Source organism: Hemibagrus wyckioides, linkage group LG17 (genome assembly GCF_019097595.1).
Source record: "Hemibagrus wyckioides isolate EC202008001 linkage group LG17, SWU_Hwy_1.0, whole genome shotgun sequence".
In the NCBI taxonomy this organism is placed as follows: Eukaryota; Metazoa; Chordata; class Actinopteri; order Siluriformes; family Bagridae; genus Hemibagrus; species Hemibagrus wyckioides.
In genome coordinates this window covers 20767196-20911374 of record NC_080726.1, presented here as the reverse complement: position 1 = coordinate 20911374, position 144179 = coordinate 20767196, and the positions used below count along the sequence as shown (strand labels likewise).

Genomic DNA, 144179 nt, shown 5'->3' with positions numbered 1-144179 from the left:
CCCACGGTCCAAAAACACGTACATTAGGTTGATTGGTAATTCTAAATTGCCCATGTGAGTGTGTGTGGTTGTCTGTCTATATGTGCAGCCCTGTGATGGACTGGTGACCTGTCCAGGGTGTACCCATGTCTTTCGCCCAATGTTTGCTGGGATAGGCTCCAGCAGATCCCTGTGACCCTAATTAGGAATCAAGTGGGTATAGACAATGGATGTATGCAGAAGGAGGTGGACAGTGCTTTCCTCTTACCTGTGAGCAGGAGTTTGGCTAAATAGCAGGATTCATGTGTCTGAAACTGATGTAGAATAATAAAGGCGTCAAAATATGAACCTGTGCTATAAACTCCGGTGACGAGCCAAACTGACCTTCTGACCAATCAGAACTGTGAATCTAACAGCGCTGTGATATAACACTAATAACCTTCTCTCTGAGCTATAGTAGCACAAAAAACTCTACAGGGCCTGAACAAACTGGCATTACCAGAGCAATCTGTAGGCATCTTTAATCCTTGCGATCTGTCCACGGATTAGCATCCGAATATCCCGCACTGATCCCGCGGATTATACACATTACTTTTACAGCAGCTGCTACACATGTTTTAGTCATTACACAATATATCTCGTCTGTATCTGTGTGTATGAAATATTTGGTTCCTTCTATACAATAAACACAATTTAGCCTTTGAGTTGAGACTGTAGTCAACATGACCTGAACTTTATGCTTCCAGGAATCTGATTATCCCTGATTATGTAGAATAATTGTTCAGTAAAAATCAAAAAACGTGACCCGAGTAGCGCTTTCCCTATGTTCCTGTCACCGCTTGTGTGGAGAACCGTGAAGCCTCTCAGGAGTAAGGCTGTAGGAAGGTGAAGAAGTAGAGGGTGTGGGTGAACAAACAAATGATTAATTAGCACAATGTGTTAATTACAGACCTTGCACAGGGAGCCGCGATAGAATCAGGAAGTGTTCCTGAAGGAGGTAAAAGCAGCTCTCCTGATGGAGTGTGTCTGTGTGTGTGTGTGTGTGTGTGTCCTAACTCCTACTGCACAGACAGTAGGTGAAGATTTGTTCTTGGGAGCTGCAGCAGTGTTTCACAGCTATTCCTGTCTGTTCTTGTTTGCTTTACCACATAAGAAACAAGATCTAGGCTTTGACCTTTTTGTCATTTAATAAAACAGTGTTGGTGATATATATTATCTCCTAAGCCACCTACAATATCTGGAGCGTCAGAGCCCTGGATGAGATTGTGATAGAAGTCTGGCTGATGTTAACCACACATTCCTTCATCACCCTCACACAGACACACAGCTGACACCGGCGCAGGAGTTTATTTTGACACACGACGGCAGCACTTATCCCAGAGAAAAGATTTTCTGGCATGTGACAGGAGAGAGACTCAGGTTTGCGCCTCAGGCACGTGCAGAGGGAGAAATACATGCTGGTGTGCTTACTGTGACGAGAGAGAGGGTGTGAATTAGCTTATTTTTTGCCAGAATTTGCCTAAAATTCTGCCACTATCATTGTCAGATACAGTGCACGGTGTTGGAGCGCCGTCGAGAGCCGAACACTCGTCACCCACAAACACGAGGATCACAGCACATGTTCTTCTTTTATTCTTCCTTTCCTCCTTTTCACCACCCGTTCCAGCTGGCTCCTGTGGCCGCGCTGCCGCTGCGCAGTGTTGATTGTGCCTTTGTGTAAACTAAAACCCGAGTTTAACGCAAAGGGCTGTAAACAAAGCGGTTTCTTTTTCCCGCCCGTAGCAGATTGCTGCTCGTAGCAGATTGTCGCTCGCTGTACTGAACTTCAGTCAACAGACATATGCAAGATCCCTCGGCGCTGCGCAACAATACAATTATTGTGCCAGCAGAAAAGTGCGCGCTGGCACGATACACCGCCTTCAGTTCATTTCTCTGTGCTTTAACCTAGCTGTTTACTAGCCGAGAGTGATCGCTGACAGCTATGACGGCGCTCGAGGATGCATACACGAAAGTAGGCATAATTACCGCTCAAGCTATCTCCAGCTCGACACTTGTATCACTCAATTATACAAATATGAGAAGCGTTTAATTATTCCACCCCGTATCCCTGCTCCTTACACAGATATATATCGTTTTTATGCTCGAGGCTCTGGAACTTTTTCCAAACGGCTGCTAATTACATCGCGGGTTGTTTCATGTTTACGCTTTGTGTGCTATTTCCGTCGCCAAGGTATCTATATAAATTAGACCGGTTTCCTAGACAGTAGCTGCCCCGCTGATGAGACACCGTGAAGTCATTGTCGCCTCTGATTGTATGTTCACCTGAAGGACAATACAACTAATTGGTTCTGACTATAGTGCAGAAACTCTTCCTTTTCTGTTTTAAATCATTTAATTGGCCTTCACACAAAATGAGGGTTTTTTTAAGCCAAGGAAGAGAAAATAATAATAGTAATAACAGCTTCGTAGTTTGCTTGGTAACACTTCCTGAAGCTTGGTGTCTTAGGTCCATGTCCTAAAAGGATAATAGATGAAGGAGATGAAGTTAATTTGCATTTAATGTGAAAAAGAAGCGACTAAACTGTGGTACATACATAAATAAATAAATAAATAAATAAATAAATAAATAAATAAATAAATAAATAAATAAATAAACAGCCAAACACACACTAGAATCAAGAATACACAAACATTAGAAGAAGGCACTGGAACAGTAAACATGTTAACAAACGCTAGACAAAGATAGAGTGAAATTACAGGAGTTTAAATATGGTGACTAAGTAGCAAACAGCACAATGAACAGGGGAAATGGGAGTTCAAAACACATGCTCAGGGTCGCCGTCTAGTGGTCTGCTGGGGAAATGTCCAAAGTAGCTGTGACGGGAACACATGCTGTCACAATAATCAGTCCTTCCAGGATTCTGTCGTTTTTCCGTTCACAATTTTCAACAATTTCTTTCAAAATTACCGAAATCGCAGATTTGAGCTGTATTACGTCATCACAGGAATTCACATGTTTCGAACATGAGTATAGCTATCGTAATAAATAATTACGTTCACCCTCATGTGCTTCGGCCTGGGGATGTGGGTCCTGTGGTACGCGGGGAACCTCGGCGGGGACCTCGACGGGGATCTTCGTGTCCACCGCGGACAGTTCCTTCCAGCCAACCAGAGGGCACTCATATTCAGTGTTTTAAACTACTTCTTCTGTTATCTGCTCCATGTCCTTTCTTGACTGTGCGTTCACCTTTTTTTGTATTTTCTGATTAGTCACACAATTAAACTTTCATGTTATGTTTCGTTCCTTTTTAGTTATTGGAGCATTCAACATAGTGTGCTTGTGTTAGTTGTGAATACAGTGTGTGCTGTGAAGAGCTTTCCTTGTCTAGCGTAGCCTAGCCCTTGTCTTCTAATTACTGTGCTCTTTTTTTTTTTGTTATTTCATAAAATCTTCTTCACTTGCTTCTACCTTCACCTCCATTTTGTGAAGAAGAAGAATCCTCTGCTTTTTCAGGCTGCACCAATCAGATAAAATCCTCAGAAATCAGAGGAACTGAATAACAGAAAAATGCCATTTTACTTTTAATGCTTGATATATGATGGCTGCCGTAACATTTCACACGATGCCAGCTTATGTCTCTTTTTTTTTTTTTTTTTCTCTCTGTGTATCTGTACCTTTAAATCTGCCCTGTGGGGAGACTTCCTGTTTCCAGCCTTGTTAAAGTGCAGTCCTTGATGATGTGTGTCCTTGACTCATTTTTTTTCATGTACTCTACTTAGCATATGTATATAATTTGGTTATACTAGGTGTAATACCTCGTTTTGGTGTCCTGCCCAGATGCACAACTTTAATGGGAGCCAAAAAAAGAGAGAAAAGACGTTTCTTGGACAGCGCACAGACAGACGGCTGCTTCATATGATGATATGGAGAATCCCAAAGGGCCTGAATCTCCAAACCAACTGCCAATCACTGAAACTCTAATGAACATGACTGACACCTCAAACTTAAACACATCAGCAGCAGTCAGACTCAGTCAAGCGCTCAGAGCTTCTGCACCACAATCCAACAGTTTTATAGCTTGCTGTTTAATCTTTGTAAATGTTTTCTAAGTGTTTGAGTATAAAGTTGTTCCACACCCTTCATCAGTGAAATATAGCTGCCAAGTTAGCAGCTTAGCCACATGTTAGTGCTGCAGTGGTACACAGATATGTGACATGCTGTCAGTCTGATTGGTGATGCTCTTAATTATGACGAGAGACTGAGAATTCAACCAGAGACTCGTCTAATAGATAGATAAAATACAGTAGATGGATGGATATGGATGGGTGGATGGATGGATGGATGGATGGATGGATGGATGGATGGATAGATAGATAGATAGATAGATAGATAGATAGATAGATAGATAGATAGATAGATAGATAGATAGTTATGTGTTATAACCAGATGTATTTTTAGCAAAAATAATAATCATAATGTCCATGTTTGAGCAGAAAAACACTATTCAACAGTGAGCACACTCTGAGAAAACCGCACAGAACTGCATTCTAATCCTTCTGTCTATTTTAGGGAAGAAGACCGGGGTATTTTTCCTTCCTGGATCCCTTCTCTCCAGGGGTCTGGCTCTTCATGCTGCTGGCATATCTAGCAGTTAGCTGTGTGCTCTTTCTGGTAGCCAGGTAAATACCCAGCTTCACACTGAGCCATGCAGAGGATCTGATATTTCTCTTTGAAAAATAAAGGAAAGCTTGCCGTGTAAGGCATGTACAGTTTTATATGTTTTGATTTGCATTTGATCTGTTGACCTTTATGAGGTTTTCTTAAGGTTCCATGTGAGATGAAATTGTGTGATGTGTGGAAATTCTTTCTTGGCTTCGTGTTCTATCAGCTAACTGCAGAATAGTTGGAGGATTTTATTGGATTCTAGCCAGACAGAGTTGGGTTATGACTTAATTTGTGGCTCAGACACTCACATACATAAATATATTAAATACACACACACACACACATGAAAGTGTGTGTGTCACATAATGCAAGTCAAATATTTTATGTTTTCACTGTAATGCAAATAGCAGTAGTGTAGCAGTCACGTCACTACTCCTCTCAGCAGCACACATTCTCAGAAGGTCATTATTTCACCATCGATCTTAAGCAAGCATGTGTACTTCACACTCCTCCACTGGGGATTAAAAAACAGGTTGCCAAACCACCAGGGACCATAAGTGACTTCATGCTTTTTCAACTGTTAAAGTTCCTGTTCCTGACTTTTTTTTTTCCCTTCCCCTCTATGTCTCTTTCTCCTGGAGTTCAGGTTGACCCCGTACGAATGGTACAATCCACACCCCTGCCTGAAGGGACGCTGTAGTCTCCTCATTAATCAGTACTCTCTGGGGAACAGTTTCTGGTTCCCAGTAGGGGGGTTCATGCAGCAAGGTTCCACCATTGCTCCACGAGCTCTCTCTACACGTTGTGTTAGCGGAGTATGGTAAGAACACACTCACACACTCACTCCCTCCCTCTCACACACATACTTTATATCGATCTCTCCTAACCCCACATGAAAGCAATACATCCATTCCTTTACTGTGGCTGGTTTGTTTTTCTATCATTTATTTTGTGCAGTAATTTACCCCGACCTTTCCAACCTCTGCACATTAGGGTCATTGGAGAATAAAAGGAAGCTCGGGGTATTTATTAGTGTATAGGGTATATTTAGGCTTATCATACTGATGTATTTTGGGGCAGTTCTTTTGATGTGAGATAAGTAGCATTGCTCTTATATCCACTTTTCCGTGATTTGATGTACAGGTGGGCCTTCACCCTTATCATCATCTCTTCCTACACGGCCAACCTGGCTGCCTTCCTCACTGTCCAGAGGATGGACGTTCCCATCGAGTCCGTGGACGACCTGGCAGATCAGACAGCTATCGAGTACGGCACCATGCACGGTGGCTCCACCATGACCTTCTTCCAGGTAATTTGTCCTCTAAGGACAGGAGACACTAAGGCGAAACCCATGCCAGAATCAATGGCGTGTCAGCAGCCTTGTCAGACATGTCAGCGCTGCTCATACCTGCTCGCGCTGTCTGCTTACTGGCTTAGTGTCAACGCCATTCAACAGCTTTCTCCCTAGAGAAGACATGCTCATCCTCTTAATGTGATGTTTTCTGAGGCTGTGTTGCTTTTTCCTGCTTTTTTCCAGCTTTATCACACACACTCCAGACTGTCTGTCTGCTTTCAGGTCCTTGATTAGTTTCATCTATCATACCGAGATACCTGCTTACGTCTACAAGCTGCACTGAATACACAAGCTTGTAGCGTATTTCTCTAAATGGGATGAATGCAAGCGCATCAGAAATGGATCTTTCTCGTTTCCTGTTCAGAACTCGCGTTACCAGACGTACCAACGCATGTGGAACTTCATGCACTCCAAGCAGCCCAGTGTGTTTGTGAAGAGCACAGAGGAGGGCATCGCCCGGGTACTGAACTCCAATTATGCGTACCTACTAGAGAGCACCATGAACGAGTACTATCGCCAACGCAACTGCAACCTCACGCAGATCGGAGGCCTGCTGGACACCAAGGGCTATGGCATTGGAATGCCTCTGGGTGAGGATCACAGTGATAATGACCTTCTGCTTTAAAGTATAGTCAGCTCCAGAATAATTGGCACCCTTGACGAAAATAAGCCACAAATAAAATGATCCCTAATCACAACAAATGTCAAATGAAGATCGAGCTAAAAAATAAAGATAATGTTTCATTAATTTTGGCAAATTATTTTTTAAAATCTGAAGTTGGTTTTCAAAATACTCACAGTTGATATTTGGTGGAGATTATGGATAATAACAACATTAAACCACTTCATTGAAGAGCACATGTAGAGGGAAACTGGGAAATTTCTCCATGCTATCCAGGTTTTCAGTAGAGCTGCATACTAGATACTAGTCTGGACACTGAGATGGTCCCTGCAGAACACCGCTTTTGTGTTGAGGGAACAGCAGCTTAGCATGTTTGCCTCCGGTGTTGGGGGTTTAATTCTCACCTGCATTCTGTATTTTGGGTCCTGGAGGGATGCCAATACCTCTGGAGTCGATTGTACTTAATTTTGTTTGGAAGCTGTATTGTAGTTGAAGAAGAACTGGTTGGAGTCGGTCTGAGCAGTTTGAGGTGTGTTTGATGATGAATCCACTTGTGTGTTTGTAAAGGCTCTGTGTACCGGGACGAGTTTGACTTGGCCATCCTCAGACTGCAGGAAGAGAACCGGTTGGAGATCCTGAAAAGAAAATGGTGGGACGGTGGGAAATGCCCAAAAGAGGAGGACCATCGAGCCAAAGGTGGTGTAGTGGTGCTGTAAAGTCCTGACTGTGAATATTGTAAGACTTTGCATGAAGAATTCTTTGTGTGTGTGTGTGTTTCTGGTGTAGGACTTGGCATGGAGAATATCGGCGGGATCTTTGTAGTCCTGGTGTGTGGCCTCTTAATTGCTATCTTCATGGCAGTCTTGGAGTTTGTATGGATGCTGCGTCACACTCCAGGAACAGAGGTGAGAGAGGGCTATTTTACCTGCCTCTGCTTTGTGTCCTTCTCCCCGGCCACGCGCCTCCCTTCCTGAGCCCCTTCCCCCTGTCCTGAACCCTGTCCAGCACACACACCACAGAGCCTACCTCACACAGGTGCTTTCTCTCCACTGGCCTGTACCGACTCCACAGGTTCTCCCGAGAGGTGATTATAATCTCTCTCTAGTTTCTATTTCTGGCATGAATAGCTCTAAGTGTAATAGTGCTACTCTATTTTTCATACGTATTCATGTATTTTGATGGACGCACTGTGATTGTTTTACAAACACACATTTGACGATAAATAAAATCTCCCATTTGTGTTTGTAGAACCCCACGGTGTGATGTGTTTGTGGAGAGTCTATACTCTTAAGAGTTCGAATACATGTTTTTAGGTAATCCTTTTTATTTTTTTAAAGCAAAAAAAAAGATTGAGAATATTATGCAAATGTAGTGTTGTTTGAGCATGAGCAAATGTGTCGAAGCAGCGTAAATCTCCGAGCTCCCAGCAGTCCCATATCATGGAGCCATCTGTCTGCTGCGAGTGAGTTGGTGTGGGAGTTGATTAACTTTTGTTCCGCTTTGTTTTTTGGGGGTTTTTTTGTCTTTTTTACTCTGCTTCTGTCATTCAGACTTGAAAGCCTCACAAGCGGGTTTTCTCCAGCGTGGCAGTAACTAAGCGACAGATGTTATAGGCTTTCAGTTCATTTATACTGTTACAATTAGCTGTGACACATAACCAGCAGTGTCATTTAGGTGGAAAAGAATCACGACATGTGTGATTCCTCATCTGAGATGAGGAATCTCATCTGAAAAATAAATGGTTAAAGCAAATTAAATCGCTTTTAAAGCCTGAAAGGTAGACGGAAATAAAGTAAATAACATTTATTCTTTGCTATCTAATATAATGATATAGATATTTAAATATCTAATAGAATATCTAATATCTTATTTTGATTTTATTAACATTATTTTATTTAGTTATCTGAAATATGCTTGTAGATTATGTTAAATTATCATCATATATGTTGAACTTACTTTCCTTTCACTTTCCTGAAAGAATTGTGAATATCATATCACCAAGACCCAAACTTTATTCAGCATAAAAACATACAAAGCATCCTAATCATTAATATCTGGCTCCATTTTGATTTCAGTGCCTTTAGTGGTTTTGTTATTTGATAAAGTGTATACAGTAGATCAGCTCACACACAACTTACAAATCTGAACAAGAAGGTACAAGTATATACAAAGGTATGTTTTAAAAAAAAAACAAATTTATTACAACGATATATGTGTCATGTAGGGAGGCAGAGAGATGAAGCAATGAGACCATTTAATATAAACAACCTGTGACAAGACGTGGATGGAGACAGAACATGAACTAAAGCCAAACATTTTGGTGATGTGAACAAAACAGACCCATGAGATCATTCCTGATGAAGATTCAATAAAGATTCGGGACAATATGGAAAGGTTATGTTCAAATACATTAAGTTCTAGATATAAATGTTTTCGTTTAAAAATTTCATATGTCATTATAAAAGAAATTGCTATTGTCGTGCAAAAACTAGCAGTCATGGCAATTCATGGTGGAGCTTCCTAAAGCTATAAGGGACATTATTAAGTAGGAATAAAGCTATAGAGCCATAGTAAAGACCTTAAACCTCCCTCCTCGATACAACTGCAGCTAGAAAGTCCATGGAACCACAACTAATTGTCCTCAGACAGGTTTCACAAGACGCTTTCAGATTGAGGCTCAAAGAAGGTGAAAGAGAAGTCACGCAAAATGAGTTGCAGGACGAACCGAAAGCAGCCGAAAGCTGAAAACAGTTATACAGTGAAGCAATGAAGCGCAACATAATCATCTCACCCCTGCGACTCCTTTGCTAAACACAACGACCCAGTAGTACGCTGTCACTGTGACAGATACAAATATAATTCATTTCAGTTGTAAACTAGTAAGGTGCTCAAATTACAATTAAACATTTCTAGCTATTTGGTAAACGATGTATCACACACTTACTCTATGCACTGTGTACTCTAGTGTATGAATTTTAGAGCGGTAGAATCGTCTCAAATACGACGACAAATGACGTCAGCGCATAGCTTTGATATAGAATACTGTCACAATCTGGGCTAATTCCAAAATAGGCTTATCTGACTTTTTTTATTCAGTATAAACAGATGAATTTTACAGCCGCAAGTCAGATATAAAATGAGTCAGGACTCGAAAATGAGTCAGCTTTCAGTGTCAGATGTTTGTCTGTTTGTCTACAATGTCTGATTGTACACAGAATTTTAGCGGTTGGAGATGACGCCTTCAGATTTTAGACATGAACAAGTTTTCTCTTTCTGGTAGAAAGATTCAACACATTGGTAATGAACTGTGATTAGAAATGTACTTTCGCATTACAGTATGTAGCTGTAAAAAATATAGTGGCATATAAATAGACACTATTAAACTAAATAAAATTGCAACTAATTTGTAACACACAGACCGAATCAATGTAGAAAATCCAATTATGAAACACAGAGATATTACTAAAGAATTCTTATTGTACGAAAACTTTATAATGGGGGGTGGGGGAAACAGAGTATTTCATTATTATTAGCTTAAATAATGGTCATTAGTTAATTGTGTGGTGACTGTGAGGTCTACATCGGATCGAATTCTGCCAACAACCCAGAGGAAACAGTTTTTTGCGATGGACGCTGTAACGGCTCTGCAGCGTATCAGCAAGGACGTGTGTATGTGTTTGCTCATTTACTATTTAAAGTATGCCCAGGAGCTAAATCTGACTTTTCATTAGTGTTACACTGAATACATGAACAATTTACTTCCAAGAACATGTAATTGTTACAGACTTCATGCTGGAGAGTCTCAATTACCTCACATTATCATGATGTACCATTAACCCTGGAGTGTTCTACTAAATCTTATGGAATCAGTTACACTCTTCTCTGGTATAAAAACTCTGACACTTCCTTAAAAAGTACTTTAAATATGAAATATCAGTCAGATACTTTTCCGAGTCCTTTCCTGATTGGACTTCATATTTGACGACTGAAATCTGAAGGTTAAGTGAAACTTATTCAGAAATACGGGCTGTTTTTTTTTTACACATGTTTAAATCGATTTGCTCAATGTGTAGGCTAAGAGTTTCCTAGATTTTTTTTTTTTTCCAAGCGCCTTGAAATTTTATTAACCACTACCTTCAAACACAAGCGCTCGCTTTTAACAGCATAAAAGGAATAAAAAACCATAGAGTACAGAAGAAAACAGCTGTATTCCCCTTGGCTCTAAAATGTAACGCGAAGTTGTCTAAAAGCAAGAAATTATTTCAAATTACAAAACTCTAAAGCCTAAAGATTTATAAATGGGATGCATTGAAATCAATCTAATGGGAGTCTAGACCTGTCTATTTCCCATATATTACTACAGGAACAGTCCTAATTATAATGATCATATTAATTACTGCACATTTGGTTTCATTTAACAAATCATACAAATCATCCTAATGGATTCCGCCGTTCTCTGTGCAGGAAAAAAAAACCTTTTTTGTTGACGTTATTGTAATTATGTGTTGTATTTATGCACTTAAATCACTTCCTCTGGGATATTTCAGACATTTTTTTTTTTTTTTGGATCCAAAAGTGCTTGATTGTGCATTTGAGCGTATTTTTCCAAAAGTTTTTTTGCTTTTTATTTGCAGAAAACTATTTCAATTTGTGAAATTCTTCTTCGAAATTATGACCAATGTCATTATTCACACGTTATTCTGTTAAAGCTGAGTCGTAAAGGTTCGGCTGCACTTGGAACATCTGCAGGGATAAAAAAAAATCTGTGTTCATTTGGAAAAATTGCAAGCTCATCAGATTATCAGGGAGTTTATGAGCTATATTTTGTGAGAATTTCTGCACTCAGATAATCGCAAAATCCTTGAGGGACTGGTAAATGGTTTCAAATATCATATATATATATATATATATATATATATATATATATATATATACACAGCTCTGGAACAAAATAAGAGACCACTGCCCAATCTCCAGATTTGAACCCTATTGAAAACCTCTGGAATGTCATCAAGAGGAAGATGGATGGTCACAAAGCATCAAGCAAAGCTGAGCTGTTTGCTTTTTATAGATAGATAGATAGATAGATAGAGTGGTTTAAAAGTCCGAGTCATTATAAAGATTAAACTGTCAGACAGTCGGTGCTGGATTTCTCCACATTTAAGCTGATTTTAAACACTAAAAAATGCCGAAGATCAGACTGGGATGTGAGTGAGTGAGACACATCTCTGTTTTGTGCAAACTCCAGAAGGTGCTCAAGGTTCTTCTTGAGTGGCTTCTGAACGGGCTTTAAGTCTGTAATTATGTCTGAAGTCTTAGTGCATTTTAGTTTCTCACTATGAGTGTCTCTGAACAATAAATATATAGAATTATCAGAACAAAAACGCATAAAAAGGGATTTGCATTCAGTTTGTTACTAGTCCTGACATCTTACCTGAGGGATTTTCTTTTTGTTTTTCATCGTAATAAAATGCCGCCGTCTCGGTGAGGTTTGAAGGATTTCTCCTCAGGTCCTGCCACATCATCTCAGTAGGATTTAGAGATTTAGCTCAGTCATCGCCAGGACTTATAACCCTTTCTTGCTAGGCCACTCTTTAACCTCTCAGAGCCTGTCTGCAGATCCAGACTTAAATTGATCTCTCATAACCGCATACAGGACAAAAGGTGACAAAGTTAAAGCAAAGCTGGTGTCTGTGTTATGCTCTGGGGTGAGTTGCTATCATGGTTTGCTTTTTAGGACAAAGGAAATCAGTTCGTAGTTCTGGTATGATTTGATAGTGAGGTAGTCTCTTAGGTGGTTTTTACAGTCTGAGTGTGATTGTTCCTGGTGGTCTCCTCAGCACTGGTCTGGTTTTCTATCAAACCCCATTATCTTACATCATCACAAATCCATAAACTTCGTGCAAATATACATCTGCGTTCTTCTTGAATTTTTTTGTAATTGCTTCTGTATGTTTTCTTCTTCCCGTATCCCAGCAAGTCATCTCAAGCTCCACAACGTTCCTCTGCCACTCATGTTTTGGAAAAGCATGGGTTAAAACACAGTTACAGTTACTTTACTTTCTAAACAAGTGTCAACATATTCACACAAACCTGAAAACAGTTCCAGTGCAGCCAAACTCTCACCTCCTACAGTCTGGTGGTCACTACCACACTGCGCTCCCAGTCCACATGACACTTTTCACCTTACCGGTTATTCATGTGCACTGTCCCATCCACAGGGAACAAGGGTTCACTGAATGGCTTGATGAGTAGAAAAATAATGTAAACATCACTGTCACAGTTACTAAATCTCAGTGAAATTACAAACCTGTGGGAGAGTTTGGAGCAATGTCTTAGACAGGGTTCTCCATCATCATCATCATCATCATTGACCAATCGAGGTGAAATTGACCAATTGAGGAAAATCACCAGCTGAGGCTTTTTTTTGTTTTTGTTGTTGTTTGGTTTTTTTTTTAATGGTATTTGTCATTTTCAGAGGCTAGTAGAATTTAGGCCAAGGCACTTTAAAATCATCCTAGTGACCTTTACCTGCTAGACTTTTCCTTTCATTTGTGAGCCATCTGTACGTTATGCTTTAAGATTTAAGATTACTTTAGGGCTTTAAGGCCCTGCCATTTACACCAAGAATCCCTTGATAAATGTTTACATATCATGATTCTATCAAACTGCTCAATGTCAGAATGAAATCACAGCTCCTACTGATAGGAAGCTCTCAGCATTGCAAGTATAAAGGGTCAAGTTTATGTTGGTGGTCCTCTGAACACACATCCAGTCTTCCTGTATACAGTGTTTTTTTAACTGAACAAGCTTCCTCATGAAGATTCTTCCATATATGAGTTTTTTTTTTTTTTAATCCTAGTGTTTGTCCTGTGCAATGGCAGGGTTCACTGTTATTAGCAGATCATTTGATCCACATGATTTGGCACAGGTTTTATGCCGGATGCCCTTCCTGTCGCAATCCTCTCATTTTTGTCCAGGCTTGGGACCGGCACTGAGAGTTAACTCCTCAGTGGCTGGGTTGGCACCCAGCCCGGGAATCCAACCCCGGCCACGGCAATGAGACCGCAGGATCCTGCCACTGGACCACCAGGGGGCCCTTCCATGAAAGAGTTAATTCTTTATTTTTATTCTTTATATTCTTGGTCTCTGTGCCACTTCTCCAGACTCGGCAAACGATGCATCTCTTTTGAGTTCAGTGTTGCCATTCTTGAAAAATCCCCCCTCATTTGTGTGCCAGCTGCCTAACAGAGAATCAGGGAGCACAGGTACAGTATATTTAACTGACTTGAGCATCCAGTGTGTTACAGAATGTAAATGAATTGGTGTAGCTAACTAGTTGGTACAATTGGTTGTTAAAGTTAACTATTTATCACTGTATTGTTTAGGCATGTGGTAGCTTAGTGGTTAAGCTGATAGACTACTGATTGGAAGGTTGTGAGTTTGAATCCCAGGTCCACTATGCTGCCCCTGCTGGACCCCTGAGCAAGGCCCTTAATCCTCAGTTGTTAAAAGAAGAAAGAGATGAAATTCCAGTTCACTCTGTATAATGGGGTCTGTCAAACAACAGAAATGTTTAAATAATCCTGCTTCAATTATTGAGGGTTCACTTTCACCTTTACTATATAGTATGTTTTCTGTGTGTATTAGATTTCTTAGTTTGCATTATATCTCAAACACTGAGATTTTTAAATACATATACACCGATCAGGCATAACATGACCATCTGCCTAATATTGTGTTGGTTCCCCTTTTGCTGCTAAAACAGCCCTGACCCATCATACACTGTGTATTCTGACACCTTTCTATCAGAACCAGCATTAACTTCTTCAGTACTTTGAGCAATAGTAGCTCGTCTGTTGGATCAGATCACACGGGCCAGCCTTCACTCCCCACGTGCATCAATGAGCCTTGGCCGTCCATGACCCTTTGTATATATATATATATATATATATGGTGGTCATAATGTTATAGCTGATCATAATGTTATAGCTGATCCATGTATTAGTCATTGTCAATACATTAGTCAATGTATTAGATCCCTGAAGGTGTGTTGTGGTATCTGGAACCATGATATTAGCAGCAGATTATTATTATTCTTAAATTATAAAGAGACAGTCTTTGATTATTTTTGTAAATTACTTTTTTATTACTTTTAATTACTGTATATTATGATTTAAATAAGCCATTAACAAAAAAAACTCTTTACAGTGTCAGCTATAAAGGGGTGTGATATATTAGGCAGCTAGTTAACAGGCAGTTCTTGAGTTTGATGTATTGGAGGCAGGAAACATGGGCAAGTGTAAGGATCTGAGTGACTAAGACAAATGACTGCTGGTTGATTAAAGTACTAGAGTGGCAGGGTTTGGGAATTGTCGGGTTAAACCTTTATAAGGTCTGCTACAACAATTGTATTCATTTACATCCTTTAATTAATGAATTAATTTAATATGTATTTCGGTGTAATGGGACAGATAATGCTGTATGACATGCTCGAATAAGGCAAAGCTTAATTAAGGAAGATAGAGAGATAAACATTTAAAGCATGCAATGGATATTTTAAGTCTAATTAATAATCATTGCTTACAATCTAACAAACATGAAAAGGACTAATGAGCAGAAATGCTATTTCTAGTCACTTTTATAAGTTTGCCTTGAATATTTTTTATCCTTTTGAGTAATTAAAAAAAAATCCTCAAATATACAAGTTAGGAATAGTGGATGCACGTAGAGGATTAACTCCGGCCTTTATTTCATCCACAATCATTTAACTAGCAGGAGAATTAACGTTTAATTTTGTTATAAAAAGCAATGAACTGAAGGAGTTGATGGTCCGATCGTTCACACCTCCGTTCTGCTCTGACACGAACCAAGGCTGTGATTAACTGTGTAACTCATACAGACCATACAAGTAATTCCTTTCTGTAATCTGTTATGACCTATCTAATCTGTTAAAGCATTCAGCACACTCTCGGGCTATATAAATATGATTAAATATGCAATTATGTCCATTGAATGGGTGTGAGGACGCACATTCTGACCAGCTCTCTGAGGTAATTCGTTTATCGGAAGTACAATTCAGCAGAAAGGAAATATCTTCGCACAGAACCTCGATAAAAATGTGTTTCGGATTTTAGTGTAAAAACGTGTGTCATGTAGTCTCAGGGAACTCTTCAGATATTTTCGCTGGTGACACCAACTCGAAACCTGATTGGTTAATGTAACAATTTCATTGCCACTTATTTTAAGCTCCGGGCGCCTGCACTATTGATTCTGAAGGCCTTAAGGCAGATTTCTTTCCCCCTGGCAACACATGATGTCAGCCACTGGCTGAAATATGATTGGATAAATACTCTTATCATAAATATACACTACTGGAAGCAGCGGAACCAAGAGAAAAGCTATGAAATGTAGAGAATAGACTATTGGGGATAATTTAATACACATTCATGGAAAAATATATTAAATTTCTTAAAATGCAAGTCAGTGATTCAGATCACTGCTGTTTAGGCCAGCAGAGAAGGCCTTGCTGGCCCTGACAGCCCACCACTGATATATATATATATATATATATATATATATATATATATATATATATATATATATATACGGCAGGGTCTGATGTTTGTAGCGGATCATTCGATTCGCATGATTTGGCACAGGTTTTACACCAGATGCCCTTCCTGTCGCAACCCTCCCATTTTGATCTGGGCCTGGGGCCGGCATTGACATGGGATCCTGCTGGACATGGGATCCTGCTGCTGGACCACTAGGAGGCCACATATATATATATATATATATATATATATATATAATTTGAAATGTGTGTGCTCTTTGTCTTCATGCCCATCGGCACCAAGTCTCTCTGTATTTGCATAAAGGTGAACTTTTCTCAACTTGAGAACGCATCACTGGACACGCCCACATCTAGTCAGCAGCGGTCACTGTAGCTTACGTCATAAGAAGTCACCGGCTCTCACTGAAAATGTAAGATCTCCAGAAGCTTTGTAGCTGCGAGTTACTGTATTCCTGAGCACAGCATTGTTCTCTTATATGTTTGTTTTTGATCACCGTTACCATGGCGACATGAAAAGTTTGATTGACATGAAACAAAAAAAAAATGTCATATTTGGCTTGTTAGCTTTAAAGAGTTTGTCCAGTCTTGTTTCCTCAATCATTTCTACAGATTTGAAAAAATGCACAGTAGGGGGCAGGTGTGTGTGTGTGTGTGTGTGTGTATTTCGTTTTAAAAGATTACAGCAGTCTTTTAAGATTATTACTTGTCACACTGTATAAGATGAGCCTAATAAAATCTTGGCAGAATTTTAATAACAGACTGTGTGATAACATGAGCTCCGTGTCAGCGTCTGAGATGAAGGTCCTCTAATGACAGACCTGCCATTAAAAGGAAATGAGCACATTTTGTTACATCATCAAATGCGTTATCCGGCCTTGTGCAGGAAACACAGCCGCGTACATATGAAAGTGAGTTTGGGAAAATAAGCATATTTTTCTCCAGAGTTTCTTGATAACATGATACTTGGTAACTGTATTAGAGAATAATAGAGAGGCTGGTGTGGGAATGACCGTTGTAGCTGCTGTAACAAAAGTGATAACAGGAGGTAATCTGTAACATGGAGTGACAGTGTGTTTAATGTAACCATAAATGGTCTGACCTTTATTAACCCTTTTTACCAGTACACCTCCATTACACTCTGCTGGCAGAATGGAAATCGACTGACCACATCATTTCAATCAGTTTGAATAAATGAATTATTTTATCACCACATGTCTGATATTAAAGTAGTCAGGGCTCCCCTCCGCAGAATTTCTCTCTCACTCTCTCTCTCTCTCTCTCAGTCTCTCTCTCTCTCTCTCTCTCTCTCTCTCTCTCTCTCCATGTCTCTCTCTCTCCATGTCTCTCTCTCTCTCTCTCTCTCTCAGTCTGTCACTCTCTCTCTCTCTCCATGTCTCTCTCTCTCTCCATGTCTCTCTCTCTCTCCATGTCTCTCTCTCTCTCTCTCAGTCTGTCACTCTCTCGATCTCTCTCTCTCTCTCTCTCTCTCTCTCTCTCTCTCGGTCTGTCACTCTCTCTCGATCTGTCTCTCGATCTGTCTCTCTCTCTCTCTTGGTCTGTCACTCTCTCTCGGTCTGTCACTCTCTCTCTCTCTCTCTGTCTCTCTCTCAGGTTGTTGTAGAATCTAGTCATTAAGGACAGCAGCATCTGTTGAGCTTTCATACTGTATGTAGGCAGGAGGTAAAGATATTTAACTGTCAGCAAGATATCATGGAATGGAAAAGAATAACTTCACTATATGTTTATAAAATCACTGTTGCGCCTGTATGGAGGACATTGAGTATATAAATCATTCATAATTCATTGGCACACTACAGCAGCAGCAATATAAACTCTAATGATTGGGAAAACATGGTGCAAGTAGGGCCAGGAGAGTGCAATCACCAGAGGGCAGTAAGACTGTTCTGCATAATACATGTTTTGTAATTACTCTTTAATGGATGTGTGTGCCTACTATATACACAATCCCCAAACTCTGTAAGAACAATTAGCTGCTTCAGTATGTCAGGATAAACAATTCAGTCTTAAACATTGAATAATTATATATTACTAACAATACACAAAAAAATCAACAATACTTTTTTTGGAAGAAAAAAAAGATCGACCTGCATTTAAAAAATAGATTTATTCATTTGTTTGTTTGTTTTTTTACATATTTATTTATTCATTCTTTTATTCGTTCATTCATTCATTTATTTAATTATTACTTATTTATTTATTCATTTATTTGTTTGTTTGTTTGTTTGTTTGTTTATTTAATTACTTACTTATTAATTTATTCATTCATGCATTCATTCATTTATTTATTTGTTTGCTTATTTATTTGTTTGTTTGTTTATTCATTCATTCATTCATTCACTCATTTATTTATTCATTCATTTTTGTTTGTTTGTTTGTTTGTTTACTTATTCATTTATTCATTCATTTATTTATTTATTTATTCATTCATTCGTTTATTTATTTATTTACTTATTCATTTATTCCTTCATGCATCATTCATTCATTCATTTTTTTTTTTTTTTTTTTTTATTTATTTATTTATTTATTTATTTATTTATTTATTTATTTATTTTAGTGGAGGTGATGTCTACCTTCTCACGGTCAGTGTGCCTTTCTGTTTGTTTGGGTTTGTAGTTTATCATCACTAATTTATTTACATCATGCAAGAGTGAAAGAAAGAGACTGGCGGTGTGACCTGAAGGTTTGTAGCTGCTATAACAAAACTGATAACGTTTAAAGTATCTGTAAACAATCCTGTCCTGTCCTGGTGTTCCTTTCAACTGGTGGAGTGACAAAACAACTTATATAAACAAGGTCTAAATAAATAAATACTGCCAATATTTATTTGTTTATTTGCTTGGTCATTTATTTATTTATTTACTTACTTACTTACTTATTTAAAAATTAACTCTGCATTTGAAATGTTGTGGATTTATAGTTTCATTACTTCCTTCTAATGTATTTAGAGTTGATGCCATGATCATGCCATCTTACAGTCATTGTTCCAGTAAGGTAGTTTCCGAAGGAATTCTTCTGTTTAACCATGAAACCATGAAACAGATCGACGTTCCGATGGCAGGACACGGACATCTTTACATGTTTACACTTCAAATCATTTGTGTGTCTTTTTTCTGTTTCTCCTAATCAACAACCCAGTCTCACAGAAAAAATATATATATGCAACTTATTTACACTAAACATCAAGGTTCTGGTACGGGTGTACGTCAGGTAGGACCGACAGTCGAATGTTCTGTCTGTGACATGCTGCAGCCACGTAACTGAAGACCCCTGGAACAGTGTGAAAGAGATTTTGGAGCATGGTATAAACACCACATGCAAATCATTTACATTTTATGTATCGGAATCACCAAGTGAAATATAGAATAATGTGTCAAGCCTACCTATTTATTACTACAGTAATAAGCAAAAATCTACCCGAACAAACTGCGTGCAAATTGTTGCCTCATTTTAATAGAGTAGATTCTTTACCTCACATATAAACATGGTGTTTACAAAACTCAGAAATGATCTGGATTCTCAGAAGCCATGCAAATTTACAGCCTAAAAAATGATCTGTATTTTGAAAACACCTGCTTAAATAGGAGACTTTGCATCTAATAATAATAATAATAATAATAATAATAATAGTATTAATAGTAATAGCTGAATGTTAGAGGTTAGCTGGGATGAACTACATATGAAGGTGGAGAACATGTCATACTGAGTGTTTGAGTATAAGTCTGATATGTCGAGGTGTGTGTGAGACACGACGCTTAACTCCCGGTTATTGTCGGGCGGAGTTAGTATCACTTTTTCCTTTTACAGAGTTGAGAGCCGGCTCTTTTGCAACCTCATACTGCAGTGGCGAACATGTAGAGTGTGAAGTGATGCAGTGTCACAGTGTTATAGCTAGGTACTTAGCAACAGAAATTCCACAGTGCCTCAGATCACATAAAAAACCAGGATGGAGCAACACTAAACAAAAAATAGCTGAGTAGGCGAAACAGTTGCGGAATTGAGCGCCGTAGTGAGGGGAAGAGGAAGTTGGATATCAACAAACGGCTGGCCATTATGTGTCAAATTTCAAAGGGCTAAAATGAACCCAGGATTCTGTTTATCAGGGTGTCAGGGTTAAAGTGTGAAAAGTAGTGCAAATGAGTTGAACGTGAATATTACACGTTTTTCTTTGCGACTGGGTTGCCAGATAATTCTGTCTCCTAATAACTCTGGCTACAGTGTATCAGTGAGCCCCCCCGGCCTCTCTCTCTCTCTCTCTCTCTCTCTCTCTGTGTATACACCCTTCTCAGTTGTCAGTGTGTGAGGAGATGCTGCGGGAGCTGCAAGGCATCGTACTGTGTCAGGACAGCCTCCAACTGCGACGGAGACGTAGCGGTGGCCCCAGCTCTCTGCGCCCGCATCCTCTACCGGCGGAGGACAGACGTGCCCGGCCCACAGGGACCGGCCTCAGCAACGGCAGGTTGTGCGCAGGGACCGGACTGTCAGAGCCGCTCTCCCACAAACTGGCGCAGGAGGCGGCCATCGTCGCACGCAGTTGCAGCCACATCCGCATCTGCCCCGAGTGCAGACGCTTCCAGGGGCTGCGCGTGCATCCACCAGGGACCCCACGGGCATCGCCCACTCACAGTGATGATAGCTTCGAGTGGGACAAGACCACCAACAGCAGTGAACCTGAATAACACACTCTGCTGGCTTTACACAAAACTGAACAAGGATCGAGGAACAGATAAACTCGTAAATATCAGACCTACGATCTGCAGAAGTGTTTATATTTCCGAAAGCTGGAATCTCTGTATACACTGCCCTCTCCATCATCTGCCCTGAATAGCATTTTGCAGCAAACAAAAGGGGGCTTTGTACTATGCAGTATTTTTTTTTTTTTTGTCTTACCGTGCTGTTGATTTTACTTTAAATTATTATTCTTTTTTCTCTGGGTTGTGAGATTACAGTTGTACTATCACTAGATTGCGATTGCTATTTTCTCCTTCACACAATGACCCTGACTACAGCTTTTATTTTCTTCAACCAGCAGAGAGGCATTCCTTACTGACGCTGACCACAGGGAACGAAGACTCACCAAGACTTTTTCACATCGTCACATTCTCAAAGCATTTTTTTTAAAGTGCCAAATAAACCTAGTATTGATTTTTTTTTTTTTTCTTTTCTTTTGTCCCAGATCATGGCCTTGAGGATACGACTGCGACGAGAACTGAACACAACACCATGATGATATCTTTTTAACTATAGTGATATTCTATTAAAAACAAAAAACACACACAAAAAAAAAGAAGATTTTAAAGATAGATAGCTTTGATATGCACGCGTGAAGGCTTCGTTTGAGAGGAGAGAAATGTTTCCTTTTTGTTTTCTGTTATCTCGTGCGTCAGATTTGGAAACCCTTCTCAGCAACGTTTGTAAAGGCTTTAGCGTGTTATCGGAAGAGGTTTCGGTTGTGTCGATCGTTTCTGGTTGTTCAAGCATGAGACTGTAGAATTATATGATTCTGTTTGACATAAGACTGGTTCTGGGAATATTTGCCTTACAAGTGTAGTTCTAAGGGTTTAGAAGAAGTAAAAAAAAAAATCATTCCCATGTTCATATTTCTCTGGTCTAAAATGGAGAGAGTGAGTTAGCGTTATATCAGCAGCTGAAAATCTAAATTCACACAAGCTGAAGTTCAACTACGAGTCTCGACAGAGTTGCAGCAGGTAACACACCTGACATGAAAGGTGTCTCTGAGCTAGAGAGTGTACAGCGTACACGGTGTGAATGGAAGTATTTTTTAGTAGCACAAAACAGGAACGAGGTGTCATGAGAAGAGAGCGAGAGAGAGCGAGAGAGAGAGAGAGAGAGAGAGAGCACTCTGAGAATGCGGAAAGGTCTTGTGAGAGGTTTGTCATGCTCCTCATTCCTCCGAGTAAATATCTAAAATAAAACACCAAGGCTTTTAAATAAAACCAACATCTCTTCACATATTTCTTCCACATCCATGATCATGATCATCATCATCATCATCATTATCAATACACCCTATGGTCAAAAGTATGTGGACACCCGATTCCTCCCCAACATCCTTCTTCCCCAGACTGTTTCCCCAGAGTGTGTTGTAGCACTACAATTTCCCTTCACAGGAACTAAGAGACTCAGACCTGTTCCAGCATGGCAGTGTGCAAAGCACAGAGCTCCGTGAAGACAGGCCTCGCTGAGGTTGGAGTGTCCTGCACTGATCCCTGACTCAACCCCACTAAACACCTTTGGGATGAACTGGAACGCCGACTGAACCCCAGACCTCCTCACCTGACATCCGTGCCTGATCTCACTAATGTGTTTGCTTCTGAATGATCACAAGTCACCACAGTCACACGAACATCTCGTTATTACAGAGGAGGATATTAAAATAGAATAGGATGTTTAATAAGCAGGTGTGTATATGTGTCCACAAACTTTTGGCTTTATAGTATATGTTTAAAGCAATGCCAAAAGAAACACTTAACAATTAGTTAACAAAAGCCAGTCAAATCTGGGTCACACTGAACCTAATGCTAGTGTTTATAAATCTCTGACGTCTCTCGTGTCAGTGCAAATCTATTTATTTACACAGACAGATATTAGCTGTCCTGAACTGATTTTTCATAACATTTGAGTCATGTGATGTTTTTTGTGCTGTGTGTTATAAAATATTTTTTCAAGGTTGACTCACACTGGGATGCTATAACTGGTACCTCTGTGCACTTCTGGTATGTGAGAGTCATCCATCCATCCATCTGTCCATCTATCCATCTGTCCATCCAGCTATCCATTCATTCGTCTATTAATCCATCCATCTATCCATCCAGCTATCCATCCATCCATCAATCGATCCATCCATTCATCCCTCCATTCCTCCATTCAAAATCAGTCCATCCATACATACATTCATCCATCTATTCATCCATCCCTCTATCCATCCATCCATCCATCCATCAATTTAGCCATCCATCCTTCCATCAATTCAGTCATCCATTCATCAATTATTCCATCCATTCATCCATCCATCCATCCATCTATTTTCTGAACTGGTTATCCTACAGAGAGTCACAGAGAGCCTGGAGTGTATCCGAGGGGACGCAGGGCACAAGGTGGTGGACACCCTGGATGGGGTGCCAACTCCTCACAGGGCACAATCACACACCCATACACACACTATAGATAGTTTTAGAGATGCCACTCAGTTTAAAGTCCAGGTCTTTAGACTGAAGAGTATCTGGAGGAAACCCCCAAAGCACGGGGAGAACACACAAACTCCACAGACAATGTGGATCACAAATCAAACCCAAGAACCTGTGGCCAGGTGTGCAAACCAATAAGACATCATCCGTCATTTCAGAGTCATATACTGGAAATAATGTGATCCAAACCAGCTCCAGTTGAGGGCCAGAGAAAGTATACATAACATAGCATTAACATCACATGTTGCCATAAGTGATGAAAAAATCCTAAAAAGCTACATTTAAGAAACTGTTCCTGGTTTATCCTAAATATCCATACACACAGAAATGAGAAGCAGACTTAGCAAACTTTACCCACATAGCCACTGGATTATCTATAATAATCTGCTAACAGTGATCAGGTGGGACATTATCCCTCTAACTAAAGACTCTGATGCAGCAGCACTTTAATTCAATTCAATTCAATTCAATTTTATTTGTATAGCGCTTTTAACAAAGAGCATTGTCTCAAAGCAGCTTTACATGAGAAACGACATAAGAAAACAACAAACATATAAACAGACAGACAGTCCTAGATGTTATCCCAAGTGAGCAAGCCTGAGGTGACTGAGGCGACTGTGGCAAGGAAAAACTCACTTAGAAGGTATGAGGAAGAAACCTTGAGAGGAACCAGATTCAAAAGGGAACCCATCCTCATTTGGGTGACAACTGTGTGATGCAGATACAGCATGTGTATAGTGTTATGTAAATCAATAAGGAGGTTGTTGTCTACAGCGCTGCTTTGAATACCCCAATCCTCACAAAGCAGAACCCGGCTGGAGCTGGTCCATCTCCGGATGCCACTGGAGCCGGCACAGTCTCTGTATGCCTCGGGATGGGTAGAAGAAGGGAAAACAATGGAACAGCATTAGCGTAGCTGCTGTTCATAATATTAGCAGTACTACATGATAATGTGCATTTAATCAGATATACTGGAGCACAAGGTTATGGGATGTGTTAAATGTATACCAGGCTAAAGAGATAAGTCTTTAGTCTACATTTAAACTGGGAGAATGTGTCTGAGCCCCGAACACTGTCAGGAAGACTATTCCAAATTTTAGGAGCTAAATATGAAAATGCTCTACCCCCTTTTGTGGACTTTAATATTCTGGGAACTACTAGAAGTCCGGAATTTTGTGATCTTAAAGAGCGTGGGGGATTGTAACGTGTTAGAAGACTGGCTAGATACATGGGAGCTAAACCATTTAGAGCCTTGAACGTAAGTAGTGCTATTTTATAGTCTTAACAGGTAACCAGTGCAGGGATGATAATATTGGGGTTATATGATCATATTTTCTTGACCTGGTAAGAACTCTGGCAGCTGCATTCTGGACTACCTGTAGCTTGTTTAGTGAAGATGCAGGACAGATTTTAGTCCTTGAGTCTGTCCAACTCTCACCTCCTTCAAACAGATCAGACTCTTCATCCTTCATGCTAACACCATCATCAACCACTTAGTGTCTCTATTAATTCTCCATTTCGGTTCTCATTAACATCAGTGAACCTTGCTGGAACAGAAACTCTTCTGGTTTTTGGAGGGAACAGAGTAACACCAGTGTTAGCCGTTATGTTTGATGTTTTTTTCTCCCTCCAGTTAGTCATCACTGTAACGATGCTAGCCGTATCTCCGGGTGACATCGCTGTGCCCCCGAGACTGCTAATGTGTCATGGAATTAATGACAGGAGAGCGTCAACTAGCACATTAGCACCAGAATCATTAAGCACAACACAAATATCTCAATCCAAACCGAATTATTGTGTTTCAGGGTGGAATTTTCCTCTAAGGGTTATAAAGAGATTTGTGCTGGTCTGAGATGTTGCTGTGGCTGAATCGTTCAGGCCAAAAATATGACAAAAATAAAAATGTGTTTTGAGCAAATTTGAGTTAATCTACTTTGATGACTACTTTAATATGACAAAAAAAAAAAAAAACGTTCACATGCAACTGATGCGCTGCAGATTCCACACAGTGAAAATCTTCATCTCGTCACAAACATATGCTGGGTAAAGCAGCAACATGGAACTTCTCATAAAACGTCTGTGAACTCAATCAGACCTGCTAGTCACACGGTAACACAATACAGTAACGCTGATATTTCATATCGCACTGCAAAAAAAAAACATCTCAGCAAGTGACAATAATAATGAAGTCTAATTATTAGACATTTTTAAGCTTTAGATTTTCACCGATCAGGCATAACATTATGACCACTGAGAGGTGAAGGGAATAAGACTGATGATCTCCTCATCATGGCACCTGTTAGTGGGTGGGATATATTAGGCAGCAAGTGAACATTTTGTCCTCAAAGTTGATGTTTTAGAAGCAGGAAAAATGGACAAACGTAAGGATTTGAGCGAGTTTGAGAAGGGCCAAATTGTGATGGCTTGACCACTGGATCAGAGCATCTCCAAAACTGCAGCTCTTGTGGGGTGTTAAAGTGGTCAGTATCTATCAGAGGTGGTCCAAGGAAGGAACAGTGGTGAACCGGAGACAGGGTCATGGGAGGCCAAGGCTCATTGATGCACGTGGGGAGCGAAGACTGGTCTGATCCAACAGACGAGCTACTGTTGCTCAAATTGCTGAAGAAGTTAATGCTGGTTCTGATAGAAAGGTGTCAGAATACACAGTGGATGAAGGGTCCGGGCTGTTTTGGCAGCAAAAGGGGGACCGACACAATATTAAGCAGGTGGTCATAATGTTATGCCTGGTCAGTGTAAATCTGTATTTCTTTCTAGAAATTCAGAATAAATGTAAGGCTTCAGCATTATATATTATGTCTACAAATAGCTTCAATAATCTTATCGGGATTCTAAGAGGAAATACAGGACCTTTCTGACTACGTTTAGGATGTTTTAACTCGCTAAGATGTTTTTGGATTTCACAAAAGTTCTCAGAGGCCTGAAGGATTTACAGTCTAAAAACTCAAATTTGCACATGACCACGAGACTGTAAAGCCTGAGTGTGTTTGAAGAGAAGAGGAAAAATGTCACGAGCCAGGTAAGTCTAACCATACAGTAAAAGCAGAACATTTACAACATGAAGATGGCTGCACTCTGTATGTTTTAAAAGCAGATTAAAAACGGTGCAGGACGTCTCATACAGAGCGTCTGAGATGTAGTTATGCAGCGTATTGCATCAGAACACTTTTTCTGTAGACCGCCTTCCAAAACTTCTGTATCATTCACCAAAATAATAATCTTTTTATTTTTCTTCCCAACCTCGCCTCGTCCAAGATCGCGCTGGCTAAATAATGAGCCGGTTTAACACACGAGCTGTAAAAAAAAAAAAAAAAACCTCAGTCTGTGTGACCTCAACCTGTCTAAAGTTTTAATTGCTAGCTTGTTAGCTAAGTGTGTTTTTGTCACGCACTGTATATCAGTCTGGACATAAAACGAATAGATTCGGATGTAAAAGATAAATGCCAGCTGTCATGTTATGAAGGACAACGCTTTCATGGATCAGGAGATGTACAAGTGCAAAATATATATATAAATGTCAACTTTAGTTGAGTTGAGCTTAGGGCATGACTGACCATCAAGTGAAGAGACTGACGGTTAGACTGAGTGCTGGGCAGGACGTCAGATATACATTCATGGTTTTCATATTTCTTTCTTTTTGCTTGTTTTATAAAACAAACAGCTTAATACAAATGAAATAGAAATAGAAGCTGCTTTTAGACAATCAGTGCGTTGGCATAATTCAATATACTTACACACAGCTTTTCTCTGTGTGATCTGTGTCCTGTATGTACACTGACCAGGCATAACATTATGTCTAATATTGTGTTGGTCCCCCTTTTGCTGCCTGACCCGTCATGCACTGTGTATTCTGACACCTTTCTATCAGAACCAGCATTAACTTCTTCAGCAGTTTGATCAACAGTAGCTCGTCTGTTGGATCGGATCACACGGGCCAGTCTTCACACCCCACGTGCATCAATGAACCTTGCGTCCATGACCCTGTCTCCAGTTCACCACTGTTGCTTCCTTGGACCACTTTTGATAGATACTGACCACTGCAGACCGGGAACACCCCACAAGAGCTGCAGTTTTGGAGATGCTCTGATCCAGTGGTTTAGACATGACATTTCTTTCACTCTTTTTCATTCTCTCTGTCTGTGACTCTTTTTCTTTCTCTGTTCTCTCTCTCTCTCTCTCTTTATCTCTCTCTCTCTCTCTCTCTCTCTCTCTTTCTCTCTCTCTCTCTCTCTCTCTCTCTGTCTCTCTCTCTCTCTCTCTCTTTGTCTCTCTCTCTCTCTCTCAGACTGAGGTTCAATCAGAGAAAGTAAACAGAGATAAAGAGAATGTAATAAGTTGGACAGTTCTGTGTTTTTTCCCCGGATCATGTGAAGACTGCAGGGTTTGTGCACTCTCTCCTCTTCTGTAAACATTGTACGTCTAACTCTGTAAATAGAGTCGCTTCTTCTTCTGAGGTTTCTCAGTGCTGCTGTGGAAAATAACATGTAGCTGCAGCTGTGAACAGTGAAACAGGGTGTTTGTTTCTGTGTGTGTGTGTGTGTGCAGCTGTGCCCTCATTGCATGCACGCTTGTGCACGAAAGATTGTATACGCCGAGATAACCTACAAGCTTGACATAATTATCATCTGATGGAGTGGAGTATAATCAAATTTGCTTTTAGAAGGCTGCAGAACACGTGGCAGCATATTAACAACAGCCACACGTGATGATGCTTGATGCCACTTATCTGACTGACTAGCTTATTCAGTTTTACAGTGAATGAACACAGAAATATTCAATCAACTGTGCTCAAATTGTGAAAGAAATTAATTGGGAGCAATGAAAGGGCAATTGAGATAAACACACACACACAGGAACCCTGAAAACACCCCTGAGAAAGCTTGCGTTAAATGTCAGGATTTGGCTGCTACATTTTCATTTCATTTACATTTTCTATACTTTATTTCTTGTGTGTGTGTGTGTGTGTGTGTGTGTGTGCGTGTGTGTGTGTGTGTGCGCGTGTGTGTGTGTGTGTATCCAACATGTTATTTTACACAGCAGCACTGGGAAACCTCAAGAAAGAGCCAACTCTATTTACAGGACTGCAGTGCTAATAGAAGAAAAAAAAGCATTAAAGTATAGAAATAAAGTATAGAAAATGTAGCAGCCAAATCCTGACACTTAATGCAAGCTTTCTCAGGGGTGTTTTCAGGGTTCCTGTGTGTGTGTGTGTGTGTGTGTGTGTGCATGTGTGTGTACTGTCATTCATTCATTCATTCATTCATTCATTCATTCATTCATTCATTCATTCATTCATTTATTCATTCGCTTATTTGTTCATTAATTTATTCATTTATTCATTCATTTATTCTTTCATTCATTCATTCATTCATTTATTCATTCATTTATTCATTTATTTATTTATTCCTTAATTTATTCATTCATTAATTTATTTATTAATTCATTAATTTATTCATTCATTTATTCATTCAATTATTCATTCATTCATTTATTTATTTATTCATTCATTTATTCATTCATCCATTCATTCAGTAACTGCTCTGTACTTTATCAGGGTTGGGGTGAATATGGAGTCAGTCACAGGAACACTGGAAGTGAGGCAGGAATCCACCCAAACATCATACACACACTCACACACACACACACACACACACATTCACACACACTCACACACACTCACACACATTCACACACACTCACACTCACTCATTCACACACACTCAGACACACACTCACACACATTCACACACACTCACACACACATTCACACCTAGGAACATGTGAGAGTAGTCAGTCCACCTACAAGCTGTTTTGCAGCACTCAGAGTAAACTCCGCACACACACACACATACACACACACATACACACACACATACACACAGAACTTGTGAAACTCCATTACCCAAACATTTATAAATGTTTATAGCATACCTGTCAGCGAGTAGATGCCTGGGGGGGGGTTACAGACTTTACAGACATTACAAACTGGGGATTTATTAAAATAACAGAACTACAAAGACATAGAAAGACTGGGGAAAAGCTAGATACGTGAAATACAGTATAACAAACAAAAACAGGGGACGAAAAACAGGAGGCGGAGACAAGGACTCAGCAAAACTCCAACATAAGATAGCAGGTATAGTTAGGGAAGGTAAGCAGAGGCGGGAAGGAATGAAAGGGTAGGGCGGGGCAGATGCACACGTGAGCACAGAATGTAAACAAAAGCACATGGCACAATACACACACACACACTACGCCCCCTATTGTTTCAGCAGGGAATTGTCCAAGACATGTCTCAGAGGCTGCTTTGGTCAATACTGTTAGTTTGATTAAGTCCTTATATGAAGTCGACATAACCGTTGAACCGAATAATGAAGATATTTCTGTTCACCTAAGGTTATATTATGACATTTTCTGATTAGTTTACAGTGGAAGTGCCTGGTCATGATCATGGTCACTGATATGTCACATATGTTTCATAAAGGTGGTGATGACAGACATCAAACCCATCCATTTATCCATGTTCTGTACTGCTTATCCCACACAGGGTCACAGGGAGCCCGGAGTCAGTCCCGGGGGAAAAGCAACCCAGTGTAGGATACACTCACAGACACTCACTCACCTGTTCACACACTACAGACAGTTTAGAGATGCCAGTCAGCCTACACACACTGACTTCCACATATTTTATTTAGGTTAGTAATCAGTCACTTTCATTCATTCATTCATTCATTCATTCATTCATTCATTCATTCATTCATTCATTTAATTATTCATTCATTCAATCATTCATTTATTTATTCATTCATTCATTTATTTAATTATACATTCAATCATTCATTCATTATTTATTTATTCATTCATTTATTTATTCATTCATTCATATAATCATTCATTCATTCATTCATTCATTCATTCATTCATTCATTCATTCATTCATTTATTTAATTATTCATTCATTCAATCATTCATTTATTTATTCATTCATTCATTTATTTAATTATACATTCAATCATTCATTCATTATTTATTTATTCATTCATTTATTTATTCATTCATTCATATAATCATTCATTCATTCATTCATTCATTCATTCATTCATTCATTCATTCATTCATTCATTTATTTATTTATTCATTCATTCATTCATTCATTCATTTATTTATTTATTTAATTATTTAATCATTCATTCATTCATTCATTCATTCATTCATTTATTTAATTATTCATTCATTCAATCATTCATTTATTTATTCATTCATTCATTTATTTATTCATTCATTCATTTATTTAATTATACATTCAATCATTTGTTCATTATTTATTTATTCATTCATTCATTTATTTATTCATTCATTCATATAATCATTCATTCATTCATTCATTCATTTATTTATTTATTTATTTATTTATTTATTCATTCATTCATTCATTCATTCATTCATTCATTTATTTAATTATTCATTCATTCAATCATTCATTTATTTATTCATTCATTCATTTATTTAATTATACATTCAATCATTTATTCATTATTTATTTATTTATTTATTTATTTATTTATTTATTTATTTATTTATTTATTTATTTATTTATTCATCTATTCATTTATTTATTCTTTCCTTTATTCATATAATCATTCGTTCATTCTCATTAACTCTCACTCTCAATTCATTTTCATTCGTATTCATTCATTCATTATGTATTTGTTTATTCAGCTATTCATTCATTCTTTCTTTCATTCATTCATATAATCATTCATTCATTCATCTATTCGTCCATTCATTGATTTATTCATTCTTTCTTTCTTTCATTCATATAATCATTTGTTTATTCATTTATTCATTATTTATTTATTCCTTCATTCATTTGTTCATTCATTCATTCATATATTCATCCATCCATCCATCCATCCATCCATTCATTCATTCATTCATTCATTCATTCATTCATTCATTCATTCATTCATTCTTTTGTTCATATATTCATTCGTTCACTCAGTCATTCATTCATTATTTATTCATTCATTCATCTATTCATTCATCCATCCATCCATCCATCCATTCACTCATTCATTATTTATTTATTCTTTCCTTCCTACACTCATTCATTCATTATTCCTTCGTTCATTCATTCATTATTTCATATATTCATTCATTCATTCATTCATTCATTCATTCATTCATATATTCATTCTTTCATTATTTATTTATTTATTCAGTCAGTCAGTCAGTCAGGGTGGAGGCAGGCACCTTACTCTTACTGGGATCTGCATTAAAAAAAAACTGCATTTCTGCTTTATTCGTACACAAAAAATTCATGAGTAAAAAAATGCTTGTCCTTATAAAGACACTGAATTATCCTGATCTCTACATTCATTGTTCAGCCACGTTTATTAGAAATTAATAATCTTCATGATTACTAAAAGTAAATCTTTCTTTCACCCCTCGACCACTGCTCTCACCGTCTCTCAGGCCACAATAAACCTTTCCTACATCGAGTCTCTTCTCTGTTCCGCTGCCTGGTGATGGAGTGAACTTCTCCTGGACGTCCGATCAGCTGAGTCACTGTCTGACTTCAGCCTACCTCAAGCTTCCTCAAGTACTTAAATTAGGCCTTAAAAATTGTGCTTTTCCTGTTATATTCCTTCGCAAAAGAGGTTTTTTTTCTTTCTTATTTCGGGATCTAGTGATAAGCAGGTAAATGCAGTAAATGCAGTAAATGCAGTTGTCAAATTATATTTTTTCCAGTTGAGACTACTGGCCAAAGTTTTTTTTAACCCCTGCTGAGTTCGAGAGAGTAATTCATGCGTTTATATCTTCTCATCTGGACTACTGCAATTCAGTTTAGATAGGTATTGTTCATTCCTATATGAACCGCTTGCAATTAGTCCAAAATGCAGCTGCTAGACTCCTTACTGGCACTCGTAAGTTTGAGCACATCACCCCCGTCTTACTCTCTCTGTGTTGGTTGCTGGTTTATTTTAGAATAGATTTTAAGGTCTTAAATGGTCTGTCGCCTTCTTATTTATCTAAACTTGTGACTGTTAACATATCTGCTAGGTCATTAAAATCAGAAACTGTTAATGGCTCCTAGATCAAGGTTAAATAGAAAGGGTGTATTATTATTTTGATCTTAGAATTTTTGGACACCACACTGGTCACACTGTTGTTTTATTGTGCTACCTAACTAAACTAAACCAGTGATATTACTGAAATCAGGATGTATTGACTTATAAAGGCGTCAAAGGACTTCTGTGAGTTGTTCATTTTAACAGAAACACTGAAACATAAACACTGTTATTAGTCTTGACACCGCAATGTAATTGACCCTGGAAAAGGAAGTGTCATAACAGCCTTATGCACTTGACTCAACTCACCTGTTCATGTCAACTTCAACAAAGCAATGACAAAAGCAGTCTTTATGTCAGCTGACGCCTTTCGAAGTGTTTGTGTAAATTATATTAGGACTTGTCACCTGAATCCGTTGCCATGAAGGATACATGGTATATTAGTATTATTAATCCTGATGTGTAAGATTATTCAATAATTAACATTAAACATTGAAAATTTATTTTCCCGTTTTCATTGAGGCCAGGAAATATGAACTCCTCACATCCTGCTGATGGATTTCTTCACCTCCAGAAGATCGACAATATTATTATTATTAAACAGTGTACAGTATAGTCTCAGTGAAGTTAATGATTTACAACCTTGTGTAGAATCTGCATGCAATTCAATGAAATGTCTCTCTTTTGGCTACAAACTATTACTATTGCTGCCTCCCAGTTCACCTAAACAGCACAATAAATAATGTGTCTCAGATCATAGCATGTTGAAACGAGGATCCCAAAGGCATCCAGATGGTGTACAATATCTGGAAGATTTCCAAAGTCAAGAAGCTTTTATGGTCATTTCATCTACATATAGCTGACGCAGCACATAGTGAAATGAAACGACGTTTCTCCGGGACCCTGGTGCTACATAGACAACATATAATTACAAAACAGAAACAACAACACAGAGCTAGGACAGAAGTTTGTCCTAGCTACATAAATACATATATATAGCAGCATGACAATGTGGATTGTGCAGAAATTGTGAACCCTTGTGCAGAGGAGTTTTGTGATGGTTCGCTTCACCGCGTTATAGACACTAATTTTTAGAGAGGTGAAAATGAAAGAAACAGTAAATGAAGTGAAATAGTATGAAATAGTGTGATCAATTATGCAAGAACTAATGAATGGAGAAAAGCTGAGATGCAAATGAGGAGTTTGTTTACGGCGTGCGTAACTAGGCAACAGTGTTCTCTTCCTTTACATGAGGTGTCAGTATGTCCCAGTACTCGCATACTCTTTTGTTACACAAGCAAAAGGATGTGCTTTCTCTTCACTAAAAGAGTGCAGACTTTTACTGAACAGCGTTAGTCAGTGAACTGGGCTGCAGCACATATTAAAAGAAAGAACTGCTGAGGAGTTGATCTAAGACGTATTTCATGTGAAATGAGGTCCTGTCAGTGAAGGTTTAGTGCTATAGAGCTACAAACACATTAAGTCTGCTTTTACAATAATCTCCCGGCATCCTCGAGCATCGTCCATGACACACGGCCGGGATTAGTATTCTGCCTCGTGTATTTCATGACACAGAATGACAAATATGTTGACATCGTGTCTGTCACCCAAGAAAAGTTATTTGTTTGCTTTGTTCAGTGTCTTGTCTTCATTCTTGCTCTGATCGATGCCTTTCAGATGGAGAAACAAGTGATTGACGACGAGTCAGGCAAACAAAAGACAACAGCCTGCGCATGGCTCCAGCTAAATTGACAGAACCAGATGTGGAGCATAAGCAAAACAATAGGAGAAAAGAAGGAGTGCAAGGTTTCAAAGTCTGAACTTGGTTTAAGACGCCGGCTTTAACGTGACAGTTCACCTGGCATCAGACATATAAGACAGTAAAACAGTAATAATACACAGAGGAGATAAGGATTAAACGAATAAAATGCTGAAACAAACAGCTGCCGTTCTCAGGTGGTGATATAATGCTCTGTGTTAAGTCGTGTCGTGTGTTCGGATGAGTTCACACATTTTGTATTTAAATTCAGAACTTGTGAGAATAATGTCAAATACTGTTCTAAACCATCCTGAGATCTGGTTAATGTGTATTTATGTTTACTTCATAGTCATGTGGGTTTCCTCTTCACTGTCTGGTTTCCTCTTACCTCTTAAAAACATGTGATGAGGCTGATTAGCTGGAAAATTGCTTCTGTGTGTGTGTGTGTGTGTGGTGCAGGTGTATTTATGTCTTTTGTACCCCATGTTTCCAGGATACGTTCTATGACACTGACCAAGATATAGCGATTACTGAAAATAAATGAATGACTGAATGAACATATTAATATAATAGAAATGTGAGAACACACATTCTTACATTTATATATATAAATATATATATTATGTTGTCTACGTGGGAATGTAAAACATTGTAATTACAAGTAGATTGCTATTATTACAGTCCATGCTTTTATAGCATGTTTATATATCACCATATAACACAAGTTGTGTCACTATACAACACAAGCTTAAGCATCATAAGACTGTTCATATACTTACTAAACATTCTCATTATGTTTCCTGTTAGCTGAGCACTTGAGGTCATAGATAACTATCCTTTCATCCATCCATCCATTTTCTGTACCACTTATTTCACACAGGTGCATGGGAAAGTCACACAGCATGGTCAACTGATGCCAATCAGCCTTTTTGGACTGGAGAAAATACCAGGAGGAAACACAGAGAGCATTAGAAGTGCGCAAGAATGACTATATAGTTTGTGAACCAAACATGTTTTGAGCTGGAGTCCATGTTTATTAGTCTGTAACTGTTAGGGTCATGGCAAAATACACATACACCTCGGGCTGATGGTGAGGTCCTGGTTTTGGGAGGTTGGAGTAGAGCAGAAATGCAGAAAGCTCAGGATCGAACTGGAAGCTGAGCAGCATGTGAGGCAGTAAAGGTGCTATCTGCACCACCGTGCCAATCAAATGGAAATGCAATGAAATGCATTTTCCTTCATTCGTTCAGTCATCTGTCAATCAGAAAATAATGCTGTAACATATATACACATTTACCTGGTCAAGTGGGAAACTTACAAATACACACTGAGTTGCACCTTTTATCTACGCTCACTGGCTCATTCATTTTATCAGGTCTTGGTTCTTCAGTGGTTCTTTAAGGGTTTGTTGAATAATTAAAGCTTGTTAGACACCCAGTAGCAATTATTCTGATGGTAAAACACTCTGTTGTGGGTTCTACATATAACAGTAGTGGAACAGAGAAGCTTTCAACTCTGAAGATCATGACTACGGGTGAGCCAAGAGAAATATCTGGCCAGATACTCTAAACTGAAAAACTCTTTATTTAAAATGCATGCATGACTGAATCGAGTAACATTATCACAGTAACACAGAGTGTCACCTGAGCTGAGAATCAAACCCACGATGTTGGTGTTTTACCACCGGCACGTTACTGCTTACGCTATTCAGTCAAGAATATTTAAGGTGATAAAATGTTATATTATCGTTAGAGTTCCCATCAGCGGTTACATGCAGGGTTTACATTAATGCTATAGGTGAACTGATGACTCAGTCTGCATCATTCATTCTGGTCATTAGAAACTTGTTTTTGGTGCTGTATAAGCAGTGAAATCACATTTTGTTGAGAAATCTACCATTCTTATGGAAACTTTACGTAATATTTTGTCTTAAATCTGACTGAAAGCCCTTTTTTTTCAGTGTACCTGGGGCACAGGGTTAAGGGCCCTGCTCAATTGCCCAACAGTGGAGATCGGTGGTGCTGGGGCTTGAACCCCGATCCTCCGATCAACAATCCAGAGCCTTAATCACTTGAGCCCTGCCCTTGTTGTATTACAAACAAGGAATACATTTAAAGCCATTCTTCAAACACAGTTTTTGCACTCACAGGACACTCTATCAGACACACTAGCCTTGTTTTCTGCACAGACCTCCCCACTGCACTGATCCAACAGCAAAATAATAACATTCTCTAAATATCTATTTGCTATAAGTGCAATGCAAATAAACCAGAACTGAATTGAACGGTCAGCGGTGGCCCTGTAGTGATCCGTTTCCACTGCAGTAGGAAATAAAAGGAGACTGACAAACTGTTCTTCAGCAACAGCTGGACTTCAGCCACTAATTGTACCTCCAAAGGGCAGCTATAAAATGGCCAATGAGTGCAGCTATAAGGCATGTGTACCTAATAAACTGCTAGCTGACTGTCTGGTTTGCTTATCATTTTAAATGTGCTGACAAAACCATCAATGACAGCGATGTTTCTCTTTTTATGTGAATTGTTATTACCAAACAGTGATTCAGCCTCGAAGAGACAGGGGAATAAAATTAAAGCAACAGTGCCTCCTGCAGGCTGCAAGCTGAACTGTATTGCCACTGGAGGAATCTTCTAGATCAGAGACTACTACTACTTCTTCAGGCACCAGTGCCATGTCATCACTGTGGATGTCTCTCCAGAAACCTATATCCTGTTCCTGATGATCTATCCTTCTTCCTGTTCTAATCAGTGGACATATTTACATAAGCCCAGCAGGAACACGAGCTATTGCTTTGAACCGTTCACACCAATGTCCAACAATCTGACAGAATAACTGAGTTTGTAAATCATTATATAAGATATTTACACTGAATATGATTTTTGTCATTTATAACTATTAAATCTTATTGTTTTGTGTCGTGACACTGATATTTCCAGTAACTTTGACAAGTTTAAGTGTATAATTATGGATTACCGTTTAATGGGTAACAGGAATGTACAGTCAGGGCAGACTTACAGTCCCCTCCAAAAGTATTGGAATGATGAGGTCAATTCATTTGTTTGTGCTATACACCAAAGAGTTTTTTGGTTTGAGATTATAAAATGGATACGAGGTAAGAGTTTAGGATTTCAGATTTCAGTATTTAGGGTACATTTAGGTGTGTTGACATAAAAAATAAATAAATAAATAAATAAATAAACTTTTTCTAACAGACCACATGATTTTTACCTGAGCAAAAGCATAGGAAATGATAAGTCTTGAAGTAAATAACATTGAATATTTAGTTGCGGTCACCAAATTGATGATGATTTTCCAGACCTGCACCACAGCTTCTTTCAGTTCTTATTGGTTTCAGGTGGTTTCTCCCTTCAGTCTTCGGAGGTAAAATTCTGATAAACTAGGTTACGGCCTGGTTAATGACTTGGCCAGTCTAAAACCTTCCAGTATTTTTATATAGAAAAAAAGAAACAGCCTTTATTTATCACATATACATTACAGCACAGTGAAATTATTTCTTCACATATCCCATCCTTGGAGGTTGCAGTAAGAGTGCATGGTCAGCTATGATACAGTGCCCCTGGAGCAGAGAGAGTTAAGGGCCTTGTTCAAGGGCCCAAAAGTGGCAACTTAGTGGTGCTGGGGCTTGAACCCCTGATCTTCTGGGCAACAACCCAGAGCCTTAATCACTTGTGCTACCAGACCACCTTTCTGTCTGAAGAAGTCCCTTGTCCAGAGTCTTCTGGATCATTGTCTTGCTGCATGATGATGTTCCTCACAGTATTTTAAATGTATTTCACTCTAAATTTACAGATTTTTCTGTTCTTAGACTCTTTTTCACACGCTGGATAGTGAGACCCTCAGCCCTGCCCTGTGGAGGTTGTTGGTGATGTCGCTGGCCTTTGTTTTTTTTAGGTTTTCCTTCACAATGATTCTGTCACCAGCTTTTGTTGTTTTTCTTGGCTGACCTCTTTAATGTCTTTTTAGGACAGTCCAAATGGCTAGATTTGTATTTATTTTGTTGTATCAGCTTCCATATGGCTTGCTTATCTCCCATAGACAGCTCTCTGGTCTTTATGTTGGTTTATTCTTCTCAGATAAACCTAAAGGCTAAAACCAAGAGTATACTTTCAGAATTATTCAGTACTTAAACAATCAGTCAAACAGGACACACCTGAGTAAGAAGAAACACTTGTCAGTCACATATATTATTTCATATATATTTTTGCTGAGCTAAATTGGGTTATTTGATAAAATCGTGCTGTTTTCTATGTTTTCAACACATCTACATTTTACTACAAGCGAATAAAATACTGAAGTCTTTTCACATATCAGTCTTTTGATCACAAACCCAAATGTCTGTAAAAAAAAAAAAAAAAAGTGTATTGACCGTCCTGTTCCAATAGATTCGGAGGAGCTGTAAACTTCAGGTTATAAGTCAGCTCCATGTTAATACAGTTAATCAATATAAATGTATACATTTAACTTTTAATTATAGATTTTCCCAATGCTATTCTCCCTGATTTCCTTACTGATATTCCCACTGATATTCCCCCTGATATTCCCAGTGATATTCCCACTGATATTCCCACTGATATTCCCACCAATACTCCTACTGATATTCCTACTGATATTTCCCCCTGATATTCTCACTGATATTTCCCCTAATATTCCCCCCTGATATTCCCACTGATATTCCCACTGATATTCCCACTGATATACCCACTGATACACCCACTAATATTCCCCTTGAGATTTCCCCCGATATTCCCACTGATTTTCCCCCCGATATTCCCACCGCCCCTGTACCTCAGCTAAATGAGAAAGAGAGCCGTCCAAACAGCCATGTAAAATTCAATCAAAGAAATTGGTCATGCTTATAAAAGAAAACGAATCTGTTCCATTGTTCTCATTTGCGTATTAAATATAGCGATCCATAACGAGGATAAAAACAAGCCTCAGGCCGGAAGATGAAGAATGTGGCTTTTATTTAATGATATAGTGTGATCCCATCAGTTACTGTTAATACACTAGGTAATTATTTCTGCCAATCTGATCAGTTTCTAGAAGTGGAAGAACTGATTACTGCTACAGCCTGTCAGAAATAGCAAATAATAATAAATCAGAAATCTTTTTAGGGTCTGAAGTTTGCAGTTTTTAATCACATGTAAGATACATGCAACACTTTTCACGTTACGGATCTCTTCTCGACGTGATTTCATTAGCTAATGTAGCCGGTGTAGCTCGGATCTCGGTGCTTTTAATGGAAGTAAACAGTGAGACTCTGTAGTTAGACTGCTCTGATGAAGGAAAAATAAAAAACAAAAACAAGAAAAAACTGTATTTAAAACTGTGTGAGTTTCCTCTTCGCATGTCTTTCCCATACAGATAAATCAGGAAGGGCAAATTTAAACAAGAAGTAAGAAGAAAAACACAGAAACAATGTGCCTGATGAAATATAAACAGGCTTTAAACTGTGAGTTGTGTCTTATGATGTGTTGGACCTCAGAGTCCCCCTCTGAGTGGACACACTACAGGGTGGTTCTGAAGTCTTCTCCAGTTACCTGTTACTGCTCAGCACTAAATCTATAAAAAATCTTCTTCACACTTGGATGAGAAGGAGCAAACTGGCTTTATTGTAGCAAGACAATAACACCCAAATGGCACTCAAATACACAGCATCATGCCCGATGCGGTCAAGTGCACCAACCCTGGGTCAAAAATCCCCTCTATTTATCCTTACCAGCAGCGTGACCCCTCCTAAAAGGAAACTTTTCTGCGAATTAATATACGCTATAAAAACAACCCTTCCTTCCTTTAGCGTCTTTTCATTTAACTGATGATCCTGTGGCAGTGGTGCAGTGGTGACTCAAGTGGTTAAGGTACTGGGTTGTTGCTCAGAGGATCATGGTTCCAGCACCACCAAGCTCCACTGCTGGGCAATTGAACAAGGCCCTCAACCCTCCCTGCTCCAGGGGTGCTGTATCATAGCTGCCCCTGCCCTCTGACCCCAACTTCCTTAGCTGGGATATGCAAAGAAAAGAATTCCACTGTGCTGTAATGTATGTGTGGCGATAATAAAGGCTTCTTCTTCTGTGGCTTCCAACTGCTGGCCTTTAAGTTAGGCCTAGTGCTGTTTATCGTAGCTCGGCTTTATTATTATCCTGTATAACAGTTAATTTATGTTTACTTAATTTGTGACTTCGTTAGCATTAGCTGTTAACGTTAATAATCTATTCGATCTTTAACATTTCTTACGGAACATCTGTAGGACGTTTTCAGATGCTGCCTTAAAATCTAAACCTTCGTTTTAGCTCACAATTAGTCAAGACAGTGCATTAACTTTGTTTTATTTTTGAGTTCAATTTCTAAAACTTGTCATGAGAAACAGAGTTAAAGAGAAGAAATCAGTTCACACAGCTTAATGGACCCATCATCTTTTTCAGTGCAGTTTATTTCCTGTTATCACCTTGACTGTAACTGTTTACAGCGTCAAGCGGTGGTTCTCGTATCTGCTTCTTCTTTTCTTATTGTTGCTCCTGAAGCTGATAATAAAAAGAAAAAATGCAGCTTGTCATATAACTGAGAAACCGTAAAAAATGCAGTTGTCTCCTGTCCCATAGACCTTCCCTGTGGTGGCGGGCGTGAAAGAGGAGCTTTTACCTTTAAATGCTGACACTGATGTCAGATCTGTCAGAAGCGCTAGAAGAAAAACGTCATGTTTCTCATTGCTTAATATAATAATCTCATTGTTTTCTTTTCACTTGTTATTATGTGGCTTGTTCAATATGCAGGTCACAGTGAATGAGGTGTTATTCTAGAAATACTGACAGATTAACATGTGTAGAAATAATTGTTTCTTGTTTTCTTGATTGCAGGGTAACTCTCCCCCACCCCCCACCCCCCAGAATCCAAAAAATTGAGTTTGCGTCTGTTTTGTTGTGTCCGAGATTTCCGTATTTACCTAGCCTATGGGCAATATATTCATGGAAAAGTTGTATCTTTTTTTTGTGTTTCTCTCCTCTGTAATCTATGATATCAAATCCATTGCTGCTCTCTGAGATGGTGTACTGATGTAAATAAAGGACAGACCTTTGTTGCTGTGAGAGAAACTTCACCACCACCTGATTCACGCGCTCAAGCGCACTGCAGTGTAATGCTATATAAATGCTATTTAGGTTATGTTATAATATGCTGTATTATACATTATGTTCATTGATTTTCTGCAATTGATTAGCATGTAACATGCCCTGAGGGATACAGCGTTGCCCTTTTAACATTCCTCTCATCAGACCGCTGCTGGACGAATCTGTCTGAGTACGTTTTAAAGTCAGAGGTCAGGAGAGTTGACGTCACATTCACATACTTGTTCAGTCATAAATATTTCAGGCTATTTTTTAATACAGCTGAGAAATTGATTATATTATAAGTGAAAGCACATGGAACTTATACCTTATATTATATTATATTATATTATATTATATTATATTATATTATATTATATTATATTATATTATATTATATTATATTATATTATATTATATTATATTATATTATATTATATTATATTATATTATATCTGCTTGACTGATGTTGTCCTGTGATGGACTGGTGTTTCTTACCCACTGTTCCCAGTCTATGTTCTGAATCCATCATGATCCTGGCCCAGATAACACAGTTGCCAAACATGAAGGAAGAGGCTCGCTTTCAGCTTTAAATAAGACAGCTTTCAAAATAAAGTAGAAAGATGAACGAATATGTGTTCTGACAGAAGAAAGCTATTTAAAAAGGATCCTTTTTGATTTTTTTCTTTAGTGTTTTAGAATCAGGTTCATGGTCAACATCTCCTCAAAGGAAAAGTTATTATATTTACTATATATTATATTTATTATTAAACTATCGCTGCTTCTTTTTTATTTGTCGACCCACGATGTTGATGGAAATCGCTTCCAATCGTTTATTTATTCATTTATTCATTCTTCTATCTCGGATCAGAGAAATGGCGCATTCCATGAAAGGATTCAGGAGCGAAAATTCACATTGGATTGATTACCTGTCCATCACAGGGTATCTACACATTTACATTCATTCACTCACTCACTCACTCACTCACACACACATACAGCCTATTTTTAGGAAGTGGGATAAAACCAGAGAACCCAGAGTTGCAGAGAACCTGCACAGCACCTCCACACAGAAAGTAACCTGAGCTCAAGATTGAACCTGTGACCCTGGAGGGCTGTTGTTCAGTATTCTGCTAGTGTCTGGAGTCTAATGCTGCTTTAAAGGTGTAATTCCTCACCTACAACTGATCAAATATGCCCTTAAAGTCAAATCTCAACTAGGGGTCAATTTGTGGTAGTCTTCATAACTACTAATTCCTGTAAATAAATGTATTCAATATACAGACACAGTACTTAAATTTCAATATGCTGACCAGTGTTTTGAGAAGGAAATCATCCATTAAAGATAATCACTTAATCACTCAAGATACTCATTATTGTCTGCTGGCTAGCTTGTTGCTAACACCAGGGCTATCGTTTTGGGTGGTGTAGCTGGTACGATTGCCCCAGGCCCCGCCCTCTAAGGAGACCCAGAGCCAGATAGTGAAACAATATGAGAATAAGGAGTGCTTGTACAGTAATTTAGTAACTTAGTAATTTGCGAGAAGATGTTTCGTACGAGATGCAATAGTACTACTAATGTCTGCGATAAGACATGACCACACATAGAAATGATGCCTACATGGTTAGAACTGGTGTTATGTGTATTTGATCAATGGTTCAGTGAAATAGAATTAAATATAACATACAAGATTTAATATCAAGATGACAGAAAAAGAAAAATGTTGTGTCATGTCATATAAACAACACATTATATATCATATAACACTTGTATATTATACATCATATAACATCTGTATATTATACATCATATAACACCTGTATATTATACATCATATAACATCTGTATATTATACATCATATAACATCTGTATATTATACACTACTCACAAAAAGTTAAGGATATTCAGCTTTCGGGTGAAATTTCAGGATGCACCTAAAATGCACTATAACCTTTACAGGTGAATTTGACCTTCTCTACACTTTTGAATGCACATGTCCAACTGTTCAGTGTTTCAGTAGTTTTTGCATAACTTGCTGTTCTCTAACAATTCACAACTGGAGTTTGATCCATGAATCGACCAATACATTTTCTGGTTCAATTAGAATTGGTATTTAAACAGTCCTCTTCATCATGCTGTTCACATTTTGACATCATGAGACCAAGACAACACCTAACAATTGATCAACAGTACCTCGCCAGGCTTCAAACAGGATGTTCTCAGAGGGAAGTGGCCACTGAGCTTAGATGGTCACAGAGTGTCATCAGCAGGTTGTGACAGAAATACAGAGACTGGAAGAGTCACAGAAAGGCATAGAAGTGGACATCCTTTGGCCACATCCCACGTTGATGACCGCTTCATTGTGAACAGTGCCCTGCAGAACCGGATGATGAATGCCACCCAACTCCAGGCACATTTAAGGGAGGTGAGAGGCACCCAAGTGTCACGTCAGACCATTCGAAACCGTTTACATCAGCGTGGTCTGCGTGCTAGACGACCTGCAGAGGTACCTGACCACACCACCAGGCACAGGTGTCGGGCCAGGGAGCATTTACACTGGACGAGGGACCAGTGGGCCTCAGTGCTGTTCTCTGATGAAAGTCGATTCACGTTGAGCAGAAATGATGGTCGCTAACAATGTTGGAGACGTCAAGGAGAGCGCAATGCATCAGCCACTGGGTGTGTCTACTCAATACAGAACTGCCCTACATCTTGTGAATGGTACAGTGACAAGCCAATACTACCTGAATAACATCATTAATCCAGTCATTGTGCCCCTGTATGAACAACACTAATTTCATCTTCATGGACGACAATGCTCCAGCTCATCGAGGTTGCATCATTAGGGAACAGCTGCTGGACGCTGGGGTACCTCAAATGGAGTGGGCTGCACTTTCTCCAGACCTGAATCCCATAGAAAACCTATGGGATCAGCTGAGTCGCCGTGTAGAGGCTCGTAACCATGCACCCCAGAACCTCAATGACCTGAGGGCCGCCCTTCAAGAAGAGTGGAATGCCATGCCTCAGCAGACAATAAGTCGACTTGTGAACAGCATGAGACGTCATGGACAAGCTGTAATTGATGGTCAAGGGCACATGACAAATTAGTGAGACATTGACATTTTTTGTTGTGGTATACCCACCACTGTTGTTGGCTTTTATTTCAATAAATTGTTTGAGATGAGGAAATCACCATTGCATGCTTCTACTTAAATGCCCTACTTTCATGATATAATATCAGTGTAGCGTGAACTTTTTACATTTTCCATAAATTTCAGCCAAAAGCCAAATATCCTTAACTTTTTGTGAGTAGTGTACATCATATGACATCTGTTGGTGAAATCTCTTAGATACCTAGCAACCTGGTCCTTATAGCATTCAAAGTATATTTTAGGTCATTGATGAAATCCACCAAAAATCTGAGGCATTTGGGAGCATTAATGTAATTAATTAAAATTACAGGAGTTATATCTACCTAAATTGTTATCCCTCGAATCTGAGTTCATGAAAATAATAATATATCAGGATGTTTCTCTACACTGAGAAAAGGCCAGGACACCAGTGTACTCATGATGAAAGGGAAGGGCAGTTGGGCAATTCCATTAAACACTGAAGCTGTTAGGATACGACAGTGGATCAACATCTCTGGATCCTCAGAGACGCACACCAACCTCCAGCAGAGATATTACCGTCCACCAGGCTTCATCCAACATGCAAAACAAGAACACATGTTCAAAAGCTCTCCATGACTCAGTAGCATCAGACCTCAGACACTGGTGCATGAGCTCAATTGACCCAGACTTAGCAACTGGATTCCTGACATTCTGAGCAATAAGGTTCAGACAGTCAGATATATTATCTTGGTATATTATCTTGTGCCGTCAGCCTGAGCACAGGAGTGTGAACTGAATCATCTGCTGAATACAATGCTTCACCAAAACTGTGTCACCAAACATCACACCAACCACATCATCAAGTTTGCTGCCAGAACAATCATTGTAATGCTCTTCACTAACAATAATCAGACAGCCTACAGAGAGGAAGTGAGACAGCTTGAGGTCTGGCGCAAGGTTAATTATGTTTCTTTCAGTTCTTGCTCAAGAACTTTAAAACTCTGAGCAATCTCGATTGCAGCCCCAACAACATATAGAGGGGTATGAGATAGTCGGGTAGTCAACAAGCTTTCTCTCAATGTCTGCAAGGCTGAAGTGATAATTGTAAAAATTCTAAAGAAGTATCTCACAGCACATTGCTGGTGTAGCAGTGGAAACTCTGAGTAATTTCAAGTGCTTGGGTGTGCATGTGACACAGTAAACAAATTCAAATGATCTCTCACTACCTTATGCTTGCTGAAGAAGGCAAAACAACACCTCTATTTTCTAAAAGACTTGGTACTGGAACCCTCAGTCCTTAACTGTTTCTACAGTGTGTTACACCCCACCCATCTGAAAAGGCTCTGATATGGAGCTTCAAGGCCAAGTTTCATGAACTGCTATTTCCAGCAGATCATTAGTCTCATCATAAGATCATCTCACCTTATTTCTTTTCTCTTCATCACAATACTATCACATCACTGTTAATGTACAAGAGAGATAATATTTAACAATCCATGTGCAAGTCACTTCATATGATCTAGTGATAGTCAAGATGGTCCAGTAAGGAAGAACACACCAGATGCCATGCCGTTAAACCAAAGAAATTCCCTTTAGTAAGTGGTAGGATGGGACATGTGATGCCTCAGGCGTTTGCAATGGCAATAAAACCGCCTGCCTAATATTGAGTAGGGCCTCCTTTGCACCACCCACTGAGGCATGGACTCCACAAACCCTCTGTAGGTGTGCTGTAGTGTCTGTCACCAAGATGTTAGCAGAGGATACTTTAAGTTATTCATGAATCAGACTATTTTGTTCCAGCACATTACACAGATGTTTTATCAGACTGAGATCAGGAGAATTTGGAGGCCAAGTCAACATCTTTGTCCTGTTCCTCAAACCGTTCCTGAACTATTTTTGCAGTGTGCCAGGATGCATTAACCTGCAGAAAGAGTGCACTGTCATTAGGGAACACCACTGCCTTGGTCTGCAACAGTGTTGAGGTAGGTGGTACATGTTAAAGTAACATCCACATTCCAGGATCCAAGGATATCCAGCAGAACTTTTCCTAGCGAATCAAACTGCCTCCACAGACTTGTGTCATTCCCACAGTGCATCCTGGAGCTATCTCATCCCCGGGAATGTGCTGCACATGCTGCCAAATGTGGTTAATCAGACCAGGCCACCTTCTTCCGTTACTCTATGGTCCAGTTCTGATGTGTAGGCACCTTTGGTAGTGGATAAGCGTCACAAAGCAAGGGTCAAAAAGCATGGTACTCTGACCGGTCTGCAGCTACACAGCCCCATACGCAACAAACTGTGATGCACTGTGTGTTCTGACACCTTTCTGTGATAGCCAGCATTAACTTTTCAGCAGTTTGTGTTGCAGTAGCACTTCTGTAGGATTGAACCCTTGGGCTCCCATAACCCTTTCATCAGTCACTTGTTGTAGGTACTAACCATAACATACTAGGAACACTTTTGGAGGTGCTCTGACCATCACAATTTGGCCCTGAAGTTGCTCAAATCCCTCCACTTGCCCATGCTTTCAACTCATCAACTATGAGAACAGATTGTTCACTTTCTGTCTAATATATCCCTAGACAGACTGATCAGATAATACAGGGCAGGTAACATATGAACACTGTCATGAGGAAAATCGATGCATTTGTTGTAACTAAAGTGAGGCAGGAAAATAAAAAAAGGATGTTTTTAGAAGTTTCTCTTGTTCCTTTTTACATTTCGTAAGCATATGGGAAATTTCTGACAAGTGTTTTCAACAAACACAGTTCTACTCTTCATCATGATGACAGCATTTTTACACTTTAGTGCACAATTTATTCACCCATTACTCCCCAGGGACAGAGAACGCAAAAAAATGTCCATAGAAAGTGTTTCTCGCTCTGTATCTGTAACTGTAAACTGTAAATAAACAATTCTTTAATTTTATTTCACACGAGAGAGAATTAACTTTCTCATAGCTTGGTGGCTTTGATGGTGATGGTTGGAATCTGCCGTTCACATACAGAGCTCAATAATGTTATTTGTGCTTTTTTAACACAGATATTTTAAGAACAAGGTGAATCATTCTGAAACTTGCCTGTGGTTATGTGGCTGGAGGTTCATCCTGCTTAGCTTTGTGTATTACATAAAAAGTCTCTGTTAGAATTTGTCCCGCTTTAGGTTGTTCTCCTGACTTCTCAATAAAATAATGCACACTTTCTGACGAAGCTGATTTGAGCATTCGAACACGCTGTGGTAATAAAGAGTTTATATAATCCTTACACCTGTGTTATAGAGACTGGGTTTGCTGTGGTACTTAATGTAGTATCGAGTTCAGAGTCTATTGTTTAGTCTGTTAAGCCATTATTAACAATAAATTTGTAGTGATTAGAGGAATGACAAAAAAAAACCCTTCTTGAACAAATCTTACATTAAAGTTTTTAATGAGTCACAAATATAACTGAATATAACAGATATGACAATATTCTGTTTGATAATGAAGGTGGGTGTGTCCACACCTGTGTCCAGACCTGTTCAAGCATTTGATGTGATGATTAATGTGTTAGTGTCGAACATATTTTCTTTGTCCATCGAGGTTCTGCTGATGAGGATGGAGCTTGTAGAGCTGAGGTGTGGAGAGAAGAAGGAGAAGAAAGTGTGCATTACATCATCATCCTCAGCCAAGCCACCACACTCACAGTCTACGGACATTTCTTTTCATTTATTCGAATTCAGGACCGAACCAACACAAACATGTGATGTGTATATTTATAAATCTATTTAATTTATATATTTATAATTTTATGGACAGAAATCAAAGATTTGAATCTCATTAGATTTGTAGGAATGTTCTGTATTGACTGGTTCATTCACACACAGAGACACAGCAAGCAGCAGCATATAATTATAGAGATAAAAAGTTTTTATTCCCAAATTACTCCCAGCAATAATCACATAGAGCCCGGGTCTACCACAGCCTCGATCAGGATAAAGAGCTTACTGAAGGTGAGTGAAAACACAACATCATATTTGTTTTATATCGCATAGCAAGGAAATGAGTAATGAATAAAAATGACTAGGTGTGATGTTAAAGGAAAACACGTAATCGGTGACAGAGATGATGTGATATTCTCCAACATGAAGTAGAGATACTGTTTCCTCCTAGAAGGAAAAGGTTTTATTTTTCTTATAAGACATCATTTTCACGTCATGTTCTTTGACAGTTGGTCACTTTGCGTTTTGAGGAAGATCCACGAAATAAGTTAGATACTGTTATCACATTCATTACAGCAGCTAAAGTATAAACATCATTCCCTTACTTTCTCTTAAGATTGTTCTCCAAAATATATTCCTCAGGTTTTATATTTAAAGAGCAAAAATAATAGCGCTGTTACCTTAACGGACAAACTGCTGTGACACAAATTATTTTCTCTTATTCAATAAGTAAAGTATATCTATCTATCTATCTATCTATCTATCTATCTATCTATCTATCTATCTATCTATCTATCTATCTATCTATCTATCTATCTATCTATCTATCTATCTATCTATCTATCTATCAGTCTGAAGGAGAGTGAAAACACAACGTCATAAAAATGACTAGGTGTGATGTTAAAGGAAAACACGTAACAGAGAGGTGTGATATACCCCAACATGAAGCAGTGCTACTGTTTCCTCCAAGAAGGAAAAGGTTTTATTTTTCTTATAAGACGAAATTACATTTTACATTACAATTCTTGCATTACAGAGATATAAAGAATACATAGGAAAAGGCATGTAGAGATAGTGATGCTTTGATGATGATTATGAAGATGATGATTTATTCTTTGATCAGGAAAAATTGCTGTATTACTGGCAAGTTACTCTCTGCATGGAATGCCACTCCTTTGATGATGATGATGATGATGAGAGCATGATGATTTATTTATTTATTTTGGACAACAAAGCTTGCAGCTCTCTGGCTGCTGTCTCTGCGTATTGTGATGTCCTCTCAACGTGGGTTTCGTTCAGGTTCTCCAGTTTACTCCTACCCTTCAAAACATGCTGGTAAGTCGACTGACAATAGATTCGGTGTGTGTGTGTGTGTGTGTGTTCCCACTTCTCAATGTTCTCAAGGCTCAGTGTGACTCTTACTAAGTTAAAGCCATCATTTAGGATGAATTATTGTTCTTATTCTTCCTCTGAATGAAAATATTCATGTAAATAGCAGTAATTGTTACTTTAGTGGCAGTGATAGAGTAGAGAGAATGAGCACGTGACCTGAAAGTGTGCAAGCAGCAAGCTGCATGGTTTGGGAGAGGGCGTGGTTTGCGTGGGAGGAGTTAGGAAGGGGGCGGTCCGTCAAGACAGTACAGGCGACAGACGAGCAGAGAGGCGGAAGAGGAGGAACAGGAAGAGTGTTCCTAACCATCTTGGTAGGGGGAGCTAGAAGGCGGCGTTTGTGTATTTCAGCGTATTTCTTTACCAGTTTTCCATCTATAGCCGGCTTTATGAGGTGTTTCTGTGCGATGCAGTAATTACGGGTCGTTCTTGGGTGAATAGAGCAAAGTTGGAGCCGCTCCGTTATTAGTCATCTGCTTCAGCCTCCCCCTCCTGCTGTGAGCTGAACTTCCCGTTGCGGGAGACAGAGCGAGGGGGGGAAACGGGAACCAGTGCGCGCAGGGTGGCGTTGAAAGAGACTCATTTGTTTCTTGGTGAAAAGTAGCGACGATATCAGACACCATTAGAACTCGATATTTTTATATATATTTATATTTTTTCCCCGACTTGGTGGTTGTACTTGTGCACTGACTCCAATGACAGCGCGGTTTACTGCTGCCGAGGGGATTTAATGGCACCCTCGAGTCGCTAGAGCTTTTTTCTTCTTCCCCCCCGACGAAGGACCCTCGCTCGGAGTGCACTCGGGCGCTGTCCTCACCGGGGGGTATTTTTTGAGTCAAACCGCCGCCTGGACTAAGAAAAACAAGGCACAGGCTTCTGCCCCCAGCACCACTACTACCACCAGTCACGCTGTCCGAGTCCGAGGAGCCGAAACATGGCAGGAAATCTGAAGAAAGGCGGCGGGCTGATTGGCATGATGAAGGACGCGTTTCAGCCTCACCATCACCTCCACCACTCCCATCACCAGCCCGGGGCCGTGGACAAAAAGACCGTGGAGAAATGCTGGAAACTCATGGACAAGGTAAGCTGGTGTTCTCTCGGATCTCTCACACCGTAGCTGTGCAGAAAGCTAGGCTTGCATTTCAATCGTGACTTGGCCCAGTGCTAGCATGCAGGCTAATACAGCTAGCTAGCTTTGGCCTGTGTGTGCTCTTGACTTGATGCCAGATGCAATCAGCTCGCAGAACAGGGACAGATCTCCTCAGCTCGGATTCTGGAGGTCTGAGATCGGCGGGTGTGTGTGGTCATACAGGAGTCCGAGCAGATGGCTGCTTTCTTATGCAGTAACGCAGTTCCTGGTGTTTTAGCTGCTTCCACTTGTACCTGATGAGCAGCAAAGCAACAGGATGTCTTCTTCACACCTTCATCTCACACCTCGGACTCTCCTGGACTTCGTGATTGCTTCCCATGAAATCAAAATCCTACTCAACCCCCCACCCAGAACTTTCTGTACCTGTCTGTTTGAGTCGTAGACACAATAATTGACACCAAAATATAGTTTTAATTCATCACTTTCAGGAAAACACTGACCCATCTTTTATGTATTTATTTATTAATTTTTGCCATGACTCAACCTGTACTAGTCTTGTGTCTGTCCAATAGAATGCCCTCCAGTCTCACGTCCCGCCTCCGAGGTCTTGCTCTACAGCAGCAGCTCTTTCAGCGCTTTTTGGACCCCCCCACCCCACCCTCCCCCACCTTTGTGCAGGAGTACATGTCCTGGGTCTATTTCTAAGATGTTTATGGCTTATGTTGCGTTCAGAGTAAACTAGTGCACTTCAACGTTAGACAAGCTTAAATACGTAACTGCACTTCTTCCTGAGTCTGCCGCTCGCACACCTCACATGGTGGTGACCACACGGATCTGTATTTTATTTATTTGTTTATTAAGTTCTAGATAAAACCAACAAATGCAGGTGATGGGGATAGTTAGGGGCGAAAAAGGGGCTGTTCTCCATATTCAGCTAGTTCACTAAGCTAATGTCCGTTTTGGTTTAGGGGTGTGGTGTTTCCCTGAACGCTTTTGCATAGATCAGTTAAAAAGTCTCTTTGGCTTGCGTTTTCTGAAAGAGCTACGTCAAATCATTGCTCTCGAGTCATTTTGTGGACAGTCTCTGGCTCCAAAAATAAGTATATAATAACCATGAAGTAGCTATGATTTTATTTTTTTTCTGGGTGACCGGATTAGGACACACTCGGTTATTAAGGCAGAGTCGTCTACCTGTGTGTAGCAGATACCCGAGGACCTGCTCAGGTGATCCTGTGTATTTCACAGACAAACCTTATCTAAACAGCAGACATGCTTAAAGGGCTGTTTTCCACTGTATGATCCACTTTTTTCTGTTAAGCAGAAAAGTCACATCAGATAAAAGCGATTGTTAAACCTGTGCACAAAGCAGGTGTGTTTGTGGGTCTAATCAGGCCTGTCTAATCATTTTTTCCACGTTTGAATACATCTTTTGGCGCTGAGCACAGAGCAGCAGTCGATGGAAATAATTGTGGTTTTCATGCTGACCTCGTGTTTCCGGTGAGATTCTCACCAATACACTAGCAAAGAGAATAAGTATTTGTGAGCACGGAAAAACAAGACGGTTCTCTCGCGCCCTGAGAAACAGACTCTCCCAGCGCGGCGGCATCGTCCTGCACTTTTGTTGTGTTTTTTTTTTTTTTTGCAATGTCTCACAGCACAATGTGGTAGGTTTCCGTAACCTGCAGATTCAGCTTGGTATGCGTTTTTAGATGAAAAGCAGAACTAAACATCACGAGCCAGCTCAGAAAAGAGAAATGTTCCTCCATCACGCTTATTTCACACCCAGACTGACTTCAAGCTGCTGCGTTCGTTCAGGAAGAGACTTTATAACACAGCACTTCCGCCATGTCAGCACACTCTGCACACTCGCATTGGACACTCGAGGGTTCAGTTCAGTTCCAAAAGCGCTGGTTGTCGTCAGGTTCTGTGTAGAATCTGTGATTGTTTTTTTTTTTTTTTTTACCTGCAGGACCCGAGGAACGACATTTAAAGTAACAGCTGAACTTCTATATGCGTCTCTTTTGACCCTGGTTCCACTACGTCCTGTTGGTGCTGCCATCTGAAAATGTAAAGCCGTTGCTTCATCCTTATCTAAAGAAACCGATGCAGCGGCGCTTTAGTCTTTTAATCGGTTAGTCCTTTGGTCAGCACTCGGCTCCTCCTGTGTGCACTCTGCTTACACAGACAAGGTCCCAAAGCTTTAACCTTCATGCTCGTACCAGCGTCAAGACCTTCATGCTGGTCTGGTAGTAAATCACCATGTAGTTCAGAGTCTCTCTTTTATATGCTTTAAAAAAAATAAAGCGGTAAAAAAAAAGAAAAGAACCATTTTTGGTTCCTCAAAGAACCTTTCACTGCATGACTGTCCACTACAAAGGATCTTCTATGCAATGGAAACGTTCTATGGATGTTAAATGTACTTGATAGAACCATACACCTTTGAGCGTTTCCACGTCGGGTTGCCATGTCTTCTGCTGATTTTCTGTTACTACACTGTGTGACTACAAGTTTGTGGACGCCTGACCATCACACCCATATGTGCTTGTTGAACATTCCGTTCCAGACTTAGTCCTGAAGCTGTCCTAATCCCCTCCACTCTTCTGGGAAGGCTTTCCACTAGATGTTGGAGTGTGACTGTGGGGATTAGTGATCAAGAGCTTTAGCAGTGATAGGTGAGGACGTCTGGAGGGAAGTCAGTGTTCTAGCTCATCTTAAAGGTGTTCAGTGGGGGTTGAGTCAGAGTCTCCAGTTCTTCAGTCTGGATAAACCATGTCTTCATGGAGCTTTGCCCTGTGTGTACAGGGGCAGAGTCAGGCTGGAACAGGTTTGGTCTTCAAATCACTATTGAAGGACCTTCAACTTACAAATACATCCTGTAGAGTTTCCACTCTCAGGCAACGTTTTGTAGAAGAACCACACGCAGGTCTGACGGCAGGTGTCCACAAATATTTGGATGTATAGTGTCGGGGTTGCTGCAAAATTGTACAGCGGTACAGAATCAGGGCCTTATTACAAAAATTCCTGCTTAATAAACTGTCTATATCTGAAATGTGTTTATTAATAGACATAAAGACAGAGGTGTGTGGGTTTTTTTTAATTTTTTTTTTTTTTTAAAGTTTCCTGAGAACTGAACCGGTCGATGCGGAAGTCTCTGAGATGGACTGTGCTCTATATATAATCTCAGTCCTCCATCACTGCTAACCACAGGTAACTATAGCCTGGTGAGCCAGAAGCACCTCAGACTGCAAGACCTCACGGCCTTTTAGCAGCTCGAGGAAGCAAAGCATAAACATTCGCCCTCTACCCGAGATCAGACACTGTTCGGAAATCTGATAGGAAGACCGAGCTAAATAAATTACAGTTTGTTTCCTGTTGTTCCCTATCTCTTTGTTAATGAATGGCTGCTCCTTGAGATCTTCAGGCTGATCATTAGCGGAGACGTACAGTGGGGTTATTCATTTCCCTTGACTTAAAATCCTGCTCACTTGGCAAATGATGTGAGTTTAATTCTCTAAACGCTTCTTCTGTAACAAACGCCATCCTTTTCTCATCGCTTAGAGCTCTTCCTCACAAAACAGGCAGATCGTTCAGGTTTTCTTTCCACACAAGCCGTGTTCATTCATTTACTCAGTTAAACAACCACGACGGCCATTTGCACTTATTTGAATGTGAAAAAAACAAACAAAGGAACGAACAAATGAGACCGTGGAGCCGAACCCGTCCCCGTACTCTCTCCGCTCTCTGGAGCTTTCCAGACTCTGCCGAGCCTCTGAGAATCTAGTCCGGAAATTTCAGCCGAATAATTTTTTATTTATTTATTTTTTCCCTAGATTGTACAGCAAAACCTACTGAATGCATTTTAGTGATATTCAAAAAACTAATAAAACTCTGAAGCAGTAATAAAAAGCTCCAAAATGCCAGAGGCTCTTTGACTTCAAGTACAAGGAAGCTGCTTTTATGAAATAAGTGATCTGCGTCACGGCCTCCACAGCTCCACACTCGATCCGGTTCCAGTTTCCTCCCAGTTTATGATTTATCCCGAGGTGTGAGCGAGTGTGCTCCTGACCTGAACATGTGCTCCGAGATAAACCGCTGTCCCGTCCAGTGTGTGTGTGTCCGCCTCACACACCACGTCCCCTGGTTTTTCCCAGTTACCGTACCGTACCATTCTCTATCCCCTGAATTATCCATGCCATATCTCCGAGTTAGTATCAGGCTGTCAGCATTTGACTGGGCGGTGTCTTTAATCTGCGCTTGTAGGGTTGATTTAAATATTTAAAACACTGAAACAAGCCACAGTTTGCATATAGTATTTTGTTTTGTTTGTTTAATCTAACAGCGGTTTGAGGGAACGGTGCAGAGCCGCGTTATGTAAAGATGATGCATGAGACGTGGCTGTTTATAATCCTAATCTAATCCAGATCGCAGGCTTATATTAATCTGTCATCTTTTCTCAAGGAATCGACAGATGACCGCTGCTTTACACCTTTCTCCTCGAATTATTCTCGACCTGGTTTTTCAGACACGTTTCTAGTGGTGTTTCCTGATCGCTGTACTCACGTTCAGCACAGCGGAATTTAAGAGGACTTTAGCTGAATGTGCGTTGTGATGAGGACACGCCCAAATCTGCAGCCATTTGGACAAGATTCTTGTGTTAATTTGTGTGATTGCAAATCCATGAAATCCTGCAGGGACCGAAAATGAAATAAAAAATAAAAGCTCCTGTATGGTAAGGTTTAGAGATTGTAGAGTCGTGATGGAAGGAGTCTCCGGTATTCAGGTTAGAGGAATTTTGTTCTTCATGTAAGAAGGAAAAGTGATAAGTAAGCGATAACAGGAACTACTAAACTGTTTGGAGTAAAGAATCAGTCTTGGAGCGGTGATGGAAAGTTGCAGAGGTTTAATAGGAATAAAACTTCCAGGAAGATGCAGTATGTAGAGAATCGAGTCTGTATGTAGAGAATCAGGGCTGTGGTGTCAGAACCGGATGAAAAGTTTGGATGGTTTTTTCTGCACCTGGAGTTTTAACTGTTAATGTTTTTTACCTTTTAGAGCGTCTGGACACATAATGAAGCGTTCGAGTTTACATGTTAATGTTCTCAGACGATAAGTGGAGTCTGCGTACACACATGTATATATGCATGAGAGAGATAGTGTGTCTGCGTCTCCCTGCAGCTGCATGCACGCTTACTGATAATTCCGAGGACACATGGTGTCCACAGCGTTATCTTCTGCTTGGCAGGACTCTGTGCATTAGTTCGAGGGATGAACACGAGCGCGAGGCATGTTACGTCGTGTCCCGACAGCGACGCCGTTTTTGTCCTCAAACCCCAATCACGGCTACCGTACGAGGAGGTTTTATACGCAGATAAGAGCGGCGTCTTACTTCCTCTCGACCGCCCTGACCCGTCATTTCAGCACATCTCACTTTCCAGCCCACGCAGCAATCAATAAGCAGGCAGTGGTGCAAGCAGCAGAACAGAAAGACTTACAAGGTCTGAGCCTTAACAGCAAAAGGGCTAGTTGTTAAAAAAGCTGACAGTATGAGAGTTAAAGTGAGTGCACTGTTAAAAGAGGAAGTACAAAGTGATTGCATCTGGTGTAGTCGTGTTTTTCGGAAAAATATAGCTTAGGGTGGACAAAGTGCTGTGACATATCCGGACTATGGGTTTTTTGGTAGAGCAAGTAAGTAAGTTGTGTAAGCTTTTTATTTAACAGCCACAAGGCCCCCCCCTTTTCACAGATTAGACTCTTGCAAACACTTTTGTCCTCTAAATATTCTTCACAGGGTTTTAGTTTAGTAATTTTTTGTTAAAGAAGTAACTGTTTTCTGAAATAAATTCTAAGAAGAACTTGTTTTGTGGAAGTTAAACATTAAATGTAAACATTAAATGTAAGCAGTGTCAGTGAACAAAAAGCACTGATAAATAAAGATTTGTTCAGGAATCAGAGGAGTGTGTGTATTGTCCATATCACAGTGCGTGAAATCATACAGATACAGGTCAAGAGCTTCAGGTAATGTTCACGTCACACACCAGAACGAAGAAGCGTGATCTCTGTGCCTTCAGCCTTTATGTAATTCTTAATAACACGTTTATTCCTAAACGATCAATTTTCCCCCAGTCATTGTACAAGAAAGGAGAGTGGAAGATAAAGGGATTTCTGTTGTTTTTGGAAGAAACCTGAAGGTCTTCAACAGATGCCGTGTCAAACTGGGAATGGCGCAGGAAATCAATCCCAGTTTGAAAATGCGAAGCGGCCGTGTGCGTCTCGGTGCGTCGGAAGCGGAAATAACCGTCTCTTCCTTAAAGAACACCGTTCAGTACAAGACTACCATTAAGGATATTTCAGATACAAAACGTCTTTCATTCACATTTCTGCATCCTTTCAGTTTAGTCGCTAGACAAAAGCAGGCACGTGTTACATCAACACGTGAGTCACTGAGCTTCTTCACCACAAACAACCACCGGTTAATGCTAGTGGGACTGGGAGGAAGAATATCGTCCAGTCTCAGTGCAGCCTGGAGAATTTTCCAGAACGCGTGTGAGAGGGAAATAAACACAAACAAGCTCCGGAGTCCAAATTACTCGAGTGTGGTGAATAAAAAACAAAAAAAGGCTTAAAGAGTTAAGGCTGGTGTTGTTGCATTGCATGCATTTTAGTAGCGGTTAGTAAAAAAAAAGTTAGTGTTCCATTGGAGAGGGTTCTATCTTTATAGAATACACCAGATGGTGTCGTACGTAGTGCGCAGTGTGTAGTTCGACGTTTGGGGGACAGCTTTACTTACTTACTTTTCCCTTATCGTGAGTTAGGCAGCAGACTGTGCTCAGGTCAGGGTAGATGTGCTTCTTCTAGACTTTTCTGCTAATGTCTTTCCAGTGATCTGGGGTTTATTTACATCTCTGACACCAAGAGCTGGGAACATCACTGCTGCATCCCTGTTCACCTACTACACGTCCTGGATGAATGGAGGAATGAAAAGATGGATGATGGATTGATATGTGGGTATTGAGATGGATGGATGAATAGATGGATAGTCAGAAAGATAGATAAGTGGATGGATGGTTGGATGGATGGAGGATAGATACGTGGGTGGGTGAATGGATGGATGGTTGGATAGGTCGATGGATAGTTGGATGGATGGATAAGTGGGTGGATGGATGGATGCATGTATAGTTGTATGGGTGGATGGATTGATGGATGGATGGATGGATGGATGGATGGATAGTAGGATGGATGGATGGATAAGTAGATGGATGGATAGTTAGATGGATAGTATCTAGGCTCAGAATCATTGTGCCCTAAATGGTGGTATGCTGAAATGCTTTAACTGGGTTGGTCTATTCTCAGTAGATTTATGAAGTATGGATCTGTGAACACTTTCTCAGCTAATTAATTGTTCAGCTCGATGTGTGAGGGAGGAGGAGGAGTTTTGTGACTGTTCACTAAATTTAATCTGCAAACATACTGGAAATGTGGAAAAATCTATATCCAGGGAATGGTCAGTTATGTTCTATATATTATGGAATAATAATGAATGAATGAAGAACTGCAGTGAAGTGTGTTGCTAGGCAACAGCGCCCAGCGTTCTCTTCCGTTACACGTCAGTTTTTCTTTACTTGTTGCACGTCTTCAGATTGTCCAGCGAAATAACCAGCAGATGAACTGGGTAGATTTTGGAATTGCTCCAATAAGGGTCAAATAGCTAAAATAGTTGTTCTTCAGACGCTTCAGAAACTTCCTTCCTGTTTATAATATAAGGATATTTTAAGCGCATTTCTGTCATTCAGATTACCAGCAAGAAGGAGCCGGCCTGTTGACCGCTGGGCCGTCCCCTTAGATGCCTTAGGCACAGAGTTCTCTGCTCTTTCACCATGTAGGAGTGAATGGAATTTGTCTGTTTTCCATTGTAATGCTGATCAGAGAAAATATTAGCCGTTGACCAGTATCATTTAATTTATTTATTGCTCTGCTCAAGCTGGTCAGAAACCTACTTAAAAAACTCAGATATTCATAAGAGCAAGTTCTACAACATTAAATGTAAGCAGGGTTAATGAATAGAAACCGTGTCTTGTCCTTTATTAACTAGTAAAGATTGTTAGCGTTGGCGAGTTGTTGTGGTGTCAGAGTAGTGCTCTGAAGGGAAAATGAACGTCGTCGCGTTAAAAGGAAGTCCTTCACGTCTGTTGGTCAAGAGCTTCCGTTAAACACCAGAATAATGAAGTGTGGCACGGTTGTTTGGTGTCAGACAGGCTGGTTTGGGTTTTTGAGAAACTGCTGATTTCTTGGGATATTCACACATCAGTCTCGAGGGTTTACACAGAATGGGGGGGGGGGACATCCTGCGTGTGGAAGGTCTGCAGACTGAAGGAGAGCTGACAGGAAGTCTGGAGTAACTCATATAATCACTCTGTACATCCATGCTGTGCAGAAAAGCATCTCATCATGCATCAAACCTCAAGGTAGATGAGACAACAGCAGAGGACCTCAGGTTTCACTCCTGGCAGCTAAGAACAGGACTCTCAGGGCCTCATGGGTACAGATGGATGGATGGTTAGCTAGGTGGATGGTTGGATGGATGGTTAGCTATCTGGATGGATGTTTGGCTAGGTGGGGTGGATGGATGGATGGATGGATGGAAGGATGAATGAATGGATAGTTAGCTAGGTGGATGGATGGATGGATGGATGGATGGATGGATGGAAGGATGAATGGATAGTTAGCTAGGTGGATGGATGGATGGATGGACGAATGGATGGATAGCTAGATGGATGGGTGAATGGATGGTTAGCTAGGTGGATGGATGGATGGATGGATGGATAGTTACATGGGTGGATGGATGGATGGATAGTTACCTGGATGGATGGATGGATGGATGGATTAATGGATAGTTACCTGGATGGATTAATGGATAGTTACATACATGGATGGATGGATTAATGGATGGATAGTTACCTGGATGGATGGATAGATGGATGGACAGTTAGCTGGGTGGATGAATGGATGGTTAGATGGATGGATGGATTGGTTAGTCGGGTGGGTTAGTTAGTTGGTTAGCTGGGTGGATGAATGAATGGTTAGATGGTTGGATGGGTGGGTTAGGTAGTTGGTTAGCTGGGTGGATGGATGGATGGCTGAGCGAATGGATGGATCCAACAGAATTTTAAACATTAATCTAGCTGGCAGATATCTCCCTCTGTGTCGAGTTCCTTCAGAAACTCTTCCTTCTTCATGCAGCACATACTGACATGCAAATGATCACGATTATTCCCTGAATATACAAATTACTTACTAATATATTGATCGATATCATCTGCTGACTTCTCCTCCTAACATACTTTCTCCTGAGTAAAAGAGCTGGCAGAAGTGTTTATCTGTTGACCAGGCAAACGTCCAGCAAGCCGAGAAGCAGAGACGTGTTTGTTCCAGAGCTTTAAGACAGGCCCAGGTGCTGACCACCTGATGCCACTAAATCTATGACAAGAACCTTGGCTAGGACTGGCTACACGTTTTCCTCTGCAGCAGTTAGAGTGAAGGCAATGTTGTTGCCTTGATTTTTACTTTCCAATAAATCACACTGGTCACTTTACTGCACCTTTTCCCTCAGCGTGGTCCTGCAGCACTGTGCATCTGCTCAATTTTTTATTCACAAAACACTCGATTAATAAGGAATAGTTTCGAGGTTTCTGTCTTTTCTGCAGTGCTTTTTCACAAACATGAGGGACAAGTGAGATATTCCTAGGAAAATATTTTATTTGTGTATTATTTTAGCTAAAACTGTAGTACAGTAGCAGGTATAAAGACTGAAAGCAGTTTGTTGTTGTTGTGTGTAAATCAGATGAAACGGATTACGAGGTGTCTTCTGCTTTAAAACGCACGTAAATACAGTCCCGTTGCGAGGCTGCTCCATGTCTGCGGAGTCTCGAGTGGTTTAGCGTGACAGACAGAGCTGTTGGTGGAGGACTGGATTGTGGACTCGTCACTTGATTCAGCTGCCCGCAGTTTAGTTTTACAACATGGTGCCTTCAAGTCATTATGAAAAGATTCAAAAGCACATGAACACCACCACAACGTCATTACGAGTGGGGGGGAAACTGGGATTTCTGTGCTCCGAGTTGGATGAGCATTAGGGACATCACGACCGTGAACCTTCTGATTAGTATCTCACACAAACTCTTCCGAAGTTTCTCTGATTGGTGGAAATCTGCAGGATTTCCAGAAATGCGTGTCGTGTTTTTAACCATCCGCCTGGAAACAAAGCCGTCGTGACTCTCAGCTTGTACCTCATGGAAGAAGGAAGCATCTGTTTAGAACTGTGACAATTGACCACTCATGAGGATCAGCTAAAGTCTGGGGTTTTCAGGGTATAAACGTATTAATTCAAAAGACTTTCTCTAAACGAATGACCTGTAGTTGTACACCAGTCTGTTGTTTTTTTTTGTTTTTTTTTTCTCCTAAACATGACACTGAACTTTGATTGGTTGCTTTACTTGTCAGTCAGATGTCATGGGCGGGCCTTAGGCGATAAAATGTGCTCTGGCTACAAGAGACTGTGTTGCTCAAAACATGCCGAAATCCATCCCTGTGATTTTTCCGGGCCAGCTCGATCTATTTTGAGTAAGATGGCGTCACTTTAAAAAGACAACACTAACCAGAAGTTATTTAATCTAAGAGTAATAGTTTCTGCAGCTATCCAGCTCGTCGTTTGGATTTTACTTTGCATTAGAATGCAGAAGGAAAAGTTTCATCGTAAGTTTATTTGTGGTGTCACTGCTCTGTTTCTTTCAGGTGGTGCGATTGTGCCAGAACTCGAAGCTGGCCCTCAAGAACAGTCCTCCATACATCTTGGACCTGCTCCCTGACACCTACCAGCACCTTCGCACCATCCTGTCCCGCTACGAGGGCAAGATGGAGACGCTGGGCGACAACGAGTACTTCCGCGTCTTCATGGAGAACCTGACGAAGAAGACGAAGCAGACGATCAGTTTGTTCAAGGAGGGCAAGGAGCGCATGTACGAGGAGAACTCGCAGCCAAGGTGAGCAGATTGCTAAAGACACGACGCGGTCCGAGACCCGGGCACAACGGTCCGTTCTGTACTTCAGTATACAAATTCTTTTACGTCTTTGCTCTCAAACACACAAACGCGCTTCTTTTTTCCTGTTTACGGCTGACCCGGTGATATTTACTCAGCTTAAGTGTGAAACCGAGGTGTCTGCAAGTCCGAGTGATGAGACTCGTCAAGTCGGGTTATTTTCTGCATTACATGTCAGAAATGATACACTAATGGGTGTTGCCTCGCTGCATTACAGTGTATGTGTGTGTGAAAACATTCAGACAAGCATATAACTCCATTTGGTCAATCAGATATCCGATTAGATGGAGAACTCACTTGCTGTTTCGGTTTTCTGCGTGTTTTAATGAGGAGCGTAATGTCCAGGGCCTGCAGGTGGTCACTTTAACAACCAACAACATCCAGCATGTAAAATCACCGTTCCAAACCAGACTGACCCCCAAGTGAAGTCTCCTTCATTTCATGATGACAGACCTACGTTTTTAATGAACATATTTTGATGAATTGATTATTTAAACCCCAGACACTGCCCCCTATGACGAGAGAGATGTAATTACTCATATGCTGATTACATGAAGCTTTATATCTTTATTATATTAAATGATGGTTTTCTGCTGTTGGAAATAATCACAGGTTAATCATCTCCACTCTTTTACTGCCGTTATGGAGTAACTAACTTACTCTGGCCGAAATGTTAGTGTAGGGAAATAATAAAGTCACGGAAAACATCTAAAACTTTTCATCACGTCTCTCTCTCTCTCTCTCTCTCTCTCTTTTTCTCTCTCTCTGCCTCTCTCTCTCTCTCCCTTGCTCCGCCCCCCCCTCTCTCTCTTTCTCCCCCCCTCTCTCTCCCTCTCTCCCTGCCCCTCTCTTTGCCCCCCCCCCTCTCTCTCTCTCTCTCTGCCTCCCAGTTTTTTAACTCCAGTTCCAGATGCCGCATGTTCCAGTCACTATCATTTGACTTCCAGTCCCTAACTCATCCCCATCACTGATTTGAAGAAATGACTAAAAGATCTGTCATATCTCAAAAGACACGTTCCCGGTCACTAAAACTCAGTTTAATTGTCTGTACAGAGAAGAAATCGGTCACTGCTCAGTTTGTTTTTGTAAGAAGTGATTCTTGACTTGGAGAAGCAGCATGTTAGCATGAGGTCTGCTGCGTGGGAGGTCCATCGAAAAGCAGAAGCTCTCAGCAGTTGTGAAACCGTTCATGTTGAAAAACTGATTGCATTGTTGCCTTTTAAAGGCATCGTTCCGTTCATGTTGAAAGCTAACGGTGTGTCCGTGTCGTGAGACAAGTGTTCAAGATCTCTTACGCACATAGGACAAATGATTATTATAATTTTTAATGATCGTGGTTTTTAAAGTGCCTTGAGATTGCATCTGTTCCGCAGGGGTTCTGTGTTTTTGCTCTGTGCTTAATGCAAATAGTCGAAGCAGAAAGAGGAAGTGCCATGCTTGGGACAATCCCTGATAGATAACCGCCTCGTTTACATGTGATCTGAACTATTTCTTTTCAATTCACTCATCCTGTCTCTCTCTCTCTCTCTCTCTCTCTCTCTCACTCACACACACACTCTTCTTATTTGCTCTTTCCTGAAGTGGTGTATTGTGTACACTTTGTGTAGCTCATTCAGACTTTCTGCAGCGCAAATCATTTCCTAACAAAAGAGAAGAGAGCTCGCATTGTTGCTATATTTCGGTTCTTTATCAGTCACACAGGTATAACAGACCGTCTGAGGTACAAGTCAAACATTTAAGCATGCAATCTTCATGGAACATAGTAAGAGTTCTAACCACATTCCCTGGGGTGGACCATTCAGTCCAGTACCATTTTAATAAATAAATAAAAATAAATCAAACCTGGTAATTTGTATGTTAAAGCATTTCATGGTGCTGCAGTTATATCACACACACTCATATCTCCTCTGCTGCACAACCTGACCACTGACTGGCCGTTCAGAGAGCTGTTATTACCGGGTAGATGAATGATGGATCTTTTTTAAACACTCAGGTATATGGAAACGATTAAAGCCAAACCCCAGAGCCATCCTCTAACCCGATCCTCACGACACACTGTAATCTCCCGTTCCACAGAAATAACATTACCTGTTACCTTCACAATGTTGGTTCAGGACTTGGAAGAGTCAGAAACACAATTTCTTATAGCCTTTTATACTCTTCAGTTTAGTTTGAGTTATTGTTCTTAACATAGTATTGGCTGTTATTTTATTCTATTATTTTATGCTTTTATTTTATTCTATTATTTTGCTCTATTATTTTATGCCATTATTATATTATTTTATGCTATTATTCTATTCATTTATTTTGTTCTTTTATTTTATGCTGTTGTTTTTGTTCTATTGTTTTGTTATTTTATGCTATTATTTTATTTTGTTCTTTTATTATATTATGTTATGCTATTATTCTGTTCTATTATTTGGTTCTTTTATTTTGTTCTATTTTATGCTATTATTTTGTTCTATTATTTTATGGTATTATTCTATTCTATTATTTTATGCTTTTTTTGTTTTATTTTGTTCTATTTTATTATTTTATTTTATTTCATGCTATTTTATTTTATCATATATTATTTTGTTGTTTTATTTTATGCTGTTATTTTTATTCTGTTTTGTTCTTTTATTTTGTTCCATTATTTTATGCTATTATTTTAAGCTGTTATTTTGTACTATTATTTTATGCTATCATCGCATCATCTGTATTTAGGATGAAGCTCAGATAACATGGAACCATTTTTATTTGTAGACCAGCGTCCTGAACTCATCTAATCAGACTTTTCCAATCAGTATAAAGTAATGAATGGCTGATATCGCCGTGAGTCTGATATCAAACGAGTCGGGACTCTTTACCACCCAACACCTTCAGCATCTCATATTGCTCCTAGTTGGCAAATAAAAACAAATACTAATGGAAAAACTTCAAATTCTTAAAGCCCTGAGTGTCTCCTTTCATATGAGACATTAAACACCAGTGTGGAGACATGACGGAGATTCAGTGCTGGACATGGACACAACTCCGGTAAACTTTATAATAATTATTCTGCCATGTTGTTGTACAGCAGTCGTCTCGGCTCGAGGGCCGTGTGTGTGACCTTCTACATGAGACCAGCGTGTGGTTTATTACATTTTCATATCCAATAAATGGTCATTTGGCACCTTTTAATCATTTCTACAGCCCATGTGATGTAGTGTATTAGATGCTTGTCTATTACTTTTATCTTCATGGGACATTTTTATTTCGTTGTATTTGCCTAAATAAGGCGCTCTAGTTCAGATTATCGTGGTGTGAAACGAGACAGGTTTTTCTAGGAAACCATGAACCGCTTTTGGAAAGTCTGTTTTGTTTGTTTTTTTTTTCTTTCTTTCACTTCCTTAAAGCAACTCAATGATCTGAATTAAACCCGAAGAAGATTAAAGCAAGAGAGGAAAAAAAAAACCCATCAAAACCTAATGCTTAACCCAGCGCTGGTCCAGCCTTCGGTCGGTCATTTACTAGCCGGTTAATCCAGAAGCCGGTCGCTTTACTCGAACGGCTCCGGAAGCACAAACCGCTTCGGATCTTGAAGCTATGAACGAGTCCTGATTCAAAACCTAATTCATCTCACGGAGCAGATGTGTACAGACGTTTGCCTTGAGCCTCTCGAGTTGTTTGACGTTAAACCCTGGATGATTGTGTGGTTGCTGAAACACTGAGCAGCATGCAAGGAATCTATGACTAAAAGTTGTTTTAGCAGTCACAGTGTCTCAGACACCACACTTCCTGTTAGAGATTCGACTTCCACTTCCTGTTTCTCACAGGCCATCCAGACTGCTCAGCACGGCGAGTGGCGCACGGATCGCCTCACTGCCTGCGTGCGGCGCTACGTTTGTTATTGGAGGTTTTTTTAAAAAAATAAATAAAATAAAACTGCTTTTATAATCGGGACGTCGCAATGAACTGTTTATAAGCGCATGCACACACTCGTTAACTCGCTCTGTCTAATCTGTAACGCGATCCGGTTTGTTCTGTAAAAAGAAAACAGGTGGGAGGAAGTTAAAGAGCACGATAAATGCCGACACCATGTGTGTGCGGCGCAGGGGGTGGAGTCTGACCTCCAGCCAGAACGCTGAGCTTTACACCAGGTAACAGGAGCAGATGGCATCTAATTCTCTCTCTCTCATAGTTTTCAGCAGTGCGGCACCTGACGGTACGAGAAGCTGCGTCGCTTTATTTTATAGATGTTTCGAAAAAGAGAGTATGTCAGAATCAAGGCTTGGTGTCGTTCTGTCGGTGTCAGTCTAATCCAGTTTAGAAGTAATTTACTATAATGAAATGAATTAGCATCTTGACGTAACTCGTCGTTAATTGCACAGGTAAGGGTCACTGTGTGGTCAGTTAAACCAGTGCCCTGATTTTATTCCTAGACTCTGTCCTAAACTCCGCACACACACTCGTCGCCTCTGTGAAGCCTTTCACTTCCACAAGGCAGAGTTACACCACCTTAAAAATACTGAATTTAAATGCTAAAAAATAGTTTCTATTTTAATTCTGTTTTTATTTTCCATTTGTCCCTAATTGAGCAAGTCAGGAAGAAATGGGAAGAGAAACCAGACGCTAAAGGAAACATCCTGATCAGAGTAACGCTGGAGAGCTCACAGGAGTGTCTTCTTTCTGCATCCATGTTTATTATTTGCTGTAAGAAAAGGGAGGAAATAAGAAAAAATGTCTTGGTGTATTATTTTGGATTTGGTCACTCCACCTCCACCTCCACCTCCACCTCCAACCAGAGATCATAAAAGTACAGAGTGAGATGAAGATATGAATCGAGAGCTGATTCCCCACTCCAACTCCCAACTGTACACTCACCCTCACCCCCACCCTCACACACTCACCCCCATCTCCACACACTCACCCGCACGCTCGCACACTCACCCCCATCTCCACACTCTCACCCCCACCTCCACACACTCCCCTCTACACTCACCCCCATCTCCACACCCTCACCCCCACCCTCACACACTCACCCCCATCTCCACACACTCACCCCCACCTCCACACACTCACCTCTACACTCACCCCCACCTCCACACACTCACCCCCACCTCCACACACTCACCTCTACACTCACCCCCATCTCCACACACTCACCCCCACCTCCACACACTCACCTCTACACTCACCCCCACCTCCACACACTCGCCCCCACCTCCACACTCGCACTGTACCCCACACTCACCCCCACCTCCACACTCACCCCCCACCTCCACACACTCACCTCTACACTCACCCCCACCTCCACACACTCACCCCCACCTCCACACACTCACCCCCACCTCCACACACTCACCTCCACACACTCACCCCCACCTCCACACACTCACCTCCACACTCACCCCCACCTCCACACACTCACCTCTCACACTCACCCCCACCTCCACACACTCACCCCCACCTCCACACACCCACCTCCACACTCTCCCCCACCTCCACACACTCACCTCCACACTCTCCCCCACCTCCACACACTCACCTCCACACTCTCCCCCACCTCCACACACTCACCTCCACACTCTCCCCCACCTCCACACACTCACCTCCACACTCACCCCCACCTCCACACACTCACCTCCACACTCACCCCCACCTCCACACACTCACCTCCACACTCACCCCCACCTCCACACACTCACCTCCACACTCACCCCCCACCTCCACACACTCACCTCCACACTCACCCCCACCTCCACACACTCACCTCCACACTCACCCCCACCTCCACACCCCCACCTCCACACTCACCCCCACCTCCACACACTCACCTCCACACTCACCCCCACCTCCACACACTCACCTCCACACTCACCCCCACCTCCACACACTCACCTCCACACTCACCCCCATGCTCACACACTCACCTCTACACTCACCCCATGCTCACACACTCACCCCCCCCCACCTCCAACCTCACCTCCACACCCACCCCCACCTCCACACACTCACCTCTACACTCACCCCCACCTCCACACACTCACCTCCACACTCACTCACCCCCACACTCACCCCCACCTCCACACACTCACCCCACCCCTTCCATTTCAGACAGTAGATTTGTGTCAGAACGCATCAGTGTCAGTCATGTCTGAGATCTGATCTCGTCCCGCTCAGTGTATTTATATTTCTGTGTAAAGATTCGAGTGAAAACTGCGTGCTTTCAGAAGTAAACTAAAATACCTGACTTATTTCCTTAAACAGAAGCTGCTTGTTTTTAGAATGAATGCAGACTCACTTAAAATCTTCTCCAGGGATCAGACATTTAAAGAGTTTGACCAGAACAGACAGTACTTTACTGTTTTATAAATCTTTATTTATATTCAGCTGTAGTTCTATTACTGGGTTCATACTGCAGCTTCCAAGCTGAGATTAGAAGCCTAGACACATTTAAATCATATCAGGTGTTATAAGTAGTCCCTCGTTTTATTGGATTTAAGTAATCACAGCTGGAGTCTCGGCTCGTTCTGGGCCAGATGTGCGATGACATAAATATGAACTGTGTAGAACCTTGTGGTTTATTACAATATGTTTTCCATCTGGAACAGTCCTAGAAGCCTATCAGTGCCAGTCATGTCAGAGAGTGAAACTCCAGCCAGGTGTAATCTCTGACAGCCCACTTCTCTGACACCTCCATAATACATCAATAACGCCCGTTACACCTCCATAATGTCTCCATAACTCATCCGTAACACCTCCATAACTCATCTATAACGCATCCATACCATGTCCATAACACTTCCATAATGCATCTATAACACATCCGTACCATGCCCATAACACCTCTATAACACTTCCATAACACCTCCTTAATGCATCTATAACGCATCCATAATGCGTCCACAACACCTCCACAACACCTCCACAACGCGTCCACAACGCGTCCACAACGCGTCCACAACTCGTCACAACTCGCCAATCAAAGTACTTATTAAACCTTTATTAACATACTGTACACTTTGTGCTTCTTGTTATAAACACATACAGAGTGAGAACAGTCGAGTATTGCAGACTTACAAACAAACAAAAACCCGAGAAAGCGTGACTCTGTTCATATCAAACTACACAGTAAGAATGAGATGAAAAGCTGAAAGTCAGTCACACACAATCTTCTCCACCAGGTCAGGAGGAACTGGTGATTTTCCAGGATGACCACAGGGTCTGAGGAGATCTGGGACGTGTTGTGTGACGTCTTCACCACGTGCATGAAGCCTAATGCAACTTTGATTCACATGGGTGGAACATGTGTGGGGGGGGGGTGTCTCGGTGTGTGTGTGTGTCTCGGTGTGTGTGTCTCGGTGTGTGTGTCTCGGTGTGTGTGTCTCGGTGTGTGTGTGTGTGTCTCGGTGTGTGTGTGTGTGTCTCGGTGTGTGTGTGTGTGTCTCGGTGTGTGTCTGTCATTGTGTTTTGTTCATATTTGTGTGCTGTCCTCAGCTCTAACACTGCTCTGGACACAGCTGACCTTTACTCTGTTATAATACAGATTAGTTCATTAACACTGAGAGCATGTGATGGATTTGCAGTGGTGTAGAGTCATGCACTCTCCTCTCACGCGCACTCTCCTCTCACGCGCGCTCTCCTCACACGCGCGCTCTCCTCACACGCGCGCTCTCCTCACACGCGCGCTCTCCTCACACGCGCGCTCTCCTCACACGCGCGCTCTCCTCTCACGCGCGCTCTCCTCACACGCGCGCTCTCCTCTCACGCGCGCTCTCCTCACGCGCGCTCTCCTCTCGCGCGCGCTCTCCTCTCGCGCGCGCTCTCCTCTCGCGCGCGCTCTCCTCACGCGCGCGCTCTCCTCACGCGCGCTCTCCTCTCGCGCGCGCTCTCCTCACGCGCGCGCTCTCCTCACGCGCGCGCTCTCCTCACGCGCGCGCTCTCCTCACGCGCGCGCTCTCCTCTCGCGCGCGCTCTCCTCTCACGCGCGCGCTCTCCTCTCGCGCGCGCTCTCCTCTCACGCGCGCTCTCCCCTCACGCGCGCGCTCTCCTCACGCGCGCGCTCTCCTCTCACGCGCGCTCCCCTCACGCGCGCACTCTCCACGCGCTCTCCTCTCACGCACTGTCCTCACGCACTCATCTCTCGCCTCATCCTCATATCAATGCCACACAGTTTTCACCCTTTTCTTTCTTTTTCTTTTTGTTTATTTTCCGGGCTGTTTGCCACCAGCTTCCTGAATTTGCAGAAGATCCTCTGCGTGTTGTGGTGTTGTGTTGTGGTGTTGTGTTAAACTGCCGTATTTGTTGTGTAGATGTGTCTTGCTTCAGTGTGTCTAGGTTCTGTGTGAAGAGGACCTTCTACCAGAGGCTAAATTTAGCTCTCAATAACTGTAAATGTGCCCAAGTTGCCCCCCTCGTAACCCAACAACCCTAACTAAAGCGTCTCACTTCTCCTATCGTCTCATCTTATCTCGGACCTCTTGTATGAAGCAGCGAATGAATTGGCTAGGGGATGTGTAAAAGGCAGCAGATAAACTCGGTCTGTCGGGCGGAGTCGGGTGGAGCGGCAGGCTGTGCGGTGTAACTGACTTCGCCGCTTTGTGTAAAGAGATGGCGTTTCTCTCAGTTCAGGCTTCAGTGTAAAGGCATGGAGGCGTGTGTTGTGGTGAAGGTGCGTCTTTTGTACTCATTTTGCGAGCTCACTATCTACATCCTGTTACGCTGTGCAGCTCTTTTTGAGCAGAGCGACGACTAAACCTCATCAGTGAGCACCATGGCATGGCACACGATGAAGGTCTGAGATAAACTGCAGACTTGAGCGTTTCGCCTCAAAAAACGTAAATGAGCGCGCACATGGCTCCTACCTTTCTTTCATTTCTGATCAATTCATTTAGACCTTTGTTCTCCATATGCCACGTGAAGTTCAGCACACAGATCTAACGTGCAATGCGTGCGTCTTCAGTTTTGTTTTTTGTTTTTTTGCACAGTCTGATGTACGTTTTTCTTCACCGCCTCGTGACTCAGGTGCAGAGGCTGTACAGCTTCTTTAATTTTAAGTAAAGAAATAATTTTAGACACAACTTTTAAATCCCAAGCTCATGCACACGGCTCACTTTTTGTTTCATTTTAAACACTTCTTCGGATATTAAATTCATGTAGATCTTCGTACTCCATGTGTTTTTGTTTCTTTTTGCTTTATTCCTTTAAGAACTGTAGAACTCTAGTTGTTTTGTCTTTGCCCCCTTGTTACCCCAGGGCAGAAGCTCTGTAAAACTTTTAATTTTAAGCAATGAAACTATTACTGATGCACAGCTACCTGTTAATAAAGCTCATGCACTTTGCTTTCCACAAGGTTTAGGAGTGTGTTTATGGGAATTTTTGACCATTCCTCTAGAAGCACATTTGTGAGGTCAGGCACTGATGTTGGACGAGAAGACCTGGCTCTCAGTCTCGGCTCTAATTCATCACAAAGGTGTTCTATCAGGTTGAGGTCAGGACTCTGTGCAGGCCAGTCAAGTTCCTCCACATGTCTTTATGAACCTTGCTTTGTGCACTGGTGTGCAGTCATGTTGGAACAGGAAGGGGTCATCCCCAAACTGTTCCCACAAAGAGCATGAAATTGTCCAAAATGTCTTGGTATGAGGCTGAAGCATTAAGAGTTCCTTTCACTGGAGCCCAACCCCTGAAAAACAACAATGAATTCAATGATTTGGAACGGTGTCCCAAAACTTTTGGCAATAAACTATATATGTAAATAATGTAGTCCTTTGCTTCGTAATGCTGTGGGGTTCATCACTTTTATAAGATATGCTTCTCTCATCCTTTGGGGTCTGTGTTTTTTGCTCTGCAGTTTTCTTTCTTTCAGTATCTTTTATTTGTTCTTTAATAAGACGGTGCACATGGCTCATATTTCCCGACTTTATTTTCTCTTTATTGATGTTTTTTTTTTTATATGAAATGGACGTAGCCCCTTTGTTCTCCGTCTGCCGTTTAAACTTCAGCAGTTAAGCGTAATGAGAAATGTTTCTTACAGCTCTTTTCTTTTCTCTTTAAAGCCCTGCAGTCTGTTGTTTTTCACCTCCTCATTACCCAGGTGCAGAGGCTATGTAAAGCCCTTTTAATTTTAAGTAATGAAACTATTACAGACGCCGAGCTAACGACTTTTAAATCCGCCTTTAATCAGGATCTTTCATTTGTTCTTTAACAAGATCCCATTAGCCCACGCGAGCGTTCAGCCACTTACGGGAGCGGAATTGCTAAACGACCCGCTTTCACGCTCTCCCTCAGTATAAACTCGTTTAGCCGTTTTTACCCTCACCGCTGCAGGCTAGCCATGTGGCTGATGGACGGAAACACAGTCGAGTTACGGCGTGTCATACCTTTAACCCTCTCGGACGTCTCCCTGAGCGCTGAGCTCGGCCTGGACTAACTGCATCATGTTTATTTATACTCTCCCGAGTGCACGCGCAAAACCCAGCCACAGCACAGTACTGCACTTCAGTACTGCATTTGCCCTCAAGACCTAATTAAAAATAACCCCCCCACACACACACACACTTTCTTTCTTTGCTCCTTTTTCCCTTTGTGTCATATTTAAACACTCGCCTTTAACATGTCAGTGAAACTATTAAAGTGCAAATGTGCAGCGAATGGGTGCTGCTTAGAAAGAAAGAGAGAATGAAACAAAAAAAGAAAGAAAGAAGGGACAGAGGAGACTTAAGAAGCTTCGCAAGTTTAATTATGTGTGGAAATGTGTGTGTGCAGTGAAGTGCGAGGCTGCTGTCACTGCCATTTCCTGACAGATCTGGTGTGAAGCCAGTTCCGGAGAGTTAAATTTGTTTAGTGATGACTGTCAAAAAAAAAGAAAAGAAAAGGAAAGCCCAGAAACTCGACCTCAGAAATTGGGTGCGTCTGTGTGTGTGTTTATAGAAAAGAATGTTTTTGTTTGTTTGTTTGTTTGTTCTTTGTGTATGTATATTTATGCTGAGTCAGATCCTCCTCAGGTCTCTTAATTCCCGCTTCAATTAACATAAACACACCAGTACACATGATGACCGCCGCGTGTTTCCTGTCTCCGTGCCCGTCCAGCAGACTCTCCATGCCTCCTCACTGAATATAATGCCCCTTGCTCATTGAGAGGAAGTTCTCTATGTCGCACCAACATCCAAGATGGAGTCCGTGGCGGTGCCGATACATGTCATCATATCCTCCACCACTCCAGCCATCTTTAACCAAAAAATCTGAGGAAGTTGGCACGAGTTTTTTTCTCGCCGATGGATTAGAAATGTTTCCGCTCTGATGCGGCTCCCTGCCGGACGCAGCTTTTTAAACCTCTATATCTATCAAACGGTCAGTCACTTTTGTTGTTTTTTTAGTACATTTTCAGTTTCATTTCATTGCGCAGGATTTTGTGTTTTTGCAGAATTGAACACATCATGAACATAAATCATGAATTCAAAATGATGGTAGATTTGCGCTTAGACTCATGGTCATTACAATGTACTTCAGCCGAAACCACCTTCAGTTCACGTCAAACCCGAGTGCAGCGATCAGAGAAAGTCATTACAGACGTCTCCACTGCTAGGAGATGATCCTAAAATATGGACACTACAGCCATCACTGCCTCATACAGTCTGGAAAAAACATCAGTTCTGCACTTAGGTTACAGTTTCTGTAGCTAGCTAACATTAGCACCACGTGTGTGTGTTCCTCCAATGAGTTAACTCTTCATCTGAGCAATAAAAAGACCAACAAAGGACGGCGGAAATCTGTGGACCGCAGGGGAAATGAATTAGCTTTGACTGTGCCGAAACGCTCGACATGTTACTGGGCTGTAGCACTGTGGGAACAGCGGTCATTTTGAGTGTCATCACACCTCACGTGCCCAGAAATGGACTGGTTCTCACCCAGCAATGAAACAGCAGAGGAATAAATTTTACACACATTTAATGCTTAAACATAAGCTGCACATTTTAATGTGATTTAAACAGCTGATATGTTAATCAGTACGCCGGTCAGTGCTGAACTCGGGTAAACTAAACGCTGGTCAGTGCTGGACTCTGTTAAACTAAACGCTGGTCAGTGCTGGACTCTGTTAAACTAAATGCTGGTCAGTGCTGGACTCTGTTAAATAAAATGCTGGTCACTGCTGAACTCTATTAAATAAAATGCTGGTCACTGCTGAACTCTGTTAAATAAAATGCTGGTCACTGCTGAACTCTGTTAAATAAAATGCTGGTCACTGCTGAACTCTGCTAAATAAAATGCTGGTCACTGCTGAACTCTGCTAAACAAAAAGTGAGTTGTGACATTTCATCTGAAGCCCTAAAAAAGAACAGCATTGCGCCATCGTGTTGCAGAATCCTCTCTGCCTTCACCCAGCGCAGGACAGAAGTGTCCAGCACTGGCACACAGCACGAGTCGAAAAGGAAGTGTAGAGTGTTCGGCGAAATTTACACTGTTGCACAACGTTCGAAAACGTGACCCGGAGAAATGACCTCTCATTCGATTCCTTTCTGCCGGAGCTCAGCAGTGGCGCTGAGCGATAGGTGGGGATGGAGAACGGGCTCTTTGATTGTCTGCCTTGGGCATTCTCAGACTTCTGTCTCTCCTCCGTTGTTGGCCTGGCTTTTTTATCATGGAAAACAGGAAACAGGAAGGGAGCAGCCAGCTGCAAGGTTAAAGGTCAGGCCAAAAGAGGAGGAAGGCTTACAAAAGCACAGTATCTAGGGAAGGTTCGGTTCATAGGCAGCGTCATGACGAGGAGAGGCCAAGAGCTTGAATAGAAAAACGGAGGAGGGGGGCGACGGCTTATGTGTTCGGACTTAGTCATAAAAAAAGCTAGCGTGTGGGCGGACAGTGGAAGAGGGGAAAAAAATGCGTGCGGTCACTTAGATATACTGTTTGTTTTAATCAGCAGGAGCTGTGTTATCGATCCACATGAATTAGAAGCGGATATTTAGAAGAACAATGCTCGATACATTGTGTTAACTTCAACCAGAGCACACGGTACACGTGACATCTTTGTTTTTTCTCGCAGAATTCCGCTCTCGCTTATCTGTTCAGCCTACGTGCTCTATAGGGTCCAAATGCAGTATAGAAGGATCTGTGGATTGTAGAAAATAGGAATTCACAGTGGAAATCGTTGGCAGGAATCCCAGAGGAAGGGGACGGGGCTTCATATATAGCGTTCAGCCCTGATACCCCAGCCATTAAACAAACAAACTCCAGCAGAGCCTCATGGGAACGGCTTCGGCTCTGGACATTTAAGAGAGAGAATTTTTTTTAATTCAGTATAGATAAGATACGAGATCCTTTTTTTTTTTTAAAACACTGTAGGAACTCATACACTATAAAATATTACAAAAGTTTCTGATGATCAAGAAGGCAAGGTGATCAGAGGCAGGGGTGTGTAAACTTTTGAACAGGTGAATGGGTGTAAAATTGTCATGATTTTGTCTTCTGGTAAAGATGTAGATATCTTTGTAGCTTCAGTATTGTATAGTATACAGTATTCCAGATATTTGGAAGGAGTCTCCAGTGTTAGCATTTTGTAGCCGTCGCAGGGAAAGTGCTGGTCCTCAGGATGGAGAGCAAGTAGCATTTTATCCTGTACTAATTTTGAGAGACAAAAGAAGTGACTTCTTAATGCTTACACACATCAACAGGAACTAGCCTTGTTTGTTTGTTTGTTTAAGCTTCATTACTCTTACTCTTACTTCATTACTCTTACTCTTACTTCCTTACTCTTTCATGGCTAATAAAGATATATTAATGATATTTAGCTTTAAACAATACTGTGCAACTCTCTAAAAGAGTCTTTGAATGAACTTCAATTCTACAAATGGGTTCTTGGGTCCGTCTTGCAAAAATAAGTTAGTCATGTTAGGAGTTTCCTCATGACATTTAAAAAAAGGTTTCCCAGCGAGGGAGTGTTGGGAGTGTGGTTTTGGTGTTTTTAATAAACACCCATGGGTCAGTCTGGTGTGACCTGCAGGGTGACGTGTGTACACTAATTTGTTTACAGGGTTTAGTTCAAATCATTTATTATTTTGTCTTGCTTCCTGTTCCATCACTTTTAGTCTAATATATAATATATATAATATATAGTCGATTAATTGCTTAAGGTCAGAATGGATGGATTGGTAGATAGATGGATAGATTGATAGTTAGGTAGATAGGTGGATGGATTGATGGATGGATGGATGGATTGATAGGTAGGTGGATGGATGGATGGATGGATGGATGGATGGATGGATGGATTGATAGGTAGGTGGATGGATGGATAGATGGATGGATTGATAGGTAGATGCATCGATGGATGGATGGTTAGATGGATGGATGGATAGATAGATAGATGGATGGATGGAAAGATGGTTGGATGGATGGATAGATAGAAGGATGGTTAGATGGATGGATAGATAGAAGGATGGTTTGATGGATGGATGGAAAGATAGATAGATGGATGGATGGATGGAAGGATGGATAGATGGATAGATAGAAGGATGGATGGATGGATGGAAGGAAGGATGGATGGATGGATGGATGGATGGATAGACTGAATTTATTGATCCCATGAGGGAAATTCTTGTGACAGGATGAAGTGAGTGTTAGTGATTAATCAGTGTATCTGTGGCGTGAGAGGAATAAACAGTCTGTCCTCACTGGAGTGTAGTTAATTTCAGGGCAGTTCTCCTCCGTCTCATCACGTGTTGTGATTTATTTCTGGCCTTGCTCTAGCTCTGCGCTCCCTCAGGCCTGCATTTGTTAACGTTTTATGTAGACAGCATCCTGTGGGTTTCTTTTTTTCTGCACCACGTATTAACTTCCTCACGCCTGACTGGACATGCCGCACAGCTGGTCCTGACTGAGGGCAGCACACTGACACCTTTTTAGCACCAAGACTCTTTCCTTGTTCCAATGACTTGCTCATCGGCTTTCAGAGCTTTGTAGTGTTTTATTTATTTATTTATTTATTTAATATATTTTTGTATGCTCCTGAACAAATCTCACAGCCAACCTCTAAAGCCCATGTCCTCTGATCTTCATTTTTCTACTGGACAGAAGATTAAGCAGTTAAATGAAACACTGAGAACTGCAGGAGAATGAGGTGTGTGTGTGCGCGCAGATGAATGACATCTGGAATCTGTAGTAGATCAAGAAATATCCTCAGTTTCCCATCGATCTGTAACACTTATATATAACGTTCTGGCTATTTCACACTCTCACCTGCACTTGTGTTTGTAGAGGTAAAATGTGTGTGTGTGTGTGTAGAGGTAAAGGACAGGGATGTGTGCGTGTGTGTAGAGTTAAAGGACAGGGGTGTATGTAGAGGTAAAGGAGAGGATGTGTGTGTAGAGGTAAAGGAGAGGATGTGTGTGTGCAGAGGTAAAGGAAAGGTAGGTGTGTGTGCAGGGGTAAAGGAGAGGTGTGTGTGCAGAGGTAAAGAAGAGGTGTGTGTGTGTGTAGAGGTAAAGAATAGGGGTGTGTGGAGAGGTAAAGGAGAGGGTGTGTGTGGAGTGGTAAAGGAGAGGGTGTGTGTGGAGAGGTAAAGGAGAGGGTGTGTGTGTGTAGAGGTAAAGGAGAGGGTGTGTGTGGAGAGGTAAAGAATAGGGGTGTGTGTGTAGAGGTAAAGGAGAGGTGCATGTGTATGTAGAGGTAAAGGAGAGGGTGTGTGTGTGTGTAGAGGTAAAGGAGAGGATGTGTGTGTAGAGGTAAAGGAGAGGTTGTCTGTGTGTGTAGAGGTAAAGGAGAGGTGTGTGTGTGTAGAGGTAAAGGAGAGGTTGTGTGTGTAGAGGTAAAGGAGAGGGTGTGTGTGTAGAGGTAAAGGAGAGGTGTGTGTGTGTGTGTGTAGAGGTAAAGGAGAGGTGTGTGTGTGTAGAGGTAAAGGAGAGGTGTGTGTGTGTGTGTGTAGAGGTAAAGGAGAGGTGTGTGTGTGTAGAGGTAAAGGAGAGGTTGTGTGTGTGTAGAGGTAAAGGAGAGGTTGTGTGTGTGTAGAGGTAAAGGAGAGGTTGTGTGTGTGTGTAGAGGTAAAGGAGAGGTTGTGTGTGTGTGTAGAGGTAAAGGAGAGGGTGTGTGTGTGTGTGTAGATGTAAAAGAGAGGGTGTGTGTGTAGAGGTAAAGGAGAGGGTGTGTGTGTGTGTGTGTGTGTGTGTAGAGGTAAAGGAGAGGGTGTGTGTGTGTGTGTGTGTAGAGGTAAAGGAGAGGGTGTGTGTGTGTAGAGGTAAAGGAGAGGGTGTGTGTGTGTGTGTAGAGGTAAAGGAGAGGGTGTGTGTGTAGAGGTAAAGGAGAGGGTGTGTGTGTGTGTGTAGAGGTAGCAGGGTGTGTGTGTGTGTGTAGAGGTAAAGGAGAGGGTGTGTGTGTGTGTGTGTGTGTGTAGTGGTAGCAGGGTGTGTGTGTGTAGAGGTAAAGGAGAGGGTGTGTGTGTGTAGAGGTAGCAGGGTGTGTGTGTGTGTGTGTAGAGGTAGCAGGGTGTGTGTGTGTGTAGAGGTAGCAGGGTGTGTGTGTGTGTGTGTGTGTGTAGAGGTAGCAGGGTGTGTGTGTGTAGAGGTAGCAGGGTGTGTGTGTGTGTGTGTGTGTGTGTGTAGAGGCAGCAGGGTGTGTGTGTGTGTGTAGAGGTAGCAGGGTGTGTGTGTGTGTGTGTAGAGGTAGCAGGGTGTGTGTGTGTAGAGGTAGCAGGGTGTGTGTGTGTGTAGAGGTAAAGGAGAGGGTGTGTGTGTGTGTGTGTGTGTGTAGTGGTAGCAGGGTGTGTGTGTGTGTGTGTGTAGAGGTAAAGGAGAGGGTGTGTGTGTGTAGAGGTAGCAGGGTGTGTGTGTGTGTGTGTAGAGGTAGCAGGGTGTGTGTGTGTGTAGAGGTAGCAGGGTGTGTGTGTGTGTAGAGGTAGCAGGGTGTGTGTGTGTGTGTGTGTGTAGAGGTAGCAGGGTGTGTGTGTGTGTGTGTGTAGAGGTAGCAGGGTGTGTGTGTGTGTGTGTGTGTGTAGTGGTAGCAGGGTGTGTGTGTGTGTGTAGAGGTAAAGGAGAGGGTGTGTGTGTGTGTAGAGGTAAAGGAGAGGGTGTGTGTGTGTGTGTGTAGAGGTAGCAGGGTGTGTGTGTGTGTGTAGAGGTAGCAGGGTGTGTGTGTGTGTAGAGGTAGCAGGGTGTGTGTGTGTGTGTGTAGAGGTAGCAGGGTGTATGTGTGTGTGTGTGTGTAGAGGTAAAGGAGAGGGTGTGTGTGTGTGTGTGTGTAGAGGTAAAGGAGAGGGGGGGTGTGTGTGTGTGTGTAGAGGTAGCAGGGTGCGTGTGTGTGTGTGTGTGTGTAGAGGTAGCAGGGTGTGTGTGTGTGTGTGTGTGTGTAGAGGTAGCAGGGTGTGTGTGTGTGTGTGTGTGTGTGTGTGTGTAGAGGTAAAGGAGAGGGTGTGTGTGTGTGTGTAGAGGTAGCGGTGTGTGTGTGTGTGTGTAGAGGTAGCAGGGTGTGTGTGTGTGTGTGTAGAGGTAGCAGGGTGTATGTGTAGAGGTAGCAGGGTGTGTGTGTGTGTGTAGAGGTAGCAGGGTGTGTGTGTGTGTGTGTGTAGAGGTAGCAGGGTGTGTGTGTGTGTGTAGAGGTAGCAGGGTGTGTGTGTGTGTGTGTGTGTAGAGGTAGCAGGGTGTGTGTGTGTGTGTGTGTGTGTGTGTGTGTAGAGGTAGCAGGGTGTGTGTGTGTGTGTGTAGAGGTAGCAGGGTGTGTGTGTGTGTGTGTGTAGAGGTAAAGGAGAGTGTGTGTGTGTGTGTGTAGAGGTAAAGGAGAGGGTGTGTGTGTGTGTAGAGGTAAAGGAGAGGGTGTGTGTGTGTGTAGAGGTAAAGGAGAGGGTGTGTGTGTGTGTGTGTAGAGGTAGCAGGGTGTGTGTGTGTGTGTAGAGGTAGCAGGGTGTGTGTGTGTGTGTAGAGGTAGCAGGGTGTGTGTGTGTGTGTAGAGGTAGCAGGGTGTATGTGTGTGTGTGTGTGTAGAGGTAAAGGAGAGGGTGTGTGTGTGTAGAGGTAAAGGAGAGGGGGTGTGTGTGTGTAGAGGTAGCAGGGTGCGTGTGTGTGTGTGTGTGTGTAGAGGTAGCAGGGTGTGTGTGTGTGTGTGTGTGTGTAGAGGTAGCAGGGTGTGTGTGTGTGTGTGTAGAGGTAGCAGGGTGTGTGTGTGTGTAGAGGTAAAGGAGAGGGTGTGTGTGTGTGTGTGTGTAGAGGTAGCAGGGTGTGTGTGTGTGTGTAGAGGTAGCAGGGTGTGTGTGTGTGTGTGTAGAGGTAGCAGGGTGTGTGTGTAGAGGTAGCAGGGTGTGTGTGTGTGTGTGTGTGTGTGTGTGTAGAGGTAAAGGAGAGGGTGTGTGTGTGTGTAGAGGTAAAGGAGAGGGTGTGTGTGTGTGTGTGTGTGTGTGTAGAGGTAAAGGAGAGGGTGTGTGTGTGTGTGTGTGTAGAGGTAAAGGAGAGGGTGTGTGTGTGTAGAGGTAAAGGAGAGGGGGTGTGTGTGTGTGTAGAGGTAAAGGAGAGGGTGTGTGTGTGTGTGTGTGTGTGTGTGTAGAGGTAAAGGAGAGGGTGTGTGTGTGTGTGTGTGTAGAGGTAAAGGAGAGGGTGTGTGTGTGTAGAGGTAAAGGAGAGGGTGTGTGTGTGTGTGTAGAGGTAGCAGGGTGTGTGTGTGTGTGTGTGTAGAGGTAAAGGAGAGGGTGTGTGTGTGTGTGTGTGTGTGTGTGTAGAGGTAGCAGGGTGTGTGTGTGTAGTGGTAGCAGGGTGTGTGTGTGTGTGTAGAGGTAAAGGAGAGGGTGGGTGTGTGTGTGTGTGTGTAGAGGTAGCAGGGTGTGTGTGTGTGTGTAGAGGTAGCAGGGTGTGTGTGTGTGTGTAGAGGTAGCAGGGTGTGTGTGTGTGTGTAGAGGTAGCAGGGTGTGTGTGTGTGTAGAGGTAGCAGGGTGTGTGTGTGTGTAGAGGTAGCAGGGTGTGTGTATGTGTGTAGAGGTAGCAGGGTGTGTGTGTGTAGAGGTAGCAGGGTGTGTGTGTGTGTAGAGGTAGCAGGGTGTGTGTGTGTGTGTAGAGGTAGCAGGGTGTGTGTGTGTGTAGAGGTAGCAGGGTGTGTGTGTGTGTGTGTGTGTAGAGGTAGCAGGGTGTGTGTGTGTGTGTGTGTGTGTGTGTGTGTAGAGGTAGCAGGGTGTGTGTGTGTGTGTGTGTGTGTGTAGAGGTAGCAGGGTGTGTGTGTGTGTGTGTGTGTGTGTGTGTGTAGAGGTAGCAGGGTGTGTGTGTGTGTGTGTAGAGGTAGCAGGGTGTGTGTGTGTGTGTGTGTGTGTGTGTGTGTAAAGGAGAGCAGGATTTGTGCAGGTCTTGTTTGGAGGCAGCTGCAGTCTCTCCACACACTCACACTCTGTTGTGCATGTCAATTCTCCAGACTGGAGCTCTCACACAGTCCCCCACTGTGCTGGCCTGTAAATCACGGCTTTAACCCACACACACACACTTTTTCCTCCCAGTCGGACTCCCTGCCTCGCCTCGCCTCGTCTTGCCTTGTGCCCAGGGCCAATAGCATCAGCCATTCCCATTCATTCATCTTCACTGACCTGTGATCCTGGACATACTGGGTCCAGGAGCACTGGGGCTGTGTTGGGAATACACCCTAGCTAGGCCATCAGCCCATCACTGAGCATCCTGCACACACATACACACACACACACACACCTTCATATTCATCATAAACAATGCTGCTAACAGCATGTCAGGTTAAACCTGGGGTTATGGACAGTCCAGAGCTCGTCCACTGTATCAGCATTCTGTTCTAAATAATATAAAAATCCTTTATTAATATCTGCATGTGTTTTTTACTGTAACGGATTCTTGACCGTTCTTCTCTTCGTGTTTGTTTCAGGCGAAACCTGACCAAACTCTCGCTGATCTTCAGTCACATGCTGGCTGAGCTGAAAGCCATCTTTCCCAACGGTCTGTTCCAAGGGGACAATTTCCGGATCACGAAGGCCGACGCAGCAGAATTCTGGAGAAGATCCTTTGGTGACAAGTGAGCGTTCCTTCTGCTGAAAGACCATCAGCTTGTTGTAGTTATGACCGTCACCTGACCGCCTGCCTGTGTGTTTCCCTGCAGGACCATCGTCCAGTGGAAGGTCTTCCGACAAGCTCTGCATGAGTTTCACCCAATCAGCTCCGGCCTGGAGGCCATGGCCCTCAAGTCCACAATAGACCTCACCTGCAACGACTACATCTCTGTGTTCGAGTTCGACATCTTCACCAGGCTTTTTCAGGTGTGTTCACTCAGCTCACAACGTCTCTTAACAATGGCTATTGTTCCGTATTAGCACTACAGGAGTGTGTGTGTGAGAGTGAGAGAGAGAGTGTGTGTGTGTGTGTGTGTGTGTGTGTGTGTGTGTGTCAGTGTGATCAGACTGGAACACTGTGATCAGACCGGAACGCTGACTGTGATCAGACTGGAACACTGTGATCAAACTGGAACTCTGATTGTGATCAGACCGGAACGCTGACTGTGATCAGACCCGGAACGCTGACTGTGATCAGACCGGAACACTGACTGTGATCAGACCAGAACACTGACTGTGATCAGACCAGAACACTGACTGTGATCAGACCCGGAACGCTGACTGTGATCAGACCGGAACGCTGACTGTGATCAGACCGGAACGCTGACTGTGATCAGACCGGAACGCTGACTGTGATCAGACCCGGAACGCTGACTGTGATCAGACCCGGAACGCTGACTGTGATCAGACCCGGAACGCTGACTGTGATCAGACCGGAACGCTGACTGTGATCAGACCCGGAACGCTGACTGTGATCAGACCCGGAACGCTGACTGTGATCAGACCCGGAACGTTGACTGTGATCAGACCCGGAACGTTGACTGTGATCAGACCCGGAACGCTGACTGTGATCAGACCCGGAACGCTGACTGTGATCAGACCGGAACTCTGGCTGTGATCAGACCCAGAACGCTGACTGTGATCAGACCCGGAACGCTGACTGTGATCAGACCCGGAACGCTGGCTGTGATCAGACCTGGAACGCTGACTGTGATCAGACCTGGAACGCTGACTGTGATCAGACCGGAACGCTGACTGTGATCGGACCCGGAACGCTGACTGTGATCAGACCGGAACACTGTGATCAGGCCAGAGACACTATTAGTCCATAATGTAGATTAAATACAAAATTCTACACAGATTTGCAGTCTAACTCTAAATTCTAACCACATGTGAACCCCAAATATTTACTCATGACAATCTAGCAGCTCCACAGCAGTACTTTCTCAGTCATCAGTCTGATGTTTCATTCTTTCATAACTTCATGCTTAAATTAAGGGACATTTACTACATTGTCATCCAGCAGACGTCCTCATCCAGAGAGACTTACAGAAGAGCTTCGATGAACACATCAGGTCACAGACTAGAGTAACATCAGTCTGAAAACTCTGTGTTAGGAGGAAATATAGCAACAAATAGTGTTCAAGTGCTGGTTTATTTCAGGAGTAGGCAGGTCTTTTAGTCAGAATTGTTGGCATTTCCTGGTCACTCCCACTTTGTTGGCATTTCTGTTAAAACCTTAGCTAGAATTCAGCATATTTAAAATTCAGCTCCATAACTCTTACTTACTCAAACACTCAGAATTAAACATGAGCTCCTTCTCATTTACAAAGTATGACATGATCTCTCCTCGCCTTACCACACTGAGCTGCTACAGTCCCACAGCCTTTACTCTCAGATCCACCAGTGTTGGGTGACCTTAAGACAAGACTGACCTCAGTGGGGTAGATCTCAGCCCTCACTCTCCTGGGAAGGCTTTTCACTAGATTTTTCAGTGTGTCTTTGAGGACTTGTGTTCATTCAGCCACAAAAGCATTTATGAGATCAGACCCTGGTGTTGGGTGAGGAGGCCTCGCAGTCAGTCAGTCAGTTAATGGGGTTGAGGTCAGGGCTCTGAGCTCGCTTTGTGCAAAGGGGCAGTGTCATGCTGGAACAGGTTTGAGGTTCCAGTTCAAATGGGAAATTGAAGCACAACAGCCTATACAGACATCATGTATATCTGTGTACTTACACCAGTTTGGAGAAGAACCACATGATGGTCAGGTTTCAGCACATTTGGCCTGTAACACAGTTCCCTTTCTTTTTCACGATGGTTGTCTTCCTAAATGATCGTTAGAAAGTGTTTAAACAGACATTTCCTGATAAACTACATGAAATGAACAATGAAAAACTTCCAAAAGTTTAGGAATGGTGTTGGGAATTCTGTACAGCTTGGTTAGCAATGTTCATGCTTTTATTGTAGAACAAACCATTCTTTTTCTTTTTTCTTTTTTTAAAGCAAATTATTCTGGGCTTATCCTTGTTCTGTTAATATCAGTGGGGTCTGTTCTGTTAATATCAGTGGAGTCTGTTGTTCTGTTAATATCAGTGGGGTCTGTTCTGTTAATATCAGTGGAGTCTGTTGTTCTGTTAATATCAGTGGGGCTGTTGTTCTGTTAATATCAGTGGGGTCTGTTCTGTTAATATCAGTGGGGTCTGTTGTTCTGTTAATATCAGTGGGGTCTGTTGTTCTGTTAATATCAGTGGAGTCTGTTCTGTTAATATCAGTGGAGTCTGTTCTGTTAATATCAGTGGAGTCTGTTGTTCTGTTAATATCAGTGGAGTCTGTTGTTCTGTTAATATCAGTGGGGTCTGTTCTGTTAATATCAGTGGAGTCTGTTGTTCTGTTAATATCAGTGGGGTCTGTTGTTCTGTTAATATCAGTGGGGTCTGTTCTGTTAATATCAGTGGGGTCTGTTCTGTTAATATCAGTGGGGTCTGTTCTGTTAATATCAGTGGGGTCTGTTCTGTTAATATCAGTGGGGTCTGTTCTGTTAATATCAGTGGAGTCTGTTGTTCTGTTAATATCAGTGGGGTCTGTTCTGTTAATATCAGTGGGGTCTGTTGTTCTGTTAATATCAGTGGGGTCTGTTGTTCTGTTAATATCAGTGGGGTCTGTTGTTCTGTTAATATCAGTGGGGTCTGTTCTGTTAATATCAGTGGAGTCTGTTGTTCTGTTAATATCAGTGGAGTCTGTTGTTCTGTTAATATCAGTGGGGTCTGTTGTTCTGTTAATATCAGTGGGGTCTGTTCTGTTAATATCAGTGGAGTCTGTTGTTCTGTTAATATCAGTGGGGTCTGTTCTGTTAATATCAGTGGAGTCTGTTGTTCTGTTAATATCAGTGGGGTCTGTTCTGTTAATATCAGTGGAGTCTGTTGTTCTGTTAATATCAGTGGAGTCTGTTGTTCTGTTAATATCAGTGGAGTCTGTTGTTCTGTTAATATCAGTGGAGTCTGTTGTTCTGTTAATATCAGTGGAGTCTGTTGTTCTGTTAATATCAGTGGGGTCTGTTCTGTTAATATCAGTGGGGTCTGTTCTGTTAATATCAGTGGGGTCTGTTCTGTTAATATCAGTGGGGTCTGTTCTGTTAATATCAGTGGGGTCTGTTCTGTTAATATCAGTGGGGTCTGTTGTTCTGTTAATATCAGTGGAGTCTGTTGTTCTGTTAATATCAGTGGGGTCTGTTCTGTTAATATCAGTGGAGTCTGTTGTTCTGTTAATATCAGTGGGGTCTGTTCTGTTAATATCAGTGGGGTCTGTTGTTCTGTTAATATCAGTGGGGTCTGTTCTGTTAATATCAGTGGAGTCTGTTGTTCTGTTAATATCAGTGGGGTCTGTTGTTCTGTTAATATCAGTGGAGTCTGTTGTTCTGTTAATATCAGTGGAGTCTGTTGTTCTGTTAATATCAGTGGAGTCTGTTGTTCTGTTAATATCAGTGGGGTCTGTTCTGTTAATATCAGTGGGGTCTGTTCTGTTAATATCAGTGGAGTCTGTTGTTCTGTTAATATCAGTGGAGTCTGTTGTTCTGTTAATATCAGTGGGGTCTGTTGTTCTGTTAATATCAGTGGGGTCTGTTCTGTTAATATCAGTGGGGTCTGTTGTTCTGTTAATATCAGTGGGGTCTGTTCTGTTAATATCAGTGGGGTCTGTTGTTCTGTTAATATCAGTGGGGTCTGTTGTTCTGTTAATATCAGTGGGGTCTGTTGTTCTGTTAATATCAGTGGGGTCTGTTGTTCTGTTAATATCAGTGGGGTCTGTTGTTCTGTTAATATCAGTGGGGTCTGTTCTGTTAATATCAGTGGGGTCTGTTCTGTTAATATCAGTGGAGTCTGTTGTTCTGTTAATATCAGTGGGGTCTGTTCTGTTAATATCAGTGGGGTCTGTTCTGTTAATATCAGTGGAGTCTGTTGTTCTGTTAATATCAGTGGGGTCTGTTGTTCTGTTAATATCAGTGGAGTCTGTTGTTCTGTTAATATCAGTGGAGTCTGTTGTTCTGTTAATATCAGTGGAGTCTGTTGTTCTGTTAATATCAGTGGGGTCTGTTGTTCTGTTAATATCAGTGGGGTCTGTTCTGTTAATATCAGTGGGGTCTGTTGTTCTGTTAATATCAGTGGGGTCTGTTCTGTTAATATCAGTGGGGTCTGTTCTGTTAATATCAGTGGGGTCTGTTGTTCTGTTAATATCAGTGTGGTCTGTTCTGTTAATATCAGTGGGGTCTGTTGTTCTGTTGGGTTCTCCTCATTGAGCAGCATTTTGAAGCCCATGTTCCTGTGTAAGTAATCGACTCATTACTCTGAGTACTCTAAAGCAGACATCACAGAGAGCTCTGAGTGCAGCAGCCTATCATTACATATCATATCCACCCTTTAATTAAGCTGCTTTCCCCTCGTCTGTGTGCATCCAGGCTAATTTGGGAAATCTGCTGTGATTGGGGTCAGTGGTTTACAGTGCAAGATTTGGCTTATTAAACCCTCAAAGCTGCCTCTTTATTTCAAGTGTTCAGAAATCTGTAACTTTACTTTTGAGTATATTTCGGTGCAAATGCTCTGAAATTATTTCCTTATAGACCTTTAAAACCTGAACAGAATATAAAGTCAGTATTTGCTATCGTCCACTCTCTGTGTAATGGGCATGCATGTGCAGCGCTCTGAGTCAAGTTCCTGGGAACTGCACTCTTTATTTGGCCTTGCCATCAGCCAGAAATAGGCAGACTGTTTACAGAAGGCTTGTTTGCTCTTTGATGAAGCTCTTCACAGTAAGGCCATGCTTTTTCTGCTCCTGAATAAACCTGTTTGATGGAAGAGTATGTCCAAATCCCCAAACTGACCCCTAGAAGGCAGTTAGGTATAACTTTGATTTCTGCGAACTTGTGTAATGTAGGAATGGGAAAGAGTAATGTCAGAACGATGGTGCTAATTAGGGGGCCATGCACCGAGGTCATGTAGACACCCTATTGTCAGAAACGGTTCTTTTGCTAAATTTTGTTGATTCATCACCTGCCATCTTCAGATTAAACCTCACAAAAGAATTTTAAATACTACGAACAGTTTGCCTGTAATGTCCCAACGAATCTGACAGCGAAGCCACCAAACAGGAAGTGAGGCTGTATCTGCACAACGGCTTTGCAGATGTGGCACAAAACTTGGTAGACATCTTCAGAACTGTGATCTGAGGCTATTCAACAAATGACGAGAGAAGTTGTGGCTCAGCGCTCGAGGTGTTGGACTACCGGTCAGAAGTTCATGAGGTCAAATTCCAGCCACTGCTAATCACTCAGGTGTATAAATCATATAATGCCGGATGCCGTAATGTAAAAGTTTGACCATTCACTGGTCATAATCTACAAAAAGATGCTCCTCCTCCATGTTTGTCCAGTCTTCACCAAATTTGGCCCGTTTTATCCTCAGACACGTTTAAACGCCAGCTCGCAGGCAGAACCTCCAAATCACTCTTAAATCCTTTTGCCTAAAGTCATGGCTGTGCTTTCATCACTACTGTTCTAGTGCATCTGTAAATGTGCGACTCACCGTGTCGGGCTGCTTGACCTCTGAAAATGCTTTTGCACTAACAAAATATTAAGTGTGTGTGTGTGAATGTGTGTGTGTGTGTGAATGTGTGTGTGAATGTGTGAATGTGTGTGTGTGTGTGAATGTGTGTGTGAATGTGTGTTTGTGTGTGAATGTGTGTTTGTGTGTGAATGTGTGTTTGTGTGTGAATGTGTGTTTGTGTGTGAATGTGTGTGTGTGTGTGTGTGAATGTGTGCGAGTGTGTGAATGTGTGTGAGAATGTGTGTGTGAGAGTGAGTGTGTGAGAGTGAGTGTGTGAGAGTGAGTGTGTGAGAGTGAGTGTGTGAGAGTGAGTGTGTGAGAGTGAGTGTGTGAGTGTGAGTGTGTGAGTGAGTGAGTGTGTGAGTGAGTGTGTGAGTGAGTGTGTGTGTGAGTGAGTGTGTGTGTGAGAGTGTGTGAGAATGTGTGTGTGTGAGTGTGAGAATGTGTGTGAGTGAGAGTGTGTGTGTGAATGTGTGTGTGTGTGTGTTTGAGTGTAAGTGTGTGTGTGTGTGTGTGTGTGTGTGTGAGTGTGTGTGTGAATGTGTGTGTGTGTGTGTTTGAGTGTAAGTGTGTGTGTGAATGTGTGTGAGTGTGTGTGTGAGTGTGTGTGTGAGTGTGTGTGTGAGTGTGTGTGTGAGTGTGTGTGTGAGTGAGAGTGTGTGTGTGAATGTGTGTGTGTGTTTGAGTGTAAGTGTGTGTGAGTGTGTGTGTGTGAGTGTGTGTGTGAGTGTGTGTGTGAATGTGTGTGTGAATGTGTGTGTGTGTGTTTGAGTGTAAGTGTGTGTGTGAATGTGTGTGAGTGTGTGTGTGAGTGTGTGTGTGAGTGAGAGTGTGTGTGTGAATGTGTGTGTGTGTTTGAGTGTAAGTGTGTGTGTGAGTGTGTGTGTGTGTGTGTGTGAGTGTGTGTGTGAATGTGTGTGTGAATGTGTGTGTGAATGTGTGTGTGTGTGTTTGAGTGTAAGTGTGTGTGTGAATGTGTGTGAGTGTGTGTGTGAGTGTGTGTGTGAGTGAGAGTGTGTGTGTGAATGTGTGTGTGTGTTTGAGTGTAAGTGTGTGTGAGTGTGTGGGTGAGTGAGATCAGTGGGGTCTGTTGTTCTGTTGATATCACTGGGTTATCAAAATATTAAAAGAAACTGTGACATCTGTGTGTGTGTTGGAGGGAAAAATAGACTTTATAGCCAGTTCACATCTTCTATGCAGCTGGAGAAACTTCTGATTTATGTTTTAAACAAATGTTTAAAATACATGAAAAAAAGGAACTGTATATTTGTCTTTGACCATATGTTGTATATATGAGGTTGCACACATCACTCACCATGTCCAAAATTAAATATGAGGTGTGAATGCAAATGAGACAGATGGATGTTAAAATACCATTAAGAGCATCGAGGGCTGTAGTTCATGACGAGAACTGGACTGAATTCCCAGAAGCCTCCTTATCCACCAGAAAATCTCATTGATTTGGGGATTTTTTGTGACTAGTTGTCCTATACTCTTAACGTCTATAGCATCAGTACCAGGATATTGTCTCTGCCAGGAGGGTAAAAGCTGGCCATTGATGGACCAACAAGATAATGAGCTCAGACATGCATACGACTCGACACAGATAAAACCACTCGAAATCAAAAAGAGCGCTTCTGCAACGCTAAAAGCGTCTCTCGACGTGATATTCATCAGAAAATTAAATGCTTGTGCTGGTATTTTGTCCAGGGGAACTTTCTGGAGGTGGTGTTGAAATTTTTAAGCCGGAAATGTTTTTTATTTCATCTTGCCTACTAAACGTCTCTTAATCTCAAAATATCACTCATTACACGTTTTGTATATTCAATAGATGGCCGAATACATAACTGTACTGTTACCTTTAACATGTTTAAGCTTGAGTTTTGTTCAGCTTATCTAGAGCTCTTTATATGAAACAGGTAGTTGGTCAGTTCAGCCTCTTTGTTTCAGACAATACTAACACTGAGCTGGTCAGCTCTGTGGTTTTAGAAAAGGTTGGGGGGGGGGTGCTCATTGTTTCAGCCCACTTGTTGATACATCCGGGAATGACTCCATCTGCTCGGCTTCTCACCTATGCTCTCATATTCATTAAATTCATTCCCTTTCATTCTCTTCCAATTAAATGTCCTGCTGTTCCAGTCTGTATTTGTTAACATAGACCTGAGGGTTTTTTATCAGACTAACTGGCAGACCTGCTGTACAGAATGACTCATTCTCATTACCGGCTCTCTCACTGTGCTCTGTGCCGATCTTGATCGTGTGTGTGTGTGTGTGTCTTTAGCCATGGTCATCTCTGCTGCGGAACTGGAACAGCCTCGCTGTGACTCACCCAGGATACATGGCTTTTCTCACCTACGATGAGGTCAAAGCTCGCCTGCAGAAGTTCATCCACAAGCCTGGCAGGTAGTACGCCCACGACAATCCTCACCACCTACACGTCTACAGAAGGAAACAATGAAACGATTATGCACACCTACGGTATCATCATAACCTTTTCGGGCTTCCCACACAAAGGCCTGTGCACGACAATAGGGCAACCACGCATTGTCCTTTTCGAATAAGATGTTCCTATATATTCGCACGCAGCCACGGTCCCATCCAACTGACCATTCATTACGCAAGCCGGCTTAGATAATCGCTCATAGCCAGTTTCACACAGAACAGTGGCACACAGGGACGATTCACGTTCGGTCAGAAGACCGCGAGCTCCCAGCGGATCGCAGAACAGCTTGGTACCCGAGATCAATAGATGTATTGTAAGACCCTCATGATGTCACAGCGATTTGTTGCGTCTTCATTAATGAGTTCTGTATCTGTAGGTTCATGTAGACTTAGAGATATTCAGTTTGAAACCTGACCAACCTCCAGCGTTAAATAAAACTGACCCCTGATATAAGAATGTAAGGATAGCCCTTGATGCTGACACGGCATTAAAAACAATAAATATATCTATTTGAAGCTTCTGGGGAAAATAGCAAATGCCAATATCGTACTTGTTACTTTTACTCATATACACGAACCTGATCCAGTCAACTAAGCCTCGTTACAGATAGAGGAAGTCTGACCGGTAAAAGACTGGTCAAGTTTTACCAGGGTGTGGATTTGAGGCTTTATTATTAAAGCAGAATGTTTTGTTTGACTTTACAATTTTTTGTTCTTACAATGTAAATCCCTGATACAGCTAAAACACACACACACACACACACACACACACAGTGCTGTCAGTGTTCTATTCACGGACAAGGTTGTGGCAACTCACTCCACTCTGAATCACCGCTCACTCTCTTTAGTGCCTTCTGTGGGAGGAAGTGGACAGAAATAGTCGCACACAGATCACACACAGGTGTTGACACTCATTTGTTACTGGCTCATTCTCTATGACTCTTACCACCCTACACATCCGCTTCCTCAACCCCACCCTAACTCCCCCATTAGTACAGTCCGGGGCAAATGAAATACAGCCACGATTAATTTTTTTATTTTTTTAACCACAAACATGTTGCATTCAAAATCATGTATTCAAAGATCATTGTATGAATCTGTAATATGGCAACATGTCTGTCTGTCTGTCTGTCTGCTCTATAGCTACATTTTCAGGCTGAGCTGCACACGTCTGGGCCAGTGGGCAATCGGCTACGTGACCGCAGACGGGAACATCCTGCAAACCATTCCACATAACAAGCCCCTCTTCCAGGCTCTCATCGACGGCTTCCGGGAAGGATTGTAAGTGTTCTTATTTCTGACGTAACACGTTACTGAAGTGCTTGGCTTGATGGCTGGCTTTCATACAGTACATAGAGTATACGCATCATTGCAGTTCATTTTGTCGGGATGTCTTAATTAGCTTGGAGATAAACATCCCTGCATAGGAAGCAGTGTCTCACTGGAGGCCGAGGCTTTAGAATGTTCCATGACAGTGTTTGTTTTTGTGAGTTATGTCGTTGCTGGAGCAATTAGCTGGTCTCAGGTGAGACATTGTGTTTTTCGCTTGACTTCAGTTTTTCACTCCATACTGTGCTGTATCTATTGCTTAAAATACTTTTTGTCCTTTGAGGTATGTCCAGTCACAGAACTCTAGCTGCTAGAAATACCTGAATGCCTTGCATCTGTGTTGTAGTTATCTGTTCCCCGATGGCCGTACTCAGAACCCGGACCTCACAGGGCTGTGTGAACCCTCACCGCAAGACCATATCAAAGTCACACAGGTTAGTCTCACCGTCACACTCTACTCGCGGCCGGTTCTCTTACTCACTGCATCACAGCTTTAACACATTCCTCTGTTCAACAGGAGCAATATGAGCTCTACTGCGAAATGGGCTCCACTTTCCAGCTGTGCAAGATCTGCGCCGAGAACGACAAGGACGTGAAGATCGAGCCTTGCGGTCATCTCATGTGCACTTCTTGCCTCACTGCATGGCAGGTAAGAATGACTGCAGTGGAACTTCCTGGTTAGTGTCAGTCACCACCTTTAAACTTTTTATGGATTATTAATCAGAGAGTCTGTTGTTCTGTGCCACAGGAGTCCGAGGGCCAGGGATGCCCTTTCTGCCGCTGTGAAATCAAGGGCACCGAGCCCATTGTGGTCGACCCGTTCGACCCCAAGGACAACAGTGGAGGTTCCTATGCGGGCTGCAGGGGCATGTTCGGAGCAGAGGGCGCACCTTCACCAAGCTATGATGATGACGACGATGACCGACTGGAAGACCCTCATCTCATGATGAGCAACCTGGCTTGTAGTAAAGTGAGTTTCTTTAAACCCTTTCACTTTTACTTCAGTGACAGCTACTCCCAGCTGACTTTCACACACCTCCTGTTGGTGAGACTGAGATCTGACTGCACTTCTATCAGTTAAATTTAATGTTCAGTGCATCTGCTTTGCATGAACAGGGTGGGAGAGAGAAATAATGGAAAATACATTTGTTTAACTTTGCATGCATCTTCATTTCATGCAGCGTTCATTTTTCAGCCATTATATTGAGTAATAATTCAAACATTAAAGGTCCAAAGACAATAATTATTTATTAAACCCAATGCTGCTGCACTTGGTGACAGGTTTTCATTTAAGCGCTTTGTCAGCATGTTTTGTGATCAGAAGTGTTTGTGCTGCTTGTGGTCAGTTGGAGCAGTCTGGCAATTGATTGAGTTGCGTGGTCAGAGTCTGGTCATGAATCCATCTGCAACAGGTTTTTGTCAGTCTTTCAGTGAAATGAAGTTCTGTAGTGCAGTAGCTTGAGTCATGGGCCATGTAAAGTGTGTGATAATACAGTAATAGTAATTTTCTTTGTGTTTTCCAGGTGGAGAGGCCTCCATCCCCGCTGTCAATGCCACCTCAAACGTCTTTGCCCCCAGTACCACCACGTCTAGACCTCATCCCGCACAGACCTCCTAACCCTCCAGGGGCCTCCAGCCCTGGGGCCACATCTAAGGTAAAATTATCAACCACTGTATGGTAAATATGAACACCAGCTGATCGTCACCTGACTAGAAGAAAGCCAGAAGGTGTTTGCACATAGTTTCTGACACCGCTATCTGATACCTTTCTATCCTCAGGCTTCCTCACATCACAAAGACAAGCCGTTGCCTCTGCCTCCAGCTCTGCGAGACCTGCCCCCTCCTCCTCCTCCAGAGCGGCCTCATTCTGCCGGAGCTGATAGCAGAATCCTGAGACGGCCACTGCCCTGCACACCCGGAGACCCTCCTCGTGATAAACCTCCTCCTACCCCACCCAACCGCAACATGGCCGACTGGAATCTACGCCCAGTTCCCAAAGCTCCTTCCCAGATTGCTGCAGTAGGAGGAGAGACCCGTGGGTCACGAGAGCTCTCTAACCGCCACTCCCTTCCGCTTGCCTTGCCCTCGGCACTCGACGGTCAGCGGAACAGCAACTCTGCCGGTGTCGAGCACCAGCTGGTGGGCATTTTTGTATTCTTTGTACTACGCTGTAGAGTTTTGTCAAGGGTGGACTGAAATCAGTGACCCGGGCACTCGGAACAAACACCAGAGCGTATAGCCTGAATGCTAGACTGGTGTGCTAACTAATAATTTTATGATTTGTTTAAGTCAAGTTTATTTTTTATCATCAGTCCTATATATTTATATATCAAAATGTAAATGTTTTTCCTTCATAACCATGATGCAACAGTACGCTAGTACAGTACACAAGACTGTATAAAGTACTAATACACCACAGCGTGAGACGCGAGCGAGACAATACGTACACAGATCATTACTCACTCAAAGCAGTGAATACACGGTACAATAGATACACAGTGCACTTGTTAAATTATACACTGTTCCTCCAGTCTGCTACAGTTTTTAGACACTACATAATTTTTGTATAATTCTAAAATCTCACGTGTGCCGTTTCTTACATGAGTTTATGCCTCTCTGCTGCAGTGTTTTGGTGCAACAGCCTCCGGTGGATCTGAGTACGACAACCCGAAAGTCAAGCCCTCTGCATCAGCCAATGCCATTTATTCTCTGGCAGCCAGGTATACGCCGTGTGTATTTATATGTCCCCATGCGTCCCACTCTCTCTTTGTCTTTTTGTAATCGTTTTTTTGGGGTTTTTTTCCACTTTTTTGTTTGCATTATCAGACCTCTTCCTGCAGTGATGCAGCACTCAGGGGAGGACGGCTGTGAGAATAACGAGGATTCAGACTACATGACTCCCAGCTCTCTGCCTGTGCTGGCCACAATGACCCCTTCACTAGGGGAGGCAGTACCCAGGCTTCACCACTCCAACAGTCATAACTCCAGGTACTGTTACAGTAAAAGTTAATATGTTTCTACAGACACACACACTTACGTAAATAAATTAAAGGAGCACTTACTCATCACACTGTAATACCCGACTCATTTAAACTTCAGGGATATCAGTCTGTCCAGTTTCAGGTTTCAGAAGTGATTGTGGGTCAGTTTCACCTGAATCAGTGCAAATGAATGTGGCAACTAGTGCACTGGAGAGGGAAGAGCAAAAAACATTCCCAGAAAGGGAATGATTTTGCAGATGGTGGCTACAGAAAATTGCTTTATCCTTATTCTTGAGTGATTTGTCTCTAGTTTTGTGTTTTGTTACTGACCTTGTCACTACCTGTAGCATGAGGCAGTACCACAGGTAGTCCAGCTCCTCCAGGATGGCACATCCACACAAGTGTGTCACAAGGAGGTTTGAAGTGTCTCCCAGCACAGTTTCAAGAACATGGAGGAGATCCCGGGATGGGCTGTTACATGAAGAGAGCTGGACAGGGCTGTAGAAGTTCAATAACCCAGCAGTATCTGCTACTTTGTGTGAGGATGAACTGGAGGATTACTGCCTGAGCCCTACAAAGGCTTCCGGTGTCAAACTGTCAGAAAGACTCCATGATGGTGGCATGAGGACCCAAAATTCTTCAGAGGGGCCTGTGCTCACAGCCCAGTACCGGGCAGCTCGATTGGTATTTGCCAGAGAACACCAGAATTGGTGCCCTGTTATTTTCATGGATGAGGGCAGATGTGAGTCTGGAGATGCTGTAGGAAATGTTATGCTGCCTGCAACATCCAGCATGACCGGTTTGGCCGTGGGTCACTGATGGTCTGTCTGGGGAGGGTTGTGCAGAAATCTATGTGCTGCTAGGTACTGGGAGGAACTGTCAGACCTTACACTGGTGCAGTGGAAACCAGCTTTGATTTTTGGTTTTGAATCCAGCTGTCAGTGGGTTGATGATTTTGACCATTGCTACATCATTTTGTTCTCAGCAAATGACACAATAAGTACAGATTTTAGTGAAGTATATCTTTATATGTAAAGATTTTATATATATATATATATATATAAAAGTGTATAGGTATAGTTTTTTTTTTTTTCTTCTTTGAATGTCCAGGGGTTTGCTCAGTGATCTGGACCCTGATGGCCCACAGATGTATGAAGCCATGTATAACATTCAGGCCCAGGCCCTCAGTGCCACTCTGCCTTATCAATCCAGTAATTCAGGTACATATACACCTTCACACAGCCTGTATGAGTAATATATTATAGCCATGTATACATCCAGTCCACATAATTCTCATTCTAATTCTTAATAATGCATCCAATTAACTAATGGCCAGAAATAACAGGACACAATCTGTAGCTGATTTTAGAAACATCATATATATTTCTGTCTCTGTCTCTATCTATCTATCTATCTATCTATCTATCTATCTATCTATCTATCTATCTATCTATCTATCTATCTATCTATCTATCTATCTATCTATCTATCTATCTACACATCTTTAATGAGATTGATGTAGGGAGAGTTTTATTTGATCCACTGACAAATAAAGAATCATGTCTCTTCAGGACACTGTATTTAAAAAATGGAAGAGAGAAAAACAATTTTTTTTATATCAGTAGTTTCGATACAAGTTTATTGTATAATACAGTTCAGAAACTGTTTTTCCATGTCTGTCATGTTAATAATAATGTTCTTAAATGGTTTTTAGTTAAAAAAAAAAAAAAAAAAAAAGGAACTTTACACCTACTTTTTCACCTATAAGCAACAATACTCTTCACAAAAACATTCATACTGTATGATGCATGAGTTTTAAAATGAATCCTAAGTCCAGTCTAAAGGCTTAATAAGAATGAGTGAATATCGTATGCCTGTAGATGAGCAGCCGTACATGTAGAACCTCCGGTCATCTCAGCCATCTGTAGCTGTCATTGTACACTAAGATGAAGGTTTATATTCCTTTGTTCCCCCTCTTGTCCAGACTACTCCGAGTTGCCTCCATCGCTGAGCAGTAACGGGCCGGAGGAGGCGGAGTGTGAGGAGGAGGAGGAGAACGGCTATGACATTCCCAAACCGCCTCTGCCCATCGCTCGACGTACGCTCTCAGAGGCCAGCAGCTCGTCCGCAGCGTTCAGCCGTCTGTCTGTGGACAGCGAGCCGGGAACTTCAGTCTGTACGTACACACTTGAAGAGTAACACGTCACTTCGATGCTTGCTTTGCTCAAGAAATTATAGGTTTAAAGTTCTATGTTTTTGTAACATCCGTACAGTTTAGTTTGTCGATGTAGAAAAGTTTCCCAACTGTCTGATAAGTCAGGGAAAGCATTGTCGGTGTCCTGTTGTGGGCATTCAACGTCTGCGTCTGTGAAGTTAAACTTTTTCATATACTGCCAACACACACCAACACCTTTTTATATCCAAATACGTGCGCAATCCTTCCCACTGCTGATCAATTCCACCCACTAACGGTTATTTTTATTACTACCTGCTGACAATATGTTTAAGCCACAGCGATGCTAGTCACAAGGATGACCACCGTAAACACGAGCACCCGGGATACTCATGCGTTAAGTAATCTCTTTGTTTGATATCTGCCTACCTGCTCCTGACCACATAAAAAAAAAAAAACAACCACCCACACCTCTAATCTCAGTGCATGCGTACTCCTTTCATCATCTGTGTGTTGGTGTAGAACAGGGCTGGGCAATTAATTTCTACAGGGGGCCACATAACAAATATGAACTGTGTTGGAGGGCCGAACCAACGATAACTTGAACTTAATTCTGGTCAATATGAAATTTCTCCCATTCTAAAAAGTAATAAATTATATATTTTGATTAGCTGCTACTGGTAATCAGATGAATAAGGATATTCTGTAAATATTTATGTAAATTTATGAATTGTTGTGTAGGCCAAAGATGAAAGTAATCCTATAGAAGTAATAAACAGTTTAAAACAAAAACAATCATTGCATCACTGTTTCATTTTATTTTTAACTTTCACAAATACTGAAAAGATGTTTTGCATTATGTTAAAGATGAGCAACTTCATTCAAATCGCAGCTCTCACCCAGAGCCAGTGAAAAATGGTCGAAGTTGACCGCTCTGTTCCTCAGCTGAAGCTCCAGATTTCCCGCGATGTCCTCAACCCTTCTCGTTACAGTGCGTCGGGAGAGGGGCACGTTCTCAAATGCTCCCTTTTTCTCTGGGCAGCAGAGTCCACCATACACTCCTTAATAAACTCTGTCAGAAAACGGTTTACTTTTTCTAGTGATTTTGTCACCCCTGAAAATGTGGAGCAACGTTGATCTGATTTTAAATGGCTATCTAGCTCGATTATCCCATGGTCTAGTCTGGGTTCAAACTCTTCATTCTATTCACTGTCCACTTTTGGCCAGCCCAATTTATTTAAACTGCTCTATGATCCTGCTTTTTTTTCTGCATATGGAAACTATGGACTCTTCTGCATTGACCCACAAGCAAACCGTACTTGTACCATCTCTGCTGGTGGTCAGTTTAAGCTTTAATGTCCACTTGATTTATGTCTTGAAGTGCTCCCAGTCTGTCCGAACACAGCTAGCTGCAGTTTTTGGCCAAAAAATACTCTAATCTCTGTATTTGGGATTATATAGTCCCATGACAAACCAAAGAGCATTAGGTAGCACCGTGACCACTGGTGGATGCTTTGTAGCACAAATAATGATGCTCGAGTTTAATAATTATAATAATAATGTGAATATTCCAGGAAAAATAGCTCCTAAATCACTTAATGTGTAACACCATTAATGTGTAATGTGTTCTTATCCAGTGAAACGGTCATGTGATCACCGGTGCAGTGTCTAAAATCGTGCAGATTCGCCTCAAGAGTTTCAGTGACCGTGTTTCAACATCATAATGAGAAAAACGTTGACCTGTGTGTGGTTGTTGGTGCGAGACAGGCAGTTTTTTGTTTTTTTTGATGTCCTGGGATACTCACACACAACCCAGAATCTCTACACAATGGTGAAAATAAAAACACCAATGAGTGTGTGGTCAACCTGACAGGAAGGCCACGGTGACTCGGATAACCACTCTACAACCAAGGGCTAGCAGAAAAGCATTTCAGGATATGCAACACCCTAAACCTTGATGATGAGCTGCAACAGCAGCAGACCACATCTGGTTTCACTGCTGCATCACATCTGGTTTCACAACCGTCTCGTTTCAGCAACAGCAGTCGCACCTTTTGGAAGATGACTTTTCGTTCCCTTGCTGGTGTTTGACGTGAACGTTACCTGAAGTGTCTGCATGATTTTATTCATTGTGCTGCTGTCACACGATTGAGGGAGTGGTTGGTGCATGTGCATTCGCTGTCCAGTTTATTAGGAACACGTTCATGCAATCTGCCAATCACCTTGCAGCAGCTCAATGCTGATACAGGTGTCTGTTTTTTTGTTTATTCATACATGGCCAAATGACCACTGCATGTAAAATAGCCGTTAAGAATAATTCAGTGTTAGACAGGATTTCTAAAGCGGCTGTGGTGTAAACAGAGAGGTTCCGAGTTCCTTTTTTACAGAACTGAGTATTGTTTACTTAAACAGAACTATGTAGACAAAGATCCTGTTGTGTTTTTGGTGAAAATACATTGTGCAGGAAGTAATAACACGGTACCGTGCAACAACACAATAATAACCAGACTGCAGTTATACAAAGTTCGTCCGTGTCGCAGTGGACTGATCTGACCCGATGCAATGAGCGAGTGTGTTTATTCCTCCTGGACCGCTCCGGTCTGACCGTTTTGTATAACCGCCCAGTCTGATGTCTGTAGTTCCTTACTTAGACCACAGGTGAGTTCAGGAAGCTGATCGATCAGAATGTAGCTGTAACATGAATGATGGATGTGGTGATGATGTATTAATGTGTTTGTTTATACAGGGACTTGTATTGGATTTAGAAAGCAGCTTGTTATTTAGTTATGTTGATGTGTGCTTTGAGAGAGAAAAATTGCATAAGAGAGACATAAGTGAGAACAGGAACGATCTTGACTGTCAGACGTTCCGCATATGAAGATCTCGCTATAAACCAATAAAGTGTGCAAGGTGTCGTTTATTAATGTCTATTACTATGTTATAAATGCTAGATTGTTGTGGTCTAAGTGGAATAATACAGTCCACATCATGCTGTTTTACCAAAATAATCCATGGGGGAAGCGTGTGTGTACATGCGCGCACACACACACACACACACACACAACACACACACACACAACACACATCTCTGTATATTATACAGCTACACGTGTGTGTGTGTGTGTGTGTGTGTGTGTGTGTGTGGATAGAAACGGTTCATCCAGCTATGGTGTTCAGCATGAGTGAGGATTATCTAAGTGTCTTAAGCCTGTTAGAATGTAACAGACCTTTAACACGCTTTACTCTCATGTCCTCTTTCTTTCAGCGTTCGACTCTGCCGAAGCTCCCGAACGGCCTCCGAAACCCCTTCCACGCCGCATCAACTCGGACCGCAGGCCGAGCCCCGTTCCCCCCGGGCCCGCGTCCGGCAACCCGCAGATCAGCAGCGAGATCGAGATGCTCATGAGCCAGGGCTACTCCCACCAGGATATCCAGAAAGCTCTGATGATTGCGCAGAACAACATCGAGATGGCCAAGAACATCCTGCGCGAGTTTGTGTCCGTCCCCTCCACGGCGCACATCCTCACATAGCAGCCCTTCCTGATCCAGAGCGAGTCCTATCTCTCCCTCTCTTTGCTCCAGGGCCATCCTCCCGTGAGCGTACGTCGTTCACGAGTGAGGCGCAGGCCTTATCCGGCTCCTGCATGCTGTTAGCCAGCAGGAGCTCCGTTCTTGAAGTCAGCCTCATGGCATTGCACATCCATTGACGCTTTTAGTCAAACTCAAGCAAGGACAAAAAAAAATTGTGTGTTTTATATAATAATTTAATTTATGAGTCCATATAGTTAATATATACACATTTAAGGATGGAGAGGTTTGGGGCAGGTCCGGAGTGTGTGTATGCGTGTGTGTGTGTGTGTCATGGCAGGGGAAAGGGGAGGGGCTCATCAGCACTGCTGTTCCATCACGTGTGGAAAACTGCAACTGAACGTTGGCTGGTGTTGAAAAATTGCCTTTCGTGGTGTTCTGGTACTTTCTTGTGTGTGTGATTGTGTGTCTGTCGTTTTCTAAAGTGGCAGGGCATGAGTGAGTGTCAGTCCCCGTAATACGACCTGTTACTGATCCGATCCAGCATCACGTCCCGGTGGTGTTTAGTCATTTGCAGATTTTCCTCCGTGAGAGCGTGTGTGAGTGAGAGAGAGTGAGAGAGAGAGAGAGTGTGTGTGAGTGTGTGTGTAGTACAGTTGTGTGATGTCACTGGATGCTGCCAGTTGAAATTGGCTTTAACCCTCATCAGTCACTTGCATTGCCTCTGCTGCTGTGTAGCATTACTGTAACTGATCTATGTTTATAACGCAGAAGTGTGTATGGCAGCCTCTCGCGTGCGTCCCGTTACGTCCGACACGGTGACCGCTTAGAAATCCCAGCTCCAGACGAAAATCTGATATACCTTTCTCCAAATCCTCATGCAGGCGAGAGCTCGTATTTATGTTTGTAACTTTCGTCGTGTGTGTGTGTGCGCGCGCGTCATTTACTCTCATGGTGAACGACAGGCTTTTTTCTTTTTCTTTCTTTTTTTTTTTTTAAATAAGTGTCCTTTTTCTCGAGTGTTCTCTAACAGGTTAGTGCAGATCTGGACAGGAAGTGATGCGCTTGGTGTGAAGGAAGTGTTTGCTTGTACAGTTTCTGTGACTGAAATCAATCTGATTTCTGTGAGATTTTGTCTGAAACTGTTCATCTAAGTGAAATTATTATTATTATTATTATTATTATTATATTACTTTTTTATTATTATTATTATTAATTCAGAAGTGCTTTACTGCTGCTACTCTTGTTAGTGCTAAACAATTAAGCCTTAAATGTATATTTGTGAATATTGTGTTTAACCAGTTTTAAAGTGACAGTATCAGTTGGGGTTGAATTTGATGATGTAGCATTTACTTGAAATTTGCGAGCAGCTCGCGTGGCTCTGGGCCCAGGCTGGCTTCCGTCGGTTTTTTGTTTTGTTTTTGTTTATTTTGATGACGTCTTTGTGGCGTGTTTTTCGTGTTCAGGGTGTTCCCGAGATGTCAGACCCCCCCCTCGGCGTCCTCACGTGGAGCATGTACACGCCGAGTCAACGTATGTGAACAAACACTTCGTTGTTTCCTTGCCGTTTTTGAGGTTTTGTTCACCGACCTGGAGCGAGTTCATGTTTCAGTCTCCCTCTTTTCTTTTCTTTATTTTTTTTTTCCTCAGGAATACTGTACATCCACACACAGAGACTCTTATCAGTATTGACCGGGAAAATGAAACGTAACCGTGTTCTCTTATTCAGGGCAGAAGCACCGAACGACTACTTTGGACTAATTTGACACATTTCTTAGCGGCGCCGGGTTTCCTCAGATCTCCTCGGAAATTGGAGGCACGTGGATGTGTGTGTGTGTTATACACAGTTGCTAGCTTATGAAGCCCTGGAGGAAATTTAATGTTCACCTGTACACACTCGTTCATTCTGCTCCCGTCTTTGTCCCCCCACCTCCCGAGATATTGCACTGGCATAGCAGGTACTTCCGCAATATATGAAGCTTGTAGGTACAAACATCGTTCCCCAGAAAGAACATGATTTTTGCAGGATTTCTTTCGGACATGGCAACCAGGTGATCCAGAAGTTCAGTATTTGTTTGGTTTGCACCATGTGAAGAAGCTTTGTTTTCAGATCAGAGCTATTTTTTTATTTTTATTCTAATTACTGTATTTCTTGTCAATATTGTTTGTGTGTGTGTGTGTGTGTGTTGCAAGATTTCACACCAATCTGTGCTCCGATACTGTCACTTTAAAAAATCGAGCGTATAAAGTTACTTATGTTGTGTATAGACTACATGGAAAACGGCTATATGTCTGGTTTCATTTTGCATTCCTGTACATGTCAGAATTTTTATTTTATTTTATTTTCTCCATTTTTTTTTTTTTTTTTTTTTTTACTGATGTGAATAATACTGTGAGCAGTGCCATATGTCTAGAAGATGTCTGAAATGTTGTTCTGCTGCCCAGAATAAGGCCTTGTGAACGAGTGAACGTGTCCTGGTGTCAGTGATCTGATGTTTTTGTTTTTTTGGGGGGGTTTTTTCCACACAGATCCTTGTTGCTTAAACGCTTAAGGAGGGGGAGGGAGGGGCTTTTGCGGTGACGTCATGCCTGGCGAGTATCTGTAGACTGGACAGTCTAATTTAGACCACGCGAGGGCGCGATTTCCTCATTTTTACACACGTTTCAAGATATATATATATATATTTTTTTTCTTTTTCTTTGAAGTTTCTTTTTATCCCCGTCTTCTCGTATCACTTTAGACGTATGCACAGGTCTATACTGTTTAATAAAGCGAATAGAAACACAGCTACTGTCCTCAGTCTCTAATTTTCGGGTACTGGTCAGGTACAGAGGCTGGTACAGACGTCCACTCTCTGTACTGTCAGAATAACCTTTGCATCCTAACAAAGCCTTCAGGTGAACTGTTTTTCGTTTCAGTGTTAAAATTGCACGTGGGCATGTGGATATTTAAGATCCGTCGGTTGCTCGTGAGCGTCCCTCGCCACCCTCAGTAGTCACCTTAATGAGAGAGCGTGAGCGCAAAGCTGGTCCTGTCCATCCGGCTCTAAATGCTGACCCTTAATCCTTGATCCAAACTGCCGTCTCCTTCAGTGCCATGATCCTCAACGTCTTCGAGTGCGTGAGCTTCGGAAACGTCTATCTCTTTAGGGTTAAACACTCCTTTCGATTAGCTTCATGCTCTCTAAACCTCTCGGTTGCACAAGTTTTTGTTGTTGTTGTTGTTGGATTTTCTTCAGGTCAAAGCCAAATAAGTTTGGATATATTGTATGAAATACAGACGTGGTTGTTATGTACGATTACGTACTTAAATACACGCAGTGTTGGCCAACAGAGCCGCAGGTTTAGAGACGATAATGTTCCGTAGTTAGTTCGAACTAAACTTGGTTGAAACTCGCGAGCAGGAGGTGCACGAGACCTCGCTGTGAAAACTGGAATGCATTTTAGTGCGAATGCTTATAGGACACGTTCCCTCTCCTGACCGCTGGTGTGTTTCCTTTGGTCAAGAAAGAAAGAAAGACTAATGAATATTTATTAATGTTGATGTACTCCAACCCAGAGATCCCTCCTTCATAATAAAACCGTCACAGATTTTGAATTTCTATGTGATTAAAGCCATTTTGAAAGAATACAGGAGTCGATCGTATGTTTTGCATTAAAAGCTATAATCCCCAGTTTTTCTTTTTTTTTTTTTTTTTAATCTCAAGGTTTCTCCTCCGGACGGTTTGGTTTTCAGCCAGACTTTATTTCAGTGACCAATGAACAGAAAGGAAACAGGGTTTTTGTTTTTTTGTTTTTCTCAAGGACAATGTTTTAATCAGCTGAGTGAGGAGGGGGAAGGGGGTGGGGTCAGATATCATTTCAGTAAAAATAAGGCACGAATGAACTTGACATTCATAGAAATAAAAAAAATAAAATAAAAAATGAGACCTGGCGTTTAACGCTAGTATTTGCACGTGCCGCTGATTAGCTTGCGTTTACAAAACTGGTATTTGTAATATGTTGTGCCTTTGGGTAGAGAATAAAGTGTGCTTGAATAATCCTAGTTGTGCCCTTTTACTTGATTTCGAATAGAAAATAAGAAAAGTTATGAAACCTTCCGAATTCTTAAATGCACTGCAGATTCCTCATTTATATATAATGCAGTATTAAAAACAAACAAAACAAAAACAAACCAACAGCAGCTCATAAACACCAGAAAGTAACGATAAGGGCCTCAGCTTAGTAATTAAATGCTGAATTCATATACACACCGTCCGTTTTATTAGGAACAACTGCAATTCGTTTAATTCAATTTATGCAATTCGCACAAGTCATGTGGCAGCAGTACAGTGCATGCAGGTACAGGTCAAGCGCTCATCAGACCTCAGAATGAAGAAAAAGTCTGATCTCTGTGTGACTTTAAGATGAACTGTGCAGGCATTCCTAATAAAGTGGACCGCGTGTATACCTGTCCACTCGGCGGGTCAGATTACGCTTATAGTATATACAGAGTTTTGTCTTCGAGCGTAAACCTTGTACATCTTTTAAACAAAGACTATATTTTTAAAAAAAATACTTTTGATAGATTTGTTTCTCAGTGATGCTGGAGGCAGCAGGTGAAGCGTTTACAGTGGTCATCTGGTCAGCGCAGCAGTGAGAGGCAGCTTCGAGTTTCAGTGCACAGACTACAGTGAGGCAGCAGTGAGAGAGCGACAGACAAAGCGAACAACGGAGAGCACTCGGACACTTCATACGGGACCCTTTGACCGAGGTCCGTCACCCGAAACGCTTGAAGGACGTCGTTCGGTCACAAAGAACGATTGATTTTAAATAACTACATATGTACATTTATTTCTTATATACATGATGTAGAAGCTAGAGAGCAGACTGTTCTTAATCTTAATGGACAATGAGGCCTGTTTAAAGAGGGAAAAGGGAAAAGAAAAGGAAAAACCTGCAAATAATATGTGAAGACAGAAATGAGTGTGTGGATCTGATACAGGATGGTGTTCCAGATTAAACGATGTAGTCCTGTAGGGGGAACGCTCCGGGACTCGTCCTGAGAGAGCGCAGTAACGCGGAGACTGCGAGCGGCTCGTCCACTCTGATTATCCGTTCACTGTGGAGTTCAAAGTAGAAACGTTATGAATCTCGTCAGAAATGTTTTTAATTGAATCATGTGACCAGGCATAGGAAATACTGGAGCGTTCTGTGAGGACATACAGTACGGGATTGTTTGCTGAATTTGCCGTGTCACATGATGACGTGTTAATGCAGCACGATCCTCCACTGTGATTGGTTGTATGATGTCAGAATTACGCTTTCAGAAATAAAAGTTACTGAGCTGTTGTTGCTGAGGATTCACTACCAAGGCCTACTTTCAGTTTAAGATCATTTAAGGTACTGGGAATTTACAGACCAGTTTAGAGATACACAACATACAGAAGAGTGGTAGAAAAGATGTACACTTAATGCAACAGTATACAAGATAAAGTGCTTTTAGTTTGGGGATTTTTATTTCACTCTAATTGATTTGTAAATTTCCCACTGGGATGAATATAGTGTCCGTCTGTCTATCTATCTATCTGTCCATCTATCTATCTATCTGTATGTCTGTCTATCTATCTATCTATCTATCTATCTATCTATCTATCTATCTATCTATCTATCTATCTGTATGTCTGTCTGTCTATCTCTCTGTCTGTCTGTCTAACTGCCTGTCTATCTATCTATCTATCTATCTATCTATCTATCTATCTATCTATCTATCTATCTATCTATGTATCTGTCTGTATGTCTGTCTGTCTATCTCTCTGTCTGTCTGTCTAACTGCCTGTCTGTCTATCTATCTATCTATCTATCTATCTATCTATCTATCTATCTATCTATCTATCTATCTATCTATCTGTATCTGTCTGTCTGTATGTCTATCTATCTATCTATCTATCTATCTATCTATCTATCTATCTATCTATCTATCTATCTATCTATCTATCTGTCTGTCTGTATGTCTATCTATCTATCTATCTATCTATCTATCTATCTATCTATCTATGTATCTGTCTGTCTGTATGTCTGTCTATCTATCTATCTATCTATCTATCTATCTATCTATCTATCTATCTATCTATCTATCTATCTATCTATGTATCTGTCTGTATGTCTGTCTGTCTATCTCTCTGTCTGTCTGTCTAACTGCCTGTCTATCTATCTATCTATCTATCTATCTATCTATCTATCTATCTATCTATCTATCTATCTATCTATGTATCTGTCTGTCTGTATGTCTATCTATCTATCTATCTATCTATCTATCTATCTATCTATCTATCTATCTATCTATCTATCTATCTATCTATCTATGTGTCTGTCTGTCTATCGCCGGTTGTAAGGAATGTTAATGTGACTGTTCTCATATGTATTCATTTCTACAGCAGCTCACTGACCTGGATCGAGGACACTAACATCGTTTCAGCCGAACAGATTAATAAAGTAAATCATCTAATCATTGCTGCAGTTAAACTTCCTGTAACGTGTGTTTAGAAGCTAAAGGACGGGGGAAGCTATCTCAGTGCAGGAAGAAGGAAATCTCTCTGCTGTGGGAAAGTCTTCAGCGCTGAGGATTTTGTGGTTTGAGGTTTGAGTGTAAATGAAGATTCACACATACAGGGCCTCACAGCGACAGAGCAGCAGCAGGTCATTCGGTTCCAATAAGAGCTGCTGACTTCTGGAGACGAGCTACAGCTACTGCTAACGAATAGATGTGGGTTTCTCCAGAGATGTGACAAAGTTTATGCAAATACGAAGTAACATGGCGCAGTGACTGCCAATGGGAGTTAAGATAACAGACACAGTGTTACTCCTTCATCTTGTATGATACGATGCAGCGCTCACTTTCTATACAAACACAAATTCTCTCTCTAGATCCTTTCATTTTAGTGACAGGAAGACTGATTTGTTGTCCAGTTGAATGCTAGTTGCGCCAGCCTGACAGTACAGGACCCGGTGACTTGCTCTGATAAAATCACTGTACATAAACACACAGATTAATACGAGCTTTTTTTCCCCCCTCTGACATTGATCAGCGGCTGATAAGAACAGAGACGTGAACTAGCACTTCCTTCTGACGTCCTAAAGCACTGAGATAGCTTCCCCTTTCTATAGCTTCTAAACACACGTTACAGGAAGTTTCACTGCAGCAATGATTAGGTGATTTACTTTATTAATCTGTTCGGCTGAAACGATGTTAGCGTCCTCGATCCAGGTCAGTGAGCTGCTGTAGACGGTCACATTAACATTCCTTACAACCGGCATTAGAGTGAAATAAAAATCCCAAAACTAAAAGCACTTTATCTTGTATGGTTTGTGCATTAAGTGTACATCTTTTCTACCATTCTTCTGTATGTTTTCCTCTAAACTGGTCTGTAAGATCCAAGTACCTTAAATGATTTTAAACTGAAAGTAGGCCTTGGCTTGAGTAATGATTAAATGGATGACAGGATCCATGCTGTATGTAGATAAAGAATCGGTGTGTATTTCAATGTTTTGGATGAATAACCTGGTCCCTGGACGACTTTTTATCGCCGTTGACTCCCTGTAGAAGCACTGCCTCCTCCGATTTGCTGCTCTTTATCTCCACAACGATGTCATCGCTACTGGCCTTTTCCTTAGTGCTGAGGAGAGACCGAGTGAGAGGTCAGTGCTGCAACAGATCATCACGCTAAATCCCTTTTCTCATTTGGAACAGGTCTTCTGGCATAACATGATGGATCAGAGTATGTATTTCTGTGCACTTTTATGGTCTGACAAATGATTTAAGGAAAAGAAAACCTACAGATCTTGCTTCCCTGAGCGACCGCACGAGATCTTGCCCTTCTTGTACATGAAGTACAGCACGCTGCCCAGGACGGCCAGCAGCAAGATGAAAATGATGATGATTGCAATGATGTATCCGTTGCCCCCTGGTGGTACAAAGAAGGAAGTGCAGAACAGCATTTACACGCTTCCTGTAACATTTCACATTAACGTTCCACACCAAAGATCCAGAGCTTCAGAATCCAGCCCAGTCTGATGTTCCAGCTCAAACACTCCTGATTTCTGATTTCTACAGTTCTAGAAATTACTTTATAATCACACTCTCTGGTTCCTTTTTTGAGTCTGGTTCCTCTCAAGGTTTCTTCCTCACATCATCTCAGGGAGTTTTTCCCTTTCCAGTGTTGCCTCAGGCTTGCTCATTACGGTGAATAAAAATTAAAAATTAAAAACATTATCATATTTATCCTGTATTTTTATATTCCGTCAAAGCTCCTTAGTGACAAAGTCCATTTTTAAAAGTGTTATACAAATTGAATTGCTTTAATTTAATAAGAATGGAATAAAACGCAAAGAGGGGTCGTGTTCTAGGAAAATGATTCCTTAAGTGGATTCTTTTCCTATACCAGCACTCCTGGGGTGTTTTATTCCTCCTATAACACAGCGATTTGCAAATTATTCTAATTTTTTTTTTATTTATAAAGGAAACAAGGTAAATATTGCAGGTTGTCATGTTATTAAGAAAGCAGAAAGTGTACAATTCTGGCTTACATTTAGCCTTATTCTGAGTGACTTACATTTATTTCATTTATACAACTGAGTAGTTAAGGGTTAAGAGCCTCGCTCAAGGGCTCCATGATGGTCCTGGGATTTGATCTCGCATCCTTCAGATGATTTAATGAAGCTTCCTACGGAGAGCTTCACCATAGTGATGATTACACATTACACGTCTTTGTTGAATAACACTTTTTGTTTACACTTTTTCATCGTAAGGTTTAGATTAGGCGTGTCCGGTCTTATCCATAAAGGGGCCGGTGTGAGTGCAGGTTTTCAGTCCAGTCCAGCAGGAGCCACACCTGATTCCAAAGGATTTCAGTGTGGCTTCTATCTGGTCAGAACGAACACCTGCTCCTACACCGGTCCTTTTCGGATAAGACTGGACACCCCTGTGAGTGAGCTGTTGCTATAAACACGAGAACGTTTTAGAACAAACACGTTAATACAAAACAGAAATCACTGGAATCCAAGCTGGCACTACTGTCTTACCCACACCTTCAGATGGGAGAATTTAACAGCACTCTAGTGTGACAAGCTTGAAATCCGGCAGTGTTAGAGCAAGAATATCATCTGATTTAAATTCTTAGCAGACTTTGGTCCTTCAGTGGAAAACTTCAAACTCAAGCGATGTGTAGGATTCTGCAGATGGTGAAGGCTGTCTGTAGTCTGTGGCAAGGCTACAAATATTTTATGTATATGCTTATAAAGCTCTGTCACAGACCACAGAGTGAAGCAGAGTGTGAAAGTGATTCAGGTAACAAAGCCGAACCTTCAGCTGGTGAATGGCTGAAAATGTTTTCATCCCTGCTGGGATGATACGGTTCGGTCATCTGGCTTGATCAGGGTATGTATGTAAGTGAGAGAAATGTGACTTATGTGTCTTTAATATGTGAATATTGCATGCTCTGGGTGCAGCATGCGCATGCAGACAGCAGTGAACATTGACAAGGCATGCTTTTGACCTGTTGGCTTATTAACATTAGAGAAATAAGACAAACCTTTTTTGAGTTTTTTGGGGCTGGATGTTCCTGCCACTAAGAAGACAAGGGTTAATAACACAGAGTTACTCAATCACGAGCACAACCACAACCACACAATCCGTTTAACTTGAACAAGCAGGAGGCACAATAAGATCCAATGACTTCCTGCAGAATGGTAATTTTCACCCATGTTGAGCTGCTGCTCTCTGATTTGCTCTGAGATTTCCTTTCCAAGCTGAACAAGAAGCTGATGGGAGTCAGCGGATTGCATCAGAGCACTCCGACTTCTTCTGTTACGCTAAAATCAATTTGTGTGCAAACAAACTCGCAAAAAAAGCCTCAACAAACCTGAAACATACGTCAAGTAAAGTATCAGGTGGACTTTATGGTATGAAATGATCCAGTGGAAAGAGTCTTTAGACCAGAGGGCATGGCATGCTCGCTGTATCACTGACTAGGATGAATTTCCAATAAATACGCAGTATTCTGTGGCGGGTACAAGGTGGGTGATGCCCTGGATGGGGTGCAGTCCATTGCAAGGCACAATCACACACTACGGATAATTTGGAGATGCCAATCAGCCTACATGTCATTTATTTGGATTGGTTGAGGAAACCGGAGAACTCGGAGGAAACCCCTGAAGGACGGGGAGGTGAATGTCTTCATGCCCCTCCCCCAGGTTACATGATGGAGTCTGTTTGCATTTGCAATTTTGTTTGCTGGTGAAATTTCTTATTCTGTTATAGTCTTTTACAATATTTCATCAGACACTTACCCATCGTACCAGTCGTATTACTTGTTGTTGTTGTTGTTGTTGTTTTTGATGTTGTTGTTGTGGTTGTTGTTGTTGTGGTTGTTGTTGATGTTTGTTTCATTTCAGCTAGAAAAAAAGTGGACTCTTAAAAAACCCTCTCTTCTATGATGAAGGGGACATGTGCATGTAAGACGACGTAACAGACAGACAGCAGATTAAACATTTAACAGACTCTGGTTAGTAAGCTGACCGCCCCGGCAGCGGAAACTCACTGGCTTGAATTTGGCGTGAGGTTTCGGTAGTGCCCAGGTCATTGGTGGCCCTACAGAACGCTGTGATGTCAGAAGTGGTGCTGATGGAAATGATGCTGAGGACACTGTTCTCTGTCTCGGTGTCCCATCTTCCCAGCTGAGCCTACAGACAACACACGGCAACTTCATACACAAAACACACACGCTGTGAAAACTTTCAGCAGTTTATGCTTCTGAAGAAACCCTGAAGGATATCAATTATTATTATTATTATTATTATTATTATTATTATTATTATTATTATTTAGTCTCAGTGATAATCTCAGGACAGTCTCAGTGATAGTCTCAGGATAGTCTCAGTGACAGTCTCAGAACAGTCTCAGTGATAGTCTCAGGACAGTCTCAGTGATAGTCTCAGTGACAGTCTCAGTGATAGTCTCAGTGACAGTCTCAGTGATAGTCTCAGGATAGTCTCAGTACAGTCTCAGTGATAGTCTCCATGATAATCTCAGGACAGTCTCTTTGAAAGTCTCAGACTGTCTCAGGACTGTCTCAGTGATAATCTCAAGACAGTCTCAGTGATAGTCTCAGGACAGTCTCAATGATAGTCTCAGAACAGTCTCAGTGATAGTCTCAGGATAGTCTCAGTGACAGTCTCAGAACAGTCTCAGTGATAGTCTCAGGATAGTCTCAGTGACAGTCTCAGAACAGTCTCAGTGATAGTCTCAGGATAGTCTCAGTGACAGTCTCAGAACAGTCTCAGTGATAGTCTCAGGATAGTCTCAGTGACAGTCTCAGTGATAGTCTCAGGATAGTCTCAGTGACAGTCTCAGTGATAGTCTCAGTGACAGTCTCAGAACAGTCTCAGTGATAGTCTCAGTGACAGTCTCAGTGATAGTCTCAGGATAGTCTCAGTGACAGTCTCAGTGATAGTCTCAGGATAGTCTCAGTGACAGTCTCAGTGATAGTCTCAGTGACAGTCTCAGAACAGTCTCAGTGATAGTCTCAGTGACAGTCTCAGTGATAGTCTCAGTGACAGTCTCAGAACAGTCTCAGTGATAGTCTCAGTGACAGTCTCAGTGATAGTCTCAGGACAGTCTCAGTGATAGTCTCCATGATAATCTCAGGACAGTCTCAATGATAGTCTCAGAACAGTCTCAGTGATAGTCTCAGGATAGTCTCAGTGACAGTCTCAGAACAGTCTCAGTGATAGTCTCAGGATAGTCTCAGTGACAGTCTCAGAACAGTCTCAGTGATAGTCTCAGGATAGTCTCAGTGACAGTCTCAGAACAGTCTCAGTGATAGTCTCAGGACAGTCTCAGTGATAGTCTCAGGATAGTCTCAGTGACAGTCTCAGAACAGTCTCAGTGATAGTCTCAGGATAGTCTCAGTGACAGTCTCAGTGATAGTCTCAGGATAGTCTCAGTGATAGTCTCAGGATAGTCTCAGTGACAGTCTCAGTGATAGTCTCAGTGACAGTCTCAGAACAGTCTCAGTGATAGTCTCAGTGACAGTCTCAGTGATAGTCTCAGGACAGTCTCAGTGATAGTCTCCATGATAATCTCAGGACAGTCTCTTTGAAAGTCTCAGACTGTCTCAGGACTGTCTCAGTGATAATCTCAAGACAGTCTCAGGACAGTCTCAATGATAGTCTCAGGACAGTCTTAGTGATAGTCTCAGGACAGTCTCAGTGATAGGACTGTCTCAGTGAGAGTCTCAGGACAGTCTCACTGATAGTCTCAGTGATAGGACTGTCTCAGTGAGAGTCTCAGTGATAGCCTCAGGACAGTCTCACTGATAGTCTTGGACAGTCTCAGTGATAGTCTCAGGACAGTCTTAGTGATAGTCTCAGGACAGTCTCAGTGATAGGACTGTCTCAGTGAGAGTCTCAGTGATAGCCTCAGGACAGTCTCACTGATAGTCTTGGACAGTCTCAGTGATAGTCTCAGGACAGTCTCACTGATAGTCTCAGTGATAGGACTGTCTCAGTGAGAGTCTCAGTGATAGTCTCAGGACAGTCTCACTGATAGTCTCGGACAGTCTCAGGAGAAATGACTATTTTTATTTTTTGTGTGTGTGTGTTCAGTGTTCAGTACTTGTTGATCGGAGAGTCTCCAGTGGATGGTGGGAGTTGGATGTCCTGTTGCACGGCAGCTCACATTGATGGACTTTTCAGTATCCAGGGTAATCACGGCCACGCCCTCAGTGATCATCGGCTTTCCTAAAGACAGGTTAGAGGTGTACTACTTAGCTATTTGAACCCAGAAGCTTATTTTAGAGACATGAACCAGACAGACGGAGTCTCTGAGCTCTCTGTCTCATCATGAAGTCAAATCCTTTTGATTATTCTTCCACTTTTATTAAAAACGTACCTCGGACACTGACGTGCACAACGCTGCTCTTCTTTAACTCAGGAAGCTCACGTGTTACAACTTCACAACGATACGCCCCTGCTGTGGCAAAGGAGGCGTTGTGTAACAGGAGCACATTGCCTTCAGCCAGAGGCACATCGTCCTGCACACATTCACACACAGCTTAGATACGAGTCGAGAAACCTCAACAACAAAAATCTGAGTTATATCTTATTCAGAACACGGAATACTTTATTTAGAATAAAATAACAAATAGATCAGCACCCTTTACTCCCAGTACCTCACACATCCATGTCTATTTCTTGTGGATTATGTTTTACATCCAGTGATCATAGTTGCTCATTAAACCAAATCGTTTCCTCAGAACTGAACTACACAGACTGAAATCTGTACAAATCACATCAAAACATCTACCTTGTACCAAAACGCATCTGTGGACAGAGAGGAAAGGGCATTGCAGGTCAGAAGCAGATCCTGTCCTTCATCCAGGCTCTCTGGATTCTCAGTCATGATTACAACAGGATCCAAATCTGCAAGAAGCAACAAGAGCGTGAAAATACAGGACTACGCTAGCAAACAAGCCACAGTAGCCGGAGTGTTCGCTTTTACTCACAGTGCACCATAAGGGTCATATTGCCTATGATGCTTTCATAAGTTATTGTGTCCAGACAGCTGCATTCGTATAAGCCGCTATTTAGTCGGGTCACGTTATGCAGGACCAGCCTGTCCTCATGTGACAAAGGAATTTGAACCTGTAATGAAGAAAAGAAATAGGTCAATGTTATCTACAAATCTGTCGAGCTTTCTGATCTACCTACAGTTTATTAAATGCATAAGTTTGCCCCTTTCCCCCTGTCCACCCCATGGGGAAAAAGACCTCTGTTCTTTAAATAATCTACATACAAATATAATTTTAAGACAGGTAACTAAAGAAGAAAAATCTGAGTTAGATAGAGTAACATTAGCCGTAACATGCCGAGGAAAGCAGATCCAGAAATTCACAATGCTGACAACATTCAATATCTTGAAGTCTTAATGCTACTTAAAGAAAAAAGATAATTGAAGGGAACCTTCTGTGAAACCTCTGAAAAGGTATTTCTTATAGCTGTGAACTAGGTTTCGGTCTTTTCATCAAGGATATTTAAAACATCTGCACTCAACTCTATTCAACATTCGAACATATTCCCCAGTTTTATACTAATCCATGTCCTGAGGCCAGAGTGCGAAGTTTATTCTAATTTAAGGATATTGTGAATTTCAACAGAAGTAATAAAGCATTTACTTACTACTGTAAAAGTGCAGTATGGATTGGTACGAATCACAGCATTTAAAATGAAATAAAAGACTTCTTACGTTGTCGTGCATGTAGGTTTTGACTGGCTGAGGATTCCCGTCTCCTTCACATCTTAGTTCTACTTGGTCACCTTCTTTAACCAGTTGTTCCGGGGGATCTTGGAAGACTTTAACTTCTGAGGTTGGATCTGTGATGAAATAAAACCTTGTAAAGTCAAGCTTTTCATTCACTGTACTTTTGCTTCTGTTTATCCATCCATTGTCTATAATTATTCCTAATTAGGGTCACGGGGATCTGCTGGAGCCTATCCCAGCGCACATTGGTTGAAAGGCAGGGGTACACACTGGACAGGGCCACATGGAGACAGACAACCACACACACTCACATTCACTCCTATGGGCATTTTAGAATTACCAATCTACATGTTTTTGGACTGTGGGAGGAAACCGGAGTACCCAGAGTAAACCCACGCAGGCATGGGGAGAGCATGCAAACTCCACACAGAAAGGCCCCTGCCTGTTCGAACCCAGGACCTTCTTGCTGTGAGGCAACAGTGCTAACCACTAAGCCACCATGCTGACCTTTCATTCCTAATTAGGGTCACTGGGATCTGCTGGAGCCTATCCCAGCACACATTGGGCGAAAGGCAGGGGTACACCCTAGAAAGGTCGCCAGTCCATCACAGCTTTTGCTTCTAATGGCAATAAAATGAAATTCACTCAACGCAGCAGAGCAAACAGCTTTCTCATCACCAACAGGGAGAGTATATCCCTCTAATCTGATTTTATCCAGCAGAAGTTACATTTGGTGTGATAATGGCTATTTCTGGTCAGGGGTCTTGTGAAGGTTCTGCATCTGCTGCTCGAACTGCACTGCACTTTCAATTCAGAGTAATTCATGAAACATGCATAAGACACAACATAATGCAGTTATAATTATAATGAATTCAGAGAAATGGCTTACAGTGGATTGTGATGTTGACCATTTGGGATTCTATCATTTTCTCTGCGCCAGGAACGAAGTAGGTGACCTCGCAGTAGAAAAATGCGTCTTTGTCTTCCTTTACTACTGTGAGGTAGAGCTCACTTTGTACCGAGAACAAGCCGTTCGGATTCATAGTCAGTCTGTTCTTCACATCGACTAAAGCTGTGGCAGATAGATGACATGTTACAGAAGGAGAATATCCATGATGTCTATGACTTTGTGATGCTGTGTGATCCCGTACTCACCATCATTTGAGGCGTATAAGGGAGCTCTGTCTTTGTACCATGTGATCTTGGGGTTAGGGTAACCATTACCGACCTCGCAGGTTGCAATCTGAAATGCAGCATTTTATTATGTGATGTTTTGCATGTGAACTAATATGTCTGACTGAAAATACCAGAAAATTGTCTGACTGTTAGAGAGGAGTGCTAACACCAGAGTCTCTGTGACAAATAGCTGAAAGGGATAGTTGAAAGAAAATATTTTGCGATAGTTAGGGGGAAAAAAACAATAAAATATATATTTGTAGTGTAGGCCAGGCCTTTAAATCATCTGTATTTGTAGAACTGCTATTCCATTATACATCCTCTATTTGAAGCAGTGTATGTGAGACTTCTTGTCATGTTATAAACATGTAGCACACTTCTCTTCCGGACTTTTAACCACGTGAACACCGTTACCTTACTCAGAGTCTCTGCGACCGAGGCATAAGTTTCTGCTTCAATAACGACCTGAGACGGAGCATCTAAAGGAGAAAGGATAGAGATGCTTTACAAGGGAATTCCTTATAATTACTCAAACTAGTGAAAAAAGGACAATGAAAAGAAAATGACTGCCCTTCTCTCTCTCTCTCTTAATCTCTCTCTTGTTAAAAAATGCCTCATTCATTATTAAATACAACACTAAAATTTCTGTGGTATATAGAATAATGTACCCAGTGGTTAAATGAAAATAATTCATTTCTAAAGCACAACTTTATGAGCTGTGTTATATTTATATTGCTGCATTCGCCGCCTTGGGCTTAAAAATTTGTCAGTGCTACTCATAATCCAGTGCTACTCCTGCAGGATGGCCGTGTCTTACTGAAGACTTTGAGTTGAGTGCGTCCCTCTTCGACGCTTCCCTCCATGTTCACTTGGCAGATGAAATCTCGCTCATCAGTGGTTCGTACATCATTGATGGTCAGTATGGAGTTTCCCATCATGCCTTCCTGAGAGTGAGAGACATTGATCCTGCTGGAGAAATCCATGCCCCGATCCACAATCTCTCCGTTCTCATTTTTCTTGTAGAGTAGCACTTTGCTGCTACCCACTGTTTTCTAAAACAGGTTATAGGAACGCATTAGTGTCATCAGTGCATGAATATGTACATTTTATGTATATCAAAAAAGTTTCTGAGAAAAGTCATTACAATATAACTAAATATTTGTCTTACCACAAACCACTGTATCGTCGGTGAACTGACAGATCCATTCATTTTGTATATGCAGGGGATCTCTGCCACATCGTCCAGGAACACCTCTACCCTGTCCTCCATGCTGACCTCCAACTTGGCCCAGACTGTACACACACACACACACACAGTCAGTCAACCACAAGGCAAGCTTTAAATAGACTACTGAACTTCATGTCAGATGTAAAATGGAATTTAATTGTTGATGACTGATCAGTGACGGAATGAAAACAGAAAATTCCTACATGTGTCCAAAGCACATGTGTGCTGTCTTAGCCGTCCACAGACAGCATTCCCATAATAAATTCCTGATAGGGTGGGAGCGCCTCAAAAAAAAGTGATAAGTAGCAGATGAGCTGAAACGCTATGAGTGGAATCCATTGAGCCCACCCATGTGTGTATTAATGTGCACCATTCAAGTGTGTCCCTCCTCAGCCAGAATAAAGGCTTGATTTACAACACAATATAGTGACCCACTGTTCATGTCGCTGGAAATCTGCTGCTTCCCCCCCCCATATAAGAACCCGACCGCTCTAGACTGTAGATCCAATTGTTTGAGATAAAATATAAACCTATATAAAAACACTGGCCATTAAAGAAAGACAAGCAGATTAGAGATTTGAAATTATACCCGCTGTAGTGTAATTCTCTTCTGATGTTGTTATTATGTGCATGAGTGGCTCTTTAAGCTCGCAGTCAACAATGAAAATGGAACTCTCCTTCCCTTCAGCCGGCGCTGCGAGATGGAAACTGAGCGTGAAGGATGTTCTGCCATTAAAGAAATTTAATTAGTTTTCCCCAACAAAAGCATTTCCTGTGCATTAGCGATGTTAGCTCAGGACTGGCCTGCTCTGTTTTGTCCATCAGACCTGCTCTGCCTCCAAGTGAAGAGGGACAACAGAGACTGGAACATCCCTAAACACAAGCTTGTGCATTACACAGGCATTTTCAGCACCAATCAATTTTTTTTAAATTTTTTTACTGATGGTGCACGCACTAAAAGCACTGAGGAAAGGTACAAAGTTCTGCCGGTTCTGTCCATAGTTCTGTAGTAATATTTTTTTTATGTTAAAGTGTCTGCATGTAAAATCCACTAAGACACGAATAAAGCATCATTTCACGCTTCAGCCACTAGAACATAGCAGTGACCCCAGTGTCAGAACTTTGAACGATTTACCCCAGTGTTGCCTCTGCTGAGAATAGGCTGGTCGTGTTTTTTGGACTGAAGCAAATGTGTAACCCTCTTATTCTGTCTGTACTGACTGGGGAAGAGAGGCCAGAGAGGCATAATGGGCAGCAGCTGCGGAGTGAAAAAAGAAAGTCATTCATGGAGCCTCACGTGATGTTCAGAAAGAGGGGGAAAAAAGAAAGGAGAGTTTTAATCACATAAAGTTACACTGCAATATGCACAGATGATTCGGTAACACTTTCTATGAAGAACATAACATTATATTGTGTCACTATTCATTACAAAGCCATGTTCTGCATTGCACAACCTTTATAACTAATCTTGACCTGTGCATATTTATAAAGCAACTATAATATTTATTCATTTTTTTACAAAATACTATAAACATTTAAAATATTATTGAATGCATCAAGTAAAATATTTATTTATTTATTTATTTTATTTTATTTCATTTCATTTCATTTCATTATCTGTATCACTTATCTATCCTCAGGCAACAGGGAGCTTGTGCCTATGACGCCTCAGGCGTCATCGGGCATCAAGGCAGGATACACCCTGGACAGAGTACCCACCCACTGCAGGACACACACACACTCATTTACTCACACAATCACACACTATGGGCAATTTAGAGACTCCAATCAGCCTAGAAGCATGTCTTTGGACTGTGGGAGGAAACCAGAGCACCTGAAGGAAATCCACCAAACACGGGGAGAACAAACTCCACACACACAGTGAGCAGGAGCGAGACTCGAACCCAGGACACTGGAGGTGTGAGGCGAACGTGCTAACCACTTACTTACTTATTTATTTAAATGTAATATGGAAACAATTCCTGATTAATTACAAAAATGACAGACACACATCAGTAGCAAAGTCACCTTATGGGACAGGAAGGTAAGAGCTACATGCGTGTGTGTCCTTGTCATTTTTTAGAGATAAACACTTTATTATTTGAAAGCTGAGAAATTATTTGAATATGAATTTCCTTATATTTGAATTGCAGCAAATAAACATGACATTTGGTCATTCTTTTCTTCTTCATTTTTTCTTTAGTAAATTGGCAATTTTTAACAAATCTATCAGGAATGGGTAGTAGTGGTGGATTCAGGTGAAGGAAAACTGCAGAAAAACTAGAAACCGTAAAAGTGTAAAGTACTTACAGCAAAACGAAAGGAAACACACAGACTAATAGACAGCGTAAACATGGCGCGAGTAAATAGTGACAACAAGTAAAGACCAACAAAAGGTGCTAAACAATAAGTGAGATAAACACCTGTGAACACATCCCACGTATTGGCTTGTGGATGCTGTGGTCCAGCGGCGTGTCTCAAAAATACAGATTGTATTAATAATTTGTCAGAGGTGGAAGGACATCCGAAGAACAAAAAGTTACAGTTCGTTCAGACTGAAGCTGTAATTACAGACAGACTGATTAGTGAAACCGCAAACTGACATGAGAAACGAGCTCTAATAAAAACCAGAATTTCCTCTCTAAACATTAACTTGTTGTTATTTGTCACATATCCCATCCTTGGGGGTTGGGGTCAAAGCGCAGGGTCATCCATGATACATACGATCAAAATTCGAACCAATATCCAAAGGAATGTAAAGACTCAGACAGAACACACGCTCTAGTTACTCTGGGAGAATAATTGTGGAATAGGATAGAGCTTGTAGAGCATGGCTTCCTCTTCACACACAAAGACAACAACTACAGAAAAGTGCACACAGATGCACAAGCAAATGACGCAACCACCAGAGAATCCGCGTATATTGCTAAAGCTGAACCTCCTGTGTTTCTGGAATTCTACAGACCTAAACAGATGTCGCTTTCTGAGTTGTGACGTTCTAGATTCTGCTCAGATGTAATCCAAACAAAGACCAGTGCTCTGAGACACCTCAGAACCTGAATGCTCCGATACCTTATCCATTCAACATGATCAAACGTTCCCTGAAGCCCACTTACCCAAACCCTATATGGACACCATCTCCACTGCCATGCGCTCATACAGAACGCTGAAGTAAGAGCTGGCGTAAATCCTTCCATGGGCCCCACGTGTGCCTTGGAGCCGGCCCAACAGAAAGGAATATAGGGTCTACCGCTCAACCCTCCACATATAACATATATAATCTAAATAAAGCTCCACAGGTTCAACTCTAATCTACAGAAACCCCAGCAGGAGTATTTTTGTGATTGTTCAGTCAAAGTTTGTGATTCAACCTGCAGTGTGTTTTGTGCTTTTTAAGAATTTGAATTTGGTACGCACAGGATTCTTCTTTTTGACTAACACCAGTGAAAACACATACGGAATTACTTTCTGTGACAACTACAATAGAGAGACTAACTAGGCAGCGTGAATGGTACACTGGTTTATGGTATTAGACCGATATCAGTGAAACACCACACTCATATTCTTATCTTCTCATTTACTCGTGAAAAATGCTCTGATAAGATCATCTCCAACCACATGACACTGTGTGGTCTTATGTTGTCATACTAATGAACAGCCACATAAGCACAAATAAGTCTGTATATAGAAATTGAATGTCATTCGAAGCAAAGCAGAGTGCAAACTGCTCAGCAAGAAATATCAAGAGGAGGAACTACAGCATCTTCCTACAGGCGACCATGATAAGACTCAGCTCAGTATGTTGTTCATGAAGATCAGCCAATAATGGACAAAAACATGTTACATAATACTACAAATGACAACTGTACAGAAATGCTTTTCCAAAGTTAAACAACACCTGCTCCTCTCCACTGCAACCCAGTAAGTTAATATCAACTTAATATTAAAGTTAAAATAACTTAATATTAACTTGTATGTGGTACTAGTGTAGTGCTTCTCAGTGGCACTATTTACACCAGTAAAAAAGCACTAAATAAAATGTTTGATGTTCCTGATGGATTAGCACTAAGTAGGGGACTCGAGTCAATGTCGGTATCATTACCAAAAATATGTGCACCTACTCAGTCTGGATGCAAATATAATCACAACAAGTACTTAATGTTAAATATCTTGACACAATATCACATTGCTTTGGTGCTACATGCTAAACCTGCTGCTAATAGATCCAGATTTTCCTGCTGAGAACCTGATGTCTTTCTAAAACAAGAGTTAAAGCGATACTGAAGGATGTCATTCTGTAAGTATTTGTGTGGAACTGAGAACAGGCCTTGGGTGAAGAGCACCACCTCGGATTTCAAGCTCCAACTTCCTGTGATACGTCTTTGTTGAAGAAGATCATGAAGAACAACAGGATCATTCTGATAATCGCACAAATATTTTGCCGTTTCTCTGGTTCCATAAATCAACAGTATGCTTATTCTGCTGCCAAAGAGCCTTATGAAATGGGAGACCTACAAGTTTGTGTGTCATATCTATAACTATGAGCATAAACACTCTATTCCTGCTGCTGCTGCTGCTACAGGAGGAGTTTGACTACATAAGGACTGGGGCGTTAGTCACACACAGACATTCATCTTTTATTAAAGTTGTTGTTGATCTTTCGTTGCTGCTCCCTACATGTGTGAGGGGTCGCCATGGCGGACCAACTGGTCCACACAACAACTTGGCACAGGTTTTACACTGGATACCCTTCCTGACGTAACCCTCCCATTTTTATCCAGGCTTGGGACCGGCACTGCATCCAGTGGCTGGGGTTTGGGCACTGGCTGGGAATCAAACCCGGGCCTTCCGCATGGTAATGACAAGGTGATGTTACTGAGTGACCCCCAAAGCTGATTATTCTCCAATAACAGCACCTTTATTTTATTTTTCACTTTTATTCCACTGTGATTTGCTAACATTTGCAATATCATTGAATTAATTCAATTTACCATTTATAGCAATATTTAATGTCCACAAAGCAGGTTCTGTGCCATTATAGCAGCTATAAATGGTCATTACCTCACTGGCTTCTCTACTGTATCTCACTAGACTCTCTACTCTCACCCATAAAGTACAAAACACACCATCTCTTATTGAGAAACCACAATTTAAAGGAAAAAAAATGTCCTTTGGATGAAGACTTTCCTGTCTAGGAAAACATAAAGGGACGGCTTTAACTCTGTTGTAAAGCACAGACACTGTGAAAGATACTTCTTTCATAAATATTCAATAAATAATAATCTCCATGCTACACGCCATCAACATGTATTTATTAACATGATTCTTCATTTATTTATTATTAGGGTTAGATTAAGTGGTGTGTCCGACATCCAAGATTCAAGAATTCAACAGCATTGTGGTGTACTCAGTCGAAATAAGAAATAGCCACAGTCGCTAGTGAGGAGATTTATTTGGTCGTGATATCGTGTGCAGCTTTGTCATAGCTGACATTTTACTGGTCTAATAATAAACTGTATCAGGTGTGAGTGACATTCATATGGAAAGGGTACGAGATATTTGAAATAAAGCTAACTCCATAAACACCGTGATACATTCTGTGACCAGCTGTGTTTATTTGAATGAAATCAACACAGATTATCTATGACAGAAATAAATCCTCGGGCCTTTTCTTGGACAGTTCTGTGCACGATCGCTGTGTACATATAAAACTGTCCAAGAATCACAATTTTTCAATTTCACCACAGCTGATCTTTTCCACTGGGCAGTGATTAGTGTGGTCACCTCATAGCTCTAGAATCACTGGTTCTCAGATCAGGTTACTGATGGGAGTTGTTCTCCCCATGAGTCTCTTCACACCTCTCTGCCTAGTCTGAAACACCTCTAGGTGTGAATGTGTTTCACACGCTAACCTGTGTATCGTATCAGGTGTGTATAAACCATCGTAAATCCTGTAATCCTTCCTGGGCTTACAGATTTTATGTTATGTCACCATCCCATATACAGAATCTTGTATCAGAGATGTGCAACCAAAAGGTTTTGTTGTTTATTCTATGCTACATCACTCCAACTATAACTCTGACCAAGGCCAGTATTTTTCTGCAGAAGTTCCTGACTAGCACCCACTCATCTAGTTATTTTCGTTTGTACCACCCACAATCTTTTTCCAGATAAATTGTTCTAATTCTCCAAACTATAAACAAGTTAACATTCTTACACAAAAAGCTAAACGTTTTCAACTACACGTTTAAGCTAGGACATGAACATGTACCTGGTGGAAAAACCTACTTCATTAAAAAACAGAAAAGAATGCATGAATGCCAAAAAATAACATAATTTCATTTTCTCGTATAATCTTAAATATATCCATGAGAAACATTTTCCTATGGAAATCACCTTTAACCACTAAACAGGGGATAACTTCACTGTGATGAAAATCTGACTCGTTCTGAAGATCTGTTCAACACACACAGCACTGCATGACTCTTATAGTATAGTATCTGTGGATGAATACTGACTCACAATCATACTATCCAGCACCCAGAACACGATGGGTTCCCTTTTACGTCTTAAGATTTATCGTCTCAGGGAGTTTTTCCTCCTCGCTGTCACCTCTGGCTTGCTCATTAAGGGATGAATCAAAATCTATAAATGGATTTCTGTAAATGAAATTGAACTAAACTGTACTTTAAAAGCACAGAGACAGTTTACTTCAAAGGTCACTATTTTCACTAGAATTCAATGCAAAGCACTTTTATCAATAGACAATGCTACCATGCACCTTAAAAAATAGATCTAATAAGCTCTGTGGCAGGGGAAAAACATCTTGTAGCCTTAAAAGGAAGAAACCTTGAGGGCAAGCAGATCTTAAAGAGGAATCCATCTTTCTCTATGCGATGTTACAGAGTGGGATATTGATAAGTGACCATAGCAAAAGAAAACAATAATAGCAAAACCTGAACTCAGGGATATTTGGGTTGATAAATGAATCCTCCTGGAGATTTACTATGTTCAAGCAGTGGCTGCTGCTGAAGAAAGGTGTAATAGCAGTGTCTTAAGACCAAAAGAATTGTACAAATGTCTATAATTATTATTATTATTATTATTTCTAGATTGCTGAGGCTGAATTGTAACACTCTGCTATTAGTTTCCGTCTGGAAGCAGCAGGAATGTTAGACTTATGACAGTGTTTTATGATCAGTGAGAAAATACTAATGTAAGCAGCTGCTGATCTCACACACACTCCCTCATGACAAAATCAAGGAAACCACATCACTGACCTATGGCCTAACACATGGTGGCCATTAGAGGGTCAGCCACAGCAGGTTAAATTGTCACATAATTCAGAGAAGACATTTCAGAGAAGAATACATGCTTGAATAATATAATATATGCCTTGCACCTCTGTGGCTGTGGGTTCAGTTCCTGTCTCCACCCTGTGTTTGCGAGGTGCTTTGGGGGTTTCCCTGAGTACTCTATTTTCTTCCCATATTCCAAAGAAACACACTGTAGACTGATTGGCATCTCTAAATTGTCCGTAGTGTGGGAGTAGGTGTGTGTGATTATGCCCTGTAGTGGGTCCAGGGTGTTTTCTGCCATGAGTCCACTGGGATGGGCTCCTGCAGCCATGTGAGGATAAGCAGTACAGTATATACACATTTTTTTGTTAAAATTTTTTAATTATTATTGTTTTGATCCCATTTTCGTTTGCAAATGAATGAATACCAGTTGGTCTTATTATTTCATTCAAACTCTCCTACCTGTAAATGACTTTTGCTGTAATTGACTTTTGACTCCATGTGAAATGTGGTCAGTTTCTCATGTACAGCTTGCTAACCAGTGAAAAGGGTCATCGTTACCATAGCTAATGTACTATATCTTAAGTGCACTTAGTGCTGGTCTCTGAGGACTTCCCACTTGTGCCTTGTCCCATGCTCCTCTACTTCCCTTCCATCAAGTTTTCCCACGTTAAAAAAAAAAAGCCCCTGCTCTGAACCCCTGTCAAAGCAGGAAAAAGTATAAATAACTGCAGAAGTGGAGTATGGGAACAAACTGATCAGCCAGAATTTCTACCATGCCATTACATATATTGTTAAATGACTTGCTCCGAGAAGAATGGAGTATGCAATGAAAAAGTCTGAATGGAAGAGAGGGTCTTGGCTCTAAAGATAGACAGCCCCTTTGGAAGTAATTGCTGCAGACAACATGATGAAGCACAAGTGAGCAGCTCAGTCCTTTTTTGGTGTAGCAGACGCTGGCATGATTCAGTGAACTGCATTTCATACCTTTGAGCATGCCAAAGGAACTTTTCTTTTGCTGTGGCACAGTGTTCAGTACTAGGGCTATTAAAGGCATTGAAGTCCACAGGCAAAAAAAAATAAAGGAGTAGCAATTTCCTCAAGTTCAAAATATTTACGTCTCATAAATGGAATGCATCACTGAAAGATAACATGGCTTGTTTGTACAATGACCAAAAGAGGAGCTCATGGTTTGTGTAGAGAGATATTGTCTCTGTTATCAGCTGTATATATCACAGCAGACTCAAATGCTGTTCTTGATAGATATCAGTTATTGTTTTGAATAAATCATAGCCACTGAAAAATCAGACATCATTCTAATGTATTTGGTGCATGCTTTCTCAATAAATAGGAGACTGTATTGTACTGAATCTCTTTAATTAAGCCAATTAACTGATGATTATATAACGAGAAACCGACAAAGAGGTCATACAGGATTAATTTCATTCTTTAAAGGAACACCATGGGAAGGCTAGGCAGGACTACTGAGAGACAAGCAACAGAAGCCAGGTATCGAATGAAACTAATGAACACTTTTCTGTATTCATATGCTGAGAAATTGAGTAAAAAAAAAAATCTCTATTTTGCTTGCTTTTACTTTTACTTTATTCCTTTCAGTGTATCATCAAGCATGTTCTATTGTAATAAGCGTGCCATTATTTCCTGTTGGACCTCTGCCCCAGTATACACAAAGAAATACAGTATATTATTAGTCAGGAAATTCTATTTGTGACACATCCTTTAACACTGGATATGAAGCTGAGTGTCTGTGAGGTTTTGCCAAGTTCACTGTCAACTGTGGGAGCCCATCCAAAATTGTGATTGTAACTCACAATAGAGATGCTAAAGATATCTGAATTCCTGATGTAAAATAATTTAATGTTCAGACGTGTCAATAAAAGTCACTGGTCAGTTCCTTCTTATGTTGGTAAACAAGAATTCACCGGAGCAGTAAGGCTATTCACGTGAAAGGCTCTGCAGACCCTGCTGGCTTAAAAGGCTACTAATATGTCTGGAATCAGCAGAGACTGGTGTTTCAGGAAGCATCAATTATTAAGCTGAACATAACGATTGGAGAGAAGAAGTCTCTACTTCTGATGGAAGGCTAAGTAATTCCCACCGGTTCTCTACAATCAACATCCGTTTCCCAAAGCCCACTCTTTCAGCGGCTAAAAGAATGGAATCTTGAATCAGTGCCCAAGACTTACTATTACTATTAAGTAGTACTTATTTTCTTCGTGACGCAAAAGGATTCACTAAAACTGGAAAGTCCCAAAATGTCATAGTGTGCCTTTGCTTCCTCCCAGGAGGCGAGAATGTTTACATTGAAGACATTGTGTTTGGGTGAGAGTGAAGTTTTCTTTTCTTTAAAGGACTAGATAAAGAACAGACACCAGATGCTGCACTGTAAATTGTTCCTGTTACCCTGCTGTCTGATATTCCACTAAAAAGCAAACTCCAAATTGGTGAGGATGTAGATATATACATACATTTCAGTTGTCAATAGACATCAATAAAAATCCATAAAACTAATATTTTTGGAGTTATGACCGTGAGAAGATGTACGTGGAAGGTATGTAAGTCACATTCAGTGGGATTAAATGATGTCTAAAGTGCCGGGAGAAAAGCTGAACTTATGACACAGACACAGTAGGGGGACAGAGCACCAGTGTTAAACAACCAGAAATGGCCAAAATGCTTGGCATCTCTCCAGCATGTCTGCCAGGATAAGATGACCATTATGGAAATCACGCCATGCCTGAAGGCGACAGAGGCCTCATAATTCAAGCCCTGGCACAAGCCGCCAACCCCAAACGTGTCCACATGTAATTGTGAGACCGGAGGTGCGACTCTGTGGAGATTAGACACGCTGTCTAGACTGGAAAAGAAGAGTGTACGGGCGACATTTTCTCAGTTCATGAATCATATCAGAGGGACAGAGGTGGACAGGACACACGCTACCCATCCACATTCAGCATTTAATTCAAGCTGCCCTCTGTCCACCTCTACAAGTGGATCTTGAGAATTAGCAGAAAGTTACAAAGAGGCAAAAGTACATGGTAAAGCTTCTTTGTTACTGCATAGCCTCTTTTTCTGATATGTTCTACTCTCTGTAAAGGATCTGACTTAAAACTTTGATGCAGAAACACTGACCGTTATTGTAGGTGTCATTAAAGACTCATTCAGAGGGATGAAAACCTTTCAAGGGTTCTAGACGTAATCTGTATTTACCTCTAAGATTTTATATAACTTGGATTTGTTTCTCAACTATCATGTTACTCAACTATCACTTTAAAATCTTCTGAACTGTACAAAACACTATTTGTCCCAGATCCACAAATCATTTGTTTTTCCTTTAAGGTGTAAGATTGCTAGCCAGAACAAGGAGTGATATTATTCTAGTGAAGCCTAAGGTTGACTAACTTTTTAAAAAAAATAAATATTCACATTGTAATGGGTCATGACTCAGCTTTTCATAATCTAATCTAATTATTCTATGTACTTACTGTAAACCTTGTACACCAAAAGACAGCAGATGAAAGTGTTTTCATGTGATTTAATGTCCAAGCCAGGGCATTACCAGCGCACATTGATTTTCAATCAGGTAAACAGAAAAGTTTTTTATTGCATAAAAAACCCCTCAAATGGGTTGTTTTTTCTAACAGCGGTCATGAGCTCACTCCCATGTGATATGAAAATATATTTATAAATGAATTCTCTGTCTTCTCATTCAGGACTTCAGGAAAAAAACATGTCTTATTATGCGTTGCAATTATTTAAGACTTTGATTGCGACACTAGTGGAGATTTCTATATCACACTACACACTGAACACTGAAATTGTTTCATATAGTGCAATATAAAGTAAGAAATAAGGAAATCTTTGTTCACATTCGGATATACATGCCGTACATTCTTTCCCGTGCACCACATTTCTTTTGGTCAGTACAGCTAAATACGACACCGCTAGCAATTTTCTGTCCACAGACACAAAAGGCCACACATAACTGACCATCTAATTGCCAGCATGTGTTAGGTTTCAAATGGTAATGTCCACTGTCCAGCTGCTGAGGACCATCTCTCAGAACATGTCAGACTTTACTCTCACACCGAGCTTTCTCAAGGGAATTACATCTGAGGAGCATTAATTCCGTTGCTAGCTGGACTCGCACATGAAAATGGGTGTTTGAGAGTGTGTACAGTTGCCTGAGATGGACTGGAGTCCCGTCCAGGGTGTCTGCATACCTTACGTACCTCAGGACATGTTCATTAATTACGACAGTGTAAAAGAATAGAAGAGTGGTTGAATTTCTTGTAGGTAAAATAGCAGCAAAATAAAATGAATCTTGATTACAAACGAGTCTCTTTGCTTTAATGCTATTAAATGAACAGGGAATAAAGAGGACTGGACAAAGCCTGATGGAAATCCATGTGAGATGTGCAGAATATTGTCTGAATATTACTCTGAGAGAGAGAGAGAGAGAGAGAGAGAGCATTTCTATTATGTCATCTTGGCTCATCATTATTGCTTAAGCAGCAGTTTTCTGATGCTGACCGCTTGAAAATAACCACATCAGCAAACCCATTCCAGATAAACATAGCAGTTCCAGCAGGCATCAGTGCTGTAGGATCACACGCGTTATAAAATGGCCATTTGATGTAACCACAGTCTATTGGTGATGAGCGCAGAGTTCATAGAGCTACCATCATGGTAGCATCCTTCATCCAGGAATTGTTTAGAGAAATAGGAAAATAGTCCAGACAAAAGGAAATTGCAGTCTGCATGACGATTTCATCCACCTTAGCTATTGTATATATCTGCATTGCATTGTATAATATCATATTAAACATAATATTCAACAAGTTGCAATGTTTATTTTTAGTATGAGATACAGCGGAACACAATCAGAAGCCTGGAAGATTTTGTGTCCAGGCTTTTCATTGTTTATTGTGTGCTTTTATATACAGTATAATTAGATTCAACAACCACAAAAGGTAAAAAACTACTTATTATTGACAATGTGCAGTAGATTTTCATTTGGTGTGGATATGGAACCTGTAATGAGCATCATTGTAGTGTGATGCAACAACCTCATGAATCCTCTGGCGGCTACACAACACACATCAACTGACGCACAATCTGATGGTAGATTTTTTTCTGCTGATAGTAGATGGTAGTTTTTGTTTTTACAAGGTTGATTAACTAGTATTCAAGGATAATGCATGATCGTTTGGGTACGGAAACCAAGGCAAAGGCAAGCAAAACAAAGTCCAGCTGAAAGCCATCGTGCAACATTCCTGATATGTGTAACAGTTACCCTGTGGTTATGGTTATAAGACTTGAATAACATCTTTTAAGATGGTAAGTGAGGACAGAACCGCGCACCCTGTCCAGAGAACAAATACAACATTCAACATTAGAAAATGTATTAGAAGAGGATATTGATCATAGACGCGTTCATTTCTCTTAGTCTATCAATAGACTTCGCTAACTAGCATGTTATTATATGACATTAGCCTTCTCAATTAGGTTTCTGACCAAACACAACACATAGCACAATGGAGCGAACACAGGTGAACACAGTGTACTGCCTTTTTGTCCACGTAGCAGCCCAGACAGCAGACTGAATACAAAACCAATATTCAGACCTCCAGAGCAACACAAAATAGCAGATCTGTGTGAGTTTTGTTTTGTGTGTGTGTGTGTGTGTGTAGCTGGTGGAATGGGAGTTGGAGCGATAGTTGGGGGTAAAAGGGTAGTTGCTGCTTCCATAAAATGAGACCAAACTACTTCACCACATCACTACAGTGCACCTCTGTATCAACTGTAATGATGATGCATATGTGGAAGAGAAACTTTTAAAGCTTTAGCTACAGAGCTATAGCTATACACACACACACACACACACACTGACACACACTGACACTATGATACACCTTTAATAACGCATAGAGACGCTTGATGTAATTTACCTTAGCAATCTTGACACAGGACTGAAGCGCTATAAAAACAAAATCACATTTAGCTGGTTGTACAGCCCCGGTTAACACACACATAGAGGAATTTCCCGACTGACTGCTGCATGGCTCCTCACAAAGAGCCTCTTCTGTAAGGAAAGTTTTGTGGGTCAATGTTCATTACATACAGAATAAATCACCTCTTCAAACTGACTAAATCTACTTGTCTAAATGTAGCCCGAAAATACAAAAGAAATGTCCTACAATGAAAAGGTCTTAGTACATGGGAGACATTTAGCAAAGCTGACATGCCCAACAGGCAGATGCAGAGAGATGGTTAAAAAGGAAATTGGAAATTTGCGTAGTGGTAAAATGGCTCAACGAGCAGCTATAGTGATGGACGGAATTGACTGTGCTTCCTTTCTGAACGTTGATCCTCAATGTAAAAGTGGATGCCAGGTGTGAGCAGCTGCTGGTTAATCTCAGCAAGAAATGATGGAGATGATGAAGAAAGAAAATACGCTCGCAAGGTCGCTCATGGCGTCATCTCAGGAGTTCACCACAGAGGAAGACATGGCTCTTGAGAACGGAGTCGTTTTACTATAACTGGAATTTAGACTTTTTCAGAAGGGACACTAGTAATTTAACCGGGCACTCCATCATCTTCGTCAAGATTTTTCTTAAAGTTTCTTACTGAAAACGTTCTAGGATTTGGCTCTGTTTTTTGTTTTGTTTTTTACAGCACTACACAGTGTGTATCCTCGGGATGTGTGAACATTCTGACAAAATCATCCAGCAACACAAAATGCAGTTGTAGCTGCTCTCTAGTAAAAAGAACCTAAGCTTTTCCTGCTCATGTGGAGGTCTGGATACTGTCACGCTAACATTAACAACAATGAATAATCCAGACATATTTATACAGTAACCCTAGAAGGAAGATATGAAAGGATTTCTCCTTTCTTTTTTAGATTGGAGGTCCATACAGATAAAAGAATTATTGAACAAAAAGCAGAGAAGTGAATTGAAGAGGTTGTGCGATAAGAGATAAGATCCATGGCCAAAATAAGAGATAAGATCTCCACTGTATATTGTAATGGGAGGTCAGCGGTCATCCTTCACTGAGCTCATTCAAAGCTCAGTCTCTGAGAATCATACACTGTGAATTAAAATCCACCTATGGACATTCTCAGTCGTTCCACTGTCCACCTTAAATATGCTCAGAGAGTAAATGACTACACAGTTATCTCTAATTCCAGGTAAATTCATATATATATTCATTTCAATATATATATATTCATATATATTTATATCAATATATTCATTATTTCTTCATGTTCACTATATGGTTTCTTTCACGTGAATAAACCCTGGATGGGACATCAGTCCTTCACAGAAGAATGGAAATTTCATTCATTCATGCATTCTTTCATCCTTACTAACCACTTTATTCCAAATATCTGACCAGTGATCTAAGACATCTCTAGTCCGCCATTCTAACTGCTGAAAATGGACATTCCAGACACTTTACACTGTTTAAGTACCTCCGTTTCCAGACGAGTTCTACCATTATCACTAAATCGTAAGATTTCACACAAAGCACTGTATTGTTGTTCCCCAGTCCTTATGTAAGAGTGCTTTGTGATGGTATGTTTCCTCTACATCGGAAACGCTGCAGTGCCATATTATGAGAGTGGCCTTTAACTCATAATTAGATGGTGTCAGTGAGCTCACATTTGCTCTTTATCACAGATATGGCTGGAATTCTTTTACAGTATAACTTTGATGAGTCAGGGAGGAAAGACATGCATTAATGGGATACACTTAAAAGCAAGGCCACGGATTCGGTGTGCACTGAGACTTGTTCAAGCTGCCCTTGAAGTTGAAGTAGCGTTTTCTGTCTCCATGTTAAAGCAGAAGCTCTGATGTTTCTCATACTGTCTGGTTACTCTCAAAGTTCCTTTCTTACATCATCTCAGAGTTTTTCCTCAAGGCCCTGACCTCCGGTTTGCACAATAGGGATCTGAATATAAACCTACATTCAGATTTCTCTAAAGCAATGTCACTAAACTCAAGCTGAATGTAAAATACATAAAACCTTGAATTACAAAAAAAATAAATAAATGAGGTATGTACAGTATAATAATATATTCACTGGTATATTCAGCCAATCAAACTAACAGGTACAGTAGCCTTGAGATCTGCTTTCTATTATAAGTAACGCAGATAGCAACAAGCAGAACGTAAAGGTCTAACCTCTGTCATCGTTATTAGTTTAGACGTTTGAATGAGTTCCAGCAGAGCAGAGAGGTTCAGGGCTAAGCATGTGGCATGCTTGGGATGAATCTAGTTGTCAGTTGGTGTTGCAAATAGCATGCAACAGAGGACAAAATCCACTATAGATTTCCACAGCAGCATGTCCCATTGTGTCTTTTTGGAAAGCAACAAAAGGCCAAAGACGTGCAGTACATCACATCGCAGAACATTGAGTATTCCAAGTTAATCCGATAATGTACCAGAAAGGAGACAAATACAGAAAAACAAAGCATTCTTTGCCTCTAGATGGAGTCGTTCATGGCTATTTATAGTTCACGTAAACAGTATGGTCCAAACATCTGAGACAACATTGGAATTTGAAGTTTTTAGATTTTTCAAATATTAAAAATGTTAAATATCTTGAATTTTTTGAACGTCCAGGTCTTTATTTAAATGTCAGCTAATGCGTGATATTGACTTCCTTTGACTTCGTAATCATTTCGTACAAAAAGTCCGTTTTTCCCTCATGTCTATTCTCTTGTATGAAGACGCTCCAATGGATTTGATCTAAAATGGATCAGAGGTTTTTGCACAAATATGCACTGTCATTAGAGCACAAACTGGACATGTAAAAAATTCATGTAAACATTTAAAAGATTCTGCTTTTCAGTCAAGTTGTTGTCGATCATATAAATAATGTCAATAATAAAACTGAATTTAATGAGAAAGAATGCAAAATCCAATCGCTGCTGCGCTCAGACTTATGGAGGCCACTGAAGTTTGATTTAAAGGTAAAAAATAAATGTTTGACTTCCTGCTTTGTAGCATGCTTTGTATTTAGCTGGGTTTAATCTAAACCTTGTGTTCCTTTGGTTAAAATTGTGTCATGTGAATAAATCAAAATTATAATCAATGTGCTTTAGTAATTCAGTTGAATGCAACAGGAACTGGATAGGTCATGTGAGTGTGACATCAGGGACAAAATTGGAATGTGAGTAAACAGGAGGTACACACAATGAGGAGAAGCACTTAGAGTCAAAAGAAACAAACACAAGGGGACCCAGAGATTACAAGTAAGGAAGTCTGAAACAAAGAAAAAGGGGCAACGGGAACTCGAGTCATTGACACGGATCCTTAAAATAAGGAAAAAATCCTGTAAGGATGCATTGGTCACACAATATCCTGGAGTATTCGGATGCTGCACGTGAGATAGTAGGAAACCACCTACGATTAAACAGGTTGAAAATAGTTCGTGTCTTTAATGAAGATTTTGGCATGATTTTAGGTAATGTTGTGATCCAGTTCGGTGTTTTGCACAAGGTGCTCTGAAGAGTGGCTCAATTTAACCGCCAGCTTGTGGTCTCTAAAGTGGATGCCACTTAGATATGTTACTATTTTCATAGCTCTCCAAACACACAGCCAGAATAAACCTAATGCTGGCCCTGTCAACAAACATATGCTTGTTTGCTTATGAGCTATGAGAATCGTCAGTGCTGGATAATTTCATATATTACACTGTAGAAAACTCATCCCTAGAATAATAATAGTCCCTAGAATAATTATAATTCATTCTCGTTAGATCTCATATGTGTCATGTTAAAAATCTAAGAAAATTCTAAAAAATATTTTACACTGTCCACAAGGATGAGTCCACTTTGAAACAAATACACATTTGCTTATGGAGCTTCTTCTTTTATATATTCCCTAATATATTTCTTTGTTTCGTAGAAGCTTGTAATAAACTTTAACTATCCAGGTTTGCTAAATAAAAGATAAAAGATGACCTTTTCTTTCTCGTTTCTGTAGCATAAGTTGGAGATATATAAGAAATAACAATTATATAGATACTGAACTTGAGCACAGATCAACTTATGTTTTAAAAACCCAGGCCATATCTAAACACCAACATAGATGAAGGCTCGTTTATTTACTCTGTTCAACTCCAAATAGGAACCCAGAAGCATCACTTTCCTTTTTTCCCCACTCCATCCTACTATTCACTTCAGTGCAGGTAAAAACTTTTCATTAATATTAATGATAAAACCCAAAGACTGTGAAGTGCGCGGGAATCGAGTGTTAATGAGGATCGTTGGTCACTCACCTTGACAAAGTAGGACGTAAAGTCCTGCAAGCGCGAGGGCGACCTTTCGCTGAGCCATTTCCCCTTAAGGTCCTGCTGCTGAACTGACACAGGGAACTTACCGCTTTCCAGTGTGAGCGCGGAAAAGAAAAGCAGAGAGAGAGAGAGAGAGAGAGAGAGAGAGAGAGAGAGAGAGAGAGAGGCGCTCTAGGACGCACCGCGAGAACGCGCGAGATTTCCACGGCGCGAGCGTCAACGGCAAAAGCGGCGAGCGCACGGGCGCGCGCGCAGTGGAGATGTAGTGCAGTGAAGAAGTGTGTGTGTGTGTGTGTGTGTGTGAGAGAGAGAGAGAGATGCCTTGTGGTGCCCTCAATGAGTAAACTGAGTAACTTAGTAAGTAAGTTCTCTTTATATATATATATATATATATATATATATATATATATACAGTGCTGCATATCCACTGTCATCAGGGTTAAAATTATTTGTAGGCTACTGTAAAAAAAAACCCAACATTTCCCAAATCATTTATTTATTTTTCGTTTGCTATTTAATGCCTAGGTCGCATGCCAGTATAAACATGTTGTGCTGAACAGTGGTTAGTTTGAGACATTGTTGAAATGAGTGACCTGTCAGATGTCCAAAGAGGACAGATCGTGGGAGCAGGAGCATCTGTAACCTGTACAGCCCAACTCTCTGGTGTTTCAAGAACAACAAGCTCCATGATTATGACTGCGTATATAAAGCATGGCAGGAATTCATCAGCGAAGAGGAATAACGGAATAACGAAAATCAGATGATAGGACCATCAGATCAAACATTAGGAAGGATTGTGTCCAAACGGCACAGAACTACTGCAGCAAATGTGACAGCAGAACATAATATCCACCTTGAAAGACCCAGTTTCCACAAAAACAGTCCACAGAGAACTTCACAAAGGGAAGTGAAGTTGCTAAAGCACTAATCACAGACACTAATTCAAAAATGTGAAAAAGATGATCATAAAACCTGGACAGAGTGGAAACGAGTAATATGGTCCAATGAATCATCGTTTACATTATTCCTAACAGTAGGTCCAGTTTATTTATGGGGAACCCCCAAGGAAGCCTACAGCTTGGACTGTCTGGAACAATGATGCCATTTTTCAAAATGATAATGTGCTCAAACACACAGCCCAAACAGTTCAGTCTTGAGAAGCATCAGTATGACATTGGCCAGCTCAATTACTTGAACATCATCTAATCAGTGTGGGAAATTTTGGAGAGAACAGTGAGAAGCAGGTTCCTGGCTGTAACATGAATGACTGGTTTATATTAATGTGCTCGTTTTAATAGATTATTGCCTGTATAGGACCAGAGACTTGTACAGCAAACACTTCAATTAATCTAAGACTTAGATTAATTAACAAATAAACAAATAAAACAGAAACATTTATTTAAGGAGTCTTGGTTGTAAGGGCTCTGAATGAGGAAGAACTGAACCCCAGAACTCCTCACCCAACGTGAGTGCCTGACCTCACTAATGCTCTTGTGGCTGAATTTACCAATCCCCACACCCATGTGCCAAACTGTAAAATAAATCCTTCCTAGGAAGGTGGAGGTTATTATAACAGCAAAGGGAATCATCTAGAATTAATCACATATAAATGTGGTGGTCAGGTGTATACACCGATAACATTATGAGCAGTGAGAGGTGAAGTGAATAACACTGATTATCTCCTCATCATGGCACCTGTTAGTGTGTGGGATATATTAGGCAGCAAGTCAACATTTTGTCCTCGAAGTTGATGTGTTAGAAGCAGGAAAAATGGGCAAGCGTAAGGATTTGAGCGAGTTTGACGAAGGGCCAAATAGTGATGGCTAGACCACTGGATCAGAGCATCTCCAAAACTGCAGCTCTTGTGGAGGTGTTCCCAGTCTGCAGTGGTCAGTATCTATCAAAAGTGGTCCAAGGAAGGAACAGTGGCAGTCAAAGCTCATTGATGCGTGGTCTGATCCAAACAGACGAGCTACTGTTGCTCAGATTGCTGGAGACATTAATGCTGGTTCTGATAGAAAGGTGTCAGAACACACAGTGCTTGAAGGGTCAGGGCTGTTTTTAACGTGAGTAATCTGAATAAATAAACAGCAAATTGAACATTTTTTAAAGAGAGTCTGGATGAACAGATGTGAGAAACAGACTAAGCTGCTGACCACACGGCCGGCGTATTTTTTACACACAGAAGAGAAATAAATACTGTATCAATGTCATATTTTTTTTGATCTTGTACTATTGTACTATAAGGAAGTATAACCAAAACGCCCGTGTGGACTAAGGATGTTTACTTTCAATATCATTTAATTTTTAAAAGTGATTTTAAATGCAGATGTTTGTATGTTAACAGTGTAGAACAGGTGGGTCACTGGAGATCGCTCGTGCCTATTGAGTCTCATAATGTGCTGATGACAGCTTGAGTCTAACAGCACATTGTTTGCTCACCTGGAAAAAGGTAACTGTGTGCTGTAGCTTACTAGGAACATGTGAAGCAGAGAATCTAAAATGAAATCGCTTGGGATAATTAACATTTACAGTGACTTCACAGTTCAGTCGATTTGCTGTTTCCTCTCCAGCTTCATTCAATCCAAAACAATAGACAAGACAATAGCAGTTAAATACAGATAAATTGCTGCATTCTTTCACAATGTAAGGAAACGAAGATAAATAATGGAGAGAAGAGAATATAACGGTTTAGGTTGTAAAAGACTACATTATTTAATATTTCATAGAGCAAAGAGACTGGAAACGTCTTACCTGAGAGTGCTTCGTGTATTATATTGAGACTAATTGATGATCTTAGCTTAACACTAATGTTGTGGAGACAGAGCAGCGCACAAAAATACATTCAGACAGGATATAGATGCTTATGGCCTAAGTGTCCATATTTACTTAAATCATATGTAGAAATTTCTCAAAGTTCACCAGGACTTCCTATGATAAGCAGCGAAGTCCACTTCTCTTTTTTTAATGTAAGTATGGTTTGTTTCTACTGTACTATGCATTTATAAGCTGTTCTGTTGTTAAAGGCTGAAGCAGGAAATAAAATAATAACAAAGAAATGTGCCTCTCTTTCCTTCCTAATCAGAGTCAGGACTAATGAACTGATTTTGCATTAATGGTTATGCAGAAATGTGAAATATTTCATTCCAAATATTTCTATATATCAACATTTCAATTCCATTTCTAAAATATTCTATAACATTCCATATAAAATACATAATAAAATATTCTATAATATTCAATATCATTTCTAAAATATTCTATAATATTTAATATAAAATACATAATAAAATATTCTATAATATTCCATATAAAATACATAATAAAATATTCTATAATATTCAATATAAAATACATTTAAAAAATTCTATAATATTCAATATAATTTCAAAAATATTCTGTAATATTCCATATAAAATATTCAAATTCAACAATATAATATTTATTCATTTTTTTTTTTAGAATAATACAAATTATACATATTTGTGGTCTATATCAGTTAAACAAGATCAATTTTTTTTTTGGGGGGGGGGGGTCATTAAGCTATAAATTAATTAACTTTTTTTAATTAAATAAAAACAGTGATATTCTTTATAAATTCTTCTAACTTAAGACTTCAATGTCTCTATCTTATTATTTACATATCTTAATGGCTGTAGCTCTCCATACTACATTGGAGTAGTTCAACAAGACCAAGATCCTGAATGTATCATGTCCCAGCCAAACCCCGAAACTCAGTCTGATTGAATCTGTGGTACGATTTCAGCAAATCTGACAGACCATGAACAGGCAAATATACCAGGATTCAGACATGACAGAAATGATGAGCTGATGGAGAAATATCCCAGCCATAACTGTGTAAAAATCCCAGTTAGGTCAATTTCAATCCCAGTTTGGATGATACAACAATAGACTCCAACCCTCAAAACAGGGCCCTTGTGACCTTTAAAGCCTGTCATTATTGTCTGACAAGGTGTGTCATCAGGGTATGTTACAAATACTCATGATGACGTTGATAAAAAAGCATTTATGATTTCAGAAGGAAACTGTGTTGGACGTCCAGAACAAAGGGAAGTCACATGGAAGGTCACATAGCATTGGTTACTTCCAAGCCCCTAGACAATGAGTGTGACACCTTTAATATGCTACCCATGTGGAGTCATGTCCTGGAGTTGAAGACGGCTACTGGTACTTGAAGGAAATGAACGAATGGAGAATCTCTACTATTTCCAGTGGAAACTGCCTTGCAGTCTTCTACTCTGCTAATGATCCTTGCTTACACACACGCTTACATAGAACTTTCCCATTTTTATGCCATGGCCAACTGAACAGACCACTAGCCTCATGATCTTGGGTAAACAACTGCAGTCTTACAGAAAAACATGTCTTTCTTCCAGACGTAGACTCAAACGGGGTTGCATTCTTTGCCCTGGCTTCCCTCAGATTCATGCCATGGATGATTGCGCATTCAACAAGAATAGATCTTATTTCATTTCATTGTCTTTCTCATTCCATGAGCCATCCTCTTTGTCTTCCTCTGTCTCTATCCTTCTATGGTCTTTCTTGTTCAATTGTTTTGTTTTGTTTCTTTCCCTCAGAACCAGATTGTGTCTGTATAATTGAGACAATAAGGAAAACACTGAGTGGGTAATTATAGTAAAGTGTGTTTACACAGGTGAGACTCTCTCTCTCCCTCTCTCTCTCCCTCTCTCTCTCCCTCTCTCTCTAATTACCAGATGTAACTGAAAGTGTGCTGAATATATTAAGACATTTGTGTTAATTCAAACACCCAATCTAAATAGTTACAGGCCTATAGCAGCAAATATTTTTATGTTCATCTTTTTAAAACGGAAGTGTGTAGTTCACTCAAGATCAGAGGTCCTCCTGCAAATTGTGTGCCTTATTGTGTGATGTCCAGCAACTGTTCATGTTTCTTATCTGGCCTTTTTTTTCCACTGGTGGAAAGACCCTTCCTCATGTTTTAAGGACAGCTAGGAAGGAAATAGGAAGTAAGTCATTCTTTCCATTCTGTACGCAAGGCGTATAGAGTCATCTGTGTGAATGAGAAGGGGCTATTGTGTGTACAACACAAGACTGGTGACTGTGAGAGTCTCTCACAGGGTGAGGGGGCTAAGGGGCGCAAGGGCAAAGACATTTAAGTTCCCATTTACACAAGGCATCCTTACAAGAACAAGACTGGCAATAAGACACTTGCATCAACACCAAAATCTTCATGAGACGGTTTCCATGGAGATTATAGTTAAGTCACACATAACTATGAAAGGACCTGACATCACTTCAAGGCTTACATATTTTTGAGGTCTCATTGTGTAACACTGAAGCGAAACACACGTAATTTGAAACAAATAATTTGATCTGAGCAAGCTGTCAAGAAGCAACATTTCCTCTGCGTAGGGCAGAAGATTACCACTGAGTACCAAGATGAAAAGAAATGTCCTTGGGAAGGCAAAATTTCACGAAAAAAAAAAAAAATCAGCCCACGATATTTCTGTCATCCCACGGGAACACAAGATTCAACATACCAATATTTTCTTTACTTTGGCTCACTCCATATCAGGCTTTTCACATGTGTCGCTGGAGTGTGTGGGTTTCTGTGGTATGTGAGGTCAGAGCCAGGGCTGACACCAGACTGCAGACCAGCATTTTCTTCTGTTGACAAATTTTGTTTTTCCCACAGAAGCTTCTACATAACTAATTTACCCTAAACACTCCCATTCGCCTGGTTCATTCTGGTCAGTAGTAGTAGTAGTTCTCCTCTATTGTTTTTTTTTTTAGCACAAGTCAGCACAGCTCCTTTAAAGCAAGGATCTAGAAGATCTCACAATCTACAGACCTATCACTGAACAAATCATCTTGCTGCAAGTAGTTCATCATCTTAAATATACAGTATAAGACAAATGAGCTATAGAAAGTCAAAATTAAAAATACATACAAAGGACACAAAGAATTTTTCACCAACACTCAGTCAGATAGAGGAGGAACCTGGTGCAATAATTTCAGATGTGAGTGCTACTTTAAAAGATTTCTAAGGTGTTGATACACATGCAACAAGGCACAGTAGAAACTTTGTGATATTCATATCTCATGCCTTAAACAAGCATTCACGAGGAGGAAAACAATGTGACATAAAGGAACATTAACATTCTAGAAATCTGGGAAAAGCATGTGTTTGTGACAGGACTGGACATTTGTGCAATTTTTTCATAATGTTGTTTTAAGGACTAACTCAGCTATGCTAATATGTAAAAGCTTTAATGTGTCAGGGTTATGTGCCTTTAGAAATGGCTTCAAACCACGTTCCTGTAAACAGTTGCATTAAACATCCCTAGAAGTCTTGGGAAAACATCGATCATCTACTTCTCATTACTTTGGGAATATTTTTAATCCATTTTGTTACTCCATTTATTAATTAGTACTGTCCTTAATGAAGAGAGACAAAGGGCTATTTGGCAATGTTCATGAGAAGCAAAATCATGTTCTCAACAAAAACCTGGTCTTTATCACAACACATGAAGACATATCGGCTATCTAACCACATACACTATACTGCCAAAAGTATTCGCTCACCTGCCTTGACTCGCATATGAACTTAAGTGACATCCCATTCCTAATCCATAGGGTTCAATATGACGTCGGTCCACCCTTTGCAGCTATAACAGCTTCAACTCTTCTGGGAAGGCTGTCCACAAGGTTTAGGAGTGTGTTTATGGGAATTTTTGACCATTCTTCCAGAAGCGCATTTGTGAGGTCACACACTGATGTTGGACGAGAAGGCCTGGCTCTCAGTCTCCGCTCTAATTCATCCCAAAGGTGTTCTATTGGGTTGAGGTCAGGACTCTGTGCAGGCCAGTCAAGTTCATCCACACCAGACTCTGTCATCCATGTCTTTATGGACCTTGCTTTGTGCACTGGTGCACAGTCATGTTGGAAGAGGAAGGGGCCAGCTCCAAACTGTTCCCACAAAGTTGGGAGCATGGAATTGTCCAAAATGTCTTGGTATGCTGAAGCATTCAGAGTTCCTTTCACTGGAACTAAGGGCCAAGCCCAGCTCCTGAAAAACAACCCCACACCATAATCCCCCTCCACCAAACTTTACACTTGGCACAATGCAGTCAGACAAGTACCGTTCTCCTGGCAACCGCCAAACCCAGACTCGTCCATCAGATTGCCAGATGGAGAAGCGCGATTCATCACTCCAGAGAACGCGTCTCCACTGCTCTAGAGTCCAGTGGCGGCGTGCTTTACACCACTGCATCCGACGCTTTGCATTGCACTTGGTGATGTATGGCTTGGATGCAGCTGCTCGGCCATGGAAACCCATTCCATGAAGCTCTCTGCGCACTGTTCTTGAGCTAATCTGAAGGCCACATGAAGTTTGGAGGTCTGTAGAGATTGACTCTGCAGAAAGTTGGCGACCTCTTCGCACTATGCGCCTCAGCATCCGCTGACCCCGCTCCGTCAGTTTACGTGGCCTACCACTTCGTGGCTGAGTTGCTGTCGTTCCCAAACACTTCCACGTTCTTATAATACAGCTGACAGTTGACTGTGGAATATTTAGGAGATATTCAGAAATTCAGATAACTATATTTAGGTATCTGAATTTCATTGTATGGTCTAAACTGTTTTCACTGTGCATCTGACAATAAACCTCTTGAATCCTAAAACCTTTTGGCAAAATTGCTCAAGCTCTGTCTGATTGGATGGAGGCCATTGGTGAACAATTTTCAAGTCTCTGGCAGACTGGAGCAGGTTTTCTTCTAGGATTTCTTCCTTTATCTGGCTCTATAAATCTTTCCCTCAACTCCAACCAATTATCCATTCACTGCGGGGAGGCTACTACATGACGCTACCACCACCATCATGGGCTGTGGAGATGGTCTTGTATTGTCAAGTGTTGGGTTTGGGGCAAAAAAAATGTGTTAAAGGCAAAAACAAAAAGTAATTATTTTGTCAGATTTTTTTTGAGACACCAATATTTGCTATATAATCTGAGTATAAATAAACTGATGAATAATTTTGCAAGCGATACTATTTCAGGCTATTTCGTAGAGATTCATGATGTATAATCCTAATTAAATCCTTTTTTTAATCTTCAATTCCAAGTTGTAATACTGGATGTGGAAATACACAGGACACTGTAAAACGACACACAACTGAGGAATATCATTGAATTGTAATATTAATAATTGTATATAATATAAAATACATACACATCTGACTGAAAAGTTTAAAGTTTAGAAGAGTGATGCCAGAGGTTTGACAAAAAGCTTTGTAACACATGAAGGAGGTCTACACTTCCTGTGAAATCCTGGGGATGTGTTTTGTATGGATGGACTCTAACATATTTAGGGGGAAAAAGCAGATTTTCTTTACACACTGAAGATTAGTCTAATAAACCAAGCTGCTGTCTCCCAAAACACTTTTGTATGAGTATGAGTTCTTTTACATGAAGATAATTCTGTTAGATAATTTCTTTAGGGATTAAAGTAGTATCTTAATGTACTGTGAATAAGTAAGTAAACACTTTTTAAGCTAAAAACAAAAAAAGCATTAGAAAGTTATTCTAGTTATTATATTCTAGTTAATATATTAAAGTCATTATAGCTATTTTACATCTCTTTTGATGGTTAACTTTAGGGTCCCTGAAGGAAAACATTATATTAAACATTATATTAAAATTCAACATGAAGGGATGAGGAGTCAAGATTAACCAATAAGTGTAAGATTCAGTTATAAAGTGTTAGCTTAAGACTTAAGTAGTTACTTTGCACAATACATCTATCAAATTAGTCTTATCACAAGTGTATACATTTAAATCTATTGAATGGTAGAATGATATAGAGTGATATATGAATACTGAATATGAATACTGCAGGAGCCCTATCTATGATCTTATCCAGTTTGGTGGGCAGTTTTTTCATTTCACCCAAGAAGGGACTTGAAAAATACTGAAGAACAAATTAGGAATTAGGCGTGGCACTGTCTGGGTGGAATGAAAATCTTTAGCTTTAGATAAGGAGCTGTGGTCAATAGGAGTCAGGATGTGGCGTTATATTCACCCCATAACGAGAGCTAGCTTATCATCACAAAGAAAACACTTTTACCTAAACATTATTTTCTCAAAAAGTTACTTTCTGTCTGTCTGTCTGTCTCTCTCTCTCTCTCTCTCTCTCTCTCTCCCTCCCTCTTTGTGTGTGTGTAGATAGATAGATAGATAGATAGATAGATAGATAGATAGATAGATAGATAGATAGATAGATAGATAGATAGATAGATAGATAGATACTTTGTTCATCCCAAAGGGAAATTCACAGTGTGTGTCTTAGAAATCAGAGAGAAAGAAAGAGGGAAAGATGGAGAGAGAGAGAGGGAGAGAGAGAGAGAGAGAGAGATGGAGGGGGAGAGAGAGAGAGAGAGAGAGAGAGAGGGAGAGAGAGAGTGGGGGAGGGAGAGAAAGAGAGAGAGAGGGAGGGATGGAGAGAGAGGGGGGATGGAGCGGGAGAGAGAGAGAGAGAGAGAGAGAGAGAGGATGTATAAGCTTATTTTGAGTAGTGATAACATTTGATATCACGGTTTACAGGTTTGTTGCTTTCCATCACTGTTTATAAGAGGGATGTTACTCCCTCTAGTGGCGCATTTAAAAAACTCGCAAAGACAATATTACTTTATTACACGGCGTTCGTTTATATTTTACAAAATGTTTCCTAATTTCATTATCACTTTGACCATATA

General features: G+C 41.2%; 3 protein-coding genes across 5 annotated transcripts in view; 2 read left to right on the top strand and 1 right to left on the bottom strand.

Moving 5' to 3' along the window:
• Nucleotides 1-25298, top strand: part of grik4 (glutamate receptor, ionotropic, kainate 4) — a 403962-nt gene extending 378664 nt beyond the window's left edge. Inside the window, exons 15-21 of the mRNA XM_058414559.1 lie at nucleotides 4550-4659; nucleotides 5292-5465; nucleotides 5789-5954; nucleotides 6364-6589; nucleotides 7189-7317; nucleotides 7408-7526; nucleotides 20506-25298. Coding sequence (XP_058270542.1) covers nucleotides 4550-4659; nucleotides 5292-5465; nucleotides 5789-5954; nucleotides 6364-6589; nucleotides 7189-7317; nucleotides 7408-7526; nucleotides 20506-20895 — 1314 coding nt within the window. The 3' untranslated portion in view covers nucleotides 20896-25298. The remainder of the gene's footprint in view (nucleotides 1-4549; nucleotides 4660-5291; nucleotides 5466-5788; nucleotides 5955-6363; nucleotides 6590-7188; nucleotides 7318-7407; nucleotides 7527-20505) is intronic.
• A 24597-nt stretch (nucleotides 25299-49895) lies between these two features.
• cbl (Cbl proto-oncogene, E3 ubiquitin protein ligase) lies at nucleotides 49896-103731 on the top strand. The gene is made up of 16 exons (XM_058412851.1): nucleotides 49896-50692; nucleotides 61490-61737; nucleotides 81601-81747; nucleotides 81832-81988; nucleotides 89931-90052; nucleotides 91235-91372; nucleotides 91767-91854; nucleotides 91938-92069; nucleotides 92169-92390; nucleotides 92944-93075; nucleotides 93200-93559; nucleotides 94046-94140; nucleotides 94247-94408; nucleotides 95512-95621; nucleotides 96386-96577; nucleotides 99840-103731. Exons 1-16 carry the CDS (start codon nucleotides 50546-50548, stop codon nucleotides 100103-100105), a joined length of 2718 nt encoding a protein of 905 aa, XP_058268834.1. The 5' UTR covers nucleotides 49896-50545; the 3' UTR covers nucleotides 100106-103731.
• On the bottom strand, nucleotides 103308-134596 carry mcamb (melanoma cell adhesion molecule b). 3 transcript variants are annotated; one of them, XM_058412852.1, is made up of 17 exons: nucleotides 134412-134596; nucleotides 116743-116867; nucleotides 116392-116626; nucleotides 115989-116053; nucleotides 115554-115641; nucleotides 115288-115470; nucleotides 114384-114511; nucleotides 113644-113782; nucleotides 113445-113560; nucleotides 113031-113172; nucleotides 112755-112879; nucleotides 110680-110821; nucleotides 110429-110533; nucleotides 109672-109707; nucleotides 107919-108045; nucleotides 107643-107757; nucleotides 103308-105203 (listed from the first exon to the last, which is right to left on the bottom strand). In XM_058412852.1, exons 1-17 carry the CDS (start codon nucleotides 134467-134469, stop codon nucleotides 105201-105203), a joined length of 1932 nt encoding a protein of 643 aa, XP_058268835.1. In that variant the 5' UTR covers nucleotides 134470-134596; the 3' UTR covers nucleotides 103308-105200. The 3 variants fall into 3 exon arrangements, with proteins under 3 accessions (XP_058268835.1, XP_058268836.1, XP_058268837.1); XM_058412853.1 differs by lacking the exon at nucleotides 110429-110533 and having other exon boundaries at nucleotides 134412-134592; XM_058412854.1 differs by lacking the exons at nucleotides 109672-109707; nucleotides 110429-110533 and having other exon boundaries at nucleotides 134412-134587.
• Nucleotides 134597-144179: the final 9583 nt, after the last annotated feature.

Coding starts and splice junctions, on each gene's coding strand:
- mcamb (XM_058412852.1), bottom strand. CDS start 134,469: ATGGCTCAGCGAAAGGTCGCCCTCGCGCTTGCAGGACTTTACGTCCTA. Junction 116,627..116,742: donor CGACGATACAGTGGTTTGTG/GTAAGACAAATA, acceptor AACCTGTTTTAG/AAAACAGTGGGTAGCAGCAA. Junction 110,534..110,679: donor CTCACGCCAAATTCAAGCCA/GTGAGTTTCCGC, acceptor CTTTTTTTCTAG/CTGAAATGAAACAAACATCA.
- cbl (XM_058412851.1), top strand. CDS start 50,546: ATGGCAGGAAATCTGAAGAAAGGCGGCGGGCTGATTGGCATGATGAAG. Junction 81,989..89,930: donor TCTTCACCAGGCTTTTTCAG/GTGTGTTCACTC, acceptor GTGTGTCTTTAG/CCATGGTCATCTCTGCTGCG. Junction 90,053..91,234: donor TTCATCCACAAGCCTGGCAG/GTAGTACGCCCA, acceptor TCTGCTCTATAG/CTACATTTTCAGGCTGAGCT.